The sequence below is a fragment of the Giraffa tippelskirchi genome, chromosome 11 (assembly GCF_054371585.1).
Source record: "Giraffa tippelskirchi isolate mGirTip1 chromosome 11, T2T-mGirTip1v1.2.pri, whole genome shotgun sequence".
In the NCBI taxonomy this organism is placed as follows: Eukaryota; Metazoa; Chordata; class Mammalia; order Artiodactyla; family Giraffidae; genus Giraffa; species Giraffa tippelskirchi.
Window position 1 is genome coordinate 43,209,054 of NC_137285.1, and position 144,179 is coordinate 43,353,232.

The following is a 144,179-nucleotide window of genomic DNA, read 5'->3' on the forward strand; positions in this document are numbered from 1 at the left end:
CTAACTTCCTTACATATAAAGCAATCCCTATTATCAGCTCCTCCCAACTCCAGTGCATCCCTTGGCCACTACTCTGGTTTTACTGTTCCCACAGCATATCTGAGCAATTGACAATGAAGGTATCTGTTGTCTGCTCCATGAAGAAAAGGTCTCATCTGTTTTATATCCTGTTCTGTCCTCAGGGCCTGGAAGAATATCTGGCATCTCACTTGTATTCAAGAAATATGCATAAAATATTTAAATGAGTACATACTTAGTTGTGAATAAATAGCATCAAAATTTTATCTTTTAAATGCTTAAAATATAAGAAATGTAGCCCTCAGAACATGTTGTTCATTCACTAAGTTGTGTCCAACCCTTTGCTACCCCTGCAGCATGCCAAGCTTCCCTGTCCTTCACTATCTTCCAGAGTTTACTCAAATGCATGTCCATTGAGTCGTGATGCTATCTAACCATCTCGTCTTCTGCTATACCCTTCTCCTTGTGCCTTCAGTCTGTCCCAGCACTGGGGTCTTTTCCAATAAGTCAGCTCTTCTCATCAGGTGGCAAAAGTACTGGAGCTTCAGCATTAGTTCTTCCAATGAATATTCAGGACTGATATTCTTTAGGATTGACTGGTTTGATCCCCTTGCAGTCCAATGGACTCCAGAGTCTTCTCAAGCACCACAATTAAAAAGCATCAATTCTTTAGTGCTCAGCTTTCTATATAGTCCAACTCTCACATCCATACGTGACTACTGGAAAAACCATAGCCTTGACTATACAGATCTTTGTCAGCAAAGTGAGGTCTCTGACTTTTAATATGATGTTTATGTTAGTCATGACTTTCCTTCCAATAAGTAAGCATCTTTTAATTTCATGGCTGCAGTCACCATCCACAATGATTTTGGAGCCCAAGAAAAGAAAATCTGTCACTGCCTTTCTTTTTCCCCCATCTATTTGCTATGAAGTGAAGGGACCAGATGTCATGGTCTTAGTTTTTTTAATTTTGAGTTTTAAACCAGATTTTTCACTTTCCTCTTTAATCCTCATCAAGAGGCTCTTTAGTTCCTCTTTGCTTTCTGCCATTAGAGAGGTATCATCTTCATATCTGAGGCTACTGATATTTCTCCTGGAAATCTTCATTCCAGCTTGTGATTCATCCAGCCCAGAATTTCTCATGATGTACTCTAAATATAAGTTAAATGAGCAAGGTGACAGTATACAGCCTTGCTGTACTCCTTTCCCAATTTTGAACCAGTTGCTCCATGTAAGGTTCTAAATGTTGCTTCTTGAACCACATACAGGTTCCTCATGAGAAAGGTAAGGTGACCTAATATTCCCATCTCTTTAAGTAGTTTCCATAGTTATTGTGATCCACACAATCAAAGGCTTTTATACAGTCAATGAAGCAGAAATAGATGTTTTTTCTGGAATTCCCTTGCTTTCTCTATGAGCCAATGGATGTTGATAATTTGATCTCTGATTCCTCTTCCTTTTCTAAACCTAGCTTGTACATCTGGAAGTTCTCGGTTCCCATACTGCTGAACCCTAACTTGGAGAATTTTGAGCATAACCTTACTAGTATGTGCTCAACTGTCTGGTAGTCTTAACATTCTTTGGGATTGGGATGAAAACTGACCTTTTCAAGTACGGTGGCCACTGCTTAGTTTTCCAAATTTGCTGGCATATTGAATAAAGCACTTTCACAGCATCATGTTTTAGGATTTGAAATAGCTCACCTGGAATTCCATCATCTCCACTAGCTTTGTTTGTAGTAATGGTTCCTAAGGCCCACTTGACTTCACACTCCGTGATGTCTGGCTCTAGGTGAGTGACTATACCATCGTGGTTATCCAGTCATTAAGATCTTTTGAGTTATGCGAGCCCAAAAACGTAACACCGTGCAGAAATAATTTGAAGGTGATACAGAAGCAATCTGACATCAGGGAATGATTCCAGATCCTAGCAGGGATTCAGTGGATACCAAGATCAGTCAGATGTTATAAGATAAGGATATCAGTTCCTAAAAGCTTAGCAGATAAAGAAATGCCTGTCATACACTTTGCTTCAACATTTTACATTGGGTATATTAAAAAGATTAATATAAAATATTACCACAACAGAATTTCTCAAAAAAAAAAAAAAATCCTGCCTCAGAATTTAGCTTAGAGTAATGTTAGGACAGCTCTTGACATGAAATTTGCCTTTTATACATGGTAGTGTTTTTTTCAAATCCAAGATAAGTACATTATTAAAAAGATTGTTTTATCCTATTCCATCTGCCACTTATGAGTAAAGATTATTTTTAATGTGATTTCACTTTATCATTCTTTTTCTAAGAATCTCTACTTCTACCTACTTTAAATAGCAGAAAACCTACTAGTATATTAAGATAAATGGTCTTTTATCTTCTAATTCTATTTCCAGTGTAGTACTTTAGGTATCCAACCAATTAGGAAAGTCTTAAATTTTTTACATATTTTATAATGCTTTATTCTGTGTGAGTTTTAATTTTTTCATGAAATATCTAGATAGAAGTGATGCCTAATATATTATGCATAACCTGAAAAAAAAAACTTCAGTGATTTCCAGCATCAAAGGTCATTTATTCTACTGAGAGCCTAGTGACCTTTAAGTTAATTTTCTATTTTATGGATTTTTATACATTACTTATTAGTGTGGATTATGTGTACAGAAAGCAAACCAACATATCTTTAAATTTTTCTCAAATCATTTGGTGAATCATCAGACAAGCATCCACTTAAGTAATCCATATATATCTAAAAAATATTCATGCAGAAATAATGGAATGAGGAAAGTCCTTCTTATAATGTTAACTAAAACACTGTTTCCAAAGTTAACCTGTAGGGAAAATAAACCTTTCAAAAATGTAACAAGAGTTCACCAAGAACACAAAGTCTGTATTAAGTAAATATTTCAAAGGATAAATAGAAATGAAATATCTGTGATATTCATGCTAAAAATTCAATGTCTATACATGAATTACAGGAACAATCACTACTATCATAAACCTTGTTCAGCCTTGGGTACACTAAAGGATTTGAATCGGTAATACCATTCAAGACATAATAACCACTGAAAGACATCTATTGAGTGCCTGCTGTTTGCCAGGCAGCAAGTTATGGGCTGCTATGATGTGCCTTAATAGGTAGTTAAGATCAATTTAATCCTTAAAAATGTGCTTTGGTGAATATTATTAGCCCTTACTGGAAAATTTTCCCTTTTTCCCTCTCAGGGAATTTAACTGCTTGATTTAATGTATGTAGAGTCATCACACACACATACACACACACTCATACACATACAGAGATAAGAAAACACTGTGCCTATTCAGAGAAAACCAACTTTTTTTTTTCTTCAATATCATTGTTAGCAATAGCTGAAGATTAGGAGTCTCACTGACTTAGTTTCCAATCACAGTTAAGTCCTTAAAAAGCTGTAGGGTCTTCACAAGTTATTTCACTTCTCTGAATTTAAATGTTCTACTCTGTAAAATGGCAGTGGGAGGCAAAAGCAGACTGGAGGACAGGAATAGGTGAGCAGGTCAGCTGATGCTCCTGTTTTTTTTTGCTTTGTTGTGTCTGTTTTTCTTTCCTTCTAATAATCTTTGTCAGATATCAAGTTTTCTCCCTGGCCCAACCTTTCACTAGGTAGCTTTTCTATCATGAAATAGCTTCTCATCTTGACCCTGAATCTCCACTATCTTCCACTGTCTCTCCATCCTCTAGAGGAGGGTTGGCTCCCTGCCGGTTCTAGTTATTGGGTTTTATCACTATCTCCTATTGTTGTTGTTGTTTCTGAGCTCTTTTAACCACTTGCATAACTTTTTCTCTGTATTAAAATCAGATTGTTATCAGACCTACAGTAGTTTCTTTTTAACTGGATATACCCTGAATGATATAGTGACTATCTACTTCGTAAGACAAATGTAGCTAAGGGATTTAAAAGCTCAGCAGTTTTCAGGGCACAGGTGAAATTGGCAATAAATATTTGCTCTAAGTAAAGAAGTGAAAGATAGAGGTACAACTCTTTTATTTTGTCATTGACTTCAGAGGAAAATGAATCAGCAGTTTACAAGGGTGAATTTATGCAAGATTATTCAACAAATGTTTGCTAATCATCTACTCCCTAGGCCAGAAATGTGTCTTGCTGCTGAAATGAGACAGCGAGTAAAGAGAAAAATACAGTTTCTTGACTAAAGAATTTATATTCTTTCTTCATGAGGAAGAACATATTTTAAAAAGAGAAAGAAAAATGTAGTATTTAAGATGCTGATAACTCCTAAAGAGTTTGAGTGCTGGTGGTCAGGGAGATCTCCTCTGAAACTTTGTCAACTGCACAGGCCCAGAGACAAGTGTGAGAGCAGAACCAGTGTCTACAGGCCTTGCTCTTCTACAGAGACAAGAGCCCGGTGAGGTTTCTTACCTGAGAGAAGCGTGGCGTTTTCAAGGAATATCAGGAGGCTACAGGGGAGAGACTAACCAGAGCAATGAGAGAGATGACAGAGCAAAAGCGGAAGACGGAGGGGGTGGGTTCACGGGGTACTCACTGTGTGAGTGTCACAAGCAATGGCAGGGTTTTAGGTTTTAATCTGAGAACGGGAGCTCTCAGGAAGCTACCAGCAAAAGTGTCATGTTATTTGATCTATGTTTCAATAAGATCAGTCTGACTGCTGGGTGGAAAATGGCTTTGAGGAAACAGTATGAGAAACAAGAAGCATTTTATAACAATCCAAGTGCCCCAGTGGTTGCCTGGACACCAACAATGACTACAAATAGTGAGGGTCACATGAAAGATCTCAAAAGTAAGTGTTGATGGACTGGGTGTGGGGTATGAGGAGTCCCTGGGTGCTGCACTCCTTGAGCCAAAATTGAGGAGTAAAATTTAAAAGAAAAAGAAAGAAACATGCCCACAGAAGTGGTTATTATGTTCAAAAGTGAAGGAGACAATAGTTGTGCTGTGAGCCATCAACTGGCTCAAATACTCCTTCTCAATGGAATGAATAAGGGGGTGGCACAAGAATGCCTCTTGACTTAGAATGAGGTACTTCCCAACACTGAAGCCGACAGTGGCACAGACAAGATTAAAGTCATTTGAAAGTAGTGCTCATTATGATACTACCCTATCTGGTTGTACAGCTTAGAATATAACCATCCTACAAAACTCTTATTCTTTCCCAGGTGTCTCTGAGCTACCACTGTGAATTTGGAAAACTCCAGGCTTTTAGATACAACCTGTTATGTTTGTGGGTATTAGTATTCCTAATTTCACTAATTGTTGCATTATGTTTTTATTCAATATTAACATGCACATTTTTCTCATTTACTCATTTATATTCATTGCCAATTGCTTTATTCAATACTCAACAATTGTGGTGTATGTTTCACTTTTTTTCTGGGATTTAATATAGGAGAACATTTTGTTGCCACCTGTTCTTTTCTGTTTTGTTCTTTTATTTTGATTTTTTTCTAAAACTTTAGATTCCCCTCCCTCCTCTTTGTACCATCAGTCAATAAAAATATATCCAGATATGCCAAGCTATATTGACATTAAATGAATATATTTTACGGTGTAGTTATAAATCCTTGGATACATTTTTGAAATAGTCAATTTATCATGATTAGTAATATATATTTTAGTTATATTTAGAAAGTGAGACAGATATGAATTTTGCCAGCCTAATATATATTTTCCCCTAATTTCCTACTTATAGAACCTCAGTATGGTCAATGAGCCTAAGCCCAGAATTACACTTATGGACTCATGATGATAATTTTCCTTAATTTTACAGCCGTCATGCAAAGAAGTTTGGCAATATGAACCATTTCCTATATTAATATTTAGATGAGAACTTCTGGAGACATTTCTGTGAAAAAGCACAAATGTGCTAGTCATCCTTCCTGTTTCTATTTGTTTTGTCTGGACTATGGATGGAATAAATGAAGTAACAGCTGATGTCTTGAAATATGAAGTGGAAAGCATAGGAGAAAGGTCAGAGGAAAAGGAAAACTCTGACCCTGCTGATAACATTGCATCTAAACTATTCGAAAACTATTTGCTAAATTTTGCTAAATGAAAAAAATAGATTTTAATGTTAGCGCATATTACATAGACACATGTTAGTTCTAGTGAAAATCTGTCTAAATAATTCAGAGTATTTTCAACCCATGGTCAGTTCAGTTCAGTTGTTCAGTCGTGTCCAACTCTTGCGACCCCATCGACTGCAGCATGCCAGGCCTCCCTGTCCATCACTAACTCCCGGAGTTTACTCAAACTCATGTCCATTGAGTCAGTGATGCCATCCAATCATCTTATCCTCTGTCATCCCCTTCTCCCCCAGCTTTCAATCTTTCCTAGTAACAGGGTCTTTTCAAATGAGTCAGTTCTTCACATCAGGTAGCCAAAGTATTGGAGTTTCGGCTTCAGCATTAGTCCTTCCAATGAATATTCAGGACTGATCTCCTTTAGGATAGACTGGTTGGATCTCTTTGCAGTCCAAGGGACTCTCAAGAGTCTTCTCCAACACCCCAGTTCAAAAGCATCAATCTTCGGCGCTCAGCTTTCTTTATAGTCCAACTCTCACATCCATATGTGACTACTGGAAAAACCATAGCTTTGACTAGATGGACCTTTGTTGGCAAAGTAATGTCTCTGCTTTTTAATAAGCTGTCTAGGTTGGTCATAACTTTTCTTCCAAGGAGCAAACGTCTTTTAATTTCATGGCTGCAGTCACCATCTGCAGTGATTTTGGAGCCCCCCAAAAAATAAAGTATGGTAATTTCCCACCCACTGAACCCTCCTCCTCAACTCTGTTCCTTGGCTATACATCCCCAGCTATCTTTGCTATAGTCAGGACTGAACCTGATCTCTCTACCCTGTTGCAATAATCTTGACACCTATCATGACAGTCCTGAATAAAAGTCCTTCTTAAGGCTTTAACAAGTATCAGAATTTTTTTTTTAATAGAACTACCAAAGTATTAGTTAACTATTGAAGCAGAACTACTCAGTACAACCTATGCATTTTTTTCTTTCCAATTACAATTCACTCTCATAAAGATAAGCCTGCTGGTGGACATCTTTTTCATACAACAACTTTCCATTTATTTGCCTAGGAATTTGAGTTGGAAATTTTATTTTTTTAATGTGTACAAAATTAAATAAGATTGAAATGCTGGAAATATATCCCATAAAATATAAAACTGTCAAAATCAGTTAACTTTATTCTGTCTCAAAGTGAAAAGAAAGTGAAAGTGAAACTGAAAGTCGTGTCTGACTCTTTGTGACCCCATGGACTACACAGTCCACAGAATTCTCCAGGCCAGAATACTGAAGTGGGTAGCCTTTCCCTTCTCCAGGGGATCTTCCCAACCCAGGAATTGAATTGGGGTCTCCTGCATTGCAGGTGGATTCTTTACCATCTGAGCCACAAGGGAAGCCCTGTCTCAAAGTATCAGCTTCTAAATAGCATCATCCTTGATAAAAAATCATGAGCTAAAATAGTCATCATTTACTGGAAAAGAACAACTAAAGTATTATTAATAGCAAGGTAGAAGTATATTTATGCTAACTTTAAATAATATAGAGTAACAAAGTAGTTTGAAAATAATTTTTTTATTTTAAAAATTCCATTTGTTAACAAAAGAGCTTATCATAACTACCGACTGTCCATACCAATAGTCAGAGCAACATCATAAAGTTAATATCTACACTATTTCACTCCATAAAAGTAACATTTAAAAACTAAATTGTTGAGTCTTAAGTTTTTAAATGTTTGAGTGTTTAAAATTTAAGAGCACATAAAAATCTTAGAAAAGGACATTCATTAGTAAAATATTCAAAATATGGTAAATTATGCATGATGATTTAATATATGCAAATTGACAAGTGATACGAACAGTAAATTTGAATAGAGAAAATATGTACATAAATGAATGATATTTCAGAATCTAAGCAAATTGGTGACTGCATTATGTACTTGTTACCAAGGTAAATGAAATATTAATTAGAAAACATTTTTGTCCAATATAGGACCGATAATAGGACATGAAGGAAAATTATTAGTTTGCTCCTTTTTTCTTATCTTTAAAATGGTGTTCATATATTGTTATCTAAATGCTTTAGTATCATTTTCCAGCAAACTGTTGCTCTTATATTGATCTTATTTAATGCTTAATTTTATTTAAAAAATCATGAAATTATACCTAACCCTTGAAAACTTGGTGGTGCAATTTCTCTGTTTATTCATACTTATTTATCCTTAAAAGTCATTGCAGTTACTATTACTAGAAATTCTTTCATAGGATGAACATGCTTTCCATGTGAATTTTTTGAGATAAAGCAGTCAGTAACGCTCACTTAATATGAAACAGAAATAAAGATATTTATTTCCATCTTTAAATGCCTCAACTTATGGTGAATTGTCTTTATATATTATTGGACTTGACCAACTGCAAATTGAGTCAGGAATATAACTTGACCATAAGTCTGATACTATGAAAAGTATTTTTTTAATGTAAATTTTCCAATACTGCAGACTATTTCATGGTATTTTAGAAAACATTAAATACCATATAAACAGACTGTTATACAGATGTCAAAATGTTTAAATATGCAACTCTTTCTGAGTGATTATTTGTTGCTTATCTGACATCCTTACTTAAGTCTGTAATTGGGAGAACCATCCAAGTCTGTTGCTTACCTCTTTTCTTCTCTGTAGCTTTGGAAATATTATGTGGAGCTCCAAATTCATTTGAAAAAAGAACACTGAAAATGAAGCTCACTGATTCAGGATTCAGTTCCAGAGCTGTTCTTGAAGATATATGGAGACTGGGGAAATCACACTTTTTTTTTTTTTTTCTCCTCTTAATATTATTATAAAGAAATGAGGTTAAAATGTGCAGAGAAAAAAGCAATTTCATTTAACTGGATGAAATGATACACTTTGAAATGTGAGAGAGAAAGGGATAATTTTATTAGTGTATTTATTTATTTAACTACAAACAGTTTCATTGTTTTGAGGCTATAAAAAGTTTACACTTTTTAAAGTCTCTCTCATTTAGCATTGTCTGAATAAACATTTCTTCTATGCTACCTCAAGTCTCTAACTCAAATAATCATTAATAGAATATCCAGAGTCATCCCACTAAGCACTTGCTTAGAACAAGAAATAAGTTTTGCAATTAATAACATGTTAAAAATTATAGTTTTCCACCTAATGGAATCAAATGCCAAAATTTTCTCTCTTGGATGATAAAGTCCATTTATTCTTCTAACACTGAGATTGTCTGATAGCAATCAGAAGGTGTAGAAAAGCTATTTAGGAAATTTTGACAATTTAAATAAAATGATTTTTTTGTATTATGCATGTTTTATCATTAGAAGTATATATTTTATAAAATTGTATCAACTTGTAAGCATTTGATCTACATTAAAGTTCATTTGTACTTGGGGAAGTCATTTATAATCAAATGACCATTATCCTTGTCTGTTGTGTTGTCTTTGAAACTTATAGTCAATCCTTCCATGTTTTAATTAGTAAATCCATTTGCTTTACATGTTACCTTTAGTAGTTGTGAAAGCTCTTGAAGCATAAGTAAGTTGAAATTAGATTTAAATATGTCATGTTTAAGGTAGTGTTTCAAAAACTAAGTTATCCTCCATTATTATATATTGGTATTCTCAATATCACATCTTTATATGGCTTGACTGTTCTTTTGTTTTTGACTTTTAAGGCATATGAAATTGTTTTGAATCAGAGAAATCATATGCTTCAGATAACTAGGAGACAGGCTACCTGGCATTTGCTAAATCTTGCTAATAGTAGAAAAGACTGACAAACAGTAAAAATAGTTTTCAAATGTCTTACCTTCTCAATGTAAAAATTTACTTTTATTATACACTGCAATCATCAAAGAAGCCTGAAGTAGGGAAAATATCAGTGAAATATGTTGATGCTAATAAAAAAACAGTCAATACTTTATTTGCCTGAATTATCATTTATGATAATTACCATTTAGAATATATAATATGGTTCAGTCAAGTCACACACTGTACCTAAAGATATTTACAGCTTTTAATTTTAGGCAAAAATTAAAATGCTAATTAACTAGTAGAGATGAACTTTTCAACCTATAAGCCATAAACACCTGTCCACAGTTGTTTTAAATCTAAAAAAGATAGATTTTCTACACTGAAAGATGAAAAAACTTCCAAACCTTAACACTGTAGTGGCATCAAAATGCTAGACTGTTTTGGCCAAGAAGTGCATGCATAGTCACTCAGTTGTGTCCCACTCTTTGGGCTTTAACCCACCAGGCTTCTCTATTCACGGAATTTTCCAGGTAAGAATACTGGAGCAAGTTGCTGTTTCCTACTCCAGAGAATCTTTCTGATCCAGCGATTGAAACCAAGTCTCCTGTGTTTCCTGCATCACCGGGGGAGTTTTTACACACTGAGCCATCAGGGAAGCCCTGACGAAGAAGTAAGTTAGTTCAATTATAAAACACAATGGAAGGCTTCCCTGGTGGCTCAGTGGTAAAGAATCTCCTCGCCATTGCAGGAGATGTGGGTTTGACCCCTGATTCGGAAAGATCCCACATGCCATGAATCCACTAAGCCCGGAGCACCATGACTATTCAGCCTGTGCTTTAGAGCCCAGGAGCTGCAACTATTAAAGCTTGTACACTCTAGAGCCCATGATCAATAATAAGAGAAGCCATTGTAATGAGAAGCCCACACACCACAACTAGAGTAGACCCTACTTAAAGTAACTAGAGCAAAGCCTGAGTAGCAACAAAGATCCAGAACAGCCAAAAATAAATAAATAAATAAATGAATAATATTTTTAAAAATAATTTTTTAAATGCAATGAAGAAAAGGATTTAAAAATATTTTAAATTAGACATGTTCTCTGAAAACTATAAAACATTGAGGAAGGAATTTGAAAATTATATCAAGAGATGAAAAGAGATTTTTCTGTTCTTCAACTGGAAGAATTAATATTGTTAAAATGACCATATTATCCAAAAAAAACTACAGATTTAATGCAATCCCTACCAAATACACATGACATTTTTCACAGAACTAGAGAAAATAATCCTCAAATTTATATGGAAACACAAAAAAACCTAAATTTTCAAAGCAATCTTTAAAAAATGAGCAAAGCTGGAGTATCACGCTCTCTGACTTCAGACTATAGTACAAAGTTAAAGTAATTAAAATAGCATGGTACTGGCACAAAAAAAGACACGTAGATTAATGGAATAGAGAGCCCAGAAATAAACTCACACACTTTTGGACAATTAATCTATAATAAAGGAGGCAAGAACAGACAGTGAAAATGACAGTTTCTTCACAAAGTGATGCTGAGAAACCCATCAGCTACATGTAAAACAGTGAGATTAGAACATTTCTTCACACCAAAGATAAACTCAGAATAGATTAAAAAGACTAAAATGTGAGAGTAAAGTGAATAAACTCTTAGAAGAGAACATAAGCAGAACATGCTTTGACATAAATTGTGGCAATTTTGTTTTTTTTGGATCTGTCCCTTAGCGCAAAAGAAATAAAAGCAAAACTAAACAAATGAGACCTTATTAAAGTTAAATTTTTTTCACAGCAAAGGAAACAATCAACAGATAAAACAAAATGTAAAAAACAACCCACTGAACAGGAGAATACACTTGCAACTGATATGCTAAGGGGTTAAAATCCAAAATAAATAGCTCATACAGCTCAATATCATAAAAACAAAGAACCCAATTAAAAAATGATCAGAAGATCTGAACAGACATTTTTTTTTTCCAAAGACGATATACAGAGGACCAACAACTACCAGAAAAAAAATGCACAAAATTTTTAATCATCAGAGAAGTACAATTCAAAACCACAATGAGATATCATCTCACAACTGCCAAATTGGCTATTATTAAAATGTCTATAAATAACAAGGGCTTCCCCAGTGGCTCAGCTGGTAACGAACACACCTACCAATGCAGGAGATGTAACAGACTTGGGTTCGATCCCTGGGTCTCAAAGATCCCCTAGAGAAGAAAATGGCAACTAACTCCAGTATTTTTGCCCAGAGAAGTCTGTGGACAGAGGAGCCTGGTGGGCTAAAGTATATAAGGTAGCAAAGTGTTGGACACAACTGAGTGCACACACACACACATAAATAACAAATACTAGAGGGAATGTAGAGAAAAGGGAACTCTAGTAGAATATAGATGATACTGTAAATTGGTGCAGCTACTGTGGAAAAAAGTATCGAGGTTCCTCAAGAAATGAAAAATCAAGTTATCGTATTATCCAGCAAACCCACCACTGGGTATATATCTGAAGAAAATAAAAACACTAACTTGAAAAGATACACACACCTCAATTTTCATAGCAACACAATTTACAACAGTGAAGATATGGAAGTAACTCAAGTTGCTTTCATCAACAGATGAAAGTATAAAGAAAATGTGGTAAGACTCACATATATAGAGAACAAACTACTGGTTACCAGTGGAGAGAGGAAATAAGGGATGGATGAGATAGGGGTAGGGGATTATTTTATACAAACTACTATGCATAAAATAAATAAGCAATAAGGATACACTGTGCAGCACAGGAAAATCCAGCCATTATTTTGCAATAACTATAAAAACTAAAACAAAATACACACAAACACAAAGTTGCAACTATTAACATGCAGATACCATGCTTATCTTCTTTAGTCTCACAGTATACATTAAGAAATCAATATTAAGAAAGTAAAATATTTTACCTCAAAATAGACAATTTTAGTAAAGAGAATAATTATGTCATCAAAACAAAGATATTAAAAAGAAAAAAATTAAAAAGCAGATGGAGAGAAAATCTTACATTGAAACATAAGGAAATATTTACCTTAGATTTAAATATTATAAACATTTTATTATGTAATACTTAGATATTATAATATAGATTTAAATATTTTATAGTATTTATAATTATTAAAATAAAATTATAATTTAAATACATTAAATATGTGACACCTGGAGAATAAATGTTTTTAGCAGAAGACCCACTCCCCCCAAAAACCAAAACAGAGAATTAGAAGAAAAGAGAATAAAGTCAAGGTTTACAGTCGGAAACAATTTGAAGCAAGGTTATTTGAGAAAATGTTTAGAGAAAATACGGAAGAGAGAGGGGGACCGCTAATTAATGATTGGAGTTACAGAGAGCAGACTTTTTAGGATGGAAAAGACAAAAAGGCAACTATAAGTTCATATCTGAAGGTGTGCACAGAACTACAGAGAAAATAATGAAGAGAATTACAAAGGAAATCTCTTCATGTAGAGATTCAATTTCGCTACCACTATAGCCTGACAGATTCTTTCAAGCGACAGCTGGAAAACAAATGTTAAGCCATTTGAAAATTAGACGACAAAGTAATTGCTTGCTTTACAGATGCAGAAACATTTTTGTAAGTGATAATACAACTGTTCTAACATATTTTTCCCTCTTCGTTTTCAAAATTTTTGCTGATTTTCAACTCATTTGTTAATCATCTTCTATTTATTGTTTCAAAGTGATAGATGCATATTGCAACAAGTTCTCAGAATAATCTTTCAGGTTGCAATGAGTTGTTTATGTGGAGATATACAAATATGTTCTAGTGACACACTTGGCAATTAGTGAAATGTGCTGCCTGATGAAGGAACATAAGTTTGCATGAGATATTGCATCTCTGAATCCACTGGACAGTATGAGAAACACCTACGTTGAAAATTTTCTAAAAATTTAAATTCTTTGAGGAAGACAACATTCAAGCAAGAAAATGAAAAAAGATGCATCCTTACCATTTTAGGGAAAAGGATTTTTCATGAACAAATACTGTGTTTCTCATATATTTCCTACACCTGGTAAAATAATAGGTGTAGGTAACTTCAATGGTGTGCATCTCCATCTGGGTCTGATTTTTCATTTCAGTTGCCAAAACAGACCAGCAATTACTCTTATAATTCAAAGAAATGAATGGATGATCTTTCATAGTATTTTCTGCAGTTCCATCTCAGTATCATTTTTTCAATATCATTCCAGCTCTGCATCTAATTTTGATTTGTGTTCTATTTTTTCTTTATTCATAACTTCACTCTGCACTTAGCTTCTAATTATCAGTCAGTCACAAAATGCTAACTCCATGTTATCAAATATACTCAAAACAATGCTGTATATCCTACTGTATTACTGGACCAATACAAACAATTTGCTTGTTAACCCATTTAGAGATGAAATGGGTTAGCCTCTGAGCCAATGTACATACTTCTTAACTTCTGATTTTTAGATATCTATACCCCCTATTGGGCTTTCCTGGTAGCTCAGATGGTAAAGCGTCTGCCGACAATGCAGGAGACCTGAGTTCGATCCCTGGGTTGGGAAGATCCCCTGGAGAAGGAAATGGCAACCCATTCCAGTATTCTTGCCTGGAGAATTCCATGGACCGAGGAGCTGGTGGGCTACAGTCCATGGGGTGGCAAAGAGTCGGACACGACTGAGCAACTTCACTTCATATCCCCTAGTAAATTTCAATGTACTAAACAATAAAAAGTAACTATATCCAGATTCTGTTTATTTTTTAAATAAATTACAAAATTAAGAAAACATACTATACATTGCTTTACAGTGTGGCATAAGAAAAATAGGTACATACATAAGCAGTACCTAAAAATATGCTTCTATTTCACAATCTGAGACAATAATACATTAATTTATATTACTAAGACTAAGATGATCCAAGAACAGATCACAGAAAATTATTTTATTAAGTGAATAAAAATTATATTTGAATAGTACTATATATAATTTCAGTGATAATGGCTTTCAAAATGTTTTCAATAATTTGTTTTAGTTAACATAATTTTATGTTGAACTATTATTGAAATAATTCAATAATTTATGTTTTAGGAACACTACAAACTGCATTACTTTATCAATACATTTATTATATTGAATATCATCTTACCTGATTACTATTTTAATATGTACACTTTTTGTAATTTTTCCCTTACTTATGTATTCTTAACATAAATTGTATTTAGCTGTCTTGAATAAAGAATACTAATCTCCCAAATCCCAATATATAAAAGACTTCAACAATATGAGGTCAAATTTTTTTATCTTAGAATATATAATTTTAAACTATCCTAATATTGAGCTACTGTGGATATATTTCATCAGTTATTAACATTCCTCTTTCAGGTTCATAGCAAGTCATCAAAAATTTGAAGTACTCCTGACCTTTTCCTCAATGTGTAAATGAGTAATATAATGACAATATTCAGATAGGCAAATATAGACCAAGCTCCCTTTGATGAAAACAACATGAGGTAAGGCTTCCCTATTGAGAATCATCTTAGTTTGTGAAATAGTAATTTGGAATGGCCATATCTGCTAAGTATATTGAAAGAAAGAAAATGTAGAAAACATAATTTGAAACATTTATGCATATCTAATTATTTTATATATCTTTTAAGTATACAATTTGAAATACATATAACTGGATTTATATTTCCAATTACACAATTATTCTATATTAGACAATTTTACAATTTGAAGTTTGTATGTATTTCAAATTATATAAGATATATATATATAAAGAGTATCAACAAAATGTTAAAAAATCTTGATATTTTATCCATAGTATTCTGACTTTATTTTCTGGTTTGCTTTTCAAATTTAATTTAAAAATAAAAGAGGAAGCATTTTCCAGGAAGAGAAAATGAGTTTCAAAAAATAAAGAATAATTTTCACTTGGAAAATTAAAAGCTTTCAATAATTGTGCAATACAGAACATAAGTATTCATAACCATTAAATAGCAATCTAACAGTTTCTGATTTAATTCAGTTATTTAAGTCTCTCTTATCCCTCTCACATTTTTCTTTCTTTTTCATCTTTAGCATAAGTTGAACTGTTTTCTAAACACCTGTAGGTATACTGAATATTCAGTTCAGTTCAGTTCAGTCACTCAGCCATATCCAACTCTTTGCGACCCTATGGACTGCAGCACGCCAGGTCTCCCTGTCCATCACCAACTCCCAGAGTTTACTCAAACTCATCTCCATTGAGTCAGTTATGCCATCCAACCATCTCATCCTCTGGTGTACCCTTCTCCTCCTGCCCTCAATCTTTCCCAGCATCAGGGTATTTTCAAATGAGTGAGCTCTTCGCATGAGGTGGCCAAAGTATTGGAGTTTCAGCTTCCACATCAGTCCTTCCAATGAACACCCAGGATGGATCTCCTTTAGGATGGATTCATTGGATCTCTATGCAGTCCAAGGGACACACGAGTCTTCTCCAACACCACAGTTCAAAAGCATCAATTCTTCTGTGCTCAGCTTTCTTTATAGTCCAACTTTCACATCCATACATGACCACTGGAAAAACCATAGCCTTGAGTAGACGGACCTATGTTGGCAGAGTAATGAGTCTGGTTTTTAATATGCTGCCTAGGTTGATCATAACTTTTCTTTCAAGGAGTAAGTGTCTTTTTATTTCATGGCTGCAGTCACCCTCTGCAGTGATTTTGGAGCCCCCCAAAATAAAGTCAGCCACTGTTTCCACTGTTTCTCCATCTATTTGCCATGGAGGGATGGGACTGGATGCCATAATCTTTGTTTTCTGAATGTTGAGCTTTAAGCCAACTTTTTCACCCTCTTCTTTCACTTTCATCAAGAGGCTCTTTAGTTCTTCACTTTCTGCCATAAGGGTGGTGGCATCTGCATACCTCAGGTTATTGATATTTCTCCTAGCTATCTTGATTCCAGCCTGTGCTTCATCCAAGCCCAGCGTTTCTCATGATGTACTCTGCATAAAAGTTAAACAAGCAGGGTGACAATATACAGACTTGATGTACTCCTTTTTCTGTTCAGAACCAGTCTGTTGTTCCATGTCCAGTTCTAACTGTTGCTTCCTGACCTGCATACATGTTTCTCAAGAGGCAGGTCAGATGGTCTGGTATTCCCATCTCTTTCAGAATTTTCCACAGTTTATTGTGATCCACACAGTCAAAGGCTTTGGCATAGTCAATAAAGCAGAAATAGATGTTCTTCTGGAACTCTCTTACTTTTTCAATGATCCAGCAGATGTTTGCAATTTGATCGCTGATTCCTCTGCCTTTTCTAAAACCACGCTGAATATAGCATTTGCCAATAACATCAAATAAAATTTACCTCATACACCAGTACTAAATATTCATTCCCAGGAAAGTCAATATTTTTGTGTGAAACAGATACTGAAAACCAAAGAAATCTAAATTCATTGAAATTCATAATATATGATAATTCCACAGAATTTTCATTTTAAAAAAATCATTATATTTTAAATTTATTTAAAGAATTTTTTATCTGTTATGGCTTGTGTAACATCCATTGTATACTATGAAAATATTTGAAAAATCAGATAAGTTTTCTAAATACTGTATCTATTGAAAGAATGCCTAGAGCTACTATTAAAAATCAGAGATAAGATGTGGATGTTTTTGAACTATGAATCATATACTAGCATCTGAATATTGGCTTTTTTTAATAGTAAGTAACTTAATCTTCATTAACCCTCAGCAGTTCATTATAGAAAACAACTTGGAAATATAGTTACTTGCAAGAAACAGGAATATATCTTCTGTGATTTAGATGGCAAGTTATTAACAATAGATTTATAGATTGAAATAATCTGCATTATTAAATAGCATTATAGTGTTCAGAATAGACACAGATTAAAAAGAAAATAAAACAGACCATTCAACATTTTGGTGGCTGTTATTAACATTTGTTGTCTATTAAACAGATTATCTGTCTAAAATATGCCCATATGAACATTTTTCTTTAATTTTTTTCTTCATTTCCATATTGTGTGTCAGTTATTTCATAGGTTCAGATAGTATTTGACTTAGAAATTGGTTAACTAAAGCTGACAATAAATGAATTTAAAGTTTGAGTTCCAAAAGGCTTCTGGAATTGTATATACAGAGAAGACCCTTGAACAATGTGGGGATAGGGGCACTGACTCCCATGCAATAGAAAATTCCTATAAATATGGATATATATAATATTAATATATCAACATAATATGTAGACTATTTTATTTAAAATTTAGTTATATGAACCACATTTAGAAATTCACATGAATTTGAGGTGTTTTATACTCATTAGGGTTCTCTGACATTATTATGCTTTGCACAGTAAAGTCAGGTTCATAATTTTGTGAGATACCTGACACCAAAGGGAAAACAATGTGAATATTAGAAAATTTATAATATGTGCATTCATATATGTTGTTCATGTTTAAACTTACAGGCAAATATGAATGCTTTTCTTAACATATATATAATATATGGAAGGAAGAATAAGTTATGTTGAGTTGGCCAATAAATTTCCAATATTTTTTCACAAGTAAATGCTTATAACTCAAGAGGATATAATTCAATGTGTAAGTAGACTTGCAACATGAAACTACTCAAATGCAAGAGTAATGTTCAGAGAAAAATTCAAAAAAGTTGAAAAACAATATACTTATTGTTTGTGATCCTTATTATTTGTGAATTCAACTAACAACTAAAATGTTTTTATAACCCCAGAATCAACACTCAAGACATTTTTGTGCTCATTCTAAGACATAATCAGAGAAGCTAAAAAACTGAGTGGACCAACATGTACATTCCCAGCTGGATAAAACAAAGTAATGTTTTGCCTTCTTGGGTCAACCTTTATAATGTAAACAAGTGTCCTTATTATGGTCTATTTAGTACCATTACTTTTTCATTTTAGTCAAGTTTTTTTTTGGTGATTTTGCTTTCAAAATAGGCCCCGATGATAGTGTTGAAATGCTGTCTAGTGTTCCTAAGCACAAAAGGATATGCTACGCCTTACAGAAAAAAACACTTGTGTTAAGCAAGCTTCATTTAGGCATGAGTTATAGTGTTGTTGCCCATAAGTTCATAGTTAATGAATCAATACTATGGTACACATAGAGAAAAGAAGAGGAAATTTGCTGATCTGTATATAAAGCTGCTTTGGAAAATGCTGAAGCAACATCTGGAGTGTATGATGAGGCTATGGAAAAGATGGAAATGTGGCTAAATTTATAGATTGTTGAGATGATGACTGATTAAAAAAGAGAAGTAGACAGCATTGTTGTAAGGATGAAGCCACAGAAATTTACAGTCACCTTATGCGGCATCAGGAAAATGTTAAACCCTTCCTGGCTAGGGCTGGCTGGCTTTCAAGTTTCAAAAGGTAATACAGTGTGAAAAATATTAAGCTTGCAGGTGAAGTATGTTGCATAGGTCAGGAGATTGTGAAAGAATTTTTTTTTTTTTTTTAATATCTGCTAAGTGTCATTCAGGAAAAGGGTTACTGGAAGAACAGGTCTTCAATACTGATGAGAGTGACTTATTTTATAAGAACTGAGCAAACCTACACAGAGCAAGTAGAATTTCAGTTGACTAGATTCTCACAAGCATCTAATCTTTTATTTTCCTTGGGAACAATAGGTCAGTACTTGGTAATTTAGTGTCTCCAATGATATTTTGGAACATAACTATTGCAATCAACAATGATTCACTGTATTGATAACCATTAAAGATAATCCCTGAAAATACAGAGTTATTTTTAAAAATAGTAAAGAATAAGGAAAGTTATTTAAGCTAAAGAATATTGGGAAATACATATTATGAAATAAATGAGTGGAGATAAATTTAACTAAATGAGTATTAAAAACTAAGATAATTGAGTTAAAACCCTCCATTTAAAAGACAGATATTTTTAAGATTGATTTTAAAAACAAAAGATGGGGGCTTCCCTGGTGGCTCAGTGGTAAAGAATTATTCTGCCAATGGAGGAGACAGAGGTTTGATCCCTGATCCAGGAAGATCTCATATACCCTGGAACAATTAGGTCCACTTGTCAGAACTAGTAAGCCTGTGCTGTAGAGCCCAGGGACCACAGACTGAAGCCTGCGTGCCCTGGGTCTGTGCTCCACAACAAGAGAAGCCACTGCAATGAGAAGCCTGCTCACCGCAACTGGTGAGTAACCCTCACTCGCTGCAACTGGAGAAGAGTCCATGCAGCTACAAAGATTCAGCATAGCCAAAAATAAACAAATAAATAACTTAAGAATACAAAAGAAAAGCAAAAGACAAACCATGAGAAAAAAGATCAAATTACATTAGATAAAAGATGACAGAGGGATAGAAAGAAAGGAAGGACGGAAGAAAAATACCATATAGACGAAGCCCTTACAGTCAAAAGAAAGTGTACATATAAATGGGCATTCCTTCCCTGCAAATAAGTTCATCAATACCATTTTTCTAGATTCCATATATATGCATTAACATACATTTGTTTTTTTTCTTTCTGACTTACAGAGAACGGACTGTGGTTACAGTGGGAGAAGGAGAAAGTGGGATAAATGGAGAAAATAGCATTGGCATATATACACTATCACGTGTAAAATAGACAGCTGGTGAGAAGTTGCTATATAACACAGGGACCCCAGCCTGGTGCTCAGTGATTCCCTAGAGGCATAGGATATGGGGAGGGGAGGGAGGGTTAAGAGAGATCTCATGATGTATTTGCACTGCTGTATGGCAGAAACCAACACAACATTGTAAAGCAATTTTTCTCCAGTGGAAAAATAGATTTAAACCTTTTTAAATAAATGAGAGGCAATACATTATAGTGATATATCTTCCATACTGCAAATTATACAATAATTCCAAACTTATATTTACTTAGTAACATAAAATCATTTAGTATAAAGCAAACCTAAAATTATTAAAAATTAATATTTAAAACACACACACAAGTTTTCTGTTTATGATTTAGAAAGCCAGAAAGGGATCCACTCACATCCTAGTAACAATGAAAAGACAATCTACAAAAGCAGGACTTGAGTTTGTAAGAAATCCAAGATTGCAGATAACCAACTAGCCTGAAATCCAAGAAAATATAAATGTCTTCAAAAAGACTTGGGCACTGACAGCAAAAGTAAAACAAGATTTCCATTGAAATGGGTAAAAAGAGTTTTTCAGAAAAGTTTCACAAATTTCTAAAGACCTAGTGCAGACTAATATGAACAGACCAAATTTCTGAGCCACAGACTTAGAATTCATTCTCACTGATAGGCTTCTTTTTGCACCTCATGTAGTATTATTAAATATAAAAGCAAAAAATTTAAAGACATAATGAAATACTAGAGAAATCACTCTCAGCGGCGCAGGCCTGGAACAGGGGAGCACAGTTGGAAATGTATACTATGAATTCAATACAAGTCACTGACACTGAGACTCTAGAAAGAGAAGAGAGTGGCAGAGGAAATGCTCAGAAGGATAAAGGCCAAAGCTTTTCCTCAAATTATGATAGGAATCAAACCACAGATTCAAAAGTTTCTGAAAACACAAAGATAAATATCAGTAACACACACAATCACACAGCACATCACAGGAAAAGAATGAGATGCAAGCCAGAAAACAATGAATCAGCATTCTTAAAGTGCTGAAAGAAAAACTCAACTCAGATTTCTATACCCAGTGAAATATCTTTACAAATAAGGGAGAAACAGTTTCACATAAAAAGAAAAACTGATAGAAGAATTTAAAGTGTTGGGAAAACCAGAATAAAACACTGTTGATGCACATTTGTACAACGAAAAAAATACCTTTCAAAATGAAGTCCCCACTCAAAAAAAAAAACACCACTCAGGCATGCAAACAATGAGTTACTTTAATAATAATCAACAATCTACACTATAAGAATTGTTAAAAGAGTTCTCAGCTTAAAAGAATAAAACATCAGATAAAACATGAATCTGCACAAAAATATAAAGATTTCTAGAAATGATTAAAATAAAGATAAACATAAAATATGCTTTTATTTTAATCACTTTGAATATCTAAAGGACAAATAATAGAAGTACATAGTGAGCTTATAGTATATTAAAAAATTAAATAAACTAATGGCATAATATAGGAGAATCTGAGAATTTATTGTTGAAAATGTCTTTCATTACATATAAAATGATACAATATTCTTATTTAATTTGTTGAGAATTTTTGCTTCTAGAGTCATGAAGTATATTGGTCTAAAGTGTTTGTTTTGTACTGTCTTTGTTTTCTCTGGTATTACAGTAATCCCTGCCTCATAAATGAGTTAGGAAGTGTTTTTTCTTCTTTAATTTTCTGGAAAAATTGTGTAGAATTGGTATTCTTTCTTATTTTACTGTTTGGTAGAACTCACCAATGAAACAGTGAAAGAGAATTAACCTGAAGAAATTCTTTCTGTAAGGTTTTTAACAGTAATGATAACATATTGAGGACCATTTGAAATGACTAGAGACACTTGTGTTTGTCACAATTAGTAGATCCTATGGCTTTTATCTAGTGGAAAAAGGATGCTACTAAACATTCAACAATGCACAGGACAACCTACCAAAACAAATAATTATTTGACAAAGTCTCAATAGTAATGAGGATGTGTGATGGTAGATAAGTATAAATTTAATTCTAAATAATTAAAGTAATATTCAAATTATCTCTTCATCCTAGATAATTTTAGTAGAATCTGGTCATTCAAGAAGAGATACCTTTCATTTAAGTTGCCATATTTATGTGTGTAGAGTTGCTAATAACATTCCCTAACTTTAAAGCACACAAGTTTTGTAGTGATCACCCATGTTTCACTCTTTAAATGGTAATTTATACCTTTTTTTTTTTCCTCTGTCAGTCTTATTAGAGATCTATTTCTCCCCCAAAACAACATTTGTTTGATGGATTTTTTTTTCTGATTTTTTCTCTAATTTTAATATGTCCTCCCTTTTTCTTATTTAAAATTTATTGTGGTCTTCTTTTTCTAGCTTTTTTAAAGGTGGAAGTAAAAATTAAAGATATTTCTTCCTTAGACATATAAATGTTTAGTGCTATAAATTTCGCTCTAATCACTTTCCTGGGCCTAATTCAGGGATTTTGCTGTATTAAAAATTTTTAATTCAGCTCTACATATTTTTCATTACTTTTGAGATTCTCTCTTTGACCAACAGGCTATTTTGTGGCTCACTCACTAAGTTGTGTCTGACTCTTTGTGATCCTGAAAGCAGCATGCTAGGCTTCCCTGTCCCTCACTATTTCCCAGTGTGCTCAATTCATGTCCATTGAGCCAGTGATATCATCCAACCATCTCATCCTCTGTCGTCCCCTTCTCTGCCTGCCCTCCATCTTTTCAGATGAGTCAGTTCTTCGCATCAGGTGGCCAAAGTATTGGAGTTTCAGCTTCAGCATCAATCCTTCCAGTGAATATTCAGGCCTGATTTCCTCTTATATTGACTTGTTTGATCTCCTTGCGGTTCAAGAGACTCTCAAGAGTCTTCTCCAGCACCACAGTTCAAAAGCATCAATTCTTCAGTGCTCAGCCTTCTTTATGGTTCAGATCTCACATCCATACATAACTACTGGAAAAACCATAGCTTTGACTATTCAGACCTATGTTGGCAAAGTGATGTCTCTGTTCTTTAATATGCTATCTAGGTTTGTCATAGCTTTCTTTCCAAGAAGCAAGCATCTTTTAATTCTGTTGCTGCAGTCACAATCTGCAATGATTTTGGAGCCCAAGAATGTAAAATCTGTTACTGCTTTCACTTTTTCCCCTTCTATTTGGCATGAAGTGATGGGATTGAATGCCATGATCTTAAGTCTTCTGAATGTTGAGTTTTAAGCCAGGTTTTTCACTCTCCTCATTCACCCTCATCTTTTTCACTCTCCTCTTTCACACTCATCAAGAGTCTCTTTAGTTCCTGTTCACTTTCTGCCGTTAGAGTGGTATCATTTGCACATCTGAGGTTGTTGATATTTCTCCCAGCAAGCTCGATTCCAGCTTGTGAGTTATCCAGCCTGGCATTTCCCATGATGTACTCTGCATAGAAGTTAAATAAGCAGAGTGACAATATACAGCCTTGATGTGGCCCTTTCTCAATTTTAAACCAGTCTATTGTTCTCCATCTGGTTCTAACTGTTGCTTCTTGTCCTGCACACAGGTTTCTCAGGCAGGTCTGGTGTCCCCTCTCTTCAAGAATTTTCCCAAGTTTGTTGTGATCCACACAGTCCAAGTCCATAGCATAATCAATGAAGCAGAACTTTTTTTGGGAATTCCCTTTCTTTTCCTATCATCCAACAGATGTCAGCAACTTGATCTCTAGTTCCTCTGCCTATTATAAATACAGCTTTTACATCGGGAAGTTCTTGGTTCAATGTACTGTTGAAACCTAGCTTACAGGATTTTGAGCATTATCTTGCTAGCATGTGAAATGATCATAATTTTACAATAGTTATGTGAATGTTCTTTGGCATTGCCTTTCTTTAGTACTGGGATGAAAACTGACCTTAAAAATTACTATCTAATTTCAAATTGCTTAGAGATTATCCTATTTTTTTGCTGAAAACTTCTAGTTTAGTTTCATTACAGCCAGAGAATAAAGTTTTTATTATTATTTTTTTTAGTTTTATATTGGAGTATACATGATATGCAATGTTATATTAATTTCAGGTGTACCACAAATTGACTTATACATATACATGTATCTATTCTTTTTCAAATTTGTTTCCCATATAGGTTATTAGAGACTACTGAAGAGAGTTTCCTGTGCTATACAGTAGGTCCTTGTTGATTATACATTTTATACTGAGTATATGTCAATCCCAATCTTCAAACTTATCTCTCTTTACCACTTTTCCCCTTCAATAACCATAAATTTATTTTATAAGTCTGTGAGTCTGTTTCTGTGTCTGTAAATAAGTTCATTGTATCATCTTTTTAGATTCCACATATAAGTGACACCATATATTTGTCTTTCACTGTCTGACTTCACTTAGTATGATAATCTAAAGTTCACCCATGTTGCTGCAAATAGCATTATTTCATTCTTTTATGGAGTAATATTCCATCGTATATATACATCTTCTTCATCCATTCATCTGTCAAAGGACATTTATGTTGCCTCACTATAGTTTTCATTGGCATTTCTCTAATATTTAATGATGTTGAGTATCTTTCCATGTGCTTTTTGGCCATCTACATGTCTTCTTGGAGAAATGTCTATTCAGATCTTCCACTTCCATCCATTTTTTTGAGTTGTTGTTTGTTTTTTGGACATAGGTCTTTCAATTTTAGAGATTAACCCCTTGTGAGTGAGTGAAGTCGCTCAGTCGTGTCTGACTCTTTGTGACCCCATGGACTGTAGCCTACCAGGCTCCTCCATCCATGAGATTCTCCAGGCAAGAATACTGGAGTGGGTAGCCATTTCCTTCCCCAATAAAATAGGTAGCCAATGGGAATTTGCGGTATGGCTCAGGAAACTCTAACAGGGGATCTGAATCAACAGAGAGGGGTGGGATGGGGAGGGAGATGAGAGGGAGGTTCCAAAGGGAGGGGATATATGTATACCTATGGCTGATTCATGTTGAGGTTTGACAGAAAACAACAAAATTCTGTAAAGCAATTATCCTTCAATAAAAAAATAAAAAGAAAAAAAAATACAGAAGCTTTTTGAATTCCATAAACCTGGACTCAAGTCCATCTCGACTCAAGAGGTGTACAGTAAACTTTAGATGCCTTTCATGAGCTTGGAATCTAATATTATGAATTTATTCTAAGACATAAATCCCTTGTAGGTATCTTCATTTGCAAATATTTCCTCCCATTCTTTGGGTTGTCTTCTCATTTTGTTTATGGTCTCCTTTGCTGTGCAAAAATTTTTGAGTTTAATTAAGTCGCATTTGTTTATTTTTGTTTTTATTGCCGTTACTCTAGGAGGCAAATCCAAAAAGATATTGCTGTGATTTATATCAAAATGTTCTGCTGATGCTTTCCTCTAAGATTTTTGTAGTATTTGGTATTACATTTAAGTCTTTAATTCATTTTGAGTTTATTTTTGTGGATGGTGTTAGAGAATGTGATCTTATTTCTTTTATATGTAGCTGTCCCATTTACTGAGAACCACATATTGAAGAGACCATCTTTTCTCCAGAGTATATTTTTGCCTTCTTTGTTGTAGATTAATTGACAATAGGTTTGTGGGCTTTTTTCTGGGCTTTCTTTCCTGTTCCATTGATCTAAACGTCTGTCTTTGTGCCAGTAGCATACTTGATTACTGTAGCTTTATACTATAGTCTAAAGTCAGGGCACCTGATTCCTTAACTCCATTTTTCTTTCTCAAGATTTCTCAGGGTTTTTCACGTCTCCATACAAACTTTAAAGATTTTCTGTTATAGGTCTGCAAAAAATGCCACTGGCAAATTGATAAGGGTTGGATTGCATCTGTAGATTACCTTGGGTAGTCGAGTCATTTTAACATATTGATTCTTCCAATGTAAGAACACAATATATCTTTCCATCTGTTTGTGTCATATTATTTTTAATTTTTCTTTTATGACACAGAGTTCATATACTGATTGGAAAGTATCTTTTTCCAGCGCCCTCCTTTCCATCATCCCTCTCCAATCTGGTTTGGATAAGAAAGGCTGTTACATCTGCTCTTATTTGCTTACAGCAGATAGGCGTGGTTGACAATGCTCTTTGCCATAGCCTCTGAAGTTGCAGGACAAGTGGACTGGAAGGCAACTGAGTTCCTGCCTTTTTGTGAATGACTGCTTTGGGCCAACAGAATTGTTCAACAGAGCTACCTAACAGTCTCCACAGCACAGTGTGTGGTGGCATCAGAGTGCTTAATTCTGCTCACAATAATACAGGGTGAGATTTCAAGAGGATTCTACTCTATAATACAGCAATACAATCTGTTGAGGAAAAGTAAGGTTACAATTTCCTTTGTGATGTTCACCTTGGGTAGGGTAGGGAAGACAAAAGACTGCACTCTTCCCTGTCCTTTGGCTAGAGTGAGAAGGCTTTTTTTTTTTTTAACCCTCTTTGTCTCTGCACCTTGTTGTTTATTAGTATCCAAGCTTAATTTTACTAATATGCAGGAGGCAAAAACAAAACCCAGGGAACACACCATCAGACTGCCTTTGATTCCCATCATCCCTAACCAGTGTTTTTTCTTTTCAGGATCCCAAAGAATCAGATCTCATCCTTGCGAGAAGAATCAGCATATCCTCTTAAGGTGAGAACTGATTTCTATAGTCTTTTGTTTTTGGTTGTTTTTGGGTGGTTAGAAAGCTTATTTTATTCAGGAGGTCAGTAACGTGGAGTAAGGCAGACTTATGTCCAAGAACCAACTCTGAAGACTCTACACAATCATGAAAGTTTTTAAAGGACTAAATCTACGTAATTTTTATATTCTTATTTGCTCACTGCAGCATTAAAGGAATGTAGTTTTATGTATATCCAACTTAAAAAAACTTTTTTAGTTGTAGAACTGGTTAGGATTTCTAGTCTGGACTACTTCAGGAGAAAAAGGCAAAAGTTACTTTTAAAAATAAGAATCTATCCTCCTGTAGTAAGGATATGTGATACAGTCTAAATAAAATGGATACAAAGTTTACATTTGAACTTTCAAGTTTATTAGCATACAGAGCCATGAAACTTATATTTCTCCTGGGAGTTGAGTTAATGTCTTTCTAGATTTTAAGTGAATGTGGTAATATTTTTCAATGTTTAATATGAAATATTATTGATTCCCATAACCCAATATTGATGGCAATTATTTGTGGCATTTTTTGCCTTATAAAACATGAACTTAGTGTAAGTCAATATACGTCCAAAATTATAACACATTTTTTTCAAACTTATTACACAAATTTCAATTACATTTCCAAATATTGCAAATGTGCTATTTTGTTTCTTCCATTAAAAAGATTCAAAATGATAGCTAAAGAATTCTCATTAAACCTGTAAATGTAGTAAATTAAAATATTAGTTAAGTAGTAATATTGACTTCATACTAAGGCATGTGAGGCTTTTATGAACCTGCTTTGGAAAATTTACAGTTTTCTCCAGTTTTTGTGTTGTAATATATTCAGAATATGTGTCAAAATAGAGTTGTAATAAACTTCCATTTAACTTTTTATATCCAATATTTTTTTATTAGTATAAATCCAAAGATACTTAAAGCTAGTTTCAAAAAGGATTAAGAGAGTACCACATTTAATTAATACTTCCTCTTAACAGTGAGCACAAAGTTATTGTTTGTAGTAAAAATGATTACAATGCACGCACCCACTTGTGAGTTGGCATAGAGTTTTTTTATCTCAAACCTGTCAAGTTCAATAAGATTCATCACTGAAATGTGTAAAAATAAAAGTTGGTCATTGATATTATATATTATCAAATGCAAAGTGTTTTTACTGAACAAATGTGATTCCCAATGACAATTTCAGAGTCTCTTCTATTTGCCGTCTATTATCAACAGGGGAAATTTTCTTACTTTATTCTCCACTAATCATTTCTGACAAATAGTTGGCAAGCTTAATGGTGAGGAGCTGTCCATAGGATTCAAGGTCAATCTCACCCCTTGGGAAGAAAGCACACATATCTAAGAATAAATGCCCTCCAATAGAGGAAAAGGACAATGCTTTACATAGTGCTTGTATGACTTATATTTTCAAGTATACTTAGCTAATATCATCGTGATACAACTTAACTGTTGTTTCAAGTGTTTAACATGACTCGTATTTTTCCCTCCTATTACAGAACACAATGATTTTGCATTATGTTCCCCCTTTAGATCATCTTTCTCAGTTTGGGCTAGGCTTAGCTGAAAAAAAAATTCCAAGTTCTACTCAAAATACCATTGAAAATATCTTATTGACCATAGCAGTAAGACAATGTCTATGACTTAACTATGTATTTGTGTGTCTGTGTGTGTGTGTATAATTTTTTTCAGTAAGGAAGGAGACACAGAAAGTTTAATAATTTATAGGAAAATGTCTAAATAATTCTAGCCAAGGTGATATGTATAAAATATATATAAAATATACATTTACATGTAATTTATATTTTAATATATATTAAATTTATGTTTTATATATATATATATAATATATATATATAAAATTTCCTGGATGGCTAAAACAGAGTTAGTATTTAAAATTTGATGACTTCTGTGTAAATTTAAAGACCACTCACTGTTGTGAATTTTTCCACAAATAGTCCATAATTGCAATGAAAATGACTATGACAACCTTGCAACTTTTCATCTTTTTTCAGATCCAAATACAAGCATTTTAGTTCATTTGTTCAAAAAATTTAATGCAGTATTTATATTTTAGGTAAGGTGTTAATCTCATAAGAAATAAAAAGATACATTTTGTGATCCCATGCTTTAGTACCATTTACAATGATTGAGTGGACTTTTGCTTTCTTATTACTCATGTTTGCTCTATTCACTAAAAGAAACATTAGAATTTACCATCAGTCTTTTCCCTGTTATAACTGTTTCATTGTGTTGTTGTTATTAAGGCTAACATGAACTTTATGCCAACTGATACTGTGTTTTCAAATCAAAATATTCCTTGTACAAAATCAAGTAAACATAAAATATTAAAGGTACTTTAATATTAAGGTACTGCAAAAAAATACTCTGTATTTGAACTATCAACATAGAATTTACAGTGAGGGTAATTTTCAGTCATTCATTTAAACAGAACAAAAACAAAATAATTTTTAATTGATTTAAATAGAGAAAATTAAACAAAAAGATGAAGTAGTAAAGAGCCTAGAGAAAATCGCTCAGTTTGCATATAAATTAGGTAATTAGCCTCTCACCTGCCCAGGTAGAAGTTTATAACCCTAATTAAAATAATTGTATAAGCTTCCAAGCCTCATTAGAAAAAACATGAGAAAGAAAATAAAATGCATTACTGCCCTTTTTGTAATTTTGCTTGAGCATAGTTATTAATATTTTTATAGATTAAATGGATTTAAATATTTTCACACATATATCCCTTTTATAGTTGAAGAGTTCAAAGAGCTTTATCTAAAAATAAAATACAAGATAAAAATTTATTTATAGAAAATGAAAGTAAGTAAGATAATTTGAAATACTTTAAAAATAAATTTCACTGTTTACTCCAAAACATGTGGTTCCTTACAATGCTTCTATAATCCAATATTTTAAAAGTACAAATATGATTTTAAACTAATTCCTAAGATGTTTTATTTTTGAAATAATGTGAAAGAGTTAAAATTATTTTGTTTAACAGAGAAGCCTTAACCTTAAAGCAGATCAATCCTTTGACAGTTTAATGAGTAAAGCATGTAACACTAATTTACTTAATAAACATTTATGGAACATTCATGTTTAAGAAACTGCTGAACAGATGAGTCACGTATTAAAATGAAGGAGACAGGTTTCCTGATTACAAGAAAATTATGCGTTTGTGAAGTATATAAAAGGAAATAAATGAACAAGAAAAATACATGGTGGTGGTTATAGATAGCATCAAGCTGTTAATGCATAAGGCTGTAATAAATCAGAAAATGAAGGGAGGAAAAAATATAGATATATTATAACATATGCCAAGTATTCTTTAAGATATCTTAAACTTGTTTTCATACAGTTATAATGACAAGATATTCTGATTTATGGCAGATGATAAAACTGAAGCTAAGAAAAATCTGCAATTTTGAAAAGTTTCATGAATTATTTGGTTAATATTTGTTAAACAAGAATAAGTGGGTATTATACACTGAAACTGAAATATAAATACTGCCTAAGAAAGATATTAGACAAATGGATGCCACCAGATGGGATGCAGTAAGAATTTTACATCATCTTGTTGACGACTTTATTGATAAAATTCAGATCTCAAAACCTAATCATGAGAAAACACCAGATAAAGCAAGAGAGGAAATTTCTGAAAGAAATATTAACCCAGTCTGTAATCTTCAAAAACATTTGGGATATTGCAGAAGTCAAGGAAGGACTATGAAGCTCATCTTGACTGAAGGAATTGAAAAGAAATACATTCTACTGAAGTGGGCTGTTTTGCTATAAATGTATCGGGACAATTTGTGAACTTGAAGGAATTCTCCAGGTGAAAGTTACATGACATTTCTTTTTATTGCTTTAGCAACTTTCTTTAAGTTGATGTGGTTTCATACAAACATTTAAAGAAAGAAGCAATATCAAAAGCTGCAAGGTGTTCCAGGGATCACCAAAGTAGTTGCTTTCCTACTATGTGCAATGCATTTTAATATTTAATCAGTTTCTTCCATTGCACAAGTAGTGGAAATTAACCCTTGATTCTATAAACTAGTACTTGCTCATTTTTCAGTATTGTTTTGACATTTTAATTTTGATTTTCTTTAAAATTTTTAAAAATAAATTGTAGTAAGTTAGGTATGGTTATCTTATGACCAACTAAACCAAATAGTGTTATAGCAAGTATTGAACGTATCTATTTGGCTTTGTCAGATTTCAAGATAAATGCCTTTGTGAAAAATAATTATAAGTAGTTTTCTTAAAATAAAACCCACTTGATTCAACAAAACTTAATTCATATGGTCTTCATTCCAAAAAATGGCTACCCATTGAGTTCTTGGGAATAAACAATGCCTCTCCTTAAACTGCGTATCAGCAAATCTGCACATTGAGCATCTCAGCTAGAGCCAGTTTCTGAAAACAGACTGAATTTATGACTTGTGGTGATGTCTTCAGAAGCAGTTTTCAATTAACCCGCTGGAAAGTCTCTCTGAATACATAACTTTCTATCATTTTTTAAAGCAGCCATTTAATTTTGAAGCACAATGAATATAATATGAATAAGTTAAGCAAATATACAGCTGTTTCAAAAAATGTTTCTTTCCATTTATTTTTTTTAATAAAAATGGAGAGATGACCACTAGTGATTTCATTTTTCATGGGTAGAATGATTCATAAGGTGTTCTTATGGTTCAGTTACGATTCCCATCAGTGAGTTGACAGAAAATGCATCATATGCTATAAGTTAACAGTTTTTGATCATTTTAACATATGTATACAATTAAAATATTTTTCTCAAGTGAATGGTAGGGTTTATTATGCTTAGTTATGACTTTATATCTGAATTCACTAACTTTATATCTGTAGAAAACATGCTAGCAATGTGTTCATATAGTCATGACCCTGTATTCCTTTTATCCTGAAAAAAAAAAAATGGAAATTACCTATATGTTATTAAGGTGTCTCAAAATATCTTTTGACTAATTATTCAGTTGGAGAAGGAAATGGCAACCCACTCCAGTATTCTTGCCTGGAGAATCCCATGGACAGAGGAGCCTGGCAGGCTATAGTCCATGGGGTCACAAAGAGTTGGACACAACTGAGCAACTACCAGCAATTATTCAGTTATCAAGAACAAGTAATTCTATGTTTAGTTTTTTAAGGAACCTCCATACTGTTTTCCACAGTGGCTATACCACTTTACATTCCCACCAAAGCGTAAGGTTTACTTTTCTCCATATGCTTTCCAGTATTAATTATTTTGCAAATTTTTTGATGATGGCCATTCTGGCTGGTGTGATGTGATACTTCATTGTAGTTTTTATGTGCATTTCCCTAATAATTATTGATGTTGAGTATCTTACCATGTGCCTCCTGGCCATCTGTATGTCTTTGGAGAAATGCCTATTTAGGTCTTCCAAATGGAATACTCATCAGTGGCCACAGGACTGGAAAAGGTCAATTTTCATTCCAATCCCAAAGAAAAGTGAAAGTGAAAGTCACTCAGTCGTGTCTGACTCTTTGCGACTCCATGGACCACACAGTCCATGGAATTCTCCAGGCTGGAATACTGGAGTGTGTAGCATTTCCCTTCTCCAGGAGATCTTCCCAACCTGGAGATCAAACCCAGGTCTCCTGCATTGCAGGTTAATTCTTTACTAGCTGAGCCACAAAGGAAGCCCAAGAATACTGGAGTGGGTAGCCAATCCCTTCTCCAGCATATCTTCCTGACCCAAGAATTGAACTGGGGTCTCCTGCATTGCAGGTGAATTCTTTACCAACTGAGCTATCAGGGAAGTCCAATCCCAAAGAAGCGTAATGTCAAAGAATGCTCAAACTACCACACAATTACACTCATTTCACACGCTAGCAAAGTATTGCTCAAAATTCTCCAAGCTAGGTTTCAACAGTATGTGAACCAAGAACTTCCAGATGTTCAAGCTGGATTTAGAAAAGGCAAAGGAACCAGAGATCAAAGTGGCAACATCCGTTGGATCATATTAAAAGCAAGAGAATTCCAGAAAAACATATAATTCTGCTTCCTTGACTATGCTAAAGCCTTTGATTGTGTGGATCACAACAAACTGTGGAAAATTCTTAAAGAGATGGAAATACCAGACCACCTTACCTGCATCCTGAGAAACCTGTATGCAGGTAAAGAAGCAACAGTTAGAACAAGACATGGAACAACAAACTGGTTCAAAATTGGAAAAGGAGTATGTCAAGGCTGTATATTGTCATCATGCTTATTTAACTTCTGTGCAGAGTACATCATGCAAAATGCCAGGCTGGATGAAGCACAAGCTGGGATCAAGATTTCTGGGAGTAATATCAATAACCTCAGATATGCAGATGACACCACCCTTATGGCAGAAAGCGAAGAGGAACTAAAGAGTCTCTTAATGAAGGTGAAATAAGAGAGTGAAAAAGCTGGCTTAAAACTCAACCTTCAAAAAACAAAGATCATGGCATCCAGTCCCATCACTTCACAGCAAATAGATGGGGAAACAATTGAAACAGTGACACACTTTGCTTTCTTGGGCTCCAGAATCACTGTGGATGGTGCTTGAAGACATGAAATTAAAAGACGCTTGCTCTTTGGAAGAAAAGCTATGACAAACCTACACATTATATTAAAAAGCAGAGATAGTATTTATACCACAAAGGTCCATCTAGTCAAAGCTATGGTTTTTCCAATAGTCATGTATGGATGTGAGAGTTGAACTATAAAGAAGGTTGAACACTGAAGAACTGATACTTTAGAGCTGTGGTGTTGGAGAATACTCTTGAGAGTCCCTTGGACTGTAAGGAGATCCTGAATATTCATTAGAAGGTCTGATCTTGAAGCTGAAGCTCCAATACTTTGACCACCTGATGCGAAGAGCTTACTCATTAGAAAAGACCCTGATGCTGGGAATGATTGAAGGCAGGAGGAAAAGGGGACAGAGGACTAAATGGTTGGATGGCATCACTGACTCAATGGACATGAGTTTGAGCAAGCTGTGGGAGATGGTGATGGACAGGGCAGCCTGACGTGCTGCAGTCCATGGGGTCGCAATCACATACAACTGTGGGACTGAAAAACAACAACCCATTTTTCCTTATTGAATTGGTGTTCATTTGTTTGTTTGCTTTTTATATTAAGCTTTATAAGCTGTCTGCATATTCTGGAGATTAACCTTTTGCCTGATGTTTTGTTTGCAAATATTTTTTCCCATTCTAAGGATTATCTTTTCATCTTGTAGAAAACCCTAACTCAGAAAGACAACTGTACTCCAATGTTCATTGCAGCACTATTTACAATAACCAAGACATAGAAGTAGCCTAGATGTCCATCAACAGATGAATGGATAAAGAAAATATGGTATATATATATATACAATTGAATATTACTCAGACATAATAAGAAATGGAATTGATTCAGCTGATGTGAAGAAACCTAGAACCTGTCATATAGAATCAAGTCAGAAAGAGAAAAGCAAATATCATATATTAAAGCATATATATGGAATCTAAAAAAAAGGTACTGATGAACCTATTTGCAGGGCCAGAACAGAGGCACAGACAGAACCGACTTGTAGACACAGTGGTGGAAGGAGAGGGAGGGATGAATTTAGAGAGCAACTTTGACATATACATACTGCCATGTGTGAAACAGATAGCTAACCAGAATCTGCTGTATAGCTCTGTGATGACCTAGAGGCGTGGGATGAGGGGTGGGAGAGAGACTCAACAGGAAGGGCATATACGTACATATATAGCTGCCTCGTAGTGTTGTACAGCCAAAATGGATACAACATTGTAAAGCAACTACATTCCAATAAAAAAAGAACAAGTACTGTTGCTTTCTGTATCTATATTTCCATACATTCAACCACTTCCCATATATTTACTATTTGATATTCCATAGCATTCAATAAAACCTGTCTCACATGTACAATATACTTTCATTTCTGGTTTTCTCTATCATTAAATAGGAAACCACTCACACTTTAGTGTAAATCTGAACCATTTCTCTAACTAGCAATTCTAATTCCTACCTACCATTTCCTTAGTTACTGAAACAAATTTGCATAATTTTCTGGAATAGCTTTTGCACATGGAGGATTCCTTTCTGTTTTTTGTCTTCCAACAATTTTATGAGTTACAAATATGAGGTTGTGTCTTTACCACAAGTCTTGATTCCTACAAATAAGTATCTGAGTCCTTCTCAAAATCATTTAAGTGTGCTATTCAACTGTGTGCTGCATTTTGGCAATGCATTAGTAATACAATACATGAGGCCTTTGCTCTTATGAACATTCACACTCATTGCTGGCAAACTGTGCAATGCTTAGATTTTGATATGCAAGGAAATTGATATTTGGTGTATGTTTACCTTTTTGATGTCAAGTGTTACCATTCGGACTATTCATATTTCATCCACATAAGAATCTTTACAGGTCTTTATATTGTTCATCCCCTCTTGACCCTGATATTCTATACAAAGCTCACCCTCCCTGTGTCAAGACAGCACAGGAATAACAGCACCAGCATCAAGACCAACTACAAAGGAAGGATGGGAAAGTTTATTAGACACATGTTTGGGTCATTATGATAAGGACTTTGGATATATAATTTTAACATTAACCTATTTTTATAAACTCTTTTATATTAATCTTCTTTTAATCCATATTTGTTACTCAATTTTCACTTTTAATTTCTCTAAACTCTTTAAATCTCACCCACATGAAACAATAGTACTTTTTCTGTATTAGCATATAAACAGATTATATGACTCTAGGTTCCTTGCCATCATTGCTTCCACAATACATGGCAAGGATTTTCATGCTTAGTATATATTTATTTGAATTAATGATGAGTCGATTAGGAAGCTTTTTACTGACAGTAAGAAAAATTGTGTCCATTTCGGTCTTCTGAGACTCATATGCCAAGATGGAATTCCACGTGCAAGAGGTTAATTGGAAGAAATATCTCTGAAAGAAAAAAGAAAAGATGGAGCAAGAAGAGTATAGAAGAGACTCTAGATTGTGATCCAAGAGTGGCATCTCTATAAAGCAAGACATGGAATAATGGATAGAAATGAGGAAGTAATACAGTAATACCACAGTAATCCAGTCGTGGAACAAATGCTGCCATTTAGAAGAGTCCAGGATGGGACAGATCTGGTAAACCTGCCTTACTTAGCCACTGACCTGGGAAGAGCATAGCATCTGCATTAACAGTGTGGTAGCTTTGAAGTAAGGCAGCTTGGAGGTAGCCCACCAAGGGCCTTTCTTGTAGAAGTTCCTCTTGAATGAAAATCTGAAAATGCTTTCTTGCCTGCCAAATACTATTTCAAATTTGCAAGAATATGTAACGTAGTAGAATATCAACAAGTTTAGTGGCCTCAGACTTTGCACATTCACTTAATAGATGATGTCATCAATTTTCTGGTGGTTTCTAACTGTATTCTCTACTACTGTCTGTTTCACGTTTAGCCTCAACTTTGTAGCAAAAAAGGGCTTCCCTTGTGGCTCAGCTGGTAAAGAATTTGCCTGCAATGCAGAAGACCTGGTTCAATCTCTGGGTTGGGAAGATCCTCTGGAGAAGGGAAAGGCTACCCTCTCCAGTATTCTGGCCTAGAGAATTCCATGGTTTGTATAGTCCATGGGGTCTCAAAGAGTTGGACACACTGAGTGACCTTCACTTTCACTTGTAACAAAAATACCTGCAGAAGTTTGGATATGTCAGCTCCAGATACCGTAATACCCAGAAGTCTAAGAGAGGGCATATTTTCCTTCATTTTTCTTAGGAACCTGTAAGGAGATTTCCCCTCATTTGTTCTTATGTTGAATTGGATACATTCCTATTTCTGTTCTAATCATTAGTGGAGAGAATCAGGCTACACTTAGGTTAACCACATCAAACCTGAATATGGAGATGGAACAGTCAACTTTAAGGGATAATGATGCACTGGGGAGTTTAGATACACTGAATATGTTCTGTTTTAGAGTGGAAAAGAGAATATGGCTGCTGACAGGCAACTGATAGCATACGTAATTAATGAAAAACTAGAGAGTTGTTACGTTTAGCTTCAATTTTAAGGAATTTATTAGAACTTGTTAGCTGAGACCCAAAATCCGTTTTATTTTTCAGCATAATACAGTTGGACTATATTTTCTAGACTCTTATGCTTTGGTGTAGAAATTTAAGTTATATGCTATGGAATGTATGTAAAAGTTAAATGTCCTACTTCTAGACCAGACATATAAACCTCCACATCATAATTTTTCATACTCTTCCCCTACCCTTCTGTCTTGCTAGAATCTAAATAATTCCCAGATTAATCTCCAGAGCTACGTGTTGAGTATGGCAAAGAAGAATGAGACTTTAAATCACCCTACAGGAAACCACAACTAGCATTCACTTTTATAATCCAGAAAAAACTTGATTTTTTCTAGAAAAAATGGTTTGCTTTTTTCCAGGAAAAAACAAATGGTTTGCTTTAAAACTTGGTGAATTAGTTACTACAGGACTACCATTATCTTAATTATTACAGGAAAGTAAAACATAATAAAAATTCTAGAAGGAGCAAGTCTTATTAACAACTATGAAATATTTTCTTTCTCTCAATATCATTTCTCCAAAAACATTATTTCTGTACAAAATGATAATTGGTCACCATGACCACCATAAGGGACTATGCCTTGTCCTTCTCTATAGTCATGGGCCCAAACTATGATGTGAATATTGTATATTTAATAAACTCTTATTCTGGACATCAGATAAAAAGCATTCATCATTGACTATGTACAATTTTCCTAAATAGCCTTCAGTATTTTGAGGAAATATTGTGCTTTACTTACTTTGTTGAGAATTTGTATCATGAATGGGTGCCTAGTATTGTCAAATGCTTTTTCCACATCTATTGAGATGACCATGTAGTTTTTATCTTTCACTATATAGGACAAGGGTATTCACTGTCATTACTTTTATTCAACATAGTATGGGAAGTCCTGGCCACAGCAATTTGGCAAGGAAACAAAAAAGGTATGCAAATGAAAAAGGAAGACATCAAATTGTTTCTATCTGTAAACAGTGTGACACAAAATGTAGAAAACTAAACATTTACACAAAATAACTATCCGAATTCATAAACATATTCAGTAAAGTTGCAGAATACAAAATAGACATAAAAATCAACTGCATTTCTTTCACCAACAATCTGAAGAGGAATTCAAGAAAATAATTCCATTTACAATTTTATTAAAATAATAAAATACTTGAGAATAAATTTAACCAAGGATATAAAAAAATGTGCACACTGAAAACTACAAAACACTGATGAAAAGAATTGAAGAAGACACAAATAAATAGAAATAAATTTCATATTCATGGATAGGGAGAATTCATATTGTTAAAATGTCCATACTAATCAAAGTGATATACAGGCTCAGTGCATTCCTCATCAAAATCCCAATGGTATTTTTTATAGAAATAGCAAAGAAAATGTTAAAAAATTCATTAGAAACCACAAAAGGCACCAATAGCCAAAGCAAGCTTGAGAAAGAACAAAGTTGGAAGCATTACACTTTCTAATTTCAAATTATCTTACAAAGCTTTTGTAATGAAACAATGTGGTACTGGCTTAAAAACAGAAATATATACCAAAAGAAAAGAATTATAACTCAAAAAGTAATTCAAGCATATATGAACAACTATTTTTTGACAAGGACAGCAAGAACACAGAATGAGGAAAGGATAGATATACAATAAATAGTATTGGGAAAACTGGACAGCCAACATGCAAAAGAATGCAATTATCTTACACTATACACAAAAATCAATACAAAATAGATTAAACAGTTACACATAAAACCTGAAAACACAAAGTTCTTGGAAGAAAACTGAGTGAAAAAGCTGCTTGTTGTTGACACTGATAATTAATTTTTTGGTGTATGACACAGAAAGCACACCCAACAAAAGCTAGAATGAACTATACCAAACTAAAAAGTTTCTGCCCATCAAAGGAAACAACTAATAAAATGAAAAAGAATGGGATAAAATATCTGCAAACTATTCATCTGCATGTCCAAAATATATAATATCCAAAATATATAAGGAACTTGTACAATTCAACACAAAAAAAGAAACCCCAGTTTGAAAAATGGGTGAAGAACCTGAAAATATATTTTTGAAAAGAAGACAAAAAAAATGAACAAGAGAAATATGAAAGATTGTTCACTATCACTGATTATCAGGGAAACACAAATTCAAATCACAATATGATATTACTTCACATTTCACATGACTACTATAAAAAAGTTAGATAAATTTAGGCAAAGACAAAAAAAACTACTAGTTTTTCCAGTAGTCATGTATGGATGTGAGAGTTGGACTATAAAGAAAGCTGAGCACCAAAGAATTGATGCTTTTGAACTGTGGTGTTGGAGAATACTCTTGATTGTTCCTTGGACTGCAAGGAGATCCAACCTGTCAACCCTAAAGGAAATCAGTCCTGAATATTCATTAGAAGGACTGATGCTGAGGCTGAAACTCCAATACTTTGACCACCTGATGTGAAGAACTGACTCATTGGAAAAGACCCTGATGCTGGGAAAGATTGAAGGTGGGGGGAGAAGGGGACATAGAGGATGAGATGGTTGGATGGCATCACCAACTCAATGGACATGGGTTTAGGTAGACTCTGGGAGTTGGTGATGGACAGGGAGGCCTTGCAGCAGTCCATGGATTGCAAAGAGTCAGACACGACTAACCGACTGAACTGAACTGAACTGAGGCAAAGACAGAGAGAAAAGTTAACCCTAGTCCCTAGGAATATCAATGCTATAGCCATTATGGAAAATAATATGGAGGTTCCTCAAGAAGTTAAAATAGAGCTACCATATAAGCCAGCAATCCCTTTTCTGAGTATATACCCAAAGGAAATTCAATGAATACCTTGAGGAGATATCAGTATCCCCATGTTCACTGCAGCATTATTCCCAATAACCAAGATTAGGAGACAACTTAAGTGTCTGTTGACAGACGAGTGGTAAAGAAACTGTGGTGTACGTATACTATGAAATCATATTTAGCCTAAGAAACATATCCTGATATTTGCTTACAACCCTCCAGGCTCCTCTGTCCATGGGATTCTCCAGGCAAGAATACTAAAATCAACTGCCATGCGCCCCTCGAGAGGATCTTCCCAACCCAGGGATTGAACTCACACCTCATATGTCTCCTGCCTTGGAAGGCAGCTTCTTTACCCCTAGCACCACCTGGGAAGCCCTATGAAAAATATCCTGACATTTGCATACAACATGGATTGGTGAAATTAAACAGTCACAGAATAAGCAAAAAAAACAAAACTGTATGATTTCACATACATGTGGAATCTTAAGAATTTGAGTGTGGAAGTAGAATCATTGTTACCAGGAATGGGGAAGTGAGGGAAACTTAGATTTTGGTCAAAGGGTACACAGTTCCAGTTACATGGGATGAGTTAGTCTAGAGACTTAATGCAAAGCACGGTGACTCTAGGTAAAAATACTGTACTGAATTCTGAAAATGTTCTAATAGTAGATTTCAGGTGCTCTCACAACAAAATAAGTTAGTTTTAGCTTGATTACAGTAATCTTTCACTGAATGTATACATGTCAATGTACATGTGTGTATACATATGAGACATGTTTCACACCTTAAATATATATAAACTTATTAAGAACTTTTAAATAATACATATTCTTGCTCAATACAGATTTCCCTCCTGGCTCAGATGGTAAACAATCTGCCTGCAATGCAGGAGACCAGGTTTGATCCCTGGGTAGGGAAGTTCCCCTGGGGAAGAAAATGGCAATCCACTCCAGAATTCTTGCTGGGAGAATACCATGGACAGAGGAACCTGGCAGGATACATACAGTCCATGGGGTCACAGAGAGCCCGATATGACTGAGTGACTAAGACTTTCACTTTGTTCAATACAAGCAACTTTAGATTTATCTTTGCATTTTCCATCTTCTTGTTTCTATTAAATGCATCACTATATTCTGCTAATACAGTCTTTAAATAGTTCTCCATTTTTTTCTATTTTCTATGAATTATCTTAGTAGGGATCAATTTCATCTTTCTTATAGATAATTTTGTATATATTGGGGGCTTTCCAGGTGGCGCTCGTGGCAAAGAATCTGCCTGCCAATGCAGGAGATGCAAGAGTCACAGGTTCTATCCCTGGGTCAGGAAGATCCTGTGGAGTAGGAAATAGCAAACCACTCCAGTATTCTTGCCTGGAAAATTCTATGGACAAAGGAGCCTGTTGGGCTGTAGTCCATGGGGCCACAAAGAGTCAGACATGACTGAGCACGTATCTGTTTTATATGTATTTACATAGTTAGTTTTTCATCTGTATCATATCCTCACTGTTTCTTCTAGGTTAGGTTTGCCTTCCTAATTGTTAATATTCTTTTAGGCAGTAGTCATATATACTGCTAAGCATTTTCATGAAGAAATGGTACCTCACATAACATTGCCAAACACAATTTTAGGCACCTAGCAAGAAATCAATAAAACTATTACACTGAGTTAAAAATTGAAAGACATTAGTAAGTTGTAGTACAAATACTGATATTTATATTTAAGTTTGATTCAAATAGTATTAATGGTCACTATTCAGCATAAAGTGTATATATTTTGAGATTGATAAATATTTCAGAACCGAAGGCAAGAAAGCCATTAAGGAAATCCCACAATTTTTATTGCTTCTAAAATGTAAAACAATATAAGTTTATGAAAAACTTTCTCAGCAGAAAAATACATTATCAGCCCACCCCCACCCCCCGAAAAAAAATCCTATATTATCACAATCAATCTGGTTAACGTATAACAGAATAATGATTTTTTAACTTCAGGAATTTTGAAAATAAATGCTAACCATAACAGGTCAATTAAAACTACATTTATGATCTTGGAAGTTTTAAAATTCAGTATCTAAAAATAAGATGTGGTAGGAAAGCAGCTATCCAGAGATAATCTAGCTATCAAAAAGAATTGATTAGAAGCTTTTATCATCAGTTAGTTTCAACACAAGAGAATTTGTGACTAGTAGGCAGTTTATCTATATTTACAGATCATTACACTTCAATTGTCATATATGTTGCTTCTTATTCTGATACACATTCTATTTTCATATGATCTAACGATTATATCTCATTTTGCATTTGATGAAATTATTTTTATTGGCTTACTTCTAAATGAGTCATTTATATATTCAAAGCAATTACTTGGGCTCAAAACTAACTTAAAGAAATTAAAATAGAATTGTGTCATTGCTGATGTATCTTTCAATATCTCATAAGTTGATGTCTGTAAGTAGCTGATAAATCCTTTTTGACTCATTTCTACCAATTAATAACTGAATTATGCACATCTGAAGGTACACTTAAAAATATGAAAAGAATAGTATGTCACCTTTAAAGAGTACTATATCAGTGAACCATTAGAAAAATTTCAGCAGGGTACATAAGACAGAAAAATTATAAACTATATATTCTGAATTCTTCCAAGCAATTAGTCCATGGAGTATAGGACTGCAAACAGTCCCTGCCAAAAGCACAGTCTCTAAATAGAGATCATAGATAAGAAGCCTAAAGAAGTAATCACACAGGAATTAGGGATAGTCTGTCCGTTGGAACGCACACTGAGCTTTGGAGTTAAAGGACAGACACTTCTCATTTCCTTTCTAGTCTATCTTCTTAACACATATCCTTATTATTTTGCAGACCCTTAGCAAACCAAAGCTCACATTTATCAGCCTCCTTGTACTTTGCTGAATATATCTAAAAACAATGCAACTAATTTCTGTACAACAGTATATGAGCAGAAGCAGTATATGCAGCATGCAACTGGTGTCCTTAAGAGAAATATGTGTCCTTTGTCTCTGTCACTATTGTAAAGAACCCACAGCCTGTTTTAAGTTATTTCATACATGAAGAGGACATGAACTTTGGCGAACTCCAGGAGATGGTGAAGGACAGGGAGGTCCAGCATGCTGCAGTCCATAGGGTCACAAAGAGTTGGACACGACTTGGCAACTGAACAACAACGTACATGAAGAGAAAGAGACCAGTCTAAAGATATAAAAGCAACAAAACAAACCAATACCATAGAGCTATTATAACATCACCAAACTTTGCAAATTTTTACATGAAGCCGCTCTTATTTTTCATGGAATCTAAGATGTCATTAACTATTGCTTTATGTGTCACTACAAAACATTTTAGAAGTGTTTCCAGGGCTTCCCTGGTAGTCCAGTTGTTAAGAGTTTGCCTGCAATGAGGAGACACCAGATTCTGTCCCTGGTACAGGAGGATCTCACGTGCCACAGGGCAACTAAGCCTGCTGCCCACTACTGAGCCTGCACTCCAAAGCCCGTGTTCCACAAGAGAAGCCACCATAACAAGAAGTCCATGCACCTCACTGCAACTAGAGAAAGCCTGCGCATAGCCATGAAGACCCAGAACAGCCAAAAATAAAAATAAACAAATAAATATTTTTTAAAAGAAGTGTTTCCAATTAAACTCTGGCCCATTAGTAAATATCTTCTTGATTCACCAAACGGAATTTTCAATTCTGTGGTAGTGTTTTACATACTACTGATTTCAAATTTCTGTTAAATTCCTATAAAATATCTCATTCAAATTCCTGCCTCAATTTAATATTCTGCATATTTAGATTTGCCATATTTTTTTAACAAAATGCTCTACATTTGTTTTCATAGCTAAAGAGCTTTTAGGAGTAAAACAGTTTAGAACACTGTCCAATACCCCACCTTTAATTGGAAATCCTGCTACGATTTTTTAATTAAAATACAATGTGTAACATGCATATATAAAGAACATAGATCTTAAACATATTGCATAATACATTTTTACAATGTAAAATACCAGTGTCATCACAATTCAGATAAACATACATTGAAGAGTACTGAAATCCAGAAGTTTCCAAGTTTCCACTGTGAACCCTACCAGTCGTTACTACAAGCAATCACTACTCTTTTACCTTCATGAGCCAGGTTTGTCTGATACTGAATTTCATATAAATGGTAATAGTTTCAGTCTAGTTTCAAAGACACAATCAGCAGTGGGAGTGGTGCTGTGGGCTCCTGGTCTTATTCCTGGCTGCAGCAATAGTAACAACCTCAGCACATTAGCATCTTCAGAAGCTACACTGTGTTTCGAGTCAAAGGTTACTGCTTAAGACTAGCTGGACTCCAGCCAGGCCAATGGCTGGTGTGGAACTGTGGGGACTAGAGTCCACCACCTTCCCCTGCTTGTTCTTTCATTGAGGGGTGATGGTGACTTCCTTTAGTTATTCATCATCTGGAGCAATTTCATAGGCACTTTTTGCTCTTTGACCTTTCTTAACAATTGTGTTATCAAACCCCACCCTACTCCCATTATACTGTTTATCCTTTGACAACTTCAAGTAATCTGTTTTCTGCACTGGTATACAAATTATTTTTCAATCACCGGTACATAACTATTGGGTCATCCTTCATTTGTACGTTAATCCAAATACCTCTTCTAAGATTTTACAGTCTTCTTCTCAATACTGTTTTCTCTTTGTCATAATTTTCTCCCTTCTTCATGCTGCTGCTGCAAAGTCGCGTCAGTCGTGTCCAACTCTGTGCGACCCCATAGACGGCAGCCCACCAGGCTCCTCCGTCCCTGGGATTCTCCAGGCAAGAATACTGGAGTGGGTTGCCATTTCCTCCTCCAGTGCATGAAAGTGAAAAGTACATACGTATATATACATGTGTGTGTGTATATATGTGCTATATATTATATATGCTATATATGCTATATATTACATATATATGCTACATATTATAGTTTACAATATATATGTAATATTACATACCACACACACATACTTGCTTATATTAAGTAAAAATGAAAGTGGAAAAGCAACAATACGGTATAGATAAAATACTAGGTCTTCCACATAGAAAATATTTTAAAATACCTAATCTCTTATATCTCCAGTATTAATCCCATATTTAACCTAACACTGGTCAGAGTTATAGCTCTGTGAGCATCCACTTAGTTTCATAACTAGGACCTGACATGAAGCACTGGTGTTAAGGATTTATCCTTTATTTCTTTTTCTCTCATTGCCATGTCTGTCTTTGTAATCTGGTTAAAAATCACATTTTTGCTCTAGAGGAGAGCAAGCTGCTTAAGTCATAGTCCTTTTCTCTTTCTTAGTCTTCTTATTTTTAATATTTGCAAAATAAAAGTCCCTTTCAGTGCATACATCAAATAGCTATGATCTGACTCAATTGATAATAACAGGTTGAGATCCATGCTCCATCCTTACAGTGCTGTTCTCCTTTTTACAGCTAATTGGGACATGTCCTGTCATGTTCTGATATCCTTAATTTTAACCAAGTGGATTCCACTAATTTCTTCTTATATTATGATTTTAAATATTCATTCCCTTTGCCAACTTTATATTTTCAAACCCCTCTTTGCAAATCTTCTCACTATGCTCAAAATTCTCTGAAAGCCTCATGAAAGCAAAATATCTTAATCATATTATACATAATTTTAATTAGTATGCAAAACTTTATATATTAATGGACTGCTATAGACCTTTTGCAAATGACATGCCAAAATGCTCATTTCTTTTAAAAAGTTAGCTATAATTTTTATTAAAATATTTTCATACCTATTTCATACAAAATATTTTCATTTTCACACATATTTCCTATGTAAAAATAGCAAAAATATTTTCAATCATGGGAAATGTTAATTCAGAATTGTGTAAGTATATATTTTATGTGTTTATGTAATTTCTAGAAAAATCTATTTTTAATAAAGATAAAAATAAAATTTTGTTCTCTAATAGAAGGGTGTTCATATGTCCTGATTTGCCTGGAACAGTCAAAAGAGTGCGACATTTTGGGTAATATATCAAACAACTATCTCATAACATTTAATTATGAGGAAGTGATTACTACTCACGTAAATGCAAGTGGAAAGCAACAGTACTCAGGATTCTAAATGGCAATATAGGGTGGATAAACATCAAAACACAACCAATAAGGGTTAAATGAGGGTGGACTATATATAAACAGAATGTGTCTAAATCAAAGTGAAGAAGCAGTCAGTCCTAGGGAATGCTTAAACAGAAGAATGCTTAAATAATGGAATATGCCTATACAGGGGCTTCCCAGGCAGCTCAGATGGTAAAGAATCTGCCTGTAATGCAGAAGACCCCAGTTCGATTTCTGGGTCAGGAAGATCCCTTGGAGAAGGGATGGGCTATCCACACCAGTATTCTTGGGCTTTCCTGGTGGCTCAGGTGGTAAAGAATCCACCTGCAATGCGGGAGACCTGCGTTCGATCCCTGCGTTGAGAAGATCCCCTGGAGGAGGGCATGGCAACCCACTCCAGTATTCTTCCTTGGAGAATCCCCATGGATAGACGACCCTGGTGGGCTACAGTCCATGGGGTCACAAAGAGTCGGACATGACTGAGCAACTAAGCACAAGCACATGCATACACAGACAGTGATACTCATTTTGTTTAGGGTTTTGCTTATATATTTCTAACATTTCTTGGTAGGACTAGCATTCTGGTTAAGAAGAGCTATCCTTATTTTTGTAGATAATTTATTCTTTATTTTTCTCTCCAAACATCTCAGTTCAAATTATAAGCAGTTAAAGAAAACTAAATTAATAAAATAAAATATTGATCATTTTAAAAGTGACAGAAAAAAATTTTGTGAACTTAATATAAAAACCTTTTTTAGCCTTATGTTTGCCTGTAAGTAATTTGCCAATAGATTTATCATGCACAGTTATGTTGAATGGAAATTAAAGCTGTTGGAGTAAAAAACTGAGTTTGTTTTTAATTATGCTGTGAGTGATGCCTTGAAGCATGTTTACTGGATATTTTATCTATTGTTTTAATATTGTGTCCCATGAATTACTTATAAACTAGAGAGATCAATATCTTTGAAAGTTCTGCAAATAATTTCATAATTCAACTAGGAATTGCCTTGTTCATTTGCCAAAATTATTATATTTTATGAAAAGTAAATAGCAAAAATAATTTCCAGCTGCTATGCATATGGAATTCTTACTCGTCAACCATCTCAAATTGACTGGATTTACTGAATCACTTTCCTTAGATTTTATCATATGTGTTAAAAATGAGTATTCTAGTACAAAAATAAGTAGGGTCCATTCCCCAGTCCTCCTAAAGATTTACTAAAAGTCTCATGAACCTACGAATAACAGAGGTGTTTAGTGCCTAATTCCAAAATTTTATTTCCTCCAGTAAGCATTCCACATAAACAGACTAGTAGAAATCTCACTCCTCTGACTGTGCAAAGTTATCAGTGATAATTGGTTTCATAAAGAAAACTACTTGCCAGGCATTAGCTGAATCAGACATTACTTCTTGTTTATTGAGTTTTATGCAGGGAACCAAATACCAGGGGCTTAGAGACACTCACTAAAATGGTGAATTTAAATCTAGATTAAACACAAGATTTATACATTTTTAGTGAAAAAACTGAAAAAGATGTTACAAAAATTATTTGAAAACATTCCATCAGAATGTTTTAAATAGCATAAATAGGTAGAATCACAAAAACAAATTTTGCAAAAATTCTTGAAGCAGTTTTAAACCAACGCAAGGAGATGAGCAAGGCAAATATCTCAAAGTTGAGGTCAAAGATGAGAGAAAGTAAGGTTGCTACCAATGAAATCTAAACCTACAATCATCCTCAATAAGTATTTGTCATTCCAGCCAAAACGTGATATATTATATATCAACTAATATTAATTACATGTGCTGAAAAATTTTTTGTGTGTGTACAAAACATAGGAACCTAAAATATAGAACTCAGCCTGGTGAAAACAGATATATAATTTAGTTTCCAATATGCCTTAACCTAGAAGATTAAGGATTTGAAATGTGACTATATAATGTAGGATCATGATTCCAATCAGTAATTTATTAAAAATAAATCAGAACTTTTATTAAAATTAAAAGCTAAATAACTTGCTTCAAGGATGCACATTTATTTCAGATATTTGGACTGGAAATTATATTCTTCAAGACCTGTCAGGAAGAAGAAAATATACAAAAATTTCCTTACAAGTGTACTTAGTGTAAATGAAACAGAGAGGACCCTGTGAGACCCTCCTGGGTATAAAAACCCCTCTGTTGCCCATTCCTTGTTTGTAGGAAAAAGAATCTTTGCTTTGCTAGGTCTTTCCAGAGCTTTAAAGAGCAGGCACAGGCAGTTAAAAATTAGGCATAGAGTGAAGGCAGTGACAAAGGAGAAGCAAACAGCAGAAGAGTAATAAAGCAAGCCTAGTTCCTCCTCAAGAGATACACAGAACAACATACCTTTGAGTTCTTCTTTGGGAGCCAAGGCCCCTATCTGGACACCAGAGTCCTAGGACACCACCCTGCTACTTCACCACCAGCTAGTCAGCACTCACCTCAAACCGTGCCTTTAAAAACTCTTCCCTGAAAACCACCACAAAGTTTTCTGAGCACAAGCGATCCTTATTCCTTGCTTTATTTTCCTTCATCACAACCCAGTGTCAGTAAATTGTCTTTGCTTCCTAGCGGGCAAGTGGACCCAGACTCACTTCAATAACACAACTATAACCACTGGTTCTGAAAGCTGGCTTCATATACCTTTCCCTTATTATAGGCTAGCAGCGTGGCACAGTCCTCTCCTATATCTTCTGAAGTGATAGTTTTTAGCTCCTTTTTTTAGTGGAGGGTAGAGTTGCCCCTTTCCTCCATCTTACTGTTCTTTTCACATCTGAAAGGACTTTCACAAGACTATCATTGTCCTATGTCAATTCTATTAATGTTTATGCAAATACTACTTGTCTTGCCAACACTAGAGATCAGATTGAGGTAGACTGGTACTTATTTTCCCAAAATACCGGTGATTTTAATGAACCAATTATTTTCTCATGAAAGGGCTGTCCCTTTAAAAATAGTTTAATTAAAAGAAGTTTAATTTTACTTCAGTCCTATAGTCTTCACAATTTAGCAATTCATACCATCAATCAATGTTTCATATTGTTATTGATGTCCATTTTGTCCTGGACTTTCTTCTCAATGAGCAACTCATTTTTAAGCTCTCCTAAATGAACAGGATTCTTTTGGTTTTTTGGCAATAGTTTGCATGTAAATTGCTTTGACTTAATTTTCTTTCAGATAAGAGCACCAATTCTATTTTTGCTGTTTAACCAGACAAATATTCTACAAATTTAATTCTTCACATCTTGATTCTCTGATAACCTTTGAGTGGAAACTAAACTCTTACCAGTCACTTTATTCCTATTTCATATTCTTTCACTCACATATGCAACAAAATTTGATAATTTGCTTGTTGAGTCTTATTATTCATCTTTATTCATTATGTCTTGAATATGTACACAAGTATTCTCAGTCAGACACATCTCTTAACAATGTGTCTTGGCTGCCCCTTGTCCCAGGCTTTATCCTAGGAAAAAATGATGAGATTCAAGTCAGTTGTCCTAGTGAGTAGCCAAACTCACCATAGACAAGAAATAAAGAAAAAGAAAATTTCATCTTTGCTTGTAAAGAGAGGAAGGCAGCTATCCTTCTACCTAAAGAAAAGGTCTGCTACTTATGCCAAAATTTTGTAATTAAAGTAAAATCTCTCAGACTTTCCTGGTACTCCAGTGTTTGGGAGTCTGCCTGCCAATGCAGGAGACATGGATTCGATCCCTGGTCCAGGAAGAGCCCACATAACTCGGAGTGACTGAGCTTGTGAGCCACAACTACTGAAGCCCACGCACCACAGAGCCCATGCTCTGCAACAAGAGAAGCCATGGAAGTGAGAAGCCCCAGCTCCCACAACTAAAGAAAGTTCTCTCGCAGCAAAAAAAGACCCAGCCCAGTCAAAAATAAATAAATTTTTTTTTAAACTTAAAAAATGTGAAATCTCTCTAGCAGCTTGATGGGCCTACTTGTTAAGGCTTTTATGACCCATAGTTGTTCTGTTAGATAGTTAGAATAGGAAAAAGGAGTCCAGAATGGCAGTGGCTAAAGGACAAGGAAGGGAAAAGCCCACGAAAATAGAACAAAGGAAGTTTCGAGGACCGGAGTGAGGACCTCAGGTAAAAGAAACAGCACTCCTGGCTAGCCCAAATTACATAGGGCAGGCCCAGGGGGAGGGAAAACTATATAAAAAGATGAGCCAAAGGCCAGGGTTCTCTCTCCCGTGTGGCATGCTCTCTCTCTCTCTTTTCACGTCTTTTGGGTCAGCATGCCCTCACACCTCAAGGATGTATTTTTCCTTTATTTTCTAAATAAAACTGAGCTGTAACACTGTCTGAGAGCTCTGACGTGCCGAGGGCTTTAATGTCTGTTGCTTCAAATTTTTGTTGTGATGAGACAAAACTGAGGAAATCACACACTCCCCTGCATCTATGGTGCCGTGACTCAGATTTAACCTGCCTGAAACAACCTCGGCACAGCCCCTGCAAGGAGGCCAACTCAGCAAAAACTCCCACGGTGGAAATGGAATGCAAAGAAAACCCAGCACAGGGGAAGTGACAAGAAGCCCAGCGTGCTGGAAACTGGGACAGTGGAAACGAGCTCAGCAGAAAGCTCACACGGCTCAGTCTCAGATTCCAGAAGACCTCCGGTTAAGGTAGGTGGTCTTCGCTCCTATGGCTGGAGGGACATATGCCTAACAAAATCTTAATTCCTTTACAATCTCTCATTTCTTGTTTCCTCAGCGCCCCCCGCCCCCGTGAACAGGCGAGCGGCGGTGGGCACAACTGAGGGACTCTGGGAAGCTACTCCTCGGTATGTCCCAAAAGGCACTATCTGCTGGGCCCCAGTAGCTGTTACCCAAGCTGGTGAGGGTTCTTCTGTCCTTAATCTTCTTGTGCCAAGGATCAGGCCAATGAAAACTGTGAGCGCAGGTCAGGTATTCAGCAGATTTTCCAGGAGGCTATGAAAGGGATTCCTTGGCACGTTTTTCCCACTGCTTTTTTCTCCTGTCCTTCAGCTCCTCTCTCCTGGGACTTGTTTGCCATTTTGGGAGTTGGCACTGCATGCCTTTTGGGCCCAAACCCTTACCACCCTTCTCCTAAGGTTACAAACATACCCCAGGATCAAATCTCCACTCTACTTTTATAGAACATCTGGTCTGTTGCCTCTTACCAATTTGTTCTTAAGCCAATTACTGACTCCTACAACCAGGACCCTGCCCCCTTGTAGGCAACATTGCTCCACCCAGCCTATTATTAAAACTCTTTACCTGGCCCTAACAGGGCCAGATAACCCACTCCTTTGTCATTACTTCTATTATTACCTAAAGTGGGTCTAAGACAGTGAAATAAATGTTTACCACTGGAAAAACCCTAACCTGTTCTTATGGAGGAATAGGGGAGAAAATCAGTGACTTACAATCCCTTAAAGCAGTAAGAGGATAAGGCTTATAACCACTTCACCAGGTTCCCAGTCTCAGGGCACAGTTCTGGATTGCTTTACATTATGATATCTATTCCCATCTTCAGTGAAAAAACAGTCAATGAGTTAAAATTACAAACCCTTAATCCTGCCCAGCACTGGTCATGCTGGAGACCTTGAGGACGCCCAACTCCAGTCCGGGGGTCCCAGGAGGTCAACCTGCCTTGACCTGCCAATGGATCTGGTCCTCAAAAGTTTGTTACAACTTAACCTGCTTGGAGATCCACCAGTCCAGGGGTCCCAGGAAGTCGTCACACCTCGACCTGCCCAGGGACCCAATTCTCGGGAGGCTGACCTGCCTCGACCTGCCCGGGGATTCGATCTCCAGGAGGCTGTGACACTTCAGTCTGCCTGGCTCTCAGGTTGCAATACTGCTGGGTAGGATAAGCTTCAGAAAGACTCACCCCTAAGGAAGTCCACCCATGGAAAGAGAAGAAAGCCTATTACTTGTGGGACTGTGCCCAGTCTCAGCAATAACTCAGGAGCCCAATGAGAACCCCATTGCCTTTCTGGAAAAGCTAAAAGAGGCCCTCCAAAAGCTTACCAATCTGGACTTAGACTCTTACAAGGGACAGGTGATTTTAAAGGACAAATCGCTGTCCCAATGTGCATCAGATATCAGAATAAAGCTAAAACAGCTACAGCAGCAGGAACTTACTGCCTCTTTAGATGAGATAGATGGTCCAGACAGACACCAATACCTTTTATAACAGAACAGGAGAAGGAGGCCAAGGCCCAGGAAAGGGAGAAAAGGGAAGAGACAAGGCATGCCCAGATGCTGGCCGCCCTCCAGGGAACCCCTATGGCAAACCCCGAGTCCTTGAAGGGCAAGGCAAATGTCTAATCTGTAGACAGGTGGGGCATTGGGCCAAAGAGTATCCAAACCATGACAAGTCTCCTAAAATGGATTGCTATAAATGCCATCAACTGGGACACTGGGCAGCATTCTGCCTTTGGGACCCAAGAGCCTCAAGGTCAAGCACCAAGCCTTCCCTCATGATGATTCAACAGGACTGCAGTAGCTCGCTCCAGCCAGCCCGCCTGTCACAGATAGTCATCACAGGGCTGGAGCCAAGGGTGCAACTAGATGTGGCAGGTAGGTCCGAGAATTTCTTGGTTGACATGGGGGCTACATACTCCGTCCTGACATCCTACTCTGGAGGCTTCTCCTCCCAAACCTGTACCATTTTGGCTGCTACAGGAAAAACAACTACACAAAGATTTACCTGAGCACTTTGTTGCTGGGATGGACAAATATTTTCCCACCAGCTTCTAGTGGTCCCTGACCATCCTCCTCCCTTATTGGGAAAACTTCTCCCTGCCTTCGAAACCTTGCAGCTACTGCAGTCCTGATAGAAGATGCTTTAAAACTCTCTTTTGAGGGCAAACTAACTATGTTTACCAGCCACCAAGTGAAACAACTCCTAAATGTGAGAGGCCACTTATGGATGTCTGATCAAAGAATCCTCAGATATCAAGTAGTGCTGATGGAAAATCCAGGCCTCATTATATCCCCTTGTGAGGTTCTCAACCCAGCCACCGTTCTGCCTACCCCCAAGGGCTCTATCCCCTTTCACTTTTGCCTAGAAACCTTGGACCACTGGACAAAACCCTGAGAGGAATTGTCAGAAGATCCTCCATCAAATCCTGAGGAAATCTGGTACACTGATGGAAGCAGCTTTGTCTTGGATGGAAGAAGAAGAGCTGGATATGCAGTAGTCTCCAGTTTTGAGACCACAGAGGCTAAATGTTTGCCACCAGGTACTTCAGCCCAATTAGCTGAGCTCATAGCCCTGACTTGAACTTTAGAGCTGGGAAAAGGAAAAAAAGTAGCCATTGACACTGACTCCAAGTATGCCTTTCTGGTGCTACATGCACAATCTGCTGTTTGGAAAGAAAGAGACCACTTGACCACCCAAGGGTCCCCAATCAAATATAGTGATCAAATTCTCATACTCTTGGAGGCAGTCCATCTGCCCACTGAGGTTTCAGTCTCCCACTATAAAGGACACCAAAAAGGGAGCACGGAAGTGGCATCAGGGAACCAAGCAGCTGATCAGGCAGCTAAGAGAGCAGCATTACAGAACAATGACCTTAGATAGATGTTGCCACCTTAGTTACACAGACTAATTTGCCAGAAACTCCTTCATATTCTGAAGGTGAGACTCTTAAAGCTAAGAGTGAGGGCTTTCAAGAAGATCATATGGGGTGGTTCCAAAAGGAGGGACTCCTTTTTCTGCCTGGGAACCTCCAATGGAAGTTGGTTAACTCCTTACATGCCACCACTCATTTAGGGGAAAAGGCCCTCCAAAGATTACTAGAAAGGTTCTTCAGAGGAACAGGCCTCCAAATGACTATAAGGCAAGTGGTCTCCTCTTGTCCCACTTGCCAATTAAACAAGCTCCGCCAAGGAACTCGAAGACCCCAGCTGGTCCAGTCCATCCAACAACGTGGGACCTACCCAGGAGAGGACTGGTGGATAGACTTCACCCAGATGACAGTTTCTCAAGGGTATAAGTACCTATTAGTCATGATAGATACGTTCACAGGATGGATTGAAGGCTTTCCCACCCGGACTGAGAAGGCTGAGGAGGTGGTTAAAAAAAAAAACTGCTCCATGAAATCATTCTGAGATTTCGTCTGCCCGGGTCATTACAAAGTGACAATGAGACATCATTTACTTCTATGGTCACCCAAGGGGTCTCTAAAGCATTGGGCATTACTTATTATTTCCATTGTGCCTGGAGGTCTTGGTCTTCAGCAAAAGTAGAAAGAGCCAACCAATTCTTAAAATCAGCAATAAAAAAGATAATCCAGAAGACCTCCCTGGGATGGAAGGAGGTTACCAGTAGCTCTCCTCCGCACTGTATTGCCCCTAAGGAACAGGTTGGTATTAGTCCTTATGACATGCTACATGGGAGACTTTTTGTTTATGTCAATGACCTCTTCCTAGATCCAGAGGCTCAGACCCTCCATCCAGTCTTATCCCATGGCCATTGGGCAATTCCAACAGGACATATGGTTGCTGGGTGTGAAACAGGACCCAAAAGATTCTAAGGAGTCACCACTATATGCTCCAGGGACTCCAGTCCTAATTAAAGTCTGGAAAGATGGGTCCCCAAAGGCTCAACTCCAGCCCACATGGAAGGGCCCCTACCCTGTAATACTTTCTACCCCCACAGCAGTCAAGGTACCAGGACATGACTCCTGGATTCACTACTCATGAGTCAAGCTGTGGAAGAAAACAGAAGAGGACACTCAATACACCTGTCAAGAAGCTACAACATGCAGTGCCAGTTCACAAGGATATATAAAACTACAGCCGACCACAGAAAATATCACTCACCCCAGATGGACACCACTATAAGGACTCTGAGGCCTGAGACTAGCAAGAGAGGGAGGCTCAATGCCCCCCGCCCCCCGCCATCCCAGTTCAGCAGGAGGTAGCCAGAAATCCCTTAACATCCCTATTCCGAAAAAATTGGGCCTCCCATCTCTTGAGGGGGGGAATGTTAGGTAGTTAGAATAGGAAAAAGGAGTCCAGAATGGTGGTGGGTAAAAGACAAGGAAGGGGAAAGCCTACAAAAATAGAACAAAGGAAGGTTCAAGGACCAGAGTGAGGACCTCAGGTAGAACAAACACCACTCCTGGCTAGCCCAAATTATATAGCACAGGCCCAGTGGAGGAAAAACACATAAAAAGAGGAGCCAAAGGGCCAGGAGTCTCTCTCTCGTGCACATGCAAGCACTCTCTTTCTCTCTCTCTCTCTCTTCACGTCTTTTGTGTCAGCATGCCCTCACGCCTCGAGGATGTATTTTCCTTTATTTTCTAAATAAAACTGAGCTGTAACACAGAGCTGTAACACTGTCTGAGAGCTGTGATGTGCCGAGGGCTTTAACGTCTGTCAGTTCAAATTTTTGTTGTGACAAGACAGAACCGAGGAGATTACACACTCTCTTGACATCTCCAAATTCTGGAGTTTCAACTTTTGACGTGTGAAAACACAGGGAGATAAAGCTATGGATTCCCTAATAGCCTATGTTTTAATTTGGGGACCTAGTAATTGAAGCTTTAGTAATCTTAAGAATAACTGTAACAATCTGACCCTCTTAAAAAGATAAGGGAAGTTCCAATGCTTTCAGATTAGATCAATTAACTAGACAAATGGCTAGGGACTTAATTCTCATGATTCTCATGGTATGTGTGGTATTCCAAGAGGCTAGGTCTTTCGGCAGGAGTGTGGAGAAACCCAGGGAAGTTTTATTTTTCCATACTGTTGTTTGTATAGCATAGTACCAGGTATAATGGGAAATTAAAATAGTCATATTTTTAAAATATTTTTAAGTTATCTTATGACTTTGAGAGACCTTTTAAAAGTTGAAAAATATTTATTCTGCATGTCTTTAATAACATTTTTTTTCCAAAATAGAATAACCCACTTTGAGTTTTCACTGGAAACTGCACTTTGACTCTAATAACTATTTTCTACAAACCCTCCTCTGGGTAGCTTGATTAATGTGTACATTTGGAAATTTGTATGAATTCACAAAATAATTGTATTTTTATTTATATGTAATTATCTGATTATCTAGATTCATGTGACTTGTTTACCTAATAAGTATTTGTTAATATTTTGATATTCTGGCAAAGCACTTTACACATATATAAAGTATGTTAAAAATAAAAGCAAAAACTGTAATCATCTGCATCCAAGACAGTAAACCAAGACTTAATATCAGTTTCTTATTTCTCCCAAGAATGTGACCTTTGAACAGATAATCTGAAATTTCCTGACCAGCATTAATAAGGTAATCTGCATAATAATACCCATATAGCTCCTCCTCCCACCCCCCAAAAGAAGATGGCCTGACCTGAAACAATTTTTTTCTTTGGTTAAAAACTTCCTTGTCCCACATTCCTTCTGCCTGTAGAAACCTTTCATTTTGGATAACTCTTTAGAGAATCCTTCTATTTACTAGAAGGGATGCTGTCAGATTCATGAATCATTGAATAAAGCTAGCTAGATCTCCAAGTTTACTCAGTCGATTTTTTTTTAAACAGGGAGCTTAGTAAATCACTACAAGAATTCAACTAAAGACACTGCTGATGCCAACTCTTATTGTGAAAAATAAAACCTGACAAATCATATAAAGGTAGATGAATTATTACTCAGACATCCACTTATGGTTTGGGTATATAGTTTGACAGGCCATGTGAAAAAATGCCTTCAAGGGTCTTCACATTGTTATTTTTCTAAAAGCTATTTTTAAAAACATCAACATCCTTTTAAAGTCACCCATCCATAGATTGGCAAGAATGTCTGTTGGTGTTTGTAAGCAAAATTGTAATATTTTAAGTTTGATTTGATTTAGTTGCTCTTAAACATCTAATATTCGGGAGTAACATTTGAAAATTAATAAACACTATCCCTGATATTTACAGGGTTTTGCATCTCAACTTTTTAACTTGCTTATTTGTTTTTAATAAGCAATTAATTAATTAATTAATTAGTATTTCCAAAATGTATTCTTTGCAAAAATTAAAACTGAACCAAAAAATAAAAACTCAACTTCTTGTTAATAGGAGAAAATACACATATAATATCTACCATGATAATAACTTAAAACTCTGCTGCTGCCTCAGTGTTCTGAATGTAATTTTTATTAAACCTTACCTCTAGAACCCAACTAAATTTGTGTATGTTTAAAACACAGGAACAGACGAAAGATATTTGCTATTCAATGCATCAAATGCCTGTGAACTAGTATCCATTCAGGTGCTAGGAAGATTCTGTTAGGTGGATGAGAAAATGTAGCAAGTACTAGCACGATGGTTGATATCTTGTTAATTTAATTCACTTCCTCAGTGATTGACAGGCTAACACCTAAACTGCTAAAATGAAATACAATAAGCTCTTTCATAGAGTTGAGGAACTGATTTAAAAACAGTATTCTTTAGGAATTTCTATATTTATTTCATCAAGAAAAAAAAATCCTTATTTAAGTTCTACTGCACTTGTTCTATAAAAGAACTGGAGAAAAAAGACCAATTTAAAACATCAAGTTATATTACAAGATTTTTTTTTAACGTTTTACTACCTAAAACAATATTCAAGCTGATAAACCCATGCTTTTTCTATCACGAATTATTTTCATTTGATTACTTTCTAAAGCCTTATGAGATATCTTACCTAGCAATTCGCCTTTAACAAGTGTAGATGCCTTTCCATTTATTGCAATTCCAATTTTTCTGCAGTACTGGAGATGCACAGATACATGAAAGCATACATAAATAATTTTGAGAATATATGAGATTTTACATATGCTTTAGCCATTGATGATTATTTCAATTTCAAAAGACAAATATTTATCAATCCCTTATTTATTCAAAGTGAAAATAACATTCTTGAGGATGCAAAGTAAGCTTTGTAACTCATTTCCATCAAGGCATTTATAATCCAATTGAAAGGTAAATATAAATGCAATGAAGTTTCTCTATTCACTAACTGCAGAAATTAGACTACAGAATCTTACCAGTAAAGGAACTAAGAAGGAAGGAAAGAAGAAAAGGAGGGAGGGTAGCTGAGCAGGACCCTATGGGCTCCTGGGCACTGAAACCTTTCTGTGTCCTTCATTTCTTATTTATAAGGAATAGGCTTCAGCCTCCATGATCTTCCCTCAGTTCGAAAGTGCAGGTTCAGTCACTAATCAGGGAAGGGAGGGGATACAGAGACAAGAGAGGAACAGTCAAGAAACAACATCACAGCTTTGGGACAGGGTCCTGATTCCCCCTCAAGGGGGGATACACATAGAAACATCGTCGAGCTCTTCCGCAAAACTAAAATCCCCCCAAAAAGATGTTAACTACTTTAGGAAGCACTCTTCATTCCAGACAGAAGGCCATAGTTTGATCATCTTAAGAACCACAGAAACTCATCAGGACATCACCTGAAGCCAGATTAAAGGAGTGCAGGCCCTGCACACAGCCTGATCCTTATCAGTAATCTCACCCTTGAACCACTGTTACAAAACTCCTCACCAAATCCTCCTCTGTTGGGAAACAGTTTTGGGAGCATGAATCCGTGGTGTTCCACGTCACCTGGCAAAACAATAAAGCTATTCTTTTCTACTTTACTCAAAACTCCATCTCTGAGACTTGATTCAGCACCGGTACTAAGAGGCTGAGTTTTTGTCATCAGAAGGAAGAAGAAAGGAGAGAAGAAAGCGTAGAGGAGCAAAACTGGCCACTCTAAAATACGTCTCTCTGGCATATTAATTATTTTAAGCTGGTTGTTTTCCAAGAAACAGTAGACATGGGAGAAGCTCTGAAAACCAAATAGGAGCTATCATTTTGTAAACAAAAGGAGACATTGTTACAATGTCTTCCTTTGCTGTACCTAAAAGAGGAGGGTGACCAAATCTTTAGACACTTTCATCACTGGATAAAGCCATGACTTAAATCAGTACCATATGGGTATCCTTGTTTACTGTGCTTTTCCTGGTAACTGCCCATAAGTAACTCTCCCCATCCCCAAACTCCTTTTTGCTTTTATCTGAGGATGGTATTTAAGGCAAAGGCTTTGGCCATTTTGGCGGCTTACTCAGTTTTCCTGAGTCTCTTCCATATATACCCATTACTAAACTTTAGTTTGCTTCTTTCCTGTTAATTTGTCTCTTGTCAATTTAAATCTTGAACCAGGCCAGAAGAACCTAGCAGGGTAAAGGAAAAGCTCTTTTTCCAGGATAGTAGAAAGGAAGGGACAGAAGGAGTGCATGAGAGAGGCGAGGAAGGGAGAATGAAAAAGGAGAAGAAATAACCATAAAAAGCAATATTGAGAAGTGGTGAGTGATTCAACCTACCATTACATTTATTGATACTGTGCTTCCTTGGAAAACAAAAACTAGATGAATGCCATGAATGAAAAGAGAGAATGACAAAATAAAAAAAAGTCAAACAAAATAAAACCATGACTAATAGTGGAAGTAGTACAATTATGCATAAAAGACACTTGATTTGAAGACAACTTCAAGTTGTCTATCTAAGTTCTCCCTAATCAGGTATGAATCTGTGTGTATGTGTGTTTTGTATGTATAGATACAGTGAGTTTGTGTACGTGTGTATATAAATACACACCTTACATTATTCATGTTTATATTTTAAATCTATATATCTCACATATATATACATAATATATATAATTATGTATATAACATATTTAACTATCCAAAAGTATAAAACTAGATAACAATAACAGAGAAAGAAAGTAACCATTATTTATATGCACAGAAAAGATAGATTATTGAGTGTTGAATACATTTTCCATGGAACTGCAATTGTTAAGAAAGGCCTCACTTTACTTGTAAAAGGAAGAAAGACAACTTGAAATCCTTTGCAGTGCAAATGCCTAGAAATGCTGAATAAAATACAATCATATCACCCAAAATGCATAGTAGAGTTAAATAGTTATAACACAGACATGGGAATACCCTAAAGAAGTAAGATTTTAATCCTCTGGGTAGGCATGAATAGAAGAGAGAAACTGGAAGAGAATGGATTTTAGGACATAAATACCCTCAGTACTATAGTTGGGCGGGATGTCAGATAAATTATTTACCTGGGAATAAGGTTAAAAAAAAACCTATTTCTACTTTATTGACTATGCCAGTGCCTTTGACTGTGTGGATCACAACAAACTGTGGAAAATTCTTCAAGAGATGGGAATATCACACCATCTTGCCTGCCTCCTGGGAAACCTGTATGCAGGTCAAGAAGCAACAGTTAGAACCAGACGTGGAACAACAGACTGGTTCCAAATTGTAAAAAGAGTATGTCAACAATGTATATTATCACCCTACTTATTTAACTTATAAGCAGAATACATCACGCAAAATGCCAGGCTGGATGAAGCACAAGCTGGAATCAAGACAGCTGGGAGAAATATCAATAACCTCAGATATGCAGATGATGCCATCCTTATGGCAGAAAGTGAAGAAATAAAGAGCCTCTTGATGAAAGTGAAAGAGGAGAGTGAAGTTGTTCACTTGAAACTCAACATTCAGAAAACTGAATGAGATCATGGCATGAGACCAAGATCATGGCATCCAGTTCCACCACTTCATGGCAAAGAGATGGGGAAACAATGGAAACAGTGACAGACTTTATTTTTGGGGCTCCAAAATCACTGCAGATGGTGACTGCAACCATGAAATTAAAAGATGCTTGCTCCTTGGAAGAAAAGCTATGACCAACCTAGACAGCACATTGAAAAGCAGAGACATTATTTTGACAACAAAGGTCCGTCTAGTCAAAGCTAATGTTTTTCCAGTGGTCATGTATGGATGTGAGAGTTGGACGGTAAAGAAAGCTGAGTGCCAAAGAATTGATGCTTTTGAAATGTGTGGTGTTGGAGAAGACTCTTGAGAGTCCCTTGGACAGGAAGGAGATACAACCTGTCCATCCTAAAGGAAATCAGTCCTGAGTATTCATTGGAAGGATTGATGCTGAAGCTAAAACTCCAATACTTTGGCCAACTGATGTGAAGAACTGACTCACTGGAAAAGACCCTGATGCTGGGAAAGACTGAAGGCAGGATGAGAAGGGGACGACAGAGGATGAGATGGTTGGATGGCATCACCGACTCAATGGACATAAGTTTGAGCAAGCTCTGGGAGTTGGTGATAGACAGGGAGGCCTGGCTTGCTGCAGTCCATGGAGTCGCAAAGAGTTGGATACTACTGAGCAACTGAACTGAATGAGGGTTAAAAAAATAAAGAAAACTTTACTAAAAAGTTAAAAAACAACTTGGGAAGTATTCACTTTAGTGTCATTTGGATATAAAGGATTTTCTAGAGGGATGTACTTATTTCACCTCACTCTCTAGTAATGATTGAAGACCAGAGACTTAGTAAAGAGACTTTTTATGTTTAAAATCTTTTTCCTGTACAGATACAAATATTCCTTCCTATGTAACAGATAATCTCCCAGATTTATTACCTGGCTGTACATAAATCAATTTTATATCTAACTCAGCAATCATATCTTAATATCCTTCAGTTAACTGGGTCCTACTTATCTCAGCTTCTCAGAGTTTCTTTGGATCATTTACAAATATCTTAGTGCTTTCTTCATTAATTAATAAGTTGTATAACCTTCTTAAACTGTATGCATTTTATTAAATATTTATTTGAGAGCTATGATTTTAACTTTCTAAAGATTACACTTCAATGGAAAATCAGAGACTAGGTATCTTTGACTTCCTGGTGATTCTACATACAGAGAACCCAGAAGTTAATGTATAAATGAAGATTTTTGCTTGCATTAAATGGCATGAGTCATTTTCTACTATTTTCAAATCTCAAGAAAAGAAAATAAAATAAAGAATGTGTCACTACAACCCTGTGTCTTAGTTTGGATTAAAATAAGAATTTGTAACACTCATGTGGGTCAAAAACCTTAAACATGACAAACTAAAATCAAAATTAGGCCAAAGCTCATATTTTTTTATGAGTTTTGTAGCATAAAAAATATGAAACTCTTCTAGAGAAATGATCCAATGTCCCAAAATATGAAGAAATGCTAAAGGGGGAAGGGAACAAACCCTAAATTTAAAATTCTATCAAATACCAATTCATAAAAAAAAAAAAATTGTAAAATACACAGTGAAAAAGAATACAGGAAGAAGAAAAGGAAAGTAAAAAGTAAAGTGTGGGAAGCAAGTAACAAAGATAAATACAAGTCTGTTACATGTCAAGGCAAATCTTAATGATCATTGACTAATACTATGATTACTAACAATAATAGCAACTCACTGTAAGGATAAAACATAAGATGGTTAAAATATTGCAATATTGGTGACTATAGTTTTTTTTTTTTTTTTACTAACTTTTATAATAGTTCTTCAGCAAGTCTAAGAGTTGTATTTTCTTAAAATTTTTATTAATCTAAAATTTTTTTTCACTTTCAGTTATATTTTTTGCACTTGGAAGTTTATTACATTACATTGCTGACTTTTTCTTTTCATGGAGAACTATCTTTTTCTTTATAATTCACCAAATAAATGTGAGTTCTAGTTTGGATTTTTTTTTTTAATTCACTATTAAAAACTTGTCAAATTCCTGAATCTGGTGATACTTTAATTTAATGATTTATTGAAAACATCCTGTTACTACCTTTGGATGTTGGGTCTTTACATCATAATTGCATCTGAAAGACCTAAAAATACTTGTTGGCCTGTTTCAAACTATCTTCTCTTTTATCATTTTATTTCTTTATTTCTCCATCATCTAACTTTACTATTATAACTATCTTCATCTGTATCATTTTCTTTCAATTCAATGACTTTATTTTTAGCTGTCTCTTTTGACAAAATTTGCTAACTTTTTATAAAAAAATACATTACATTGGAAGAAAAGCTATGACAAACCTAGACAGCGTGTTAAAAAGCAGAGATATTACTTTGCCAACAAAGGTCTGTATAGTCAAAGCTATGTTTTTTCCAGTAGCAATGTATGGATATGGCAGTTGGACCATTAAGAAGGCTGAATGTCAAAGACTTGATGCTTTTGAACTGTGGTGTTGGAGAAGACTCTTGAGAGTCTCTTGGACTGCAAGGAGATCAAACCAGTCAATCCTAAAGGAAATCAACCCTGAATATTCACTGTAAGGACTGATGCTGAAGCTCCAATATTTTGGCCACCTAATGCAAACAGCCTGCTCATAAGATAAGACCCTGATGCTGGGAAAGATTGAAGGCAGGAGGAGAAGGGGACAACAGAGGATGAGATGGTTGGATAGCATCACCGGCTCAAAGGACGTGAGTTTGAGCAAGCTCCAGGAGATGGTAAAGCAAGCCTGGCATGCTGCAGTCCATGGGTCTCAACGAGTTGGACACGACTAAACAAGAACATATATGGTTACTATGCAGTACAGTTATTTCAGTTTCTCTCAGGTTATTCATCTATTAGCACAAATCTGCATAATCCTGATGTTCTGTGTCAGCTAACATTCAGTGATAGTGGATTTTATTATTATTTACAGGAATCACATCCTTACACTTTCTCTCTGCATTATTCATGACTGTTGTTCTATTGACATAACTGGTTTATGATGGTGCTTCTATCAAATACGCTGACTCCCAATTTCTTTTTATATGACACATCATTAGAGGGATTTTTTAAATATTTCATATAGTGGCAGACATGGATTACAACTGAAATTTCGAGTAGTCTATCCTAGTTCCCATTCTTTCTTAGAAGCTCTAATATTTTCAATTAACATGTGAAAAATTTTTTCTCACACATAGAAGAAAATGAATTATAAACAGAACAAAACTGTGAAATACTACAAACATCAAATAATTATTTGATTTAGTGCACATAACACACTAAATTAAGTTCTATAATTAGGTAAATGAGTCGACGTTGTAGAATTATTTAAAAATAAAGATGTATTTAGAAATGCCTATTTTTTAATCTTATTGAAAGAATTTGAAGGAAAAATCCTACTATAATATAAGAAAGTCACACAGAGCAACTATTTCATATACTCAGGGGTTGTGGCAATGATTCCCACCTTCAAAACATTAACTATTTTCACTGTTGTCTCAAATTCTATGACTAGTATCTTGATTTAAGGAAAGTTCATGAGCTAGAAGTCCTCAGTTGTATAAAGGCTTTATAGATAAGGATTTTATTTTAAATTTTAATGTAACAGTTTATAATTAAAATAATTCAGGAAGAAAATTCTAATTTATGGCTTATCTGGGAAAATAAAAACTGGAATATGTACCCTCAGGGTCATATGGGTAGAAAAAATATTAACAATGGGTATTCTGTTCAAATGGGAAAATGCTCTCCACCACAGATTTACACTAAAATAATATATGCATATTAATTATACCTTGTCCAGACTCTATTTATCTTTTCACTTTGACTCACATAGGAAATAGTTTAATAAATTATCCAGAATTATAATTTTGTGAATTAAATATATCTCCCTCTAAAAATGTCAATACTACAAAACCATCTTTAGTTTAAAATTTAATATAATAGAACTAATCAGAATTGCTCCTAGAAGACAAGGTTTAATGGCAAGAAAAAAATGAGGGAGACTGCGTATCAGTGTATGGAGGGCACTGAAAATTCAATACTTTGTAGGAAAATGGACATGGTAAAAATATGCATGTATTTTGTTTTCCCTCCATTTGATATAATATTATGGCTATAAAACACAGCCTCTGAGTTCTTCAACCCTCATTCCACTAAGAGATGGAGTCTAACAATCTCTGACCTTGAATCTGGGAGGACCTATGACTACTTCAACCAATACAACAGAAACAATCTATGGAACTTTTGAGATCTGGTCAGGATTGACCATGTGATTTCTACTTAGACCTTTCAGAACAGTTACTCTCAGGATTTCCTCTCTAATGCCAGGTTGGGAGAAACCAAGCTGTGTGAAGAGACCTTGAAGAAGAGTCCAGGTGACAGGCCTAGTTCATCCCTGGCTTCAAATGCTCCAGGCCATGGGCCAAGGATGTAACTAAAGAAGCAGTCTCACAGGTGGGCTTTCCTAGTGGCTCAGACAGTAAAAAAAATCTGCCTGCAATGCTGGAGACCCGGGCTCAATCCCTGGGTTGGGAAGATTCCCTGGAGAAGGGAATGGCAACCCATTCCAGTATTGCTGCCTGGAGAATCCCATGGACAGAGGAGCCTGGAGGGTTACAGTCCGTGGGGTCGCAAAGAGACGGACATGACTGAGAAACTAACAGGCTCACAGGCGGACTTGTCCCCAGCTATCTGAGTCAATTCGAGGCATGTATGTCTTTCCAGCCGACACTTAATCATGGAGAGGAGACAGAAGCCATCTCTGCGAAGCTCTTTCCAAACTGCTGACCTGCAGAATCTGTGACTATAATAAACATTTACTGTTTTATGCCAGTAAGTTTGAGGTGGATTATAGGCAGCAAAACTCCTGGAATACACAGAAAACCTTTTATTTCCTAGAAGTCTCTATATAATCTAGTATCAGCTTACCTCTTCAATATTCCTTTCATTCTCCCCTCACTCCTTACACTCAAGCTAATCAAGTTTTCTTTTCTGACCCACCAAAACTCAGTGTTCTTTAACACACTGTCAGTTGCTTTGTTAATTCAAAAAAAGAATGCTATATTCTCAAGATTATTTTGCAAAGCAGGACCCATATAATTCTTTTAGTTTCAAATGTTGCTGTCTTTAAATATCCCTCATTATAGTATATTTTTCTGACCACCTTTTCATAGTCACCTCTGCTTTCTCTATTCCTACCCTTACAATCCTTTCTGCTTTCCTTATCATATGTATGCCTGTATGCATGCTAAATTGCTTCAATTGTGTCTGACTCTTTGTGACCCTATGGACCACAGCCCTCTAGGCCCCTCTGTCCATGGTATTCTCCAGGCAAGAATACTGGAGTGGGTTGCCATGCCCTCCTCTAGGGGATCTTCCCGACCCAGGGATTGAACCCACGTCTCCTGCATTGGCAAGCAGGTTCTTTACCGCTAACATCACCTGGGAAGCCCTATCATAGGTATAGGACCAGTTAAAATCTGAAATTATCTATTTATTTAATTTCTTTCTGCTGTCTCCATTTATTATCATGTAAATTCTAGCACTAACACCCAAAAAAGATGTTCTTTTGATTAGAGAGGACTGGAAAGCAAAAGTAGGAAGTCAAGAGATACCTGAAGTAACAGCAAATTTGGCCTTGGAGTACAAAATGAAGCAGGGCAAAGGCTTTTGCCAAGAGACTGCACCGGTCATAGCAAACACCCTCTTTCAACAACACCAGAGAAGACTCTACACATGGATATTACCAGAGGGTCAATACCAAAATCAGACTGATTATATTCTTTGCAGCCAAAGACGGAGAATTTCTCTACAGTCAGCAAAAACAAGACTGGGAGCTGACTGGGGCTCAGATTATGAACTCAGTATAGAAAACTTAAGACTTACGTTGAAGAAAGTAGGAAAAACCACTAGACCACTCAGGTTTGACCTAAATCAAATCCCTTATGATTATACAGTGGAAGGGACGAATAGATTCAAGGGATTAGATCTGATAGACAGAGTGTCTGAAAAACTATGGACAGAGGATTGTGACACTGTATAAGAGGCAGTGATGAAGACCATCCCCAAGAAAAAGAAATGCAAAAAGGCAAAATGGTTGTATGACGAGGCTTACAAATAGCTGAAAGAAGAAGAGAAGTTAAAAGCAAAGGAGAAAAGAAAACATATACCCATTTGAATGCAGAGTTTCACAGAATACCAGGGAGAGATAAGAAAGCCTTCTTCAGTGATCAGTGCAAAGATAGACGAAAACAAAAGAATGGGAAAGACTAGAGATCTCTGTAAGAATATTAGAATATTAGTGATACCAACGGAACATTTCATGCAAAAATGGACACAATAAAGGACAGAAATAGTATGAACCTATCAGAAGCAGAAGATATTAAGAAGAGGTGGCAACAGTACACAGAAGAACTATACAAAAAAGATCTTCATGACCCAGAAAACTACAATGGTGTATTCTGTCAGACATCCTGGAATGTGAAGTCAAGTGGCTCTAGGAAGCATCACTATGAACAAAGCTAGTAAGGGTGATGGAATTCCAGTTAAGTTATTCCAAATCCTAAAAGATGATGCTGTTAAAGTGCTGCACTCAATATGCCACTGAAAATGGAAAACTCAGCAGAGGCCACAGGACTGGAAAAAGTCTGTTTTCATTCCAATCCCAAAGAAATGCAATGCCAAAGAATGTGCAAACTACTGCACAGCTGCACTCGTCTTCCACACTAGCAAAGTAATGTTCAAAATTCTCCAAGGCGGATTTCAACAGTCTGTGAACCGTGAACTTCCAGCTCAAGCTATTCAAGCAGGACTTAAAAAAGGCAGAGGAACCAGATATCAAACTGCCAATGTCCGTTGGATCATCAAAAAAGCAAGAGAGTTCCATAAAAACATCTATTTCTGCTTTATTGACTATGCCAAAGCCTTTGGCAGTGTGGATCACAACAAACAGTGGAATATTCTTAAAGAGATGGGAATATCACACCATCTTACCTGCCTCCTGAGAAATCTGTATGCAGGTCAAGAAGCAGCAGTTAGAACCGGACATGGAACAATGAACTGGTTCCAAATAGGGAAAGTAGTATGTCAAGGCTGTATATTGTCACTCTGCTTATTTAACTTACATTCAGAGTACATCATGCGAAATGATGGGCTGAATGAAGCACAAGCTGTGATCAAGATTGCTTAGAAGAAATATCAATAACCTCAGATATGTAGATGACACCACTCTTATGGCAGAATGTGAAGAAGAATTAAAGAACCTAACCTCTTGATGAAAGTGAAAGAGGAGAGTGAAAAAGTTGGCTTAAAGCTCAACATTCAGAAAACTAAGATAATGGTATGCAGTCCCACCACTTCATGGCAAATAGATGGGGAAACAATGGAAATAGTAAGAGACTTTATTTTCTGGGGGCTCCAAAATCATTGCATATGGTGACTGCAGCCATGAAATTAAGAGATGCTTGCTCCTTGGAAGAAAAGCTATGACCAACCTCGACAGCATATTAAAAAGCAGAGACATTACTTTGCCAACAAAGGTCTGTCTAGTCAAAGCTAAGGTTTTTCCAGTAATCATGTATGGATGTGAGAGTTGGACTGTAAAGAAAGCTGAGCACTGAAGAATTGATGCTTTTGAACTGCAGTGCTGGAGAAGAGTCTTGAGAGTCCCTTGGACTGCAAGGAGATCCAACCAGTCAATCCTAAAGGAAATCAGTCATGAATATTCATTGGAAGAACTGATGTTGAAGCTGAAACTCCAATACTTTGGCCACCTGATGCGAAGAACTGACTCATTAGAAAAGACCCTGATGCTGGGAAAGGTTGAAGGCAGGATGAGAAGAGGACGACAGAGGATGAGATGGTTGGACGGCATCACCGACTTGATGGACATGAGTTTGAGCAAGCTCTGGGAGTTGGTAATAGACAGGAAAACCTGGCGTGTTGCAGTCCATTGGATCGCAGAGTTGGACACTGGGCAACTAAACTGACTGAAATTCCAAGAAGCCCGGGTGGTGCTGTGCTAAAGAATCCACCAGCCAAAGCTGGAGACACAAGAGACGTCAGTTTCATCCCTGCGTCAGGATGATCTCCTGGAGTAGGAAATGGCAACCCACTCCAGTATTCTTGCCTGAAAGATCTCATGGACAGCAGAACCTGGCAGGTCCATCGGGTTGCAAACAGTCACACACAACTGAACACTACCCCCACACACACAGGTTCCAAGAGTTTCAAGTCATACCTTCAGTTGATTTTAAAATGTTTATTATTGAATGGATGGAATGCTATATAATCTAATATAATCTTTAGACTGAATCTGTGACGTAAGTTTTCATATTGGTTTCAGTTAGGACAAGGTTTGGCAATAAGTAACATAGATAGCAATAAAAGTTAACACACAAAAGATTTATCTTCTCTTATGAGAAAAAAAAAAAAGCAGGTGAATACGATCGACAACGGGGAGAAAAGTAGCAGCACAGTGACACTGAAAATTTGAGTTACCCACAGTGACATTATTAGCAAGTCCTTAGAATCAGGTGTCACAAAAGGTTGCATGATGTCTATAGCATCTTAAAGCATGATGGTCACATTCTAGGCAATTTAAAGAAGTAAGGCTGAAGCGGCAAAGGCCAAAGGATCGATGACATACTAATCAAGCCTGTACTGTTTTAAAGACTTTCCTGGAAACCTCGCCTGTGAGATCCACTTATATGTCATCTGGATTAATTGTCACACCAGGAAGCATTGATATTTTAGCTTACCAGATGAAAAAATATAGGCAAGAGAAAAGTTTTATGAATAGCTTTTGCACAGCCTATCACATAGCCTATTAAAAGTGTTTACCAGGGGAGGGTGGGACAAATTTAGAGTAGCATTGACGTATATACATGAGCATGTGTAAGATAGCTAGCTAGTGGGAAGCTGCTTGTAAGTGCATGAAGCTTAGCTCAGTACTTTGTGATGACCCAGAGAGGTGGGATGGAGGGGAGCAGTAGGAGGGAGGCCAAGAGGGAGGGGATATAGATATACATTTAGCTGATTTGGTGGTATTCGTGGTAAAAAACCAACTTGCCAATGCAGGAGACATAAGAAACACATGTTTGATCCCTGGGTCAGAAAGATCCCTTGGAGGAGGAAATGGCAACCCACTCCAGTATTCTGCCTGGAGAATGCCATGGACAGGGGAGCCTGGCAGGCTATAGTCCATGGGGTTGTGAAGAGTAGGACATGAGTGAAGTGACTTGACACAGCACTTAGCACATCATTTTGCTGTATAGCAAAAATAGCTATAGCTGTGTAGCACAACATGGTCAAGTAATCATACTCCAATTAAAAAAAAATGTCTGCCAACATATTTATTTGTTTCAATATATCAAAATTGTCACATAAAGTGGCTGGTTAATTATTATTATTATTTTTTTTTACATTTTAGGTAAAAACAAATGTGTGTGTGTGTGTAAAAGCAACCCATTTCTCCTGACCAAACTTTATAAAAACTTTCTTTTTCTAGTAGGTATGTCCCCTCTGAAGGCAGCATTCACACCTAAAAAATATTAATAATAACAATAATAGCTGTGATCTATTGAGTTTTTCCTATATAGCAATTTAACCTGTGCCTCTAGAGTCAATATTAATATTTCTACTTTTTAATAATACAACTACAGATAAGAGAGGTTCAAAAATTTGCTCTTACTTTACACAGCTAATCAGCAACACAGTCGAAATTTGATTCTGTATTTGTGAAATTCCAAAGCTCCCATTCTTAACCCTCTATTGCAAAATGTGAACTCTGACCAAAGGGAAGAGTTGCAATATCTATGGCTGATTGCAATCAGAGAAAACACCTGAGAAAACGGAAATGTTTCCCAATGTGAATGGTGCTAAGTCTATAAGAAGCAAATATCACCCAGCAAGTACAAATATTACCAAACAATTCCTCTAACAAATAGCCACAGTAATGTACACCCATTTCATGAAAAATATCTGCACGGTATTTGCCAAAAGAAAACTAAATAGATAAGCCTTATGTATTCTGAAAGTGCAATCTTCAAGGGGGAAAGATTTTCCTCTGCTAATATGCTTTTTTAAATACTTGCTTAAACATAGTTAAAAACATTTGTTTGTCTTACAGCTGCTTATATGTGAGTGTTCTTTCTGAATCTCCAAGAGGAAGCTAAAGTAAAAGCTTCCCCAAATCACTTACATGTGAATATCAATTTCCCCCTAGATTCTATCTCAAGAAACATGTCCCCAAGAAATACCATATGGGAGAATGGTCCTAGGAGATCATTAACAACCTGTTTTGATTCTTCAACAGCTATTCCTGGGTAATAATATTTTACAAATTATTAAAACACTTTAATAAGTGGTGTTTAAATATACATAGGCAGAATCCTTTCTAGGAGAAAAAATAAACACTTGGAGAGATTGAACTGAACACCATGATCGCAACTTCAAGCTGCTTCTCTGAATTTACCAGTGAGCAATTCACCATAGAAATAAACTATTCTACTATTAACTTGATTCCCATAGCCTTGAATTTCCTTCAATATGTTTGTGGATTCTGATAAGTAAGACACTAATTCTATATATAGATACATATAGCATTAGTTCTGGGGCTTCTAAAGTAATACATGTCACTTAGTGTCACCAGTAGAATTCAAATGACCAAAGTAAACTGTACTTACTAGTTAAGAGTCATGTAGGGGAATACTTAAAACCTGAGGGTTTTTTGGGTTTTTTTTTAGCCTAGCGGCCTGTGGGATCTTAGCTCTCCCTAATCGGGGATCCAACCTGGGCCCCTGACAGTAGAAGTGAAGAGTACTAACCAACAGGAGCTTGGGATTGCCCAGCACACACTGCTATATTTAATTAAAACAGATAACCAACAGAGAACCTACTGTATAGCACAGGGAGCTCTGCTCAATATTCTGTAATAACCTAAATGGGAAAACAATTTGAAAAAGAATAGTTATATGTACAGGTATAAATGAATCACTTTGTTGTACACCTGAAACTAACACAGCATTAATGAGCTATACTCCAAAATAAGAATTTTTAAAAAGAAAAAAAAGTATGTGCAACTAACAGGTATTTCAGAAGCAACGATTAAAAAATACTGAGGAAGACTGAAGAGTCAACTATATGCAAGAACCTTTCATTTGATTGACATTTTCAAATGAGACTTACTCAGACCCTGAACTATCAAGTGCAGTGGATTTTTACCTCTCATTGTCTTAAATCACATATTTCATATTTTGCAGAATGATCCTTAAATGTATTCATATCAGGTAAACAATAATTGTCTGAATTTGGCAATAAGCAGTTCATGATCTGAGCCACAGTCTGCTCCTGGTCTTGTTTTTGCTGACCGTATAGAGCTTCTCCGTCTTTGGCTGCAAAGAATATAATGAATCGGATTTCGGTGTTGACCATCTGGTGATGTCCACGTGTAGAGTCTTCTCTTGTGTTGTTGGAAGAGGGTGTTTGCTATTACCAGTGCGTTCTCTTGGCAAAACTCTATTAGCCTTTGCCCTGCTTCATTCTGTACTCCAAGGCCAAATTTGCCTGTTACGCCAGGTGTTTCTTGACTTCCTACTTTTGTATTCCAGTCCCCTATAATGAAAAGGACATCTATTTTGGGTGTTAGTTCTAGAAAGTCTTGTAGGTCTTCATAGAACCGTTCAACTTTAGCTTCTTCGGCATTACTGGTCAGGGCATAGACTTGGATTACTGTGATACTGAATGGTTTGCCTTGGAAACAAACAGAGATCATTCTGTTGTTTTTGAGATTGTACCCAAGTACTGCCTTTCGGACTCTTTTGTTGACGATGAGGGCTACTCCATTTCTTCTAAGGGATTCTTGCCCACAGTAGTAGATATAATGGTCATCTGAGTTAAATTCACCCATTCCAATCCATCTTAGTTCGCTGATTGCTAGAATGTCGATGTTCACTCTTGCCATCTCCTGTTTGACCACTTCCAATTTGCCTTGATTCATGGCCCTAACATTCCAGGTTCTTATGCAATATTGCTCTTTACACATTCGGACTTTGCGTCTATCACCAGTCACATCCACAGCTGGGTATCGTTTTTGCTTTGGCTCCATCCCATCATTATTTCTGGAGTTATTTCTCCACTGATCTCCATTAGCATACTGGGCACGTACTGACCTGGGGAGTTCATCTTTCAGTGTCCTATCTTTTTGCCTTGTCATACTGTTCATGGGGTTGTCAAGGCAAGAATACTGAAGTGGTTTGCCATGCCCTTTTCCAGTGGACCACAAAAACAAGACTGGGAGCAGACTGTGGCTCAGATCACGAACTGCTTATTGCCAAATTCAGACTTAAACTGAAGAAAGTAGGGAAAACCACTAGTCTATTCAGGTATGACCTAGATCAAATCCCTTATGAGTATACAGTAGAAGTGACAAATAGATTTAAGGGACTAGATCTGATAGAGTGCCTGATGAACTATGGACAGAGGTTCGTGACATTGTACAGCAGACAGGGATCAAGAAAATCCCCATGGAAAAGAAATGCAAAAAAGCAAAATGGCTGTCTGAGGAGGCCTTACAGATAGCTGGGAAGAGAAGAGAAGCGAAAAGCAAAGGAGAAAAGGAAAGATATTCCCATCTGAACGCAGGGTTCCAAAAAATAGCAAGGAGAGAAAAGAAAGCCTTCCTCAGCAATCAATGCAAAGAAATAGAGAACAACAGATTGGGAAAAACTAGAGATCTCTTCAAGAAATTAGAGATACCAAAGGAACGTTTCATGCAAAGATAGGCTCAATAAAGGACAGAAATGGTATGGACCTAATAGAAGCAGAAGATATTAAGAAGAGGTGGCAAGAATACACAGAAGAACTGTACAAAAAAGATCTTCATGACCCAGATAATCACAGTGGTATGATCACTCACCTAGAGCCAGACATCCTGGAATGTGAAGTCAAGTGGGCCTTAGAAAGCATCACTATGAACAAAGCTAGTGGAGGTGATGGAATTCCAGGTGAGCTATTTCAAATCCTCAAGGGTGATGCTGTGAAAGTTCTGCACTCGATATGCCAGCAAATTTGGAAAACTCAGTGGTGGCCATAGGACTGGAAAAGGTCAGTTTTCATTCCAATCCCAAAGAAAGGCAATGCCAAAGAATGCTCAAACTACCGCACAATTGCCCTCATCTCACATACTAGTAAAGTAATGCTCAAAATTCTGCAAGCCAGGCTTCAGCAATACGTGACCCGTGAACTTCCAGATGTTCAAGCTTGTGTTAGAAAAGGCAGAGGAACCAGAGATCAAATTGCCAATATCCGCTGGATCATTGAAAAAGCAAGAGAGTTCCAAAAAACATCTATTTCTGCTTTATTGACTATGCCAAAGCCTTTGACTGTGTGGATCACAATAAACTGTGGAAAATTCTGAAAGAGATGGGAATACCAGACCATCTGACCTGTCTCTTGAGAAACCTGTATGCAGGTCAGGAAGCAACAGTTAGAACTGGACATGGAACAACAGACTGGTTCCAAATAGGAAAAGGAGTACGTCAAGGCTGTATATTGTCACCCTGCTTATTTAACTTCTATGCAGAGTACATCATGAGAAACGCTGGGCTGGAAGAAACACAAGCTGGAATCAAGATTGCTGGGAGAAATATCAATAACCTCAGATATGCAGATGACACCACCCTTATGGCAGAAAGTGAAGAAGACCTAAAGAGCCTCTTGATGAAAGTGAAAGAAGAGAGTGAAAAAGTTGGCTTAAAGCTGAACGTTCAGAAAACTAAGATCATGGCATCTGGTCCCATCACTTCATGGGAAATAGATGGGGAAACAGTGGAAACAGTGTCAGACTTTATTTTTTTGGGCTCCAAAATCACTGCTGATGGTGATTGCAGCCATGAAATTAAAAGACGCTTACTCCTTGGAAGGAAGGTTATGGCCAACCTAGACAGCATATTGAAAAGCAGAGACATTACTCTGTCAACAAAAGTCCATCTAGCCAAGGCTATGGTTTTTCTAGTGGTCATGTATGGATGTGAGAGTTGGACGGTGAAGAAAGCTGAGCGCCGCAGAATTGATGCTTTTGAACTGTGATGTTGGAGAAGACTCTTGAGAGTCCCTTGGCCTGCAAGGAGATCCAGTCAATCCATCCTAAAAGAGATCAATCCTGGGTGTTCATTGGAAGGACTGATGTTGAAGCTGAAACTCCAATACTTTGGCCACCTCATGCAAAGGATTGACTCATTGGAAAAGACCCTAATGCTGGGTAGGATTGGGGGCAGGAGGAGAAGGGGACGACAGAGGATGAGATGGTTGGATGGCATCACCAACCCGATGGACATGGGTTTGGGTAGACTCCGGGAGTTGGTGATGGACAGGGAGGCCTGGCGTGCTGCGATTCATGGGGTCGCAAAGAGTCGGACACGGCTGAGTGACTGAACTGAACTGAAACAATAATTGCATGAGCTTTCATAATCATTTTTACTAATGGAAAATGTGTTCACTTTTTTCTGTATGTTTTATGATTTTTTAAAAAATTGGTTGATATTCTTCATAATTTAATGAAAGACAGGTTTTCAAAAAATTCTCCTGGGTGATAAAAATCAGAGAAGTTTCTAGCCATATGATGAATTACTCTTATAATATGTAAACAGTAAATCGCATTATTTAGAACACATTGTATTTCCAATCTGAATGACTGTAAAGGGATATTTTTTGCTTGCTTCTAATTATTTCAAAATAAGGCATCCCCCAAATTATCTCTCTCAGTAGGAGGCATGCATGATAACTGAAAAACTTAAAAGCTAAATTAATTAATTTTTATTTTTTTTGCTAATTTTAATGAGTCATTAAGATTAATCATCATCAACTATTCCCTAAAGGAGATTATAGGGGAGTTCAGACAATACAGAAATAGCAATTATACAAAGTAGAAAGTGATGCTATAAGAGAAGTGCAGATGAAATATTACAAAAATCAAATGAGGAAGAGAGTATTTCAAATTGTGGAAACCAGGGAAGTTTCTTTGGAAGAGTTGACATTTAAACTCATTTTTGGAGATACTCAACATAACAGAAAGCCAGCCAAAAATATGAATAGTTTTCTGGAAACTGTTCTAGAAATACAAATGGTAATAAACATATGAAACAATCCAAATAATCAGGAAAATGCATTTAAACAATTAAGTACCAATTTTTTCCTCCATCAGATTTGTAAAAATACAAATATTAAGAAAATATATGAGAATGTAGGGAAATGGGTAGGTTCAAACTAGGCTGAGATATGTGCAAAACTGGGGGCTGCTTTAGAGTAGTACAGTTCTTACATACTCTACAGTCCATAAATAATTGATGCAAAGCTCTGTCTTTCCACTTTTGGAAATACATTGTTGATAACTCTGCAAGCATATCAACTGCCGTATTGTGTGTAATTAGAAAAACTCTAAATATTCATCAGTATAAGAATGGCTAAACAGAAACAGTTTATTCATTATGCAGACTATAATGCTGCCATAATAGCATAATAGTTAATGACATGACCTCTGAAAGCAGAACTACCTGGATTTGAATCATCTGTTCCCTGTACTGACTTTGAGAAAAGTACTTTTTCCTCCCTCTTCTATAAAATAACAGCACTACCTATTTCATGAGTTTGTCATGATGATTAAATGAGATATCCATATACCACACTTAATATGCAGTGCACAGAGAGCACACAAATAAATTGTCTAATATTATTAGCTGTATTATTTTTTATCTTCAATTATTTTCATGATAAAACCTCTCAGATATATCGTTGAGAAGGAAAAAAAATCATTTGAAAACTGATCCATTTTGAAGCACTTGATTTAAGGAAAGCATACTCATAAAAGTGAAAATGACCTATTTTCAATAAAGTGAAAGTGTTAGTCACTCAGCTGTGTCCAGCTCTTTGCAACCCCATGGACTGTAGCTTGCCAGGCTGCTCTGTCCATGGAATTTCCCAGGCAAGAATACTGGAGTGGGTTGCCATTACCTTCTCCAGGGGATCTTTCCGACCCAGGGGTCAATCCTGGGTCTCCTGCATTGCAGGCAGATTCTTTACCATCTGAGCCAACAGGGAAATGCGCATGCATTTTTAAGTACACTGAATATACTGGAGGAAAATATATACCAAATGGAAACAATGGTTATCCCTGAAGGGACTAAATTTGGGTAATATTCAAATGAGCTTTTAAGTGTTTTTAAATTGTTTTAATTTCCTGTAAGGAGCATGTATTACCTACTCAATTAAAATAACTTACATATTAAATGTTAAGTGGTTGATTGAAACCTGCTAAAATGCATGAGGGTGGGCTGCACATGAGTAGTAATATACTAAGGTAATAAATCATGGTTTCCTGCAGATGTCTAGAGTAGTAACATTTTAGGTGACCTAGTACCTTTGGTTAAGATAATAATTACTGTTAATTATTATGAGGTTATTTCTCAATATAGAAAAGATAGTAGTGTTTCAAAGTTCCCATTGTATGTTATCTGCAAATCTCTGCCACCTCTCTCCATTCCAGTTCAGTATCCTGGCTTTAAGAACACATTTTTTCTGTCTTTATTTACTCTTCAGTGATCTTACACCAATAATACCAGCCCATAGAAACAACAGTCAAATATAACAAAAAGCACATTAAAGAGTCAAACATCACCATGTAATAGACATAAAAACACCTTATTAACATTTTTATAACATTCTCAACTGAAATAAACAGACCACTCTCAATTTTAACATCTGGCTCCCAACAATTCTTATTTGGGTGATAACTTTTCTAAAAACAAATGCTGGGCATTTTTCATCGACTTTTCATCAAGTAACAGCTGTTCCTTTAGAATAAAGTGTTAATGCATGTTGGAAGTGTTACTGATGCTCACTTCTGTTTTGTTCTCTGTGAAAAAGCTTTACATTGGGTGCAGTTCAGAAAGATAAATGATTTCAGATGTTTTGAATGAATACCATGGTGCTGGTTTGAATGCAGTTTCTTGTGATTTTTAGAATATTTTCCACCACGATTTTAATATTCAAATTTTATATTCAAATTATAGATGTAAGAATACATTTTTCTTCAGGATGAAAGCACTTCTCTTGAGAATCTTTAGATCATCCATTACATCAATCATTTATGTTCATAAAGTGGCCATGAACGATAACCTACATCAAAACACAGCAAATATTCATGAAAGAAATAGATAGGGTTCTTCTGTTCCTGAGTGCATTTCCACCAGATTCCCTTAGGATAATTCCCATTTCAACATAAGCTATTGAAATTTTTGCTGAATTCAAATCACCTCATCGTTCTGGAACATGTGGAGACACATACCCACAGATGTTTGCCTGAAGGTTCAGGCATATTTAAAGGCAACTTAATTATAAGACACTAGGAAGTTCTCCCAATTAATTTGGAACTAAATATTCTACATCTGCTTAGTCTTTTTAAAATCTTAAAGAAATATTTATTTTTACATAATTATGGATTTGGTCATAGGTTAAAATTGATGTATGGTGTTATATTGAAACTAAATTAAACCAAATGATTTATTTTGATATTATTTACTATAACATTAAAAGAACTCAAGTTTCTGCTAATATTCTCTCTTTTGTCATTTATTTCATGTTTCATTTGCATATACTCCTTAGCTTCTTAGAAATAAATACTTAGAAACTGCTTAAAGTAACTGAGTCAAAAGTGAAATTCAAATGGTGACTTTTCCTTTCAAGGCACAGTTTTCTTTCCTGGTTCTTTGTCTTTGTGAATGACACAAACTTTGTCTCGAACACTCTTCCATATTATCACTTTAAATTATTTGACTTAATTTTTTTCTCTTTCTGCACAATGAATATGCTAAACATTCACCAACTTTTCAAACAACCCAGCCCACACTTGACCCTCCTATTCTTAGCAGAAGGATTTTGTCTTCTATTTTCCAGAATAATGTTAAATTTCTTCATTTTATAGTTGCCAACTTTAATTTGTATCAGTTCTTAGGTTTTGTCTTTCCATCTTATAGGAAGAGATGACACAGGAAAATCCTTTCTCCCATGCTCATAAATATATTTCCTGATACTGCCAATAGGATTTTGTTCCATTATTTACATTTATACAATATGATTTGGTTTATAATGTTTATTATATTTAATTATATTTTCCTTTCTTATATCTATTACTTTTACTTCTCTTCTTTGAGCACATGGGCAAACTTAAATCCTTTTCATGACCAGTGTCAGATTTATTAAGCCAGAGGTAGTCCAACTACAGCCAGTGGCCAAATCCTAGTTGCCATCTGTTTTTGTAAATAAAATTGTATTGGAACATGGCAATTCTCATTTGTTTACAGTTCGCCTTTGACGGTTTAAGCACCACAAAGGCAGAGTTGATTAGTTACAACACAGACAGGGCAGCCCACAAATCTAGATTACATAGTATGTTGCTCTTTACAGAAAATATTTATTGTCCCTTATACTACAATGCAGGAGAATGGGGTCCCTGGGTCGGGAAGATCCCCTGGAGCAGGGCATGGCAACCCACTCCAGTATTCTTGCCTGGAGAATTCCATGGACAGAGGAGCCTGGCAGGCTATAGTCCACAGAGTCGCAAAGAGTCGGACAGAATTGAGCAACTAACACACACACACACACACACACACACACACAGACACACACAGACACAGACACACACAGACACACACACAGACACAGACACACACACACACACACAGACACACACACACACACACACACACACACACACACACGCTAATGCAGTTCAAATTTCAGGACATCTCATTTGCTTTCTCTCTTCCCAATTTTGAGTTTGTGACTTTGTATTCTTTCTTACAGAGTCCCTGCCCTCCAAATTGAATATTGTATGGATCCATCCTAGCTCATGAAATATAATCCCCTCCAGTTATTATGTCTTGCCATCACACTCCTTCCTCAGAAAGGTAGACTTCTCCAAAGAATCTTAAATATTTACCTTCTCTCACGAAGCAATGTTTCTTCTTGTGTCCACTTAGAACTCTCATCTGGGTTCTGAGTACTAGTAAATATTGTTAAGCTATCTTTTTAATCTGACTTGCTATAACTCACTTCATGAATCACTGTCCTTTTAACTCGACAACAATTTTACCTCCTAGTCTCATATTTGTAAATCCACTAACGCCACCTGGGAAGCCCCCTTATAAATCATATGGGGACTAAGTGTCTCCCCTACTCTGACTCTTAAGTGTTCAAATATTCCCAGGTTTCTAAACTCATTCCTTTATATTAACATGGCTTCTTTAGATAATACAAAATGACTGTATTGCGAGGTTAGATTTTCATGAATCTGAAGTCTTATTAAATATCAAATTTTACTAGTAATTTCAATAATTCAGATAATCATTAGTCACTGGCAAAGCTGTGTCCAGATATCTTAATCTGATCCCTCAGGTCCTTGGTTCCTTCATCAGACGCTCCTTTGTCCAGGCAGATAGATGGGAGTTCTAGGAAAGTGTGTGAACACTTCACTTACATGGAAGGACCTTCTCAGATATAAAATATCCTCATTTTTTCACATAGAGAGTTGTACAGCATATGTGACATTTTCCAGACAGTCATGTCCCATAAACACATGGATTCCTCTTTGTTAGCCAAAGTAATCCCAAGCAACCAGACACATTCTGCTAAAAGCATTTCTCCTGCTACAATAAATAAGTAGATACATAAATCAGATTGATTGCAAGATCTCTGTTGCTAGTCGGTTTATACAATCATACTGGGTAATATGCTTTCTCTGTGTGCTGAGTTGGCCTCCCCTGAATAACAGGAGAGAATCACAGACTAGTTTCTAGAACATTTATTTCCTCATCTATCCTCTGATCTTGGTCAAGATCTCAGTGGCAAATATTTGCAGTATATTTTCACTGTCTTACAACATTTTCTGCAATATTTCACTTAAGCAGACTAACACTCTTTGATTTGAACCATCCAATAGAGAGTAGGAATTCCCTCCTGAAAATACATTACTTGTTAACATTTTCCTTTACAGGTCCTGTGATGTTAATTTACCAACTCAATTACATTTTTCTTCCATCCACTTTAACTATTTTCATCATTTCCTATATGTCTGTGGGATTATTTAATTGAATATTTAATTTTTCTTAAATCAATTTTTCTGAGAAAACAGATTCTATTGATTACATTTTAATTGGGGGGGGGGTCTTCACATCAGCTTCCACAACATTTTCTCGTTCAGGGATCATCTTCTTCATAAATCTATTCTACATTTAATTCTATCAATGAAATATGAACTCTTATTTAGCTGTGACAAAAATATGTTACTATTTGACATTGTTGTTTTAGTTGCTAAATTGTGTCGGACTCTTTTGTGACCCCATGGACTGTAGCCCACCAGGCTCTTCTATCCATAGGATTTCCTATGCAAGAATTCTGGAGTGGGTTGCCATTTCCTTTTCCAGGGGAATCTTACCAACCCAGGGATCAAACCCACATCTCCTGCATTGGCAGGTGGATTTTTTAACACTGAGCCACCATGAAAGCCCTCAAAGAACATTCAAACTACTGTATAATTGTGTTCATTTCACATGCTAGTAAGGTTATGCTCAAAATCCTTCTAGCTAGGCTTCAGCAGTATGTGAACCAAGAACTTCCAAATGTACAAATTGGATTTCAAAGAGGCAGAGGAACCAGAGATCAAATTGCCAACCCTTTATAGATCATGGAAAAAACAAGAGAATTCCAGAAAAGCATATACTTCTGCTTCACTTGAGGCTTCCCTTGTAGCTCAGTTGGTAAGGAATCTGCCTGCAATGCAGGAGACCCAGGTTCGATTCCTGGGTCAGGAAGATCTCCTGGAGAAGGAAATGGCAACCAATTCCAGTATTCTTGCCTAGAGAATCCCATGAACAGAGGAGCTTGGCAGGCTACAGTCCATGGGGTTGCACGAGTCAGACATGACTTAGCAACTAAACCACCACCACATCTGCTTCACTGACTACCCCAAAGCCTTTGACTGTGTGTATCACAACAAACTGTGGAAAATTCTTAGAGACTGGAATACCAGGCCACCTTACCTATCTCCTGAGACACCTGTATGCAGGTCAAGAAGCAGCACTTAGAACTCGACATGGAATAACAGACTGGTTCAAAATTGGGAAAGGAATATGTTAAGGCTGTATATTGTCACCCTGATTAGTTAACTTGTATGCAGAGTACATCATACAAAATGCCAGAATAAAGGAATCACAAACTGGAATAAAGACTGCTGGGAGAAATATCAACAACTTCGGATATGCAGGCGATACGACTCTAATGGCAGAACACGAAGAGGAACTAAAACAGCCTCCTGAGGAGGGTGAAAGAGGAACGTAAAAAAGCTGGCTTGAAACTCAACATTAAAAAACTAAGATCATGGCATCTGGCCCCATCCCTTCATAATAAATAGAAGGGGAAAAAGTGGAAGCAATGACAGATTTTATTTTCTTGGGCTCCAAAATCACTACAGATGGTGACTGCAACCATGAAATTAAAAGATACCTGCTCCTTGGAAGGAAATCAATAGACAGCATATAAACCTAGACAGCATATAAAAAAGCAGAAACATTGCTTTACTGGGAAAGGTCCAATTAGTCAAAGCTATGTTTTTTTTCCAGTCGTCAAGTAGGTTAGTGACAGTTGGACCATAAAGAAGGCTGAGTGTCAAAGAATTGATGCTTTCAAATTGTGGTGCTGGAGAAGACTCTTGAGAGTCTCTTGGACTCCAAGGAGATCAAACCTGTCAATCCTAAAGGAAATCAGGATTTCCTTTATTCAGGAAAAACATTCAGGAAAACCGTCCTGAATATTCATTGGAAGGACTGATGCTGAAGCTGAAACTCCACCACTTTGGCCACCTGATGGGAAGAGCCAACTCACTGAAAAACACCCTAATGCTGGGAAAGATTGAAGGCAAGAGGAGAAGTGGGTAGTAGAGTATAAGATTGTTAGATAACATCACTGACTCACTGGATATAAATATTAGTAAACCCCAGGAGATAGTGGAGGAGCCTGGCATGCTACAGTCCATGAGGTCACAACGAGTGGACACGGCCTAGAAACTAATCAGCAGCAATGTTTGACACACCTTACGTAAGTGAAAACGATATTTTTTCCAGACAGAAGTATACTTTATACATCATATATTTCCAGTGACTGAAGTGGTAATTACAAGTCCATATTGAAAAGACAAAACAAGTCCACGTTCAGTAAACTCTGTATTTGATTTATGGACATAACCTTATCCTAGATATTTTCCAGATCTTACAGACACTGAGGGTCATTAATCTTTATCTAACAGAACCTATCTATTCTCCAACAACAACCCATGGATATCAGAGAAGAATACTTTATCCATTCAATTCCAACCAGTACCATAACATGGAAGACAAACTCTATATTTGCATGACATAAAGTGTTAGAGAATTACACTAACGGTCACAATGTTTAGCGATATCCAGCCACAATTTATACTACAAATAGTTTTTCAATAATTTTACTTCTTTATCTTGGGTCTTTATGAACTCCTGCCACTGAAATTCAAAGACAGAAATTCTGTACTGATTAAAACATCCAATAGTCTTTCTGGGGTGAAGGTTCAAGCTTATTTCCAGCAGTATTAGTGAATATGGAAGAATTCATTTAGCACATTCAGTTAGAGCTTTGTCTTCTAGTCCTGCTGATTTCCAGGGGCAGCTAGTCCTCTAAAAACAAGTCTGTGAATTGTCCCTATTTGAAATGCTAAGTCTTTTGCATTGTAGTGCTGGGTGTCTTGGAATAATATTTCAAGATGATTCAATACTCCTATCACCAGCTCCTATAATTCTTTCAACATGTCTGATACAGGAAGACTGGAATGGATGAATCTGCCATATAAGTTGTTAGCATCATACATTAATTAAATGTGTATAGTTTTATCTGTGCCTCAAAAATATTGTACTTCATGAAACTCCCAATTAGATATATATTCTACCACCAAATATAATATGGCTGTTCCATAGACTTCCCATAAATGTCCTCTAAGTACTTCCAGGGGAGAGTTATTTATAATTTTAGACCAACAAACCCAAATCCACATTCCTTGAGGCTTTCTGGGTTCCATTTTTGCTTTCTTTAAATTAATTCAATACACGTTCACACTGATAAGTTTGAAGGAACAGATGAGATCAAGCTGTGGCACATCAAGCAGGTGGCCACTATCTGCTTTCCATCAGACCTGGGGTGCTGTCTTAGCAATGTATCATCTTGATTTATGGCCACATGTGGTACAGGAACTGTTGCACAGCATCCTCTGCTCTATACAATTCATTGGTAGTATTTTATTGGAAAAAAAAAATTCTGGCATGGTAAACAGAGCCTAGGAATTGAATAATAACTGTAGCCAGTTACCTTAAGCTGAGTTATCAGGGGGCACTCTGTCACTTATTTTATCCAAATTATACAGGTAGAACATTCAAATCAGTAGGAGTCCAATTTCCCTCTTTTGCAGAAAATAGGCCATGAGATTTCTACAAGGTATTGGCCATTTGTCGGGACAAGAGTGGCAAAAGACAGTTAAATACTACACCCTTGCTCTGAGCTACTTGTGAGAAATATTGCAGTGACTTCCCTCCATGGGAGTGTAATCTCCTAAAAAACATCTTTCCCATTTTCTCCAATCTACTATGGTTTCACCCTATTTCCAAACACTCTCTGAATATTAGATTTTGCAACTCATCACACATAATGTTTACACACACAGACAATAACAGGAGCCTTGCTAGCATACGCAAACAAACATGTCAGGGTGAAGTACCTTAAGGGTGTCTGTTCTGCTTGGTTATGGAGCTATATTTCCCCTAATTTGGCTTAAAGGGAGAAAGTTAAGTCCTACCATAAATTACCTTGTAGAATATGCACTGTCAAATTCAGTGTCATGAATATCGTGTACTGGGTACTATCATAATTTCCTCCCATACACATAAACTTGAATCTGCTTTTAGAACCATCATTAAAGACAAAACACACATTTTAAGAGGTAGGAAAGATGCAAAGGTACTTTACTACATTCTCCCTCATTTCCTTATTACTACCTGATGATCCTAGAAAACCTGTCAGTAGATTTTCTGAGTTACTTCTCATACTAATCACAGGGAACAATGATATAAGAAAATCAACCCTTAATAAATTTTAAGTGAGAGGCCCTGCATTTATTTTTCAATGAGTCAGATAAATTGTGTATTCCATTAGTCCTGCCTGTTTATATTGGCTGCTTCATCCAGTGCAACATGAGAGTATCTCAAACGGATTATAGTAAACAGGTGCCACCAGCGTATTTCAGATCAACATCCTGTTGGGTTTGAAGTGGTGACCCCATTTAATATCCTCAAAACAATTCTAGTTTGAGTATATTCTAATACCTGACCAATTGGATTGAACCATGAGAGCCTAATGCCATCACCTGTGCTTTCACCTATCGTAAATCAATGCTGGTTTATACTCAGACAGTAATGGGATAAATAGTGTTCCCTACCCCCAACTTATGCCTGTTAAAACCGCAGAATGTGACCTTAGTTGGAGACAGGGTTTTTTCAGATACAATAAGTTAAGATGAGGTCTTACTAGATTAGAGTAGGTCCTAAATCCACTGACTGGTTATATCATTACTAAAAAGAGAAGGGGACACACAAAAGCTTTCAATGTAAAGCAGAGATTGGAATGATGTACAATATACCAGAAACATCACAGATCACCAAGACATGCCAGGAGATAGAAAAAAGCAAGGAAGGATTATTTTTTAGAGCTTTCAGAGGAAACGTGGCTCTGCCAACATCTTCATTTTGGAATTTTAGGCTCCCAAACCTTGGTAGACTAAATTTCTGTTGTCCTAAGCTACACAATTTATGGAAATTTGCTCTAGCAGCCCTAGGAAACTAAAACAGTGCTAAAATTCACATTCCAGAATCATTTCCAGTAAATAGGGGTAAACAAGAGTACAACATGAGGAACAGCCTTGTCATTCTCTGAGTTTATTGCTTAATGGTAGGTTCTGTGAGAGAGAAATTACTTCTCACAGTTTAAGGAATGTCCCAGGTTTCCTCACAATAATTCCCAAGGAATTTTACACATTGGCCTGTATTTTAGCTAGATGTATTAGCCATCTTCAGAGAAGGCAATGGCACCCCACTCCAGTACTCTTGCCTGGAAAATCCCATGGACGGAGGAGCCTAGTAGGCTGCAGTCTATGGGGTCGCTAGGGGTCGGACACGACTGAGCGGCTTCACTTTCATGCATTGGAGAAGGAAATGGCAGCCCACTCCAGTATTCTTGCCTGGAGAATCCCAGGGACGGGGGAGCCCGGTGGGCTGCCGTCTATGGGGTCGCACAGAGTCGGACACGACTGAAGCAACTTAGCAGCAGCAGCAGCATTAGCCATCTTCTATTTATAATAAAGGTGACTAAGGTCCTTAACTCCTCTCCCTTTCTCTGGAAGAAAATCATTTCTCTGCGAATAAAATTATCATAATAATATCAGTGTAGTGTGTGAACCTTATTTTTTTTTTTTTGCATTTAACCCTGCTTTACTTTAAAGCAAATAATGTTGAATTAAAGCAAATAATGTTGAATTAAAGAAAATCCATGATATTACAGCAAATGTGGATTTGTTTCCATTCCACAAGTTTTCAAATTATGCCTAGTTGGAATTCAGAAGTGAGATAAGAAAGAAGACCTTAGCCAGATGGATTATGGTGTAGAAGGCCAGCTTCAGGTTTATGGAACTCCTTGTGGAGTCACACAGGGCCATGAGATTGGTTTAACTCTTGGTTGTTGGTATTGTAAAATTCTTACTTTTTGAGCATGGGGTCTTGTATTTTCACTTTTTACTTAGTTCCATGAATTACAGAGCCAGTCCTGATGACATGTCAATCCCTCTTGAACCACTTTATTTTCTGTGCAGTTTTCATCATATCAGGGTCAGCTGAAACACTCAAATGACCCTCTCTGATGGTTTCCTATTAATATCCAAGAATAGTCTGCCTTAGTTATTGACCAATCACAACCATTTAGAGGGAGTGAATGGAAGAAAAGCTTCCTTCTCAATCACCGTCTTAATGAGAACAGTAGTAGCTCATGGTCCCCTGCAATTCTGCATCACTTCGTGTTTACTACTGAGGAGAGTTTGGGCAATTCCAAAGGATCCCACTTATCAAGCTAATTAAAACTTGATGGTGAGTGAACTTAGTTGCTATGCTCTGTGAAGAGGGTAAAGACAACAGCACTCAGTTCCTCTATAACATCAGTTGTAATTCTGTATTCATGTAAAGGCAGTTCAAGCACCTAATAGTCCCTGCAGTCGCACATACCCACTTGTAACTTCATCTCACCTAGGTTTCTGCCCTCGTGTTTTCTCCATACACTTCAGTTCTCACGTGAGGACACTTACGAGCACCAACCCTATCTTCCATAAGGTTATTGTACATTTTCTCCTCTATTCTAACAATCCTAAAATAGTTTGAAGACCAGCACAGGCAACTTCACTCCAATTGTTACATATGGTCTCAGATCCTGAATTGGAGACTAGGGACAGATAGGGACTTGGTACTTATGGTCTGAGATCCTGGATTGGGAACTGGGTACACAGATCCCTGGATTAGGGACTGGCTTCCCTGGTGCCTCAGATGATAAAAAGCCTGCCTGCAATATAGGAGGCATGGGTTTAATCCCTGGGTCAGGGAGATCCTCTGGAGAAGGGAATGGTAACACATTCCAGTATTCTTGCCTGGAGAATCCCATGGGCAGAGGAGCCAGGTGGGCTATATTCCATGAAATTGCTGAGTCGGACATGACTGAGCAGCTAACACAAACACACAGATCTCAGTCTTTCTAGGCTCTAGGACTTTAACTGAGGGGGTAAATCCTGCTCCCTGTTCAAGTATATTTCAAGGGATGGGCTTGGGACCATAGTACTCCTTTCCTCCAGTTCAAATGTTGATAATGCCTGTCAGTTTCTTACTGGGAATCCTATCAAGGTCCACTGTTTTAATGCTATTTATCTTTTCTTAAAAAGCGAATTTGTCCAGGTGTGCTTGCTTGGACTTTCTTCTCTTATTTTTCATTTCTTCCCACTGTGCTTATGAGAGGGAAGTTTTTCCTCCATACAGTGTCATCTGTAGTAACTAAGTATGTATGTTCGTTGCTGTCTGCTGATTTTTTTCCCCCCAAGTATACATAAAGCAACTAAGGCAGTTTCACCTGACCCACTCTCACTGCCTTGTCAATGTCAACAGTGTTAACTAAGCGGTTATCTCTGGATAATATAGAGTCTAAGTTACATGTGTCACATTGCTGTCATATGAAAATAAGTATACCATTGTAGAACACTCTTGCCACCTCCTGCTTGACCACACCCAAGTTACCTTGATTCATGGACCTAACATTCCAGGTTCCTAGGAAATATTGTTCTTTACAGTGTCAGACTTTACTTCCACCACCAGACACACCTATAAATGAGTGTTGTTTCCACTTTGGCCCAGCTGCTTCATTCTTTCTGCAGCTACCAGTAATTGCCCTCTGCTCTTCTCCAGTGGCATATGGGACAACTTCTGAGCTAGGGAGCTCATCTTCCAGTGTCAAATCTTTTGCCTTTTCATACTGTTCATGGGGTTCTCCTGGCAAGAACACTGGGAATGGGTTGCAATTTCCTCCTTTAGTGGACCATGTTTTGTCAGAACTCTTCCCTTCAACCAGTCCATCATGGTTGACCCTGCACAGCATGGCTCATAGCTTTATTGAAATATACAAGCCCACCTGCCATGACAAGGCTGCAATCCATGAAGTAGAATCAGTGAACTAAAATGGAAAAGAATGGGAAAATTTAATTCAGGTGACCATTATATCTACTACTGTGGACAAGAATCCCTTAGAAGAAATGGAGCAGTCCTCATAGTCAACAAGAGAGTCAGAAATGAGTACTTGAGTGCAACCTCAAAAAGACAGAATGATCTCGGTGCATTTTCAAGGTAAACCATTCAACATCACATAAGTACAAGCCTAGCCCCAATCACTAGCTGAAGTTGAAGAGTTCTATGAAGACATACAACAACCCCTAGCACTAATGCCAATAAAAGATGTCCTTTTCATCACAGGAGGTTGGAATGCAAATGTAGGAAGTCAAGAGATATTGGAAATAACAAGAATTGTTGACCTTGGAGAACAAAATGAAGCAGGACAAAGGCTAAAAGAGTTTTGTCAAAGTACCCTTTTTGTTCAAAGTACCCTTTTTGAACAACACAAGAGATGACTCCACACATGGACATCACCAGGTGATCAATACTGAAACCAGATTGATTATATTCTTTACAGCTAAAGATGGAGAAACTCTATACAGCAGCAAAAACAAGACCTGGAGCTGACTGTAGCTCAGATCGTCAGATCCTTATTCAAAAATTCAGGCTTCAATTGAAGAAAGTAGGGAAAACCACTAGGCCATTCAGGTATGACCTAAATCAAATTTCTGTGATTATACAGCGGAGGTGATGAATAGATTCAAGGGATTAGATATGGTAGACAGAATGCCTGAAGAACTATGGATGGAAGTTTGTAACACTGTACAGGAGGCAGTGACCAAAAAGCATCCCAAAGAAAAAGAAATGCAAGAAGGAAAAGTGGTTGTCTGAGGAGGCTTACAAATAGCTGAGGAAAGAAGAGAAGTGAAAGGCAAGGGAGAAAGGGAAAGATATATCCAACTGAATGCAGAGTTCCCGAGAACAGGAAGGAGAGATAAGGAGGCCTTCTTAAATTAGCGATGCAAAGAAATAGAGGAAAACAACAGAACAGGAAACACTAGTTATCTCTTCAAGAAACTGGAGATATCAAAGGAACATTTCATGCAAGAATGGGCACAAGAGACAGAAATGGTAAGGACATAACAGAAGCAGAAGAGATAAGGATGAGGTGGAAAGAATACACAGAAGAAATATAACTATACAAAAAGTCTTAATGAATAACAACTACAGTATGGTCACTCACATAGAGCCAGACATCCTACATTGTGAAGTCAAGTGGGCCTTAGGAAGCATTACTATGAACAAAGCTAGTGGAGGTGACAGGATTCCAGTTGACCTATTTAAAATCCTAAAAGATGATGCTGTTAAAGTGCTACATTCAACATGCCAGCAGATTTGGAAAACTCAGCAGTGGCCACAGGTTTGGAAAAAGTGAGTTGTCATTCCAACCCCAAAGAAGGGCAATGCCAAACAATGTTCAAACTATTGTACAATCGTGATTATTTCACAAGTTAGTAAAGTTATGCTCAAAAACTTTCAAGCTAGTCTTCAGCAGTACATGAATTGAGAACTTCCAGATGTAAAAGCCTGGTTTCAAAGAGGGCAGAAGGACTGGAAATCAAACTGCCAACATTTGTTGGATCATGGAGAAAGCAAAGGAGTTCCAGAAAAACATATACTTTTACTTCATTAACAACACTAAAGCTTTTGACTGTGTGGATCACAACAAATTGTGGGAAATTCTTAAAGAGATGGGAGTACCAGAGCACCTAATGTGTCTCCTGAGAAACCTGTATGCATGTCAAGAAGCAACAATTAGAACTGGACATGAAACAACAGACTGGTTCAAAATATGGAAATGAGTGTCAAGGTTGTATATTGTCACCCTGCTTATGTAACTTATATGCAGAATATATCATGCAAAATGCTGGGCTGGATTAATCACAAGCTGGAATCAGAATTGCCAGGAGAAATATCAACAACCTCAGACATGCAGATGACACCACTCTAATGGTAAAAAGTGAAGAGGACCTAGAGAGCCTCTTGATGAAGGTGAGAGAGGAGAGTGAAAAAGCTGGCTTGAAACTAAACATTCAAAAAAACTAAGATCATAGCATCCTGTCCCATCACTTCATGGCAAATAGATGGGGAAAAAGTAGAAACAGTGACTGACTTTATTTTCTTCAACTTAAAAATCACTGTGGGTGATGACTGCAGCCATTAAATTAAAAGACACTTGCTTGAAAAGAAAGCTATGACAACGTGGACAGTGTATTCAAAAGCAGAGACACTTCTTTGCTGGCAAAGGTCCAATAATCAAAGTTACAGTTTTTCCAGTAGTCATGTACAGATCTGAGAGTTGGACCATAAAGAAGGCTGAGAGCTAAAGAGTTGACGCTTTTGAAGTGCAGTACTGGTGAAGAGTTAAGAGTCCCTTAGAATGCAAGGAGATCAAAGCAGTCAATCCTAAAAGAAATCAACTCTAAATCAGTCCATTGGAAGGACTGATGCTGAAGCTCCAATAGTTTGGCCACCGATACTAAGAGCCGACTCACTGGAAAAAAACTCTGATGCTGCGAAAGATTGAAGGCAAGAGGAGAAGGGGGCCACAGAGGATGAGATATTTGAATGGCATCACTGATTCAGTGGACATGAATTTGAGCAAACTTCAGAAGATAGTAGAGGCTGAGGCGGCTGGTGTGCTGCAGTCCATGGTGTCGCAAAAGTCAGACTCGACTCAGTGAGTGAGCAGCAACAAGTACCATTGCTGATCTGGGGAAGGCTTGTAGCAGTTACCCCCTCATCATTAGGCCTATGAAACTCTGCCTGAACCAGAGCAGCAAATGGGCTTTCATAATTTCTGGAAGTGTCTTCCCAAAAGTTTGCAACCACTTAGTGATTTAGTAACAAACCTAAGAAAACCCTTCCATTTGATAATAATAGAATTGCAACACATCCCTCCATCATTGGTTTCCTGGGCAGCCGAGTAGTAAAGCATCTGCCTGCCAATGCAGGAGTCGCAGGAACCTGGGGTTCGATCCCTGTGTTGGGAAGATCCCATGGTGGAGGAAATGGCAACCCACTCCAGTATTCTTGCTTGGATAATCCCATGAACAGAGGAGCCTGGCAGGCTATAGTCCAAAGGGGTGCAAAGAATCAGACACAGCTGAGCATCGGCACACATGCGCACCCTCCATCATTAATTTGATGAATCCATGCCAGTAACGATACACCAATCTCCTGTTGGTGAATGTGCATTTTTTAAATAAAATACCCTCAATATTCAGTCATTACCTGATTTTGGCCTCTAATCTCATGAAAAGTTTTTCAAGTAATCAATGACTTTAGCCATTTGCAAGGGAGTATAAAATTTCTTGAAGAAGCCACAAAGGTTCAAGAAGGTTTTCAAGTGAAAAAAAGTCGAATCTTACAGATTTTCCCACAATACTACTATTAAAGGCTGGACTTTCACAGATGTGCTAGAAGAGTCAGTAATAGAATTTTCCATGTTCTCTTTATCCATGTACTCCATTCCTCTGCTTCCAGATCTATTTTCTCTATTTCCTGTCAGTGGTAAGACTTATCCCATTTCATATGTTTCAAAGAGTTCACCATGTCACACCACCAATGGGTAGCTGACCATTCTGGAATCAAAGTCTCATTGTATTTTTCCATTAACTCCTTTTACATCAGAAAATAAAACTCCTTATTAAAAGATGCTTGCTCCTTAGAGGAAAAGTTATGACCAACCTCGACAGCGCATTGTAAAGCTGAGACATTACTTTGCAAACAAAGGTCCGTCTAGTCAAAGCTATGGTTTTTCCAGTAGTCATGTATGGATGTGAGAGATGGACTATAAAGAAAGCTGAGCACCAAAGAATTGATGCTTTTGAACTGTGGTGTTGGAGAATACTCTTGAGAGTCCCTTGGACTGCAAGGAGATCCAACCAGTCCATCCTAAAGGAAATCAGTCCTGAATATTCATTGGAAGGACTGATACTGAAGCTGAAACTCCAATACTTTGGTCACCTGATGCGAAGAACTGACTCACTGGAAAAGACCCTGATGCAGGGAAAGATTGAAGGTGGGAGAAGGGGATGACAGAGGATGAGATGGTTGGGTGGCGTCACCAACTCAATGGACATGAGTTTGAGTAAACTCGGAGTTGCTGATGGACAGGGAGGCCTGGCGTGCTGCAGTCCATGGGGTCACAAAGAGTCAGACATGACTGAGCGACTGAACTGAACTCAAGCATTACTATTTGGAGGGCTTAAAAACAAACCTGCCCACTAAACCAACTGGAACTCACACAAACTGTCAAATCAGATTCACAAGTCAGAAATCTTGTCTAGTATGAAGTTCTATAATTTCAAGGATACAACAATGAGGCCTTGTGAAGTGGGGAAAGATTAGGGTCTCGTGTAGAAGTCTGGGTCCTTTTTTGGACATTGAATGTGCCCTGCCCTAGGCTTCTAGATTTAGTTTCTAAGTAAATTGTTAATTGCCTTACTTATACAGATGGACTTTTCTTAACCACAAAACATCTCTTTTTTTCTACTTAGAGAGTGGCATAGCTAACATGACATTTTCATTGGGATCATCACCTTAAATTTATGGATTCCTGGTTTATTACAAGCAATTGTGGACATCTCTGATAATATGCTAAAAATACTTTATATACAAGGACTCTCATGCTACCAAAAATTAATTTATTCTGAAGAATCACTGAGTTATTATGTTTACAGAAAGATTAGACCAAAACACCTGCCTTTTTTGTATCCCACAAGTTTCTCTCCACACCTGCCCCCATCAGGAGAGAGAATGGATTCAGAGATGCCATCCTCCTCCTATTACTACACCTTCTGTACTGAAGTCCCTCACTGACTTCTTTTACAGAAGCAATATTTTTAAAGCTAAATACTTTATTGCTACTTATTTTTCTCATATGTTGAAAACTGCTTCATTTTATATTGACTAGAAATCACATATTCCTTATTTAACATGAGATGTAATGAAGCTGAAAACCCATTTGATTTCACCCAAGAAACTTCTTTTCAATCCCTGTCCTCATCTAGGAATCTACTGTCACTACTACAGTTAAGGCTTCCATGAATTCACGCCTCAACTAATGCCTTAAAAACTGACTTCCGTTTTAAACTTAACATCTTCAATATTTTCTTCACTGTAGTGCAATTCTGATTATTTTAAAATGACAATCTGATTGCTGAACCCAGGTTCAGAATCATTTACTCTCTGCCCATTTCATAAACACAAAAATTCATGGATTTTATTTCTTCTCCAAGATACATTAAACGATCACCTTTACAAAAGATTCTCTGTGTCTTAAAGATGCTTCATTATTTCATACATTCAGTTCTTCAAATATTTTGTTCTTTAGTCATCAGCCAAAGCTTTATCTACCAACCATGACTCACTTGGCACAGCTACAGCCCTGGTTTCATGCATGTCCCCACTAATTCTAGAACCACTTTCATGCACCTGAATGCAGTTGAAGAAAAACACACAACTGAATCATACTGATCATCTCTTTAAAACTATGACCTTGAAAATTACGTGTGCCCTTCATGCTGCCTAGTAATGCTATTATTCTTCCATAAGCCCTCACTCTCTTTTGCTCATATGAAATTAGATTATAGATTCCTTTCACATTTCAAATCCTTCCCCAATCTCATTGCCAGCTGATCTTGTTTCTTATGTCACTGAAAAAAAAATTAAAGCAACCGCGAGGACAAGTTCAGACTCCCACTGCCGCATATACTTAATACCTGTCAGGATCTTTGCTTCCACAATACTTGTCTTGCATATTACTTGTCTTGCATAAACATATGCAGTGTTTCTCAACCTTGTTGCCATTGACGTATTGAGTCAGATATTGCAGGACCAGGGGGAGAATGGGAGCTGTCCTATGCATTATAGGATGCATGGGCATGCCTGGCCTCTCCTATTTGAAGTCAAGGAGCTCCTGCTTCCCCATTCACCAACTGTGACAATCAGAAATGTCTCCAAACACCGACAATTTTTGTAAAATTGCCCCTATTGAAAATCATAGCCAGAAAGGAAATATTCATGCCAATCACTGAGGTTAACCATTGAGGCCAACCTCTTTGCTTACTCATTACCTTTCTGGCTACACACAGATTCCTTTCAAGGAAAGCTTCTCTCTTACACAATTTATTCCTCTTTAATGGGTCATTTTCATAATCATATATATATATACATACATATATGTATGTATATATATACACACACACACACTACTATTTCTCCCAGCTTAGAAAACAAAGCAAATAATCACTTAAAACCATTTGCATATCACATTTTCCTTGCCAGATATCCTCAGGGAATCTAATTCCTTTTTTAAACCAAAACTTAAGAATAATTTACACTCACTGTCTTCATGGCTACATATATTATTCTCTCTTAAATCTCCTCCATACTAGTTTTTGCCCCAGCCTAAACATTAAATGTCTCTTCCGCTGTTAATAGTTCCTTCTCTCTTTTCCTCATCTTACCTAATCTATTAGCAATGTTTGATAACTACCTTCTTTATTTAGCTTCTCTATTTTCGTATTACTTCTCTAGTCTTTTTTTTTATCTCAGTCTTTCACTGGTTTTTTTAGACTTTAGTCTTTTAGCTTTTAGTCTTTTCTAGACTTCTCAAGGGTATGCTCTAGGTATCAGCACCTGATTTTTTTTCCCCCTCATCTTTCTTTGCACTTGCTTCCTTAGTGATCTCATTCCATCTCATGGCTTTATGTGCAATCTAAATGCTAATGATTCCCAAATCTGTATTTCTATGCCATATTTCTGTCCTGAATTCCACACTCATAAACTCAATTACTTTTTTTTTTTTTTAATTTCTGCTTGAATGTCGTGACTATAATGGGTCTATTTTCCCTGAAATCCATTCCTCACTCTCCCTTATTCAGTTCAGAGCACACAGGACCTGACCTCTGTAGTTTGTGTACATCAGAAATTCCTGAAAGCTGGCTTCCAAGTGGAATCAAACCATGGGAGACACACGTAGAAAGACAAAAAGCAGGAGAAAAGAAAGGATATAGTTATTCTCCCGTCTTGGTGTCATTTCTCGTAACAGTTGCACTTCTTCCCTGGCTCCAGCTCCTCTTAACACAGGCCCACTGTGCTTCTAGTTTCCATCAGCAACCCTTCTCCTCAGCTCCAGTAATGCAGTTTCCCTTGTCCCTCCATCCAAGTGGTAGACGCCTCCTGTTGCTGCTAATTGTGAGTTGCCGCACCATCTCCTAACTGGCTTTTTGTAAGTTATTTGTACTACCAATTACCTATGCTAATTCTCTCTGTTTTAAATTCTCAGTGACTTTCTTTACTTGGTCGGGCTCTCATCACTGCAGCTATCTAGTAGACATGTCATAATAAACATTTCTCAAAATAAATCACTGATCTTCATTTCTCTGGCCCAGCCATACCTGTCCACACATCTCCATCAAATCTAACAACTTGGGATTACTCAAGATGGACTCTTATAACAAATACCTCTAATTTTTATTTTTGCCAAAGGAAGAACACTTGAAATGGCTTGTGTGACTTCCATCCACATTTTACTGGCCAGAACATGCTCAGTGACCCTGAACATAACTGCATGCATCGTCATTCCATCTTACCATTAGCCAAGCCAGAAACCTAAGAGAAGATGTTTCACTCTCCTTAACACACCACCTTCCTAATTACAAATTTTGATTCAGCCTACCTGTGTAAACAGCTTGGACTTCCATATAATTATCACTTAGATCACTGCCAAAGACTTATATTTGACTTCCTTAGCTGCAGGGTCAAACTTCTCTGATCCATTGTTTAAATGTGTAAATTATATGGAATATTACAATCTCATTATATCGATCTCCTTCTTAAAAAAACCAATAGCTTATTTTGCTCCCACTGAAAGCTCAAATTTCTTTAACTGTAACATTTTATATGAACTAGTTTCTTTTCTATTCTATGTCCTTATCTTCATCTTTCATTTATTACTGTAGCCCCTGCCTCATGCAGCATAAATTTACTTAGTTCAGCTTTTATTTACTCCCTTATTGATAGAGTACGTGGTGCTTACTATGCTCTCTCAAAGTTCCTCATATTTTAAATTTAACAGTAATTACCAGGCTTTATTTTATTTGCTTCATTATTTTTCATCTATAGTTACTTCAAGCACTGGGCTCTTTGAAGACATGCTTTGTTCAATGCTATATAAATAAAGCTCAGGAAAAGAATATTTAAAAATAATTTAATAACTTTGCTTTCAATTAGTTATGTACCTATCAATTGAAAGTGTTTGTTTCTCCTTTTCTGTAAAACCAAAACTACATTTCTCATTTTTATTTTATGATTATTACATAATGTAGTATATTTTCTACTTCTAATACACTGTTTATATTAATATTCATAATATTATACTAGATATTACACTTTTAATTCTACAATCAGTCATAGGGTCAGTTTTATCCATTTCATTGTACTTGACTAAAGAGGAGACTGACAAGAGTTAGAAAACATGTACTTGAAACCAATAATGAGCACACTGTGAAGGATGTCAAAATTGAAAAATATCATGAGATAACTTAGGGAATGAAAAATTGCTATCTTTTTTATTTAGAAGGTTAGTTGAGAAGGTAAAATTATTCACTGAGCATGAACTTTGGTTCAAATATATTTTTCTAAATCATGTTCTCAAACATATAATATATAAACACAAAAACACACACAAAGTAAGGCTTATTAAAACAAACATTTGAATTGAGGTTCTACATTAAGTGAAATCAACATTCTCTTTTAATATTTATGTTTTCTGAAAATACATTCTTAATTACATACGTATGAAATGGTATGCTGCAATATGATTTGAAAATAAATTGGCAAAAACATAAAAGGAATACATGAAGGAAATATGGCAAAACCATGGTAAATGTTGAATTTAAGTCATGGTTATACGTAATTTAATAAATTATTTAGTATTTGTATGAAAATAATATAACAAAAATAAAGCAAAACCAAATATGTACAACTTCTATTTTTTTAGGAGTCTGTAAGGTGTCTATTCGTGTGTGTGTGTGTGTGTGTGTGTGTGTGTGTATGTGTGTAGCCTACAGTATTATATTTGATCAGAACCTCATAGTGATGCTTCCAAAGGCCCATTTGACTTTGCATTCCAGGATGTTTGGCTATAGGTGAGTGATTACAACATTGTGTTTATCTGGGTCATGAAGATCTTTTTTGTATAGTTCTGTGTATTCTTGCCACCTCTTCTTAATATAGTCTGCTTCTGTTAGGTCCATACCATTTCTGTGCTTTATTGTGTCCATCTTTGCATGAAATGTTCCCTGGTATCTCTAATTTTCTTGAAGAGATCTCTGGTCTTTCCCATTCTATTGTTTTCCTCTATTTCTTTGCATTGATCACTGAGGAAGGCTTTCTTCTCTCTCCTTGCTATTCTTTGGAACTCTGCATTCAAATGGGTATATCTTTCCTTTTCTCCTTTGCCTTTAGCTTCTCTTCTTTTCTCAGCTATTTGTAAGACCTCCTCAGACAACCATTCTGTCTTTTCGCACTTTCTTTCTGTGGGGATGGTCTTGATCACTGCCTCCTGTACAATGTCAAGAACCTCTGTCTATAGTTCTTCAGGCACTCTATCAGATCTAATCCCTTGAATCTATTTGTCACTTCCACTGTACAATCGTAAGGGATTTGACTTAGGTCATACCTGAATGGTCTACTGGTTTTCCCTACTTTCTTCAATTTAAGTCTGAATTTTGTAATAAGGAATTCATGATCTGAGCCAGAGATAGTTCCCAGTCTTGATTTTGCTGACTGTATAGCACTTCTACATCTTTGGCTAAAAGAATATAATCAATCTGATTTTGGTATTGACGATCTGGTGATGTCCATGTGTAGAGTCTTCTCTTTTGTTGTTGGAAGAGGGTGTTTGCTATGACCAGGACATTCTCCTGACAAAACTCTGTTAGTCTTTGCCCTGCTTCATTCTGTACTCCGTGGCCAAATTTGCCTGTTACTCCAGGTATCTCTTGACTTCCTACTTTTGTATTCCAGTCTCCTATAATGAAAAGGACATCTTTATTGGGTGTCCGTTCTAGAAGGTCTTGTAGGTCTTCATAGAACTGTTCAACTTCAGCTTCTTCAGGATTACTGGTTGGGTCATAGACTTATATAACTGTGATATGGAATGGTTTGCCTTGGAAACGAACAAAGATCATCTGTTGTTATTGAGATTGCACCCAAGTACTGCATTTCGAACTCTTCTGTTGACTATGAGGGCTACTCCATTTCTTCCAAGGGATTCTTGCCCACAGTAGTAGATATAATGGTCATCTGAGTTAAATTCCCCATTCCAATTCCATTTTAGTTCACTGATTCCTAAAATGTCAATGTTCACTCTTGCCATCTGCTATTTGACCACTTCCAATTTACCATGATTCATGGACCTAATATTCCAGGTTCCTATGCAATATTGTTTTTTACAGAATCACACTTTACTTCCATCACCAGTCACATCCACAACTGGACATTGTTTTTCCTTTGGCTCCATCTCTTCATTCTTTCTGGTATTATTTCTCCACTCTTCTCCAGTAGCATATTGGGCACCTACAGACCTGGGAAGCTCATCTATCAGTGTCCTATCTTTTTGCCTTTTCATACTGTTCATATGGCACCCCACTGCAGTACTCTTGCCTGGAAATCCCATGGACGGAGGAGCCTGGTAGGCTACAGCCCATGGGGTTGCTAAGAGTCGGACGACTGAGCGACTTCACTTTCACTTTTCCCTTTCATGCACTGGAGAAGGAAATGGCAACCCACTCCAGTGTTCTTGCCTGGAGAATCCCAGGGACGGCGGAGCCTGGTGGGCTGCCGTCTATGGGTTTGCACAGAGTCGGACACAACTGAAGTGACTTAGCAGCAGCAACTGTTCATGGGGTTCTCATGGCAAGAATACTGAAGTGGTTTGCCATTCCCTTCTCCAGTGGGCCACATTTTGTCAGAACTCTCCACCATGACCCATCCTTCTTGGGTGAAACTACACAGCACAGCTCATAGTTTCACTGAGTTAGACAAGGCTGTGGCCATGTGATCAGTTTAATTATTTTTCTGTGATTGTGGTTTTCATTCTGTCTGCCCTCTGATGGATAAGGATAATCCATTATGGAAGCTTCCTGATGGGAGAGACTGACTATAGGGGAAACTGGGTCTTATTCTGGTGGGTTGGGCCATGCTCAGTAAATCTTTAATCCAATTTTCTATTGATGGGTAGGGCTGTGTTCCCTCCTTGTTGTTTGACCTGAGACCAAATTATGGCATAGGTAATGAATATAATGGTGACCTCCTTCAAAAGGTCCCATGCATACACTGCCACACTCAGTGCCCCCAACTCTGTAGCAGGCCCCTGTCAACCCAGGAACAAAGCTAGTGGAGGTGATGGAAAGCCATTTGAGCTATTTCAAATCCTAAAAGATGATGCTGTTTAAGTGCTGCACTCAACATGCCAGTGAATTTGGAAAACACAGCAGTGGCCACAAGACTGGAAAAGGTCAGTTTTCGTTCCAATGCCAAAGAATGTTCAAACTACCGCACAATTGCACTTATCTCACACACTAGCAAAGTTGTGCTCAAAATTCTCCAAGCCAGTCTTCAACAGTACATGAACTGTGAACATCTAGATGTTCAAGCTGGATTTAGAAAAGGCAGAGGAACCAGAGATCAAATTGCCAACATCTGTTGGATCACAGAAAATGCAAGAGAGTTTCAGAAAAATATCCACTTCTGCTTTATTGACTGCACCAAAGCCTTTGACTATGTGTATCACAACAAACTGTGGAAAATTCTTAGAGAGATTGGAATATCACACCACCTGACCTGCCTCCTAAGATGTCTGTATGCAGGTCAAGAGCAACAGTTATAACTGGACTTGGAAAAACAGAATGGTTCCAAATACGGAAAGTTGTACGTCAAAGCTATATATTGTCACCCTGCTTATTTAACTTATATGCAGAGTACATCATGCAATATTATGGGCTGAATGAAGTGCAAGCTGGAATCAAGACTGCCGGAAAAAATATCAATAATCTCAGATACGCAGATGACACCACCCTTATGGCAGAAAGTGAAGAAGAACTAAAGAGCCTCTTGATGAAAGTGAAAGAAGATACTGAAAAAGTAAGCTTAAAACTCAACATTCAGAAAGCTAAGATCATGGCATCCAGTCCCATCACTTCATGGCAAATAGATGGGGAAACAATGGAAACAGTGAGAGACTTCATTTTTGGGGGGGCTCCAAAATCAGTGTAGATGATGACTTCAGCCATGAAATTAAAAGACACTTGCTCCTTGGAAGAAAAGCTATGACCAACCCAGACAGCTTATTAAAAAGCAGATATTACTTTGCCAACAAGGGTCTGTCTAGTGAAAGCTATGGTTTTTCCAAGAGTCATTTATGGACATGAGAGTTGGACTATAAAGATAGCTGATCACTGAAGAATTGATGTTTTTGAACTGTGGTGTTGGAGAAGTCTCTTGCAAGTCCCTTGGACTGCAAGGAGATCCTACCAGTTAATCCTAAAGGAAATCAGTCCTAAATATTTTTGGAAGGATTGATGCTGAAGCTTAAACTCCAACACTTTGGCCACCTGATGCAAAGAACCGACTCATTGGAAAAGATCCTGATGCTGGCAAACAATGAGGGCAAAAGAGAAGGGGACGACAGAGAATGAGATGGTTGGATGGCATCACCAACTTGATGGACATGAGTTTGAGCAAGCTCTGGGTATTGGTGATGGACAGGGAGGCCTAGCATGCTGCAGTCCATGGGGTCATAGAGAATCAGACATGACTGAGAGACTGAACTGACCTTACCAGAACCAAAGACTGTGGAACATTTGATGAAAGAAGATTAAGTCTAGAATCTCACAGGGAGTTAATTCAAGGCATTAAAGACACATATTAAACATACATTTTATTTTATGAGCAATTTCCCTGAGTGACATTTATTTATATTTTTAACTACATCATATATTTTCTTTGTTAACCTTAGTGCTGATATTAAGCTTATACAAGTACAAATGTACCATATCTCTGGATCTATAACTTGAACAGGGTGTGTGTGTGTGTGTGTGTGTGTGTGTGTGTGTGTGTGTGTGTGTGTGTGTGTGTGTGTGTGTGTGTGTGTGTGTGTGTGTGTGTGTGTGTGTGTGTGTGTGTGTGTGTGTGTGTGTGTGTGTGTGTGTGTGTGTGTGTACCACATGATTTAAAAAATAAAGGATCAATACATATTGCTGACTTACACATTGATTATTCACCTGAAAATTTATTTTGTTTTACATCTGCCTTCACCATAACCAACTGGTATATACAAAGTTTAAAAATACATTATTAAAGTGAAATTTTAATGTGCATAGTCACAAATAATAATAATCCAGATAGTTCTAAACTTTATAAAAATTAAATATGTCTAGTGAACAAAAGATATTCAATTAAATTATCTAGGCTTAGCTATCTTCATTTTTTATAGGTTTAGGACTTCAAATTTTAACTATGTAATATGACAAATTGGCCTCAGAAGATCCTTGTTTATGATTAATTTGTTCCATTACATCTTTGGGGGCATAAAAATGTGTGGTTTTTATGATTTCCTAGACTAAAAGTTATCTACTTACATAGTGAAATGTCTGGCTACATAAAATTTTGCCTGTAGTCAATTATACTTTTGCTTTATGTTGCAATGTGTGGCAAGTTATCTTACTTCATTGCATTTTATTTCTATTACCTAATATTTGATTAAAACATAACTTATGAGACATTAATAGAATGAACGCATGTGAATACACCCTTATTTAAAAACCAGAACATTATCAGTAATTTTGCAGCTATTTTTCATCCATTATCTGCCATACAGATGCAGTTATACTTTTGCATTTGGTGCTTAGAATTTCCTTGGTTTCTTAATAGATAGCATCTGGTTAAAATTCTATTTCTGGATCCAGACAGTCTGTATTTGGATCTTGCTTCCTTCTTTTCACAGTCTTTTTTGAGTCTATTAGTAATCTCTTTCCCTCGTTCCTTCTGGAAATTTAAGCAATTTTGGAAAGAGTGGAAAAAAGTGAAATGATGAAACCCAGTGTTTCCACATTACAAATTTCTCCCACAAGCTTCTTCAGCAAAATGAGAAATCTTCTGTTGTAAAGGACATTTAACAAGAAAATAACTAAGTGGGACCAATTTTGAACACCATGTTACACAAAGGAAGAGCATAGGTGAACTACCTCATTCTATTAACATCAATAATCTCAGCAAAAGATAATTAATCTTAGATCAATGTATGCTAAGTTGCATCAGTCGTGTCCAACTTTGCGACCCTTTGGACTGTACCCTGTCAGGCTTCTCTGTCTATGGGATTCTCCAGGCAAGAATACTGCAATGGATTGCCATGCCCTCCTCCAGGGGATCTTTCTGACCCAGGGATCGAACACGTGTCTCTTATGTCTCCTGCATTGGCAGGTGGGTTCTTTACCATCAGTGCCACCTGGGAAGCCCCTTAGAATAGGTATGGGTAAAACACTGAGGGCCATGGGAAGAAAAGAGCTTGTGTATGGCTGATTATTCAATAGGCTACATTTAAAGAGCAGCACCTGACCTAGTAATGCGCACAGGTTCTCCACAAATGGAGACTCAAACATGAAACTGAAAGATTGGCAAGATCTTACTGGTGTTTTCAGTTAATAATATTAACCCAAAACCATCAGAAAAATAAAAGCATAAATGAAGAAGGTCCCATGTTTGTCTTACCCACAAGGCATTTCACAGATGATACCTGCAAAACTAGGAAAAAAACTTCGAAGTGTGAAAAGCCCTACTGGAGATACTTTGAGTAAACACCGTTAGTGATGATCTCGGAAGAAGCCAGAGAAGGCAAATTGCCCTAATGGGTAAAATCTGACAGAGACAGAATTTGCTACAGCTGTATAATTGTCAAAGCATCTAGTCAACAAGCCAATTCTCGTGAGATGTATTGATCTTACCATTTATCTAATTAATGCTATTCATCCTAAAACAGGTCACCTGTTCCTCCCATTACATCCATGCAATATTCACTCAGAGGTCTACCCACTGCAATACTTGCTACTAGGTAATTCTTTTTTTCTGAAAATCAGCTAGTGTTTTTTTTTGTGTGTGTGTGCTAACTTAGTCATGCCATTTTAGATTAATTGGAGGATAAATCCAGATGGTCCAACATCCATTTACCATGAACTCTGAACACAGAAAAAATATGTAGCATTGTGAATGCTAAATTAACAAGGGAAGAAAAATCTCCTACACTAAACACATTTATAAGCAACAAAGTAAATGTTTTCATTGAGTTAACACTCATCTTAACAAATCCTGGTGATACTTTTCAAATAAATAAAAAGATTATCAATGAGAAAAAAGTTATCTAAACAGAAAAAAATTATACTGCTATCAGATCTTTTGTCACTAACATTAGATACCAGTTGACCATAAAATAGCATCTATATAGGTATAGAAGAGCTCTACTAGAATTCTTTAAGGAAGAATGGATAATGTCTTCAGCTAACCAATTTTCATAAATCTTAAAAATAACCAAGTTAATTCCCAGACTTCTGAAAAAAATACTTGAGATGTTCTTTAGCAAAATGAAAATTTGAGATATAAATGTTTATAATATGATGTCCAAGAAGCAGAACTTATCCAGAGGTAAAAGGAGAAAGAAAAGTAATACAATTCCTTATAGAAAGAAAATAAATTTTTATGCTGACCACTGTGTGGTAGGCTGAAAAAGTATGTCAGAATTAGAGACAAAGACTTCCCTTCAACATATCATTTCATAAATTGTGTGATTAAGGATACAGATGATCTTAAGATCTTATAGCCACATTATACCCTCCATCATCAAGAACATACAGAAATCAAGAAACACTGGGGAAAAGCCATGAATAAATTTGTATTGGAAACCATCCTATTGGTTTTGGTAAAGTCGTCCAGTCTAGTTTACCAGGTGTTCCTCATATACTCTCCTGAATTGCCCTCCTAGAGTGATTTACCATCTGCTGCCTTTCCAATAAATGTTAATTCAGTCAGATTAGTATTTATACCATTTGTAAACCTGAGAACCTCTTTCCCTCCTGTTCATCAGCACATCGAGCATAAACCTAATCTCAAGTTTGTGGTTAATACATTGTTTAAGTGAATGAATAAATGGACAAATGTATACATTTTTACTCTCTTTTTCAGATGTTAACTCTGAAAGGGAGTTATATCTCTGTATAAAGAGTAGATAAGTGGAAAAGAGCCATTCATAGACGCAACACAAGCACTTGTTAAACCTAATCTTTCGGCTTGGACCTACCAATCTTTTTTGTTTTTTAGCATTACACCTTTTGAGATCATGGTGCACCGTGAGGACCCAGTGCAGGCAGGCGCCTTCTGGGGGTCACACCGCCAAGTTAGGGGGCCGGACTAGAGTCTGAAGGTGACTGTCTTCAAGGGGTATGTCAGCCCTATCCTGCCTGGCTACCGCGGAGAGGAGACGCTGAGCAGCTCCAAGTTGAGGCCTGCTACCTCCTGTCCACCACCTGGTGCCGTTCCTGAAGCACCAGCACGCCCAGCCCTGCCCTCATCCCCTCATGGGCACCTGTAGCCTCTCCCCGGTCGCATCCGCCCCCGCCACTGTTGGCCCCCTTTCCCGTGGCCTGCTTGCATCCCCCTTGCCTCCTCATCCTTGCCTTGGCCTTTTCCATCTAGGCTCTGCACCAGTCCTTGTAAGGTCACTGCCTTACCTGGTTGGAGTGCTGCTGATGCGGTCCACCAGGCAGTGCAGGACATCGTCGCTGCAGCATCAAGGGAAGGTGTGCCACATGCCCAGGTCCGCATGTGAGGGGCCCCTCGGCCAGGTGCCTGACAAGGAGGCCAGTGGCAGTCAATACAAGGCAACTTAAAGCTCTGACGGAAATTTTCCAAATTAAACGAAAAAAGTCCAAATCTGTCTTGGATGAGGTTAGAATTGAACGTCTCTTTCACTCTCCCGGGAGCCTACTTGCTTATTTCCTTTCCCGCTTTGTCTACAAAGATCTGCGCCGCACAGGGACCCCCAGACCCTCTTCTTCCCTGAGCCTGGGCTGCACCTGGAATCCAGGTGAGCCTAGCCATCTTCTGCTCATCCCACCAGATTCTTGCCGACGTTGTCCAAGACGAGGGATGAGTGGGCTTAAGTCCTGCCCTTGTCGGCTATGTTCATGGTCACACCACTCGGCACACATGACAATGGGCAGTGAATCCCCAATGTCCAGTTGACCCGCTGCCCAGCCACGCTGCCCCGACCTTAGGAGCAGCCTCTCAAAAGTCAGGGTCTGCTTTCACTTGGATTGATTTCCAAAGTTTTAACAGGGTAAAGCCTGGTGAGTATCAGGTCTTAGGAGGGAGAGGAGCCGAGATACAAGGTGAGTTGCCAGTAGGTACATCTTGACCAGTCCAAGGAACTGCACTGGCCCCTCCTCTTCCAGCTGCCCTTTCACTTTGGACATCAAGGTCTTCACTTGGGAACCAGGGGGCAGGACACCTTTGCTGAACCCTGTGCTCTGACCTGCATCCAACGAGGCTATGTTTGTCCTGTTTCTCCTTTAAGAGATTCTGGTAGAACCTGAGAGTCTTCCAGAAGTCTTTTAATCCCGAGCTGCTGCTCCAGCTCCTGGTGGAGAGAGGGTGGTGAGCCTAATATGCCCTGCCCTCTCGTGCGGCAGCGCTGCCTCTGGGAAACAGGTGAGCCCCTAGACCTGGAGGCGGGGAGGGGTGGAGACTAGGGACGTTCCAGCGCGGAGGCAGCTGAGCCCCTCCTCTCACGTGAGGGCCAAAGGAGAACTGCGCACACAGACGCAATGGCAAACATCCCAATAAACTGAAAAGAAGCCCATTCCATTAACCCACTGAAAAAAATGAGGCCAAATATCGCGCGGAAACTAGAGGACCGTCACTTTTACTGACTGTCCTCCCAGATCACAGCCCCACCAGCTGAGCAGGAGGAGAGGGGGGCGGAGCCAGGTGGGACACACCCACCGCAGGGGCGTGTTCTGGCCTCGGAGGGCCTGCCCTTCGGGAGAGTTCTCCTAGCACCGCCGCTGGGGCTGGAGGGGGGACACCTCTAGTGGCGCAGACCCTGGCTGAGGCGCCAAGACCATCCCGCCGCGGAGCCCGCCCTACAGCGCCTCTCAAGCCTCGCTGCCCGCTGCCTGCTCGGGGCTTCCGTCTAGGGCACTGAAGACCAAGGGGGTTTTAATCCGGCCACATATCCTCGAGGGAGGCGAGACAAGCCCCCAGGCTGCAGGTGAGCCAGGGTCCCTCAGTGCAGCTTCATTAGGTCCAGCTTTACAACAGGTCCCAGCTGCTTCCTGGAGAACTTGTATCTTTAGAAGAGAGTGAATGCCACAGCCTCCCAAGAAGGATGCATGAGCCTGCCTAGAGGGTCAGTGCCCCCATCCCGAAGCCCCTGCCCCGCTTCCCGTGTCCTCTGGAGACAGTCCTGATCCTGGTTCTTTCCTCACGTGGAGGGGACTGTGGAATGAAGAAAGCCCTGGAAACAGGACCTGCTCCTTTCAAGGGGGCAGACGACAGCCTCGCCCGCCCAACTGCTCCCACGGAGGAGCCCGTAATGCTGGAGCGGGCGGAGGGCTCTGTGAGCTGGCCCTTGAGTGCCAGGGGTCCTCAGTTTCCTGCAGGAGGACGGGCCACAGTGAAGGGCTGAGGGCTGGGACCAGAAGAGGGGTAGACCCCTGCCCAGCAAGGTCTGGGGTGGGCAGAGGCCCAGGCACTTCAGCAGAAACCACTTCCTGTTAACCAGAGTCAACGTAGCCCGCAGGCCCTGAATCAGCCACACCCACAGGACCATTACCCTGATAGCCCAGAGTTTTGGTGTTCATTTTTAGAAAGTCTGACTAGATCAAGTCCAAACAACATTTCTCCCAAACTCATCATACTGCAACAGTGGATTGTGTTTGTTTTGAGAGCATCCATTTCTGAACAGTTTGGCAGAACTAAAAATGCAGGTGGCATTTTTATTTAAACATCTGAAAAAGAAAGATGATGGTATAAAATTGGGCTTTATTAATTTGCTCTGTCTTATCTGTTAGTCATCTTAATTCTTTTTGCTGACTTTGGTAGTAACTAGTTTGACCACCTTCATCTGGTGAAAAACATAGCTCTTTTATTTCTCCAAATATTTAAGAACTCATTCTCCCTTATTGCCATAAATTCCAATATCTGAAATTCATGCCTCTTCCTGTGCTTATCAAGATGCTGGAAGATTAGTTATCACGTGGGTTTTTCCGATTGGAATAAATTAGCCTCCATGAACCTGAACCCTCTTCCTTTAGCCAAGGCTACTCCTGTCTTTTAGGTATATTTTCTTTGAGGTCACTTTTCCTTTTTTTTCTTTTAAAAACCAGGGAACATTGGTTTGAGAAACTCTAGCTTACCTTGATATGTAGTCTATACTTTAATATTCAGTAAGAAGGGTTTATGTGTTTGAAAAATTTCCATCAAAAGTTCTGGAATTTTCAAGTAATTTAGACATTGTTTCCCTCCTTAAGTGCACTGTGTCGAGTAAGACTTTAATTAGGCCATGACATAATCTAATACAAATATCTGCATGTCTAAATGGGACACAAATTTTAAATGGACATATTTGATGGAGTCATTTAGATAATCTCTGAGAAAGGAGAATCTAATATGTGGGGACTCAATCCACTTTGATAGAGAAGGGGTAATGATTAGGCATCTGGTTAACTTTTAGGAAAGCATAGTTTTGTAATCTCAAGTCTACTTAAGTTTTCCCCTTGGAAATGAAAGATTACTTTTATTGCCATGCAAATTTTGAGTCACATCCCATTGTATTCTTAGATATGATCATCTTTAGAATTATTGAGTTATTTTACTTATTTCCTGCAATATGTCTTACCTGTCCTTTGTCAATGATAAAATTATTGTACCTGACCTACTTCTCATGTTATTGGATGATGACTATTATTCTTTATGGTATTGTATATCTATCATCAGTCCAAAAATGCTTTAAAACTTTCACTTACATTCAGGGGTATGATTTCATATTTTTTCATATTCATGCCCGTGAGCAAGAAGAGGACCTTGAAAAAGTTTTCAGGACCTTATAAAAAGAAATCTGGGGAGGATGTTTGGAAGATTTTACAGTTGGCTCTCAAATGGAGTTAAGTGTGACCTTTCAGGGAAGAGAAATGATTGAGTTTGGGCAATTTCTGAGCTAGTGATTAGAAACTGATAAATAGAATGTGGTGAAGGTGTAGAAGTGAGTTTTGATAAGCCATTGTTTGTTAAGTGAGCTGTTTACCTTGGTGAGTAGAATATTGCTTCAGATAAATTGATCTGCGAGGATTTCCTGAAGCAAATGGTAAAGTTGTTCATTGATTTACAGTTTTACTTTTTCTGAGCAAAATTTTCGGAAACAACCAACCAACTCATTTTGACTCAGTTTGTTTGGTTCTTAGTTTTCAGAGCTGTGTTACGTTAACACAGAACATTGGGTTTTAGCACCCGAGCACCATTGTCTTTTCATACTGTTCATGGGGTTCTCCAGGCAAGAAAACTGGAGTGGTTTGCCATTCCTTTCTCCAGTGGACCACATTTTGTCAGAAGCAGGTCAAGAAGCAACAGTTAGAACTGGGCATGGAACAGTAAACTGATTCAAAATTGGGAAAGGAGTATGTCAAGGCTGTATATTGTCATTCTGCTTACTTAACTTTTATGCAGAGTACATCCTGTGAAATGCTGGGCTGGATGAAGCCCAAGCTGGAATTTCCAGGAGAAATATCTACAACCTGAGATATGCAAATGATACCACTCTAATGGCCAAAAGTGCAGAGGAACTAAAGAACCTCTTGATGAGGGTGAAAAAGGAGAGTGAAAAAGCTGGCTTGAAACAACATTAAAAAACTAAGATCATGGCATCCGGTCGCATCACTTCATGGCAAATGGATGGGGAAAAAGTGGAAACTGTGGCAGACTTTATTTTCTTGGGCTCCAGAATCAGGAGCAGGACAGTGACTGCAGCCATGAAATTAAAAGACACTTGCTTCTTGGAAGGAAAACTTTGGCAAACCTAGACAAACCTAGCATCTTGAAAAGCAGAGGCATCTCTTTGCTGACAAAGGTCCATGTAGTCAAAGCTGTGGTTTTTCCGGTATTCATGTATGGATATGAGAGTTAGACCATAAAGAAAGCTGAGCATTGAAGAGTTGATGCTTTGAATTGTGGTGCTGTAGAAGACTTGAGAGTCCTTTGGACAGCAAGGAGATCAAATGTGTCAATTCTAAAGTAAATCAACCTTGAATATTCATTGGAAGGACTGATGCTGAAGCTCCACTACTTAGGCTACCGATATGAAGAGCCGACTCATTTGAAAAGACCCTGTTGCTGGGAAAGATTGAAGGCAAAAGGAGAAGGGGGTGGCAGAGTATGAGAAGGTTAGGTACCATCACTGACTCAATGGAGACGAGCTTGAGCAAACTCTGGGAGATAGTGAAGGACAGGGAAGCCTAGCATGCCACACAGTGCATGGAGTTGCAAAGAGTTAGATACTGCTTAGCAACTGAGCAATAACACCATTGTGGATGTTGTCTCAGTTTCTTGAATTTGGTAAGAGATTGGCAGATTTTTCCTCTAAAGTGCCAAATAGAAAATGTTTTAGGCTCTAGAGGCTATACAATCTCTTGCAACAACTTAATTTTACTATTTTAGCCCCGAAAGCAGGCATAGACAATATGTAAATAAACATACTTGTGTTCCAAAAAAGGTTTATTTAAAACTTAAGCTAAAGCGTATCATCGCCCCAAGACATCAAAATTCTATGGACCATTTTCACAATATATACATTCATGTATGATAAATACACATAACCACCTGATATGCACTTATCTGAGTGCCTCAGATAAGTGTACATGTGTACATGGACGTAAGAAAATACTGCTTCAGCTAGCACTCACTCACACCTCTCTTTAACCTAGTTTCTTATCTGTAGTAAAGCACAATAATTTTATAGGATTTTTATGATGATTACGTTAATGCTAAAATATATGAATTAGCCTATAATTTTGATTTTTTTTACATATATCAGTGAAAATGATTGAAATCAGTGGATTTTAAATGTCTCAATGTAATGTACATTCAGGTCCTTCCCTGGTGGCTCAGTCTGTAAAGAAGCAGCCTACATGCCAGAGACCCTGGTTCAATCAGAGTCAGGAAGATCCCCTGGAAAAGGAAATGGCAACCTACCTCAGTATTGCCTGGAAAATCTCATGGATAGAGGAGCCTGGTGGGCTACCGTCCATGGGAATCACAAGAGTTGGACATGACTTAGCAACTAAACCACAAATGTAAATTTATTTTTGATATATAAATTGTGGGGAAAAGGTGTTTTTACCTTAAATATAATTCCTTGTGAATAGGAACATAAAAATGACCATGATCCTAATTTTGAATATAGTACTAGAAATAATATCTCTATAGAGAGATAATATTTAAAAAATAAGTACTATAATAATGACAAAAGTTGTTAAATATATATGCATGTATTTCCTATCAGATAGTTTATTAGATATTCTGACACCAAAAAGTTATAGAGTTATGAAAGATTTATGGGGGGAAATTCCTGCTACGCATTAAAGAGAGGGAGCTGATGTAAGTGTTGGGAGCCTTCAAACAGGAATGCATTCTGAGCCTTGTGAAGAGAAGAGAAGGGAAGGAAGGATTGAGACAGATTTTCTTTCAGCCTGCAGTACAGATTTAGTTAGTTTTGGACAAACGAATGAGGAGGCCAGAGTCTTCTGCAAGAAGACTACTGTGTTTATTAGAATGTTTCTTGTACTAGTGCCCTCACCATTGGCCAGGAGCAGCCTATTGAATCATGGCCTCAGTACAAACAAGGTCATTCAGATCAGGTGGGCAGCAGCTGGGGCTGAGTTCCTTGAAGCAGGAGTTATAAGTGGCTACACATAAACTGAATGATTACATATGTAAAAGGAAAAACAGAGAACAAAACAATACCTTGAAATGATCATCTTTGGGGGCTTCCCAGATGGCACAGTGGTTAAAAATCCACCTGCCAATGCAGGATACCAAGAGATGGGGGTTTGATCCCTGGGTCAGGAAGTTCCCCTGGAGTAGGAAATGACAACCCACTCCAATATTCTTGCCTGGAAAACTCCATGGACACAGGAGCCTGGTGGCCTACAGTTCAAAGGGTTGCAAAGCGTCAGACGCAACTGAGCATGCAACGCCCATTAGATGACATAAAGTTTCATACTTTCCTAAAGATTTAATTATTATATATGTTCCCATGTATGTATATGTATGCATAATTTTCTCTCTTTAAGAATTCTTCAGTAATATTAACATTGTGTTTTAGGTAATCCTGATTTTCTTTTTAAAAATCAACTTAAAAGGAGAAGCTAAAATATTCAGCTTTAATTTTGCCAGTAGATTTTTAATATTTTGTAATCATAATGTTTAATTTGTGCTGTTCTTAGAACTTTAATTATGAAACTAAATTGTACTAATACCCATTAGGTACTTCTTAATTGAAGACACATCATATGTCTGATGTGGCAGTACTAATTGGTGTAATTAAATTCTAATATGCATCAGTAGCCTAATTTTAAAAAGTGAATAAAAAGCAGATAGGAATAAGTTCTTGAAACTGCATAGCTGTAAAATACATAAGTACATTTGCATTTGTAACATACACATTTATTCAGAACAGACAACCCATCAATTATATTTCAAATTAATTTTACCAGATAACTTGAATAGTGAGTAAGAAGGATTGATTGGTCAGGTAAACATGCATGTGAATTCAGAAAGACAGTCATTAAGTTCAAGAAGGACAATGATTTTCTCTTTTACAAATTCTTATGTAGGTCAAACCCTGTGAAAGTAAATACATTCCTTATATGTTTTGGGTGAAATTACAAACCCCTTGCAAATTACATTACTGGGTTGTTCAAGCAGGAGGTGGATCAGTCATTAGCTCTTGCTCTGCTAAAACATGTTTCAAAAACATCCAGGAGACGTTTTTACATGTTCAAAAATACTCATTCATTTATGCTGTTAGATCTTTTTTTTTTTTCCAAGATCTAAATCCCACAACTGGGGATTAAACTCTAAACTTGGGCTGCAGCAGTAAAAACATGGAGTCTTAACCACTCAACTGCCAGGGAATTAATTCCCTTATGCTCTTAAGTCTTATTTGTTCAATGCAATATATGTAATTTTAAAATAAATAGGCTAATTTTGACTATATATTTTATCTTGATCATTTTGCTTAAATTAGTAATAGAATATATATATTTATTTAATTAAATTATATGGAGTTAAATACAGAATTAACATCTAAATTATTTTAATTTTCTTATTTCATAAATCCTCATTTTTTTTTATTTTAAAAATGAATTTATGTAGAAATTTCATTCAGATGGAAACAGATTCTGAGCACAAATCCCAATATCATTGCCAATTAATTCATAATCACTTAAATAACTGAATACATACATGTAATGCATTTTGTTTTTTATTCAGTTTTGAGAATCTGTAAGACTCACCTATATGGATATAGGCTCAAAGCCAGCTTCATGTTTGTGTGACCTGTGCAGTCACGCAGTGCACTATGAGTATAATGACCTCTTATTTGGTTTAATGCTCTGATGTCACCATCTTGAAATTCTTAATAGGTTTTGAACAAAAGACAGTGCTCATGTTCATTTTGCTCTCAGCCATGAAAATTATATAGGCATTCCAATATTTTCACATATTTGGACATTTTAATGCAGTAAAAATATGGAGTACTAGTGTTTGAAAACTCAAAAGAAATTTAAAGGCCTTTTTATTTTGCAGAGGTAATACACAAATTTTAAAAATTAAAAGATGAAACAGTCATTCTTAAAGACATTTATGATTGTTAATTTTGGAAATACAGCAGCTCACATTCAGAACGGAGAAGGCAATGGCACCCACTCCAGTACTCTTGCCTGGAAAATCCCATGGACGGAGGAGCCTGGTGGGCTGCAGTCCACGGGGTCGCGAAGAGTCGGATATGACTGAGCGACTTCACTTTCACTTTTCACTTTCATGCATTGGAGAAGGAAATGGCAACCCACTCCAGTGTTCTTGCCTGGAGAATCCCAGGGACGGGGGAGCCTGGCAGGCTGCCATCTATGGGGTCGCACAGGGTCGGACACGACTGAAGCGACTTAGCAGCAGCACATTCAGAATGTTCACATAAAGAAGTATTGTCCACTTTCTTTGCTACTCTACTTTGAATTATTGGCAATAATACAATTCAAAAGGAAATTATTAATAAATTCAGGTATAGTAAGAGTTGTTAGTTCTCTCATGGCTATCTGGAAGAAATACTTTTCTTTGAGTTGCCAAAATATCAAAGTAGTTCTAAACACTTCTGCATTTTGATATTGGTCAAAACAACTTATTGGAATCAGGAAGTCACCAAAGTACTCTTCAAGATAAACCTGTCATAGCTGGGTATTATCAATGACATAAGATTCTGGAAAATAAAGATACTCTGCTCTAATGACCAAAATATTTGGAAATGGAGAAAGCAAAGGAAAGCATACTTATCACTGTGTTACTACTGAATTAAAAATAAAAAAATAAATAGCACAATTGCTTATACAGTTACTAGGTAAACTTTTCTTTGTGACTGATAGTTTTACCGTTGTTATTTTTACTATACCTATTTCATACATATGTGAAGATAACTTTCACAAAGATAAGTTCAGATGAAGGAGGCAATTCACTAATACATGAATCAGCTTAAGTCAGAGCAATGATAAGATGTTGAGAAGGAAATAATTTGAGGGGAATAAAAGTGATTATTGCTAATAGGTTTTTATTTGGGGTTGTGTTTTACTTTGGAAGGTGGTTCAAGGAATGTTAACATAGAAAGAGTAATAGCATAGTTCTATAATAAATCCTAAGCTTAAAGTATATCTTAATTCTATAAGAGAAGTGAAATATTTCACTGGAATATTTTATAGATGGGAAAATCCAAACACAGATTGGATTTAAAGGACTGTTTAAAGTAAACTAGAGATTAAAGCTTCATCTTTGAATAGAATGCTCTTTCCAGTAAGCCAGTGATTTTCACAATTTTCAAGTTTTCGAACATATTTATTTCAAACCGCATTTAACCTAGAGGCAGAAACAAAATACATAAAATTAGAGCTAATTTTGCTGAATCTGGGTTGTCTTTATAGAGCACAGTTAGAAAGTGATTACATTAAGCTAAACATATGCAGAATTCCTGTAAATTTTGATGCAGTAGACAAAGACCTATAAATAATATGAAACGAATATACAAAGCATAATACACATTCACTGCATTTATTTAACAGAATAGTTCTCTATTAATTGTTTGAATATAATAAAAGTTTACCTTAAAAATAAGAAAGTATATTTCAGAAGAAAAAGTTATAGCAAAAAGATGAGAAAAATACCTGTAATTATAGCTTCCAAGTACACTGAATTTGTATAATGCTGGAGAGTTTTCTGTGTGTCCAAGCATTATGAGAATTTTCATTAAATAAATTCCTTATAAGTGCTTACCTTGAATGATGTTCCTAGAAGTCGCAACCCCTTAACTCATCAAAATGATGTTTGAAGTCATTAAAAATATTAGGTGATGTGTTTTAACAGCTTTTCATCTCTTCAGAGCGACTATCAGGAATGAAGCTCTGTGTGTCATGTTCTTACTTATCTTTCCCTTTCACAGTCATCTGTTATACTTTTATCACCATATGGCTCTGCATCTCCACCAGAGTCACTCTCCTGTCTTCTTCCATCACACATCTTGATTGGTCTTCTGGGATGCTCATATTCTGATTAACAAATGACTCCACACTTTCAGTGAGAACTGGAATCCAGTGTGCCTGTAAAATACAACCTCAATAGCCCTGACCTTTCAGCAAAATGCTGTCTTTTGCACATCCCAGCTTCACATACCCAAAGGTCAAGAGGTTGAGTATCTGTGTTCTTTATTTTGATTTGTAGCTTCCATGCTATTATTGTTCTTTTCTTCTGCAAACAATGAAACACGTAAATATTGCCAATGAACTTTGTCCTCGAATTGCTTGTAACATTTGTGCATACCAGGCTTTCCATTTCAGTATACTCTTTCAAATTATTTGGTCTCTTTCCTCCGTGACACTTTCGCTTTTGACTCTCAAAGACATTTTTTCATCTGAAACCCCATTATTCTCTATTGCTTTTACCTCAACTTGATAACTCTTTAAGATCTCACCCCTCGATCTCACCCCTATTTTTAACCACCAGAATAATTTTCCTTCTTCCTTGTTTTGGAGAGCAAGTATTTCTTGACATTTAAAAATAATTTAAAATGCTTTACTCTTTTATTATCTCTACTGCCCATTTCATCTATCACCACTTGTTCAAGCCTCATACTAGTTCAGGTTTTTGACCTCTTGATGATTGTTAGTCTACAGACTCCACTATCTTTTCCCTCTCCCTTAGATTCCTCCTTACTTCTTTTCCCTACTTATCTAGGGACAAATTGCAAATTCCATCATTATAATTACCTGGATGATAGGGTTTTAGAAAAATAAATTTTTAAGGATGTACTTATCTAATGAGAATATGTTGTCAAATCTAGCAGTTTATTTTAGTTATTTTCATGTTTATTTCTCCAAAGCAACTTTGTAAGTAGCTTTTACTTTGGATTCTGTGAATCTATTCCAGGTTACTTAATTCCCAGATGTATTTTTCTATCATATGCAGTGAAACAAGGGCAACTGCTCAACTAGTTCAGTCAAATCCTAATATTTTTCTGCCTGTATTATATTTATTATATTGAATTTTTCTTATTTCTAGATTGTAGCTTTCACCATTATGTAATATTTATCTTTGATGTATTTGTTACATCTGTGGGAATACATAAGCTGTGTCACACTCTTCAACAATATTTACACACTGCTAAAATGTATAACTTTTTGGTTGAATGCTTCATTTTTTGGGTAGAAAATTATTTGTGTATTTTAAGTATATTTTGCGATATGATTGAAGAGTATAGTCAATATCTTGAGGAAGGATGAATTCTTAATTCTATTAAATCAGATAGATACGTTTGTATTAAGTTTTCTTCTTAATGTTAAATCTGAAATCATTTAAACAATTATTTAAATAATTATTATTTATATTCAACCCTCCTATCGTTAACTCAAAGAAAATGTCCTTATTTTGACACTGACATAATTCCATAAATCTCTACAAGATTGATATAACCAGATCACATGTTTAATTCAAGTTAGGAAGGACTAAACCCCATGTGACATCATTTCAATTCAATGTGTCGGATCAATTTGAGTTGTAATCATTTGAATATATTTTCAAGGCCATTCTTAAAGCATGTATAGCTGTAGAAACAAAAGATTTGTCTGAATCTGCCTCGTTTAACTTTTATAAGTGGTTTGAAATAGTAATTAAAATCTCATCTAAGCTCAGTTGCGAAGAATTCTATAAGGTGACATTTAACTTGTATATTCTGAACATGAAAGTGACTGTTGTTTTCTCTTAGAAGTTTTCAGAGGTACATGATAAAATGACAATATTTGAGGGAAAAAGGTAAAACAGCTAATCTTCAATGTTTAAGAGTATGCTATTCCTGAAGTCCAGCATTATTTATTTTATGTGTCTTTTAGGTCTCTTACACATGTTTTTGTTGGACTTTTTCTTACTGACCTTTTTTTAAAAAAATTCTGAGGCCATGGACATAACCTATTATGTTATATTCTATAACCTATTGTTTTGAATTTTAGATCCACAGTATAGCCATGGATTTGATTTTATGACATCATTTATTACGAACTATAATAGGCTAATATGATTTTCTGCTGAAATTCATGGTTTGTGATTCTAAAAATATATTGTATTACCCAGATAAAAATCTTAATTTCTGTAAATCTTAATATATAAAATAAAATGTAATGTTTCCCTCTATAAATTAATATCCAAGATAAGTTTTAGAGTATTTCCAAACAAGTTTTATTTTACCTTAGAGAATGTTAACCGGTGTAATTTTTCCTATTTTATTTTTGTGTTTTCTTTTTTAGTTTGTTTTTGTGTTTCTCTAGATGTCCTCTTTTTTAAAGCGAATGTAGGGAAGGTAGGCCCCTCCCATCCTAGAATTACAGTGTAAAAATAAACTGTACTATTTTGCCAAAGCTTTTCACATGGAGTTAATAAAAGACAGAAAGTGGAAAAATTGCAAAATGAGTTCAAGAACTTTGAGGAAAAGTGTTCTGTCTAGTTATGTCAATCTTTTTATGTTAGGTAAATCTTTCACAGTGAGGTTCCAGACATGGCTGAACAGCTGGTTAAGTCCTGGACTTCATATTAACTTTGTGCCATATGTTGTTTAGGCTGGTGACACAAGTACTGGCATAAAGCCATTTGAAATTTAGAGAATAATGATAAATAATATGAATTTTTGATTATAACTGTAATTTTGTTGTTCACATGTAGGCACTGTAGGGACATACTTGCAACAGTGGAAGCATTGTAAAATGCCTGTTGGTTTGGATATTGACCTACTGTAGCAAAATGGAGCCGTAATATATGAACTGATACCTTCTGCTTATTACTTAGAAAGACCAAATCCCTTTGAAATGAGGAAATGCTAGAGATTGAAACTAGTCAGTTGGTGTATACATCTCACATGAAAGATGATGAGAAATTTATTATAAAAAAAACTAGGTAATAACAGACTCAAAGATAGAATTCAATTTTTTTAAATGATGGTATCCATTTGCAGGTATAAGAAAAGTCCATACTAAGAAAAGTTACTGCATGTTTCTTACCAAATTTTTCTGTATCAGAATTTATTTTACTTCTATATTTAATTTGATATTTATATCAATTACACATTACTTCACAATTGAATTAACGTTTTATTGTTTTTTTTCTCATTTATATTTTTTTCTCTGCCAATCAAACTATAGATAGGCCATTTCCCATCCCAGTTTTAGCTATAATAATGCAGGCAACCATTATACAATTTTTCTAGTATATCAATAAATGTATGTTATAGCAAATTCAAGATGGAACTATGCAAAAAAATCAAAAGAAAATAAAGAAAAATTAAGCAGATTCATAGTCAATACATTATTAAATATTTTCAATATTTGTATTATATACTTCTTCAAGAAAACAGATAAATAATGTTGATGTATAAATTAACATGAAATAAATTACAAATAAACTTTTTACTTCCAACTCATGAAGTTAGCCATAAAATTTTGAAAATACTGACAGCACATATTAATTTTTTAAATTTAAAATTGACAAAAATTGTACTATTTCTATTATAATTTTGAACAATTTGGGCTTGATTGAGCTTTATTGAGATACAGTTCACACATAAAAATTGTAGGACATGTTAAGAATTTTTTACTTTTTTATACAAACCCTTTGAATAGAATTCCAATCTGCTTATAAATTTGGTATGAATTTTAGCTTACACCTACTCAGAAAAATATTTAATAGATAATTCCGTTTCTTTATCTCTCAAAGTGTTTCAGTTAAGTTCAGTCTCTCAGACGTGTCTGACTCTTTGCAACCCCATGAATTGCAGCACGCCGGGCCTTCTTGACCATCACCAACTCCGGGAGTTTACCCAAACCCATGTCCATAGAGTCGGTGATGCCATCCAGCCATGTCATCCTCTGTCGTCCCCTTCTCCTCCTGTCCCCAATCCTTCCCAGCATCAGAGTCTTTTCCAGTGAGTCAACTCTTCCCATGAGGTGGCCAAAGTATGGAGTTTCAGCTTCAACATCAGTCCTTCCAGTGAACACCCAGGACTGATCTCCTTTCGGATGGACTGGTTGGATCTCCTTGGAGTCCAAGGGACTCTCAAGAGTCTTCTCCAATACCACAGTTCAAAAGCATCGATTCTTCAGTGCTCAGCTTTCTTCACCATCCAACTCTCACATCCATACATGACTACTGGAAAAACCATAGCCTTGACTAGACGGACCTTTGTTGGCAAAGTAATGTCTCTGCTTTTTAATATGCTATCTAGGTTGGTCATAACTTTCCTTCCAAGGAGTAAGCGTCTTTTAATTTTATGGCTGCAATCACCATCTGCAGTTATTTTTGAGCCCCTCAAGATAAAGTCTGACTTTGTTTCCACTGTTTCTCTATCTATTTGCCATGAAGTGATGGGACCAGATGCCATGATCTTAGTTTTCTGAATGTTGAGCTTTAAGCCAACTTTTTCACTCTCCTCTTTCACTTTCATCAAGAGGCTCTTCAGTTCCTCTTCACTTTGTGCCATAAGGGTGGCGTCATCTGCATATATGAGGTTATTGCTATTTCTCCCGGAAATCTTGATTCCAGCTTGTGCTTCCTCCAGCCCAGCATTTCTCATGATATACTCTGCATATGAGTTAAATAAGCAGGGTGACAATATACAGCCTTGACGTACTCCTTTTCCTATTTGGAACCAGTCTGTTGTTCCATGTCCAATTCTAACTGTTGCTTCCTGACCTGCATACAGATTTCTCAAGAGGCAGGTCAGGTGGTCTGGTATTCCCATCTCTTTCAGAATTTTCCACAGTTTATTGTGATCCACACAGAGAAAGGCTTTGGCATAGTCAATGAAGTAGAAATAGATGTTTTTCTGGAACTGTCTTGCTTTTCCAATGATCCAGAGAATGTTGGCAATTTGATCTCTGGTTCATCTGCCTTTTCTAAAACCAGCTTGAACATTTGAAAGTTCACGGTTCACATATTGCTGAAGCCTGGCTTGGAGAATTTTGAGCATTACTTTACTAACGTGTGAGATGAGTGCAATTGTACGGTAGTTTGAGCATTCTTTGGCATTGCCTTTCTTTGGTATAGGATGAAAACTGACCTTTTCCAGTCCTGTGGCCACTGCTGCCTTTAGATATATATTTTTTAATTTTTGAAGTTTAAATCAAGCTCACATACCTTGTTCTGATCATGGGCCTCTGTTTAGTAAATAATTCATGATTCAACCATTAGACTTGACTCTTGTTATTTGGCATTTATAATAATAAATTTATGACAGTAGTTGCTCAAATAATATAATAGATTACTTGATTTTTACTTTTATGTGCTCTTAATTTTGAACGGAGTATTGTTTATGCAATAACTTCTGAAAAAATGCGCATCTATTTTTTATCATTTAATGTTGAGGGAAACAAGAGTCCAGTGATAATTGATTTTAATACATGAAGGTGTGTATTTAAATATAAATGATGGAAATGTGTTCTTTGTTTTTATACACCTTAACATAACCCCCCGGAGAAGGCAATGGCACCCCACTCCAGTACTCTTGCCTGGAAAAATCCCATGGACGGAGGAGCCTGGTAGGCTACAGTCCATGGAGTCGCTAAGAGTCGGACACGACTGAGCGACTTCACTTTCACTTTTCCCTTTCATGCGCTGGAGAAGGAAATGGCAACCCACTCCAGTATTCTTGCCTGGAGAATCCTAGGTACGGCAGAGCCTGGTGGGCTGCCGTCTATGGGGTCGCACAGGGTCGGACACGACTGAAGCGACTTAGCAGCAGTAGCAGCAGCAACATAGGGGTTTATGTTACTTAGGTTATACCACTTCTTTAAAGTTTTCAAGTATTAATACAGATTATTGCAGTACTTATTTGAAATATATTTAGATAGTAATTCATTTTAACATATAGTATTATATATATGAGGCACCACCAGTTAAAGAGAAGCAAAATAAGAATTTAAGTTTATGAAATATTTAAATTTATATACTCTTTCTGATATCCCTTGTGAAGATAAATCGTGGAACTTTTTGAAAACCTGATCACAGATTTTCGGCAGGGAGAAAGTTGGATATGACAGTATTCTGTAAGGAAACTGTGTTTCAGTAACTGAAATTCTTTGGATCAGAGCCAAGCTCCTCCTCATTTACTCTGTGGATTTTGTCTAGGTATAAGTATAAAGTTATAGCTATACAGAAAGAACAGATACGTGAAATAATGTTATGAAGTATCCCAACATATAATATCTAGATACAGTTTTTGAAAATGTTTTTCAATCATTCAAGGAAGAGAGGAATTTAATATATTTTATATTAAAATTCATCATCTCTTCTTTTAAAAGATAAAGAGTCACTTCTTTTTCTTCTTGTTTTTAATCGGATGAGAAAGCAAAACTTCACAAATTCAAAATTCCCCTTTTATAACTATACCTATTAGAATTTTCATTTTTGAAATAGTGCACAATTTAAAGCAGTGGTTATCCTCATAAAAAACATATTTCTTCAAGACTTTGATATACTATCTTACAAAATCATCAAATAAATTTAGTTGCTGCTGATGAATTTTTATCTAATTATTTAATATAGTTCTCTCAAAAGAAGAATGATTAAATGAATTAAACAACAGTTAAATGATTAGATTAAGTGGAAATATTGTGTGTTCTCTATGCATACTTTTGAATTTTCAAGGTCAATCATTGGATAGAAAAGATTTATTTCTTTAGAAGATGAAATGTATTACTTAATTTTGAATAAATTTGCTAATAACTAGAATACATTCAAAAAGATATTTAAAAAGAAGTAGCATAATCCCCTTTTAATATGCATGCAATAAGTTTAGGTATCAAAAAAGGAAAAGTAAATTAAAAATACAAATATTCCAAAACTAAGAAAAAATCTTGGAAAAAATCCAAAACAATAACAACAACAAAAATAGATTAAACTATCTCTACTTTTAATTCAAAAAGAGAAAAAAGAGCTAGGGGTTATTTTTCATGGATTCTCTATGGTTGATTGTTCTGAATTAAGTAAAGAAAACTTTCATCTTTTTTCTTGGTATTAACTTAATTGTCCACCTTCAAACGTAGAACCCATCATCAGTTTCCTCTTTATTTTTCCACCAAACACAACACTGCCATGGGCTTCCCTGATAGCTCAGTTGCTGAAGAATCCGCCTGCAATGCGGGAGACCCCATTTTGTTCCTGGGTCGGGAAGATCCCCTGGAGAAGGGATAGGTTATCCACCTCAGTATTCTTGGGCTTCCCTTGTGGCTCAGCTGGTAAAGAATCTGCCCGCAATGCGGGAGACTTGGATTTGATCCCTGGGCTAGGAAGATCTTCTGGAGAAGGGAAAGGCTACCCACTCCAGTGTTCTGGCCTGAAGAATTCCATGGGGTCCCAAAGAGTCAGACACGACTGAGCAACTTTCACTTTTGCACATTACCATATCTTTGCACTTGTAATCTGATGAATACCTTATTCCTTTTCAGGTATCCATTGTGTGTTTGTACCTTTTCATTGTTTAAAATATCTTTCACCAGATTTTTACACGTAATAAATATTAAAAATTGTATATTAGTAGCAAGCCTGAAGTGTAGTAAGTCTGAGAGATCAGGAGATAAGTCCATTATTAGTCTTTTGAGTTGTTTATTTTATGATTTTTTCAAGTCTTTTGCATGTTTCTATTTGACTTTTTTAAAAATGATTTTTCATACTCAAAGACCGTGAACATAATCTTCTATGTACCCTTCTATAAGCTGTTGTTTTGACTTTTAGACTGACAGCTTGGATTTGATTTTGTAGTGCTGCATTTTATAAGCCAAGAGTTGTGTTTCTTTCTTTTTTTTTTTTAATTTTGTTTTCCTTACAGTAATGGGACTCTTGTAATTTTTTTTTTTTTTTACTGAATAATTTGCAGTTGTTAGTGTTAGGTGTATAGCAAAGTGATTCAGATTTATTAATTTACAGATTCTTTTCCATTATAAGTTATTAGAAGATATTGGATATAGTTTCCTGTGCTGTACAGTAAGTCCTTGTTATTTATTTTATATAGCATAGTGTGTATATATATTAATTCCAGTCTCCTAATTTATCCTCCATCCCGCCACTATTCCATTTGGTAACCATAAGATTGTTTCCTATGTCTGTGAGTCTATTTCTGTTTTGTAAATAATTTGTTTATATGATTTATTTTTAGATTATTTTTTGTTTTTAATGTAGGCATATATCAGTAGAACTTTCATTATTGAGTGGACTACCATTTCTATCATTTATCCATTGATACGTATTTACACATGAAATTTTGACAAAAGTTAAGTGTCTGCATATGCATGGATCTGATGATGGAGCCTCTAATTATCTTACTTTGTGCTTAGAAAATTGTAACACTGTCTGAATTGCTCTAGCTGATAAAGTTTTAATGTCCAACAAAATAAATCCTTCCACCCAGCTGTACCTCTTCAAGATTTACTTTGCTATTTTTCTCTCTAATTAATGTCCTTGGAAAAATCCAGTTTGATGTATGTATTAGTATTCCAGTAGATGAGCTCTTCTGTTACTAATGGACCTTAATAGTTCCATTTTTTCTTGATTATTTGTGTTTATTATCATTGTGATTATTTGTGATTTTTTGTGTTTGTTGTTCAAAGTATATGAACAAGGATTTCTCTAGGAATGAAATTTCTGGGTCACAGGGTTACATATGCTTAACTTTGTTAAATGCTAATATTTAACATGCTAAATAATGCTAAATTGTTCTACATTGTGAACACATCAATTTGCATGCTAACATGCAGTATATAGACATTTTCATTTTCCTGTTCTTAACTCACTCATGGATAAACACAATCTAACATTTTGTACTTTGGCATATGTGAAGTTTTATCTCTTTGTGTTATAATTTTATTTTGAATTAATAAGAATAGGCACTTTAAATATTTTGACTTTACTACTATTTTTATTGTGTAAAATGCTTGCTTATGTATTTGCCTATCCTGATGTTTTCTAAAACATTAACAGAAATTAATTGCATTATGATTTTCAATATTTTGCTATATTCTTGTAAACATCCTCACCTGTTTATGGTTATTTTTACTTTAATGATGTTGATTCAGGAGGGGCAGCTATTTTTTATGTTAGTTTGACCAATAGATCTCCTATTGTGAGACTGAGTAAATTCTTTCCAAAGTTTACAAATTTTGGCTTTCTTATTCATTTCCTTGACAACATGTATTAAATGAAATAGAGATATATTGTCCATTTAAAAATATAAACCAGTTGGAAGCCTACAAATACTGGAGTGGGTAGTCTATCCCTTCTCCTGATGATATTCCCAACCCATAATTGAACTGGGGTCTCCTGCATTGCAGGCAGATTCTTTACCAGCTGAACTACCAGGAAAGCCCCAACTTACTTCAGGAGCTTCTAAAATATACTTATTAAAATTGTATTTCCTAAATATTATTTAGTTATGGAGATACAGTTGATTTTGATATTTTATCTTATATCCATCAACGTTGCTAAACTTTTTTTTTAGTAATTCTAATAATTCTAGGTGTTTATAAAATACAATATCAGATATATATCCCATAAGATGACAGATTTTGTATATGCTTGAAAGTATAAGGCTTTAGATTATTGAAATATTCTTGGGTTTAACATTTGCAAATTCTTTCTCCTCAAAGGGAAATTGTAAACAATTTCCTTTAACTGTATGTGAACACTTCTTCCGATAGGAAATCAAAGACAGGAGGCTTTTTTTTTTCCAAGTTATTTTCTTATCAATAATAATGACCTAAAAGTGTGGATGTATATATACATACTACTGATTTACTTCGCTGTACACCAAGAAACTAACGTGACATTATAAAGCAACTAAAAAAAAAAAAAAAAGAAATCAGCAGGAAAAAATAATGACCCTATCATTAGTAATAGATTCTCTTTAATTTAAAATGCAAGTATTGTGAACTGAATGGTAGTGTCCTCCCACAATTCATACATTGAAACCATAATCTTCAAAGTGATAGTATTTGAAGATGGGACCTGTGGGAGGACCTGTTGGAGTTAATTAAGTTTAGATGCGATCATAAGATGGGGCCTTCATGCTGGGATAACCACACTTAGAAGAAAGACTCCAGCTGCTGCTGCTGCTGCTGCGTCACTTCAGTCGTGTCCGACTCTGTGTAGCCCCATAGACGGCAGCCCACCTGGCTCCTCTGTCCCTGGGATTCTCCAGGCAAGAACACTGGAGTGGGTTGCCATTGCCTTCTCCAATGCATGCATGCATCCTAAGTCGCTTCAGTCGTGTCTGACTCTGTGCGACCCTATGGACAGCTGCCCACCAGGCTCCTCTGTCCACGGGATTCTCTAGGCAAGAATACTGGAGTGGGTTGCCATTTCCTTCTCTAAAAGACTCCAGAGAACTCTCTTATTCTTTCGCTCTCTCTTTCTCTCTGCCTCCCTCACTCCTCAGTCATATGAGGGCACACCCAGAAAGCAGTCATCTGTAAGCCTGAAAGAGAGTATCCACCATAACCTGACCATGCTAACACACTGATCTTGGACATCCCAGCCTCCAGATAGAAGCAAATTTTTGTTTAGTCACTCATAATATGATATTTTGTTATGGCAGTCCAAGCTGTTTAAGGCAACAAGCAACACATATAAAGTAAGTAACAGGAAACAATTATCCAAAACCCCACCTACAAGAAGTAACTATTGTCAAAATTTGCTGAACAGCATTTCAGATATTTCACTAAAATTTATAGATAAAAAGAGAAAGATTTTATAAAACTGAGTATTAAAGAATTGTATTTAATTGTAAAAAAAGAGAAATATAATTCTGTGCAGAGAGACTGATTAGTGTCTACATATTCCCTGATAGCTCAGTTGGTAAAGAATTTTATTTTTGTGCTCTATTAAGTTCCACTGAATTATGTATCTATTTTTATGCTGATACCATAGTGTTTTAATTAATATGGCTTTGTAATAAAGCTAATCTGGTATCTGGAGCTTTGTTCTTCATTATCAAAAGTGCTTTGTTTATTCATGTTTTTTTTGTAGTTCTATTTAAAATATAGAATTATTTGTTCTATCTCTTTGAAAAACGCCATTGGAATTTTGATAAAGATTACATTGAAACCGTAAGTTGCTTTGAGTAGTATGGACATATCAGTTCTTCTAATCCATGAACATGAATTATTTTTTCACTTATTTGTGTTTTCTTCAGTTTCTTTCATTAATGTTTTATAGTTTTTAATATTTAGGTTGTTCACCTCCTTGATTAAATTTATGCTTGTCTTTTTATTATTTTTCATGGAATTGTAAATAGGAGTGTTTTCTTTGTTTCTGATGAGTAGTTATTAGTGTATAGAAATACAACATATTTTTGCATTGATTTTGTATCCTGCAATTTTACAAGTATATTACTTCTAATACTTCTACAATAGAATCTTTAAGGTTTTCTATATGTAATATCATCTCATCTTCAAATAGTAACAGTTTTTCTTCTTTCTTTCCTATTTAGATGTTTTTTATTTCCTTTTCTTGGCTAATTGCTCCAGCTTGGTCTTTGAATACTGAGTTGAATAGAAGTGCCAAAAATGGGCACCCTTCTCTTATCCCTGACCTTAGAGGAAAGGCTTTGAGCTTTACATTGTTGAGTGTGATATTTTATGTTTTCATTGGCATAATTTTACCTTTTAATATCCTATTCAAAAAGGACTCCTGGATGCTTTATTCCTCTAACTTCTTTAATACTGGGGGATGGCTGTCTCTTAGCCTCAAGAGCTGCTGCTGCTGCTGCTGCTGCTGCTGATGCTAAGTCGGTTCAGTCGTGTCCGACTCTGTGCGACCCCATAGACAGCAGCCCACCAGGCTCTGCTGTCCCTGGGATTCTCCAGGCAAGAACACTGGAGTGGGTTGCCATTGCCTTCTCCCTTAGCCTCATGTGATTAGTGCATTTTGACTTTGGATAGTACTTGAGTTAGGCTTTTCCATAGAATAGCTAGACAATGTTCCACTATGGAAAAGCTGAGCCCAAGACAAATTGATTAGATTTTCAGATTTTCTTATGTTATTTTTATTCATATTCTTAAAACTTGACACTTTTATCTAACAATTCTTTTGTATTTTTGTTTTTCTTGGTTAAGTGGCTGTACATTAAATAAGTGTTTTTTTTTCATAGATTTATGGACTTTTTCCTCTGTTATTCTTGAATATTACTAACATTGTTAATTTACACCATTCTTCTCAGTCTCTTTTTTTGTACTCTCTCCATTTTGTACGTTTTTGTTCTAATGAAACAGACTTCTCTCTATAAACATTTTACTTTCCCTTTTACTTTTTGGGTCATTGTCAGCTTAATTTTTAACTTGCATTGTTTTTATAGTCTCTTTGAACCTTTATAACTCTAGCATATTGATAATGGGTCTCAGAGACTATAGTGACAGCTTAAATCTGTAACAAAAATTCAGTTGTATAGAATACTTCTTGAAAGTCTCTGCTGAATTGTGATGATTATATGAGAATTTTGAGAGCACAAGTTGGCAAAACATTAATTCAGGATTATAGCAGTGGGACGGAATGATAAATAAATTCTGGCCATGTAAGAGAAAGCATTTCCTGTATTTCAGTTCAGTTGAGTCATTCAGTCGTGTCCGACTCTTTGCGACCCCATGGACTGCAGCACGCCAGGCCTCCCTGTCCATCACCAACTCCCAGAGTTTACTCAAACTCCTGTCCATTGAGTTGGTGATGCCATTCAACCATCTCATCCTCTGTCGTCATCTTCTCCTGCACCTACAATCTTTCCATCATCAGGGTCTTTTCCAGTGAGTCTGTTCTTCACATCAGGTGGCCAAAGTATTGGAGTTTCAGCTTCAGCATCAGTTCTTCCAATGAATATTCAGGACTGGTTTCCTTTAGGATGGACTGGTTGGATCTCCTTGCAGTCCAAGGGACTCTCAAGAGTCTTCTCCAACACCACAGTTCAAAAGCATCAATTCTTCAGTGCTCAGCTTTCTTTATAGTCCAACTCTCACATCCATACATGACTACTGGAAAAACCATAGCTTTGACTAGACAGATCTTTGTGGCAAAGTAATGTCTCCGCTTTTTAATATACTGTCAAGGTTGATCATAGCTTTTCTTCCAAAGAGCAAGTGTCTTTTAATTTCATGACTGCAATCACCATCTGCAGTGATTTTGGAGCCAAGAAAATAAAGTCTGCCACTGTTTCAACTGTTTCCCCATCTATATGCCATGAAGTGATAAGACCAGATGCCATGATCTTAGTTTTCTGAATGTTGAATTTTAAGCCAACTTTTTCACTTTCCTCTCACTTTCATCAAGAGGCTCTTTAGTTCTTCTTTGCTTTCTGCCAGGTGGACCATAAACAAGGCTGAGCATCAAAGAATTGATGCTTTCAGTTTCAACTGAATAACTGGACAACAACCAAGGAAACATTTATCACATCTCTTTTATTGCAACTCTTCCATGGTGCTTAGATGGTAAATAATCTGCCTGCAATTCAGGAGACCTGGGTTCGATTCCTGGGTCAGAAAGATCTCCTGGAGAAGGGAATGGCAACCAACTCCAGTATTCTTGCTTGGAGAATTCCATGGAAAGAAGAGCCTGGTGGACTACCTGTGATTATTTGTGTACTGTCCTTATTTTACTCTCTGTATTTTTTTTTCTTTTTATTTATTCATGTTTAAATAATTATTCTCTGTGAAAAGATTATTTGAAAGGTGAATATTTTAGAATATAACATTTTCAGTAATATTAATGTTTAAAACGGAGAAGGCAATGGCACCCCACTCCAGTACTCTTGCCTGGAAAATCCCATGGAGGGAGGAGCCTGGTAGGCCACAGTCCATGGGGTTGCTAAGAGTCGGACACGACTGAGCGACTTCACTTTCACTTTTCCCTTTCATGCACTGGAAAAGGAAATGGCAACCCACTCCAGTATTCTTGCCTGGAGAATCCCAGGGACGGCGGAGCCTGGTGGGCTGCCGTCTATGGGGTCGCACAGAGTCGGACACGACTGAAGCAACTTAGCAGTAGCAGCAGTTAGCAATGTTTAAAAATTTTATGCATTATTCAAAAATTTGCATGATATTTTCCAGACATTTATTTTTAGCATGCATATTAAATAATTAAGAATTATTAATCATGCTGATAATAAGAGCCACAGTCATCTTAATATTTTAATTTTCTTAATTTTGGTTTAAGCATAAGCTAATGGTTATAGTGAGGTTCATTTTTTTAAAGTCCACATATCTATGCAGGCTTCCCAGGTGGCTCAGTGGGTAAAGAATCTGCCTACAGTGCAGGAGACACAGGTTTAATTGCTGCCTGGGTTGGGAAGGCTCCTTGGAGGATGACATGGCAACCCATTCCAGAATTCTTGCCTGGAGAATCCCATGGACAGAGGATGCTGGTGGGCCACTGTCCATAGGGTCGCAAGGAGTCAGACACAACTGAAGTGACTGGGCACACATGCACATATCTGTGCATCCTGGTAGACATGTACGAAGTATTTCCCAAAGCAGAAACATCAAGAAGCAGCCCCAACTCTGTGCCCCAAGCTTGCAAGTAAGCTTAATAAACTTAAAGCTCTGCTTTGGCTTGAGTGCTTGATGCTTGCTCTGCAGTGTATCTGATATTCTAGAAGACACATAGGCAGAGTTTTGCATGGTGATAAAGTAATGTAGTACTGAACTTGATTTCTGTTTCACTCAGAACCATGCATGTCACATACTTGGGTCTGTCTTACAGTGATGTCTAGAGATAGAAGAGTTAGCCTTTCCCACATGCGGTTTGTGGTTAGAGAGATACAGTGTTTGGTCACTTTTTGTTCTCTCTGATCCTAGATTCTTCTCCATGTATAGATCACCCTTGATTTTATTCAAGTCTTTTCCTATTTGAAGTTATATATATTATCCAGGGTATACCAAAATCTAAGAACTTTACTTCTTAATCAATTGTTACTCCCTTTTCTCTGTTACCAACCTTTTGTGACAGTTCTCCACCATTGTCTGTGCCTGATTTTGTGAGCAAGATACCCATGCATATGCTCTTCTCTTTTCTTTTCAAATTCAAAAATGAAAGAAAATAGGATCCAGGAATTGCCAAAAGCATTCTGTCAAAACTTGGCTTGAATGATCATTTACAATGCTTAATATTTTATTAATATCAATAAGTGCATTCATTGGGGAACATGGTTTTGATTTGATTTCTGAATCACTGACCTTAAATGAGAAATCTCAAAATAGAGGGCTTCAGAAGTGTTACCATTTAAGGCACTCTTTGCTTTAAACAGTCTTTTAAAATTATTCGTAATGTTTAATCCATCATACTCTGACCTTCTCCATAGGAAAAGAAAATGTAAATCTCCCAGACAGCAGAGAACAAACTGTCAGAAAAATGAAACAATTTTATAATAGCTATACTTCCACAATGCAGCTCTAAACCAAACTGTCACTTCCGTTGCTTCACATTCTTAGTAGAAAATATTTACCTTCTAGCTTTGAGAAAAAAAGAATCTTTGTCCATTTCCATAAGGAGGACATCCATGTATTAGGTTCACTAAAAGAAATTAATGGTACAATTAAATAAGGGTTTAGATACTGTCCACAGAGTCGTTGAAGGAGTTGAGAAACAACACAGGGGTGAGGGCGGTGCCCTTGGTTAATGAGTAGAGATTTTAATCACCCCGTGGCTTGAAAGGACACTGGCAGCGCAAGTGACTGAATTGCAGAAGGTGAGAGTAGAACCATCTTGAGAGGAGCAGAAATCTGTATCTTAGGGACAAAGCCAGTAACTGGTTGGAGCCAGAATGAAAAATACTGTGATCTTGCTCTTTGCCTTCCCTCAAATTTTATCCTAGGCTTTACCCTGTTGATATTGCCTGCAATGCCGGAGACCTGGGTTTGATCCTTGGGTTGGAAAGATCCCCTGGAGAAGGGCATGGCAACCCACTCCAGTATTTGCCTAGAGAATCCCCATGGACAGAGGTGTTTGGTGGGCTACAGCCCATGGAGTTGCAAAGAGTCAGACACAATTGAGTGACTGAGCACCTGCCTGGTGCCTGAATTCACCAGGCAGGCAGAAGAAAAAGGAGCATCTGTTGATAGAGTCCATACCAAACATCTTCCTGAACAGAGTATAGGGAGAAGCAAAGAGTACAACTGGAGGTGCAAGGACATGCCCCAAAGAAGGATATTTGTGTTCAGGTATTTTAGTGTTCTTGTTTTATGTTTTATAATGTTTCATTTTTTTTCTATTATACATTTAGTCGTTATTTAGTGAGAGATGTATGTGTGCGCCAAGTTGCTTCAGTTGTATCTGTCTCTTTGTGACCCTATTGACTGTAGCCCACAAGGTTCCTCTGTCCACGGGATTTCCCAGGCAAGAATAAAGGAGTGGGTTTTCATGCTCTCCTCCAGGAGGTCTTCGTGATCCAAGGATCGAACCTGCATCTCTTATGTATCCTTCACTGACAGGCAGGTTCTTTTTCACTAGTGCCACCTGGGAAACCCAGTGAGAGATGATCACATATGTATTATTTATTTCATTGATCTCATTTTTAGCCTTTCTTCTTTATCTCTCTATGAGATCAATAACTTCTTACACCCTCTGAGGATACTAATTATACTCATTTGGATTCCTCTTTATTGCTCTTTATTGTCATTCCTCTGCTATTGTATAGTTCCTTCATTTGTTTTATTTTATAATAATCATTTAAAATTTTTCTCTCTGTATAATGTTGGCATGTCTCAAAATGACTGTTTTTCTGTTTGATTTTGCGTTGACTTTTAAAAAGGGAATTTTTGCCAGACTTCTTTTTACTGAGCAGTTTGCTTGGTGGAGGACAGATTATCATGCTACTATAGTCCACATTAGCCCACATTTTTGCATCATTTGCAGTAGGAGCTTTTTCTATCAGGGAGGGAGGCAGTGCTCATCAGGCAATGATAATCTAGATGTTGTCTGCAGACAACTGCTCTTTTTTTCTGACCCAAGTTGCCGCATTCACTATACCTGCATAAGTTATGATTCATGCTTTTCTTGTTTCAGAAAAACTTGATTCAATTGACTACATTTCATTTAAAGCCTCCTCTATTAGTAAGAAATGATCATAAACTGAAGTCAAAGATGGTTGACAGACAAAAAAGAATTAAAATATATGTGATTAACAATTTCAGTAGGACACTTACATATCTTTTAGGAAAATAAAAATATCTGAATAGAAAAATGGTAAATAGCATAGGAACAGAAGAGTCAATGCAGTAGATCCAAAGACCTCTAAGTGTATCAACAAATACAGTAAAGTGTAAAGCAAATTAAACTTACGAGACAGAACATTCTAATTTGATATGCAAAAGAAAAAATCAGTGAAGTTTAAATAATAATTATAAGATGAATCATGTAAAAGAAAAAGGACCACAGATTTCTTTTATTTTACGTGAATTTATGACAATCATTCTTGTCCTTGCAATAGCTATAGTCTACTTTTCACTGTTCTATAGTATTGCATCATCTATATAGATTATATACTTTATGGGCATAGCTCACTTAGTAAAGAACGTGTCTGCAGGGTGGGAGACCCAGGATTGATTGCTGGATCAGGAAGATCCCCTGGAGAAGGAAATGGAAACCCACTCCAGTATTCTTGCCTGGAGATCCCATGGACAGAGGAGCCTGGTGGGCTACAGTCCATGGGGTCGCAAGAGTTGAACACGACTTAGCGACTAAACCACCAACATACAGGTTACATTTTTTCTATTTTATTTTTTTCTACACATTTGGATTGTCTGCAAATTTGGATGCTTAAGAAAAAAGTTGACATTAAAATACTTGGATATGTAATGTAAGAATATATGCGTTATTTATCTAGGGCATTTAACTATCTAAGGAACATTAGAGGCAAAGATATATGGATATTTATTTAAATATTCTTTTCAAATCAGTTATATCAATTTGTATTTATTCCTATGGTATATGATATTTCACAAAATTGTATTTTTCATTCATCAGCTTAGCAAAAAATTGAAAGCTTAGTAATATCAAATTGCCATCTAAAATGGAAAACCACAGTAAATGTCAATTTTTAACATCTATTAAATTTTATAACATGCATATCTTATGAATGCAGTTTCCTATAAAGCACCGTCTATCTTAGAGAAACACTAACACGTGCACCCATAAAATGTTGTACAAGAGTGTCTGTTGAAATTTTGGGGGTTAATACTCAAATTCTCGTCAATATGTTAAATGTCCCTCAAAAGAGAACTGGTTAAATATACTACAACATATGGAAGGGTTGTTATTCAGTTGCTCAGTCATGTCTGACTCTTATGTGACCCCATGGACTACAGCATGCCAACTTCCCTGTCCATCACCAACTCAAGGAGCTTGCTTAAACTCATGTCCATCCAGTCAGTGATGCCATCCAACCACCTCATCCTCTGTCCTCCCTTTCTCCTGCCTTCAATCTTTCCCAGCGTCAGGGTCTTTTCAGATGAATCAGCCTTTCCCATCAGGTGGCCAAAATATTGGAGCTTCAGCTCAGTGTCAGTCTTTGAAATGAATATTCAGAATTGATTTCTTTTCGTTTTTTTTTTTTTTACAGCTTTCCATCTTTTTTAAAAAATTCGTTTATTTATCTATTTTTTTACTTTACAATATTGTATTGGTTTTGCCATACATTGACATGAATCCACCATGGGTGTACATGTTTTCCCCTTCTAGAACCCCCCTCCCACTTCCCTCCCCATCCCATCCCTCTGGGTCATCCCAGTGCACCAGCCCTGAGCACCCTGTGTCATTCATCGAACCTGGACTGGTGATTCGTTTCACATATGATAATTTACATGCTTCAATACCATTCTGCCATATCATCCTGCCCTTGCCCTCTCCCATAGAGTCCAAAATAGGAGAAAATAATAGCAAACGAAGCAATGGACAAAGAATTAATCTAAAAAATATACAAGCAACTCCTGTAGCTCAATTCCAGAAAAACAAACCACTCAATCAAAAAGTGGGTCAAAGAACTAAACAGACATTACTCCAAAGAAGACATACAGATGACTAACAAACACATGAAAAGATGCTCAACATCACTCATTATCAGAGAAATGCAAATCAAAACCACAGTGAGGTACCATTTCACGCCCGTCAGAATGACTGCTATCCAAAAGTCTACAAGCAATAAATGCTGGAGAGGGTATGGAGAAAAGGGAACCCTCTTACACTGTTGGTGGGAATGCAAACTAGTACAGCCACTATGGAGAACAGTGTGGAGATCCCTCAAAAAATCGGAAATAGAACTGCCATATGACCCAGCAATCCCACTGCTGGACATACACACCAAGAAAACCAGAATTGAAAGAGACACGTGTACCCCAATGTTCAACACAGCACTGTTTATAATAGCCAGGACATGGAAGCAACCTAGATGTCCATCAGCAGATGAATGGATAAGGAAGCTGTGGTACATATATACGATGGAATATTACTCAGCCATTAAAAAGAATGCATTTGAATCAGTTCTAATGAGGTGGATGAAACTGGAGCCTATTATACAGAGTGAAGTAAGCCAGAAAGAAAAACACCAATACAGTATACTAATGCATATATATGGAATTTAGTAAATTGGTAAAGATAACCCAGTATGCGAGACAGCAAAAGAGACACAGATGTATAGAACAGAACTGATTTCTTTAGGATGGACTGGTTGGATCTCCTTGCAGTCCAAGGGACTCTCAAGTGTCTTCTCCAACACCACAGTTCAAAAGCATCAATTCTTCGGCACTAAGGTTTTTTTATAGTCCAACTCTCACATCCATACATGACTACTGGAAAAACCATAGCTTTGACTAGATGGACCTTTGTCGGCAAAGTAATGTCTCTGCTTTTTAATATGCTGTCTAGGTTGGTCATAACTTTTCTTCCAAGGAGCAAGCGTCTTTTAATTTCATGGCTGCAGTCACCATCTGCAGTGATTTTGGAGCCCAAGAAAATAAAGTCTGTCACTGTTTCCATTGTTTCCCCATCTTATGGAAAGGTTAACAGAATAATATAGATTAACATGTACTAAACCAATATGATTTAGAAGTCGTATTAAATTTAAAAAATAAAAATACACTTTATTCTTAAAAATACACAAAGTATTAGATGATCAGGTCTGACATGCCTGAGAGATCTTATGCAAACTTAATAATTTCAAAGGTAAAAATGATTTTAAGTCACAGGTAAAGTGAGATGAGTGAAGTCAGCTCATACTATGAGGCTCCCTAGCCCTCCTCTTCCCACTTTAGACCTACTCTGGGCAAGGGTAGCAGATGGTGTTTCTAAGTAAATTGTTCAGACACCTCACTTAGCCGGAGGAGACATTTAGATCATAAAATTATGTATTTGTTTTTGGTTGGTCCACAGAAGTATGCTTCATAAGCCAAAGATTTTAGGTTTGTTTACCATAAATAATTCTAGAAATAAATGTACATTTTGCTAAAAGCACTCCATAGATAAGGAATTCACTCCTGAAAAATCATCAGTTTGTTTGCTCAGAGATATGTCAGTACATTGTTTACAAAGAATCTGCCCTCTTTCCTTGTTTCCAGCATATTCCTTCTTATAAGGAATGGATGAATTCCCAACCGATTGTTTATCCATTTTTCTTTCTAGATGGTTTATAGGCAAAAAGCATGTGATGATACATTTTCCATAAACTTATGTGATTCCTTTAGAAAATGGAATTACAAACCATGCTGACAACTGTGATTGGGGATGAGTTGCCACACAGTAGCTTTCTTTATAATTCATTGATATTTTTTCAAGGATAATGCTGTACATTTCTGTATTACTTGTATAGTTTTATTGCATTTAATAATACAATTTTAGCATTTGGTAATTATATTGTGTTTGATAGGACACTGCCCTTGCTTTTAGGAGATACACATAGTAGTATTTGTAGGTGAAGCACAGGGGTCAGCAATATGTAGCCCACCTGTTGAATCTGTACTGCTGCTTTTGTTTGTACAGTCTGCTAAGAATGATTTTTACATTTTAAGTGATTGGGAAAAAGTCAACAGAAGAATAGTATTCATGACATCTAAAAATTATGTGAAAGTAGTTTAATTTCATCACAACCAAACCCATTCATTTATATGTTGTCTGTGGCTGCTTTAACGCTGCATTAAAATAGTTTAGTAGTTGTGACAAAGGAAGGCTCACAAAATCTAAATTAGGTACTACATTGCCATTCCTAGAAGCAGTAAATAATTTGCTGACCCCTGGCGAATCATCATGATGTTAACAAGCAATTTTTGATTCAGTTTAATAAAATTTACCTACACATACATCGAGTTATGAGTATATTTATATTCATTTTATTATTCTTGCAACTTTTCATGCAGTTTGACATATTTTCTAATTTTGCAACTGATAAATTGCTAGATATCATAGTTTCAAGGGCTTCCCTGGTAGCTCAGTTGGTAAAGAATCCACCTGCAGTGAAGAAGACCCCAGTTCGATTCCTGGGTTAGGAAGATCCACTAGAAAAGGGATAGGCTACCCCCTCCAGTATTCTGGCCTGGAGAATTCCATGGGCTACATTCCATGGGGTCACAGAGTTGGACACAACTGAGCAACTTTCAGTCCACTTTATCGTTTCAGCTCATATTATATAATAGCTTTTGGTGTTGATATAGTCATAAAATCTTAGGAGATAATCTCTCTCTAGGAAATAATTACTTGAACAAGGAGGGAGGAAAGGAAAAAAAAAAAGTGTAAAATACAAGATGGAGTAAAGTACTGATGGGAGTACAATACCATAGTAGGGTGGGGATTTGGGGAAAAGTTCCAAAAATTATTTGAGTAAAAAAAGAGACCATATATTTTTCTGCAATATCCAAATAGATTTTAATTCTATTTTGTTTCATATTCATGTACCATAGCATTTTCCAGTCTTTTTGTTTCAGTTGTCTTTTCTAACCTGTGATGAATTTAGCTCTATAGATGCTATATCTAGACTAAAATTTAATTTACTTGAAGGTAAGAGCTATCATACTCAGTTCTTTTTCAGAGTTGGGGACGTACTTAAAAGTTATTATCTATGTGATAAATTGAGTTAGATGCCCAAGGAAGCTTAAACGATACAAAGATGATTGAACTATGTATCTTAAAACTTTTCAGAGGCTAACACAAAAAGGATTAGTGAAAATACAGGAGAAGACAAGTTATAAATATCAAGATAATTAAACTTCAGACTTTAAGAAGACAGTAAATAAATTTTTTAATATTCTCTATGTTCTAACTACAGATTAGTTTAGTGGCATACATACCACACATTCCTTTGAGTAAACTATTCAGTAAACTGTAGAATGTCATTGTGGGATAAATTGAGGAGAGAAACTAGAGGAAAATCATTTTGAAAAATAAGATTAATTGGCATATAGTCAGTAAATTCAAGTGGGCAATGAGCTGAAAAAGAGCTCATTGTAACAGTGCTAAAAAAAAATAAATAGCAAACAATTTCAGCCAATAGAAATGGGATTGTTTTCCTTTTTTTTGAAGTTTATCCATTCAAGTACTACTTCTAGAATGTAACTTTCTAAGTCTTTTTTATTTCTACCCAATTCAAATAATTTTCATCATTTTTCTAAATATCATTCTGATGACATTTCTAAGCTAATTTTTCTGTTGGAATGCTATGGATGAATGAACCTCTATGCTTACTTGTAACCAATATATTTGACTTTTTTTCCTGAGGAATAGAAGTGTTTTACGTTCAACCCAGGAGAGCTGTGGAATAAGCTCTCCATTTGTTACCAATTTAAACATATTTGATAATACAGGCAGAGGAATTTTGGTCAAATATGTACTTTATATTTTCATGGCTGTTCAAGAATTTGCACACATATTTATACTTTAGAAAGTTTAAATTTTGCTCAAAAATAAAGTGGTAATTTCAATGTTTTTAACTCATTTGTCTTGTATCTTTGCTTTTATTCTCTGAAGGTTTCTTGCTATTTTTCCTTTTTAATAGAATGATTCAAGAAAAAAATTAGCTGACATACCAAGAAATGTTAACACTGAGTCCTTCACCTGTACAGCACTTCTTCTAAGTCACAGAGAGGTTATAATTATAATCCCGATATATTAAAACTGAGTTGTTTATATGTGTGGTATTGAAAAATGTTGTTGTCGGTATAACGGTTTTTTTCGTCAGATTTCAGTCACTAGCTAATAATCTCTTTTTAAAGATTAAGATATTTTTCTATTTTCATTTTTGAGAGTGTCAACTTTATTATTAACAAAAGAAGTATTTTATTCTTCCTGTGCATGACTTTGATTTTTCAGTTTGATCCAAAGTCAGGAAGAGAAAAAGGATGCTATTTGTTGTTCTCTAAGCATGTTCAAGAAGAGTCAATCAAGAATTTGTGAATAAGATAAATATTTAAAATAGCTGCCCTACTATCACAGCATTATAAAGCAACTAGACTCCAATAAAAATAAAAAAAAAATAATAGCTGCATGAGGCAGTGAGGACTAAGGACTCAATAAAAAATTAATCACTTTTCCCTTTCTTCTTTTTTTTTATTGAAGTGTAGTTACTTTCCAATGTTATGTTAGTTTCTGATATGCAGCAAAGTGAGTCAGCTATATGTATTCATATATTCCCTCAGGAAATTTTTTAGATAGAATAATGGAAAGAAAAAATATCAAATATATTTTTCTTTCAGTATTCTGAGGATTATAAAGTCTTACTCATTCTAGCATATCCACATACAGTTTTTAAGATACATGAAAATGTTCTCTATCAGAAATAAATGGCATGATTGGTGATTTCCTTTGAAAGACACTTTAAAAAATTTTTTGGTCTGTTACCACTAGTTTTATCACATGTATTTGGTGTTGTTTAAGTAAAGTTGGTATCTGAAAAACTATACCTATGATTTGGGTACTAGGTTCAATCTGTGTGTGCTAAGTCACTTCAGTCATATTCGACTCTGTGAGACCCTATGGACTATAGCCTGCGATGCTTCTCTGTCCATGGGATTCTCCAGGCAACAATATTGGAGTGTGTTTGCATTTCTTCTCCAGGGGATCTTCCTGACCCAGGGATCAAACTGGCATTTCTTAGTCTCCTACATTGGCAGGCTGATTCCATACCACTAGTGCCACCTGAATCTTTATAGATTAACAATAATCATGGTAGTAAAGTAGAATGGAGAGAGAGTTGGAGGGAATACAGCACTTTCCAAAAATTAATAGCAGATTCAGTCATTTATTAGACAACATGAAGTATTCTAACTCAATGAAATTTTAAGTTTTAAATTCTTTATTTTAGGTTACTAAAAACAGAAAGGTATTTATATACCCCTGTCTGTGTTAATAGCCCACTCTAGTATTCTTGCCTGGAGAATTCCATGGACAGAGGAGCCTGATGGGCTACAGTCCATGGGGTCCCTAAGAATTGCATACAACTGAGTGATAACTTAGAAGACTCATTGACTCTTCAATCAAAGCATTCCTTTCCATCTTAGATCATCACTGTGTATTTCATTTCCTCAGAGAGGCCTCACTTGACTCCATGATATCACGTTATTTGATATAACAATCTTGGTTTATTCATAGATTTCATCATATTCTATTTTTGCTTATTTGTTTATATTTATTTGTGTTTTAGACTTTGTAATATAAGAGCCCTCAGAGATGGAACATAAATTTTATAATTTAGTACAATGCTTAGGAAGATTAAGAAATACTAGTTTTTATAAATTTATTTACAGTTTTCATCTTAAAATAATTTCAGAGTTTCAAAAATTCATAAAAGTACTACAAAAAATTCCTATCCATTCTTCACCTGGTTTCCCCAAATGTTAACATCATACAAAGTGACTTAAAGTTAGGAAGTTGATATGGCACTAAGTATTAATCTATAGTCCTTATTCACATATTTTATTAATGCTTCCACTAATGATCTCTGATCAAAATCAAAACCAGATCATCTGTTACATTAAGTTGCTACATTTCGTTAGTCTTTTTTATTCTAGTACAGTCCAGTCCCTCAGTTTTTCTCTGTCTTTTGCTACTACTGAAGAGTACTACCAAGTTATTTTGTAGATCATTTGGAAATTTGAGTTTCTATGATGTTTCCATATAGTTAAATTCAGATACTGTATTTTGACAAAGTACCACGATGCTAAGCCTGCCTTTCTCAGTGCATCATGTTAGGGGCACATGATATTACCATGTCCCATTTCTGGTGGTGTTAACTCTAATCACTTGGTGAAGATATTGTCCATCAGGTTTCTACATTTTAAAGTTATTTTTAAATCTTCTGTTGGGAGATACTTGGGAGACTATGTAAACATCCTGTTTTTCATTATAATATCACCCACTAATTTTAGCGCCTTTGCCTGAAACAATTATATGGTATTTTCCAATTACTGAGTTTCTATTTCCATGATTTCTTCTTTATTATTAGAACACAACTGTATGGGAGAACTTCCCTCTTTCACTCATTTATTCAATTATTAATTTACATCAGTGTGGATTTTTGTGTATTTGGTTTACTTTATCTTAGTAATACATTACCATTTTTTTTCCTGCTCAAATTATTTCAATTTTGGCTATTGAGAGCCACTTCAAGTTAGCTTCAGTCTCATTTTGGCATGTCTTCATTATTTCTTGAAAACTTCTCACTTTCTTACATCAAAAATTGTGGCAGAGTCATATGGGTTTTCTTTGCTCCAATATTGGAATCAGTCCTTGATTCAGAGGGACCTAATTCCTTAAATAGGAGAATAATGTGAATCCAGAGTGCTAAGCATGCTTATTGTTATTGGGCTTTTCCTGCTTCTAGGTCTTCTCAGTGGTGAAGCAATGTGTATATATACACACACAGAAGAGAGATATTGGTTACATTAGAGATTATAAAAATATGATTATAATATAACAGCCTTTAAGATGATAACCACACCAAAATTATTATGCTATAGAATTTTTTAAATAGAGTGCTTAATTTTTGTTTTATAGAAAATAATTTTATTTGAGTAGTCAGAATGTTATGCAATAACTCACATAGGACATTCTCATAATACTCCTTGTGGAAAAGTATGAAGAGGATTTTGGACCAAAGAATATTTGTTTAATAGTGTCAGAATTCATTTTAACACCATGAAAGAGTATGTATTTGTTCAATTTTCACTCACTGCACAAAGGATTAGATGATAAAAGAAAATTTTCAGTAATAGCATTTCATTTTGTGTCTTACCAATCCTTTTAGTTTTGGTATAACAAAAAGGCTATTAGCTTTTACTCTGTTGTGTTGAATTTTGATGATTTTTGACAGTCTTCACTGAGACTCTCAAAGAAATGAGACTTGCCAGTCGAATAACATAAGATTTCATTAAATTTACCAGCAACAAAAAAGCTGTTTCTGTCTCTTAACTTTTTGACATATTGTCTTTTTCTATTGTCTTTTCAGGACCTGTATAAAAGGCAATAAAAGTGTTGTTTTTGTGTGTTCAAAGGTTTCTCTATAATCAAGATAATAGGCAAGTCTCAACTTAAAATTATTGCATTTATAAACATAAAAATTAGCAAAACATTGTTAGAGCAATCAGATTTTGTATTAGCGTATGGTAACAGTAGCAAAAATATTTTGTATGTATTTTATAGCATTTATACAAGAGGTATAATATCCTATCTATATTTTGTCACAAAACTAAGAGATATTATCATTTTCATAGGTATAAAAAAATCTTGTGAAAAAGTAAATGTCTTTATACAAATTATGTACTATTAGAGATTTTAATAACTCTAAATATTGTAAAATTTCCATTTTTAAATGCCTTTGTATTGAATCGGTTACAAACGTGTTTAGTTTTCTATGATAATTTGAGCTGGTTACCTATACAGTGTTACTTTAAAAGCTTCAAATTAAGCATATGGAAAACTGTGAAAGGATTTTTATTTCCTAAACTTTAGAGGATATGTTGTGAAAAGATGAGTTTCCACGAAATAGCTGTTTATGATTTTGCTTTCTAGTATTCCTGAGTATAGAAATGTATACTTAAAATCAGCTGAAGGAAGAAAATTAAACTTGTTTCCCTTTTCTGCAGATCAGAATTGTATTAAGAGTATAAAACTATATTTTAAAATATGAAGAATAAGTGAAGGAAAAATAAGGAATCATATAATACCTATTATAACTATTGCATGTAAACTATTTTATTGTGAAATGTTTTTAAAGAATATGAAAGACAAAATGCAGAGATACATGTTCTATACCAGATACCTACTCGTAAACCGCATAATTTTTTCATATGTGTGCAGTTGGGGCTCACTGTTTTATTATTCCCATTTTATAGATGAAGCACTAAAGGTTCATATTAGTGTCATTTAACCATGTCACAGAGCCAGTTACCAGAGATCCAATTTCTGATTCTTTTGTCATGAAAAAACTAGAAGTAAAATCAACATCAAGTTTGTGCTAAGCAAATAGCATAATAGGAAAACACAGTAGATACTGACTAGGGACTGTAAAGATGTTTTGGGGGTTACCAAAGTAATATATAATAGCAGTTCAGTTCAGTCACTCAGTCATGTCTGACTGTTTGTGACCCCATGGACTGCAGCACGCCAGGTTTCCCTGTCCATCACCAACTCCCGGAGCTTGCTCGAACTCATGTCCATCGATCGGTGATGCCATTCAACCATCTCATCCACTGTCATCACCTTCTCCTCCTGCCTTCAATCTTTCCCAGCATCAGGATCTTTTCAAATGAGTCAGTTCTTTGCATCAAGTGGCCAAAGTACTGGAGTTTCAGCTTCAGCATCAGACCTTCCAATGAACATTCAGGGTTGATTTCTTTTAGGATTGACTGGTTGGATCTCCTTGCAGTCCAAGGGACTCTCAAGAGTCTTCTCCAACACCACAGTTCAAAAGCATCAATTCTTTGGTGCTCAGCTTTCTTTATAGTCCAACTCTCACATCCATACATGACTACTGGAAAAACCATAGCTTTGACTAGACAGACTTTTGTCAGCCAAGTAATGTCTTGCCTTTATAATGTGCTGACTAGATTGGTCATAACTTTTCTTCCAAGGAGCAAGCATCTTTTAATTTCATGGCTGTAGTCACCATCTGCAGTGATTTTGGAGCCCAAGAAAATAAAGTCTGTAACTATTTCCATTGTTTCTTCATCTATTTGCCATGGAGTGATGGGACCGGAAGCCATGATCTTAGTTTTTTGCATGTTGAATTTTAAGCGGGCTTTTTCCCTGTCCTCTTTCACTTTCATCAAGAGGTTCTTTAGTTCCTCTTCACTTTCTGCCATAAGGGTGTTGTCATCTGTGCATCTGAGATTATTGATATTTCTCCTGGCAATCTTGATTCCAGCTTGTACTTCTTTCAGCCTGGCATTTCACATGATGTACTCTGCGTATAAGTTAAATCAGCAGGGTGAGAATATACAGCCTTGACATACTCCTTTCCCAATTTGGAAAGATATAATATGGGAACCAATAAAAGCAGATAATTATCTTCTTCTTTAATGTATGCCTGGATCAACTGAAAACACCCGACCATGTTGTCAGGAGACGTAATGTAAAAACCT